At 42.1% G+C, this 129,298-nt stretch overlaps 4 protein-coding genes across 7 annotated transcripts; all 4 read right to left on the bottom strand.

The window, feature by feature from the left end:
* Nucleotides 1–29,179: 29,179 nt before the first annotated feature.
* znf219 (zinc finger protein 219) lies at nucleotides 29,180–49,244 on the bottom strand. Of its 4 annotated transcripts, XM_029454508.1 has the most exons (5): nucleotides 49,088–49,226; nucleotides 39,650–39,734; nucleotides 36,994–39,391; nucleotides 36,670–36,816; nucleotides 29,180–34,885 (listed from the first exon to the last, which is right to left on the bottom strand). In XM_029454508.1, exons 3-5 carry the CDS (start codon nucleotides 39,386–39,388, stop codon nucleotides 33,696–33,698), a joined length of 3,732 nt encoding a protein of 1,243 aa, XP_029310368.1. In that variant the 5' UTR covers nucleotides 39,389–39,391; nucleotides 39,650–39,734; nucleotides 49,088–49,226; the 3' UTR covers nucleotides 29,180–33,695. The 4 variants fall into 4 exon arrangements, with proteins under 4 accessions (XP_029310368.1, XP_029310367.1, XP_029310369.1 ...); XM_029454507.1 differs by lacking the exon at nucleotides 39,650–39,734 and having other exon boundaries at nucleotides 49,088–49,244; XM_029454509.1 differs by lacking the exon at nucleotides 39,650–39,734 and having other exon boundaries at nucleotides 36,724–36,816; nucleotides 49,088–49,244.
* A 5,942-nt stretch (nucleotides 49,245–55,186) lies between these two features.
* Nucleotides 55,187–90,513, bottom strand: arhgef40 (Rho guanine nucleotide exchange factor (GEF) 40). The gene is made up of 27 exons (XM_029454506.1): nucleotides 90,331–90,513; nucleotides 83,634–83,723; nucleotides 82,865–82,972; nucleotides 79,768–80,053; nucleotides 78,182–79,343; nucleotides 77,700–77,938; nucleotides 77,413–77,601; nucleotides 76,680–76,794; nucleotides 75,937–76,030; nucleotides 75,754–75,840; nucleotides 74,856–74,972; nucleotides 74,538–74,636; nucleotides 73,706–73,857; nucleotides 72,124–72,262; nucleotides 71,453–71,572; nucleotides 70,254–70,445; nucleotides 69,634–70,140; nucleotides 69,146–69,534; nucleotides 68,466–68,715; nucleotides 67,232–67,321; nucleotides 65,744–65,950; nucleotides 63,739–63,918; nucleotides 63,252–63,432; nucleotides 62,057–62,167; nucleotides 59,855–59,964; nucleotides 57,978–58,021; nucleotides 55,187–57,485 (listed from the first exon to the last, which is right to left on the bottom strand). Exons 1-26 carry the CDS (start codon nucleotides 90,331–90,333, stop codon nucleotides 57,995–57,997), a joined length of 5,244 nt encoding a protein of 1,747 aa, XP_029310366.1. The 5' UTR covers nucleotides 90,334–90,513; the 3' UTR covers nucleotides 55,187–57,485; nucleotides 57,978–57,994.
* A 5,866-nt stretch (nucleotides 90,514–96,379) lies between these two features.
* On the bottom strand, nucleotides 96,380–98,897 carry LOC115024022 (fucolectin-4-like). The gene is given in 4 exon segments (XM_029455401.1): nucleotides 96,380–96,518; nucleotides 97,044–97,295; nucleotides 97,754–97,781; nucleotides 98,864–98,897. Coding segments are annotated over 4 exon segments (453 nt in total).
* A 9,944-nt stretch (nucleotides 98,898–108,841) lies between these two features.
* Nucleotides 108,842–121,748, bottom strand: LOC115024021 (uncharacterized). The gene is made up of 34 exons (XM_029455400.1): nucleotides 121,689–121,748; nucleotides 121,433–121,489; nucleotides 121,139–121,237; nucleotides 121,006–121,056; nucleotides 120,834–120,926; nucleotides 120,341–120,452; nucleotides 120,148–120,249; nucleotides 120,017–120,061; nucleotides 119,821–119,892; nucleotides 119,098–119,166; nucleotides 118,930–118,969; nucleotides 118,758–118,815; nucleotides 118,078–118,423; nucleotides 117,325–117,724; nucleotides 116,280–116,310; nucleotides 115,162–115,234; nucleotides 114,980–115,075; nucleotides 114,791–114,847; nucleotides 114,644–114,709; nucleotides 114,218–114,277; nucleotides 114,075–114,140; nucleotides 113,862–113,921; nucleotides 113,703–113,762; nucleotides 113,217–113,276; nucleotides 112,975–113,040; nucleotides 112,739–112,810; nucleotides 112,241–112,321; nucleotides 111,773–111,826; nucleotides 111,611–111,643; nucleotides 110,518–110,589; nucleotides 110,385–110,424; nucleotides 110,245–110,290; nucleotides 109,619–110,033; nucleotides 108,842–109,435 (listed from the first exon to the last, which is right to left on the bottom strand). The coding sequence occupies exons 3-34, from the start codon at nucleotides 121,171–121,173 to the stop codon at nucleotides 108,953–108,955; spliced, it is 3,414 nt and encodes a 1,137-aa protein (XP_029311260.1). The 5' UTR covers nucleotides 121,174–121,237; nucleotides 121,433–121,489; nucleotides 121,689–121,748; the 3' UTR covers nucleotides 108,842–108,952.
* Between the last annotated feature and the right edge of the window lie 7,550 nt (nucleotides 121,749–129,298).

Raw genomic sequence — 129,298 nt, 5'->3', positions numbered from 1 at the left:
AAATCCACTTCCCTGCTCACTGCACATAGATTCTAAGATATCAAGACATACCTGGTGTTCTCTTGGCTGTTCGCTCAGGTATGACGGTTATCATGGTATGATCTTTTTTCCCTCTTTGGACCACTGGGTCTAACTGCTGAAACATGACCTCTTTGTATTTTCTTAATTGTATTTTCACGTAGATCAATGAACCAGTAGCGCATTGTCCTTCTGCTCTTTATGCTTTTAAATAAATTGTTGGGATTGTTTGTATTTCCCAGCATAGGTGTTGAGGTTATCAGTCATTTCCTGTTTAGAATGATGTAAGACAACCTCAATGTGTTAATTGTATTTATACACATTTTCCCCTGAGGGCTGAGATATGACTTCTTTCTTAAACCCTCAATTTGGGTTAGAAAAAACCAAACCTTTTTAAATGTTATTGTATTTAAGTCAGTGTAATGCAGAGCGCAGTGTTTGAAGCTGCAGTGCTGTATCTCCGCCACCAGAGGGCGGCATTGGGCTGCAGTGAGGGAGGAGCAGCTTCTGCACACAGACACTTTACATTCATGTTGCATTTCTACCCTATACTGTAGCTGGAGCTGTCGTCCATGGCAACGTATGTCCACAACCACAGCACAGGCTTACATTTGCAGGTTACGTGCATAACATATCCAAAAGTAATCAATGCTGGGGGGGGGGAGCTTCCAAATATTGGAGAAGCAAGTTGAAGTCACAATGCAGTTAATGTGATTTGTATTGATTTTTTTCTATTTCTGTTTTAAAACTTTGAATAATGACCCTCAAATGCACTGCCTGTCGAGCTCTCTAGGTGATTGATTTCTTTGCGCTGCAGCATATTGACAGCATTGATCATTCTCATTCAATGAGACACTAAAGAGAGGGCTCTGTTCTAAAAACGACCGACATGTCCAGGTCTCTAAGATGTTATTGATCGCTCTCACTTCCTACAAATGTCACTGCGTCTCTATTTTTCTGTTGCATATTATTGATTGTCGCGTATGTCTTCATTTCCCCCAGTTTCTATTGAGATACTGTCTGTGCTTGTGTGTGTGTGTGTGTGTGTTTACACCAGCTGTAGTTGAGAGCAGAATGTTCCTTCGCTCCTAATTTGTTTTAGTGTCTTTGACAACTTCCTCCCAAAGACATAACTTTTTATTCTTAGTATTTTATAATATTGCTCTAAATCTGTGTTTGAACTGTCCGTCTTACCAGCACAATCGCAACTACAACCTTACATTAGCCTGTGATTACTGTATGTGTGTGTGTGTGTGTGCACGTGGGCATGCATCTGTGCGTGCATGCTATAATATTCAGTGCAGCCCTACAGCAAACCCACTGCAGAGATTGTGTCGCATGATGTTGGGGAGCTACAGTTTCTTGGAGTGGGGGATTCTGCTTTCTCTCCCTGTCGCAGTGTCAGTCAAGGTAAATGTATTCCTCCCTCCCCCCTTTTCCTCCCCCTTCCTCTTCCTCTCTTTCTTTTTCTGTCCACCGGCAGCTCTATTTCATCTCTTTCTTTTTTTACTCTCCATTTGTTCTTTCTGTCTCTGTTTTATTTTCCACAACCCAATCCAAAGGTCTCCTTTCAGGTTTATAAATAGAAGCTATACCCTTCTCTTATTCTCTCCATCGCTTGCCTGTTTTTTTTTTTCTCTCCTTCCCTGCAATCCGGCAGCAGGCAGAGTCTCTGCTGGCAGCTCCACTGCGCTGTGTTTTTCCTGTCTTTTCTACACACCCCTCACTCTAAACTCCCTCATGATGTTGCACCTCCATCTCCTTCTTTCATCTTCTAATTTGAAGAACTCTGAAAGAGCCGCGCCTGCAAAATAAACACAGATGTTTCTCGGGAGCATGTAGCTTTAGGTTACCCTGTCTTCTGCAGCTTCCCTCTCAAACACACCAGAACAAACCAGTGAGCTCGCTCTCCGTAGAGTTTTCTCACATCTCAGCATGTTGCTTCCTCTGCCCCCCCCCCCCTCAGCAAACTCCTCTGTGTCATCTTCCGCCTTTCTCTCTATGCTCTCTGGTTTCTCAGAGAGGGTATCAGTGCTCTCACCTCCTTCGGGGGATACGGTAGCGCTAGTGAGCATTATTGATAGTCAGTGCGGATAGTGTCACACTCTCTATGTTACTGATAACCGCGCTGCGCCCCGGCAACCGGAGGACAAAACCCACAGCTGAGGTGACGCCTCCTGGATCTGATCATGTGGCATTTCTCTACGGGGTTAACGGGCAACCGTGTTGCATTAGCACTTCTAATAACACGCTGAGATTATACAGTGTATTGATCTTAGTTGGGATTCAGGAAAGTGAGATCAGGAGCTGAACAGTGTTTTGCTCAAGGGCATTAGAGCAGAGGCAGGTGCACCCGCCTGCAACTTGAAAGGTTCACAGGTTTCTGAAAAGCTGCCTAGCTGTGCCCCAGCTCAATGGTTGTGTAAGAGTGTTGGTGCAGGCTGCAGGGTTGATCGATCAGTGACATAACATGTCAATTACATCAGCACCAATACCATTAACAACTGATCCAACTACCAAGTGCTTCACTAGCTCATGCCAAATGGAAGTCAGTGTACTGATTCATGCTGAGGAAATGAATAAATACATGAATTTGGTTGCACTTGTTGGCTTCTTAAGTGGCAAAAAAAAACCATTTGAACCCCTGAAGATTTAATGTATCCTGTCAAAATACGAAAATAATAAGCTGACGAACATTAGACCCGAGGAACCAATAAATAAGCAACAAAATAATAACTCTGCGTTACACCACAACGTGTCATATTTAGGTTTGAAGATATATCCTGTTAATTATTCAGCTTCAGGGGTGGACAGAGATGCACTAGTCTTTGTGATGAGCTAAGCTAACCAGCTGCTTAGTGTGGCATCAATAGTCTTATCTAACTCTCAGGAGGAAAGCCGATACGTGGATTTCCCAAAACATCCTCCAGCGCCATCATCAGAGTACTTTTATGACAAAATACCTAAGTTGTAGCATGCTAGCACGCTTAAGGATAGCAGCAACGCAACCCGCGAAGCATCAACCCATCAGCTAGCACGCTAATGTTAGCATCTAGCTCAAAGCGCTGCTGTGACCGCCTCGCAGAGCTGCAAGTGTTGCTGTTTTGCAGTGTCATTTCATTCAGCATCAGACTACTTATAATTTCTTTCTGTAGGATGTTGACCTATCATATCATCTTAGCCTACAGGAAGCAGCGTAAAGGTCTGAGAGGAGAGATAATGAGCGGGAGATTGGAGAAGTCTGAGCAGAGGCGTGAAAGCATGAAGCTCACCTATATTTCAACGGCACCATTAAATCATCTGCGAGACTCCTGCTTCTGTTGGCTTTGGTGTTAGTCATCACTTTGATGTTTTGCACACTGCTCCAAAAAAGTAATAAATACGACTGCAGCTTCTTACATTCCCCCCCCCCCCCCCCTCCTTTTTTACTCCAAACACTGCTTCTCCACATGTTGAAATTCATCACATCTTGTGCAGGACAGGAGTTTTCCATGCACGTCAACGTTCTCTAAAGACTGTCACTGCATGCATGTGTAAATGTATTAAGATGTATGAATGTGAAACAAATCAATTTTGAGAAAGCCAAACCCCCCCAGTTTTTAATAGAACTGCAATTTCTACGCTGCTTCAGAAATAATTGTATTTTTAGCAACATTTTTCCCATCATTCAAAGAGGAAATGTGTGACCGTATGTGCTTTCAGCTTCGTGTGTGTGTGTGTGTGTGTGTGTGTGTGTGTGTGCGCGCGTGTGCATGGGGGAAGTGAATCTTCCTCCAGTGAATTCTTTCACTGTAATATCTGTATCACATCCTATCAGGTAATACCTTTTCATGCATCACATGGCTTTTGTTGCCCGGATGACTGTGTCTCTCGAATGTAACCATGAAAGCGTGTGTGTGTGTGTGTGTGTGTGTGTGTTTCGGCGCCAACGTAGGATTTTAAACCACATTCTGCTTTAAACAGCTTAAACGTTGGAGCGCGAAGCTGCAGTTGACAGCGCCATTAACCCCTCTCCCTTCGGATGTGATCTGATCTAACCCGATGCCGTCTCATCTGATCTCGTCTCGCCTCATCTTGTACAATTTGAAATATTCCCTTCGTTTGACTTAATAAAGACACCGAAAAGCCACGGAGGACAAAAGGAACGCTGCACGTCTTGTCGTCATGTGATCTTAAGAGACATTTTGAGGTTAAAGATCATGTGGTTCATTAAACACGTGAAATTCCATTCTTAAATTTATGGACTCCAAAAACAGGGCTGTGGAAAACAATGACTTCTTTGTAGCTGCAGGATTTTCTTTAGTTTTAAGAGGAAACGTAAAGATCAGAGAGCAGTTCAGCCAAAACATAAAGGATCTCAACTCACAGCTGCTGGAGAATCTGTTTCTGAGCGACGCATCCAAACTTCATAATGTCTCTTTATTATTCATATTTATGTGTGTATGTTTTTTTAGCTCCATGAACAAAGCAGGGTGACCTTTGACCTCCTGGATCACTTTGACACACGTTAACCTTAAAGCAATTGTTTCTGTGAAAGATTATTTACCGGGAAATTTTAAACTCAAGAATGAAATATGCTGAAGTTGTGCTCATACAACCAAAGCTGCCCCCCCCCCCCCCCTGTCTGCTTCTATTCAGTTACTGATATCCTGCATTTCCCATAATCCCTTTGCCAATCACAGAATGTGTGTCATGTGTCTCTATTGCATTCTGGTGGAGTGAGCCTACTGTAAGTAAGGCGATTAAATAAAAGGACTTGTGCTTTTTCTGTGATTGGTTACGATCGTCAAACATCAGCGTTCCAGAACCCGCGTGTATTTATCCTTTTCATGGTAAACTCAACTCGTTTGGTAGAAAGCACTTTGAGTTGTCCCGTCTTGTGAGGAATGATTAATCCTTAACTCAACACGGCTCAGCCATTATTAGCAGTCGGATGAAGTGCGTTAGGCCCCTCAGAAAATACCCAGGGTGCACTGTGGTATTCAGAACAAGACCTTTTCAAGTGGGCTCCCTTTAAGGAAGTTAGCGGCAGATGAATCGCTCTTGGCATGTGGCCTGTTTATGGTGGATTAATCACAGCTTTTTGATTTGAGTTTGACTTTCAGAAGGCTCACTGAGCAGAAGGATGGACCTAGCAACATATATCACTAAGCGTTAGCTTTGTAACACTTTGCATTCAGACACTTATTGTGTTTTAGATTATAAATGTAATCTGGACATGTGTAATATATTGTACACACACACACACACATATATATTTCTGGCTTCGAGACCTCTCCGACCCCTGCGGTGTGACACATGCACAGGCATTCATGTGTGTCAAGGGGACATGAGACAAAGCGTTCTATTTACCCCGTGCGTAATTGAGTGCTCCAAATACCTAAATTCCAGGAGTGTAATGAAGAGGCCATGTTCAGTAGTGTCATCCACGAGCCCGTTTGAACTGGAACAGCACCCAGAGGGGACTAGATTGAAACCAGCTCCTGCGGGGACCCTCATAGCAAAACTAGCATCTCTTGAAAGGGCTTGGGTCAGATGGATTCTTCAAGCAAATGAAGACGAGCGCTACATTTAACTACAAAAAATGGAACAAATGTGTTAAATAAACATAAAAATGTGTATTTTTTCAGTCTTGAACTGGAGAAAGAGATATTACTGGTTGCTTCCTTGAGTTTTTACTCCAGGGTAACGAACCGAGTAACTGTAACCGAGTATTGACAGAATTGACGAAAGCAAAATGTATAGAGTTCAAAGCAATATGCAGCAAATTTTATTTAGTGCAGAAAACACAGTACAGGGATTGTTCTTGTGCATTCTCACCTTTTTAGCCACCATTTCTGAAAGTCCAACAACACATCATAGATTGAAATGTCAAAATACACAGAGGGAATTTATAGCCTAAAACATACAAATATGGATTTCACATGCCGTCACATCAGAAACACAACAAAACAAGTCGGAGTTCACAACAACATAGGTATCCACGTGAATTCTAGAAACATAATTTTAATATAACCAGCAATAAATAAAGCATCAATTGAAGTGATGAGGCAATAAGGAGATTGGTGGGCTGTGGGATGGGGCCCTGTAGAGCTTCCTGATTGGCAAATGCCTCCCTGAAAGAACAGTGGTCACTGATTGGCCACGCTGTGAAGGGTAAGCCCACACCGCAACGCCACGTTGTGAGCGTACAATCATCTCAAACACAAACTAAAATCCTACTTTACATGCTTCCTTTTGCTAGCATGGTCATTTCAGCGGGATGCACGGGATCTATTCTTCTAGGTTGCTCGACTGCTGCTTGTGCGGCACTACAGACAACGTAACAGAAGGGATGTACAAGAAAGGATTATCTAAATATACATGTTCTCTAAAGTATGGCTTTGATGTCATTTCTAGGCTGTAAAGCTGTGCCCAAATATCCGCTGTTGGCATACCGCACCAATTACTTTTCACTATCAAGTATATTCTTGTCGAGCATAATAAGAAGTGGATGTAGATAAACATATACAAGGAGAGGAGGATATTAAGTCAGCAAGCATGGATTTGGGGAGACACTGTACAGACACTGAAGTGTATAAATGGTATGTACAAAAGCCCTGGCCGCTGTTTGCCAAGCTCTTGTCTGCCGTGACGCCAAAAGGTTTCTAGGGAGGATGTGGGGACTTCACTTAAGCCATCTCGGACAAACTCCACGCAGCTTTGCTCCGTTCGTGATCACAGTAATGACACAAGCTTTTTATTCCACCCATCCTCCGCTCTCATTCACGGCGACCATGCTGTGCTCGCCGAACCCCTCATCTGGTTGCCTTCAGGGGGGGGGGGGGGGGAGAAGGGAAATGAGGTCAGGCTAACAAAGCCAAGCGAAAAACACGGCATTGACAAAGAAAAGAAAAGGGAAGTGTCGTTATATGCTATAATGTGGCGCAGTATAGGGGGAGCTAAATGTCTAAAATTAGCTTAAACTCATTAGATATCGGAGAAAATGTAACTTAGGATGGTGCCTTGACAAATCTAACCTGAAACATCTTGCACATCTTGAACAACATGCTGAAGTAGCAGCATCTGTCATGTTATAACATGGCTTATTAACAGTTAATTAGCTGCTTAAGAGACACAAAGGGGAGGTTATTGGAGATGTAAAGGTGTTGGCTGTCGTGATTATCGCAAAACAAAATAAAAAAAGGGTGATATCCCTGCTCGATCGTAGTAAAAAGAGATTATCTATAACTGCATCTTTGAGATTTGACTACATGCGAACTCGTGGCTGACCACAGGAAACGTCGATGGCCTTATCCGCTTTCCATTTCACGCTGCATTTGTATCAAACTCCGTTTCTCCCCTTTAACACCGGGCGGAAGTGACATTTAAAGCTGAGGCCTTTTAATTATAAGAGAAAAATGTCTTAACGCCGTAAAGAACATGTGCGCTGACTTCAAACCTGTGACCTTTCAGCTGCAGGGTCACCTTTATCTGACCGCCCGACTGATCTCAGCCTCAAATCCAGCAGGCTTATCACAAGTCACATTTCACATTGAAACGACCAGCATGGCGTTACTTTCTCGGGATATGTCTGTTGCCAGGCAACGTTAGGCTTCTTTAGATTCTGACAGGTAGCTATTTACAGCCTCCAGACAGAGGCTCTGTTTTCAATTACACGGATCTGGCTCGGGTCCCGACGAGGACAATTCAGAGTGTTTGTAAGCAGCACATATATTATCCAAGGTGTTACAAGTTATTGTTAAACGAGGAGCTAATGCAGATTCCCGTTCTTCATGGGATCCTCGTATCGACTGATTTCTAGAATGATGCACATGAAGCAACATCTGAGAAAGAAATGAGCGTAGCCATTTTAAAGCCCTTGAAAACTTCAAAATAAAGTCCTTTTTATTTTTAAAGCCATCGTTAAATGTGATATTTTGTCACTACACTGCGCAGGTTGAGTCACAATCTGTGTGTTATTGGAAATCTCTCGTGTGAATGAACCAAATGACTATAAACTTGGCGGACAATGCAGAACGCTTTCAAAGCCTTTCAAATTAAAATATTATACCCCTGCTGCAAATAGCGTACAAGCCTAAGTGCATTGTGTGTGTGATGGTGAACAGCTGGATATAAAGGAGGCAGGTGCAGGCACATAAAGGAGGCTGAATCTCAGCGGTGTCCAGTAAGCTTATCTGAGCTGTTTTCTTACGTGTTAATCCGATCAGCTCCAGCACAAATGTATCTACACTGGACAGGCACACAGGCCCGACCCCTTTTTTCAAACATTTATATACACGCTATGCTTTTTTTACTCGAGGTGTCGCCTGCCAAAGTCAAATCCACCCTAAATCCGTATTACAAAGTGGATGTCAGGTAATTATTTGAAAAACCGTGTCAAATCCAGTCAGGGGAGAAAAAAGGGGTTTGATATCAAACTCGGCTGATGTCATCGACAAATCTCCTCCGCAGAGAGAGAGGGAGGCTTCCTGTCCTCGAAACGGAAAAGAGGTTACATTCCAATAATAATTCTAGTAATTAGTGAGATTATTATTAAAGCGATGGGGAGTAGGTCTGGCCATAGAAGCAGTTCAGTGTGCTACATCGAGTGGGAGAGGGGAGGGGACGTGGATGAAGCAGGAGTGTGTGTCTGTGTTGTCCCAAATGATGTACAGTGTGTATTGTAGGGATCACTCAGTGTGCTTCACATTTGCTGCTGCAGTCTCATTCAGTGTCTTTCTTTCCGTCTCGCTCCAACAGCTGCAGTGTCTCTCTCTCTCTCTCTCTCTCTCTCTCTCTCTCTCTCTCTCTCTCTCTCTCTCTCTCTCTCTCTCTCTCTCTCTCTGTCTGAAGTAAAGGTGACGGGGCTCAGGTTCACCGCTGGCATCTGCTCCGAGTCATTATCAAGTGTTTATTTAAGGATGCGGAGGTTCTAGTTACCCACTGGAGGCACCGAGTAACCCGACACCGAAGCGTGGCTGAGGGCTCTGAGCCGTAGACGGACACGTTTGAATGTTGTACCTGTGACTTATGGCGGAGAAGCAATATGATGCCGGTTGTATAGACAAGCAAACATTCTATATGCGTGGCTTCTGGCCGAGTTTGTGGCCCGCTTGAGGTCAAAACTATTTTTGGTTGTGTAAAGTTGGTAGCAAGGTACAGAGGCCTTAAGCGTCGGCATGATAACAATGTGCACTCTTCAGTTTCAATTTGTTTTCTGCTTCGTCACTTTTGTGTTATGTTTAGAGGTCGGACCAAATCCTTACTCAAGGTTCCCTTACTAGCTTTTTTTTTTTTTTTTTAAGCTTTCACCCTCATTAAGTCTTGCTTAGTGGAGTTTGCTCAGTTGTTATGAATGTAGCTCAATTCTCATATTATGACATATCACTATTCCAGTGACAACTGAACTAACTCCATTAGCGGAGGAAGAACATGAAATGTGGTTGAAAGTGAAGATTTAACTTTCATGCTCAATTTAATCCAGATTTTTAGGTGCACATCTAAAACACTTTTACAGGATTTTTGTTTTTAACGGCCAGAAACAAGAACGGTCATCCAGAACCAACTCATGGAGCTAACCGTAGCTTATTTAGCTAGCTAGCTACAGCTAGATTAACGAAGTCCTTTTCACTTGCCAAAATAGAGAGCCAGAAATGCTTCAGTCTAACTGTGTCTGTGACACAAAGCCCATTGTTAGTTTAATTAAATTAAAACAAACAGCGGTAATTATTTATCATTACTTCTTGGTGTCGGTGCGTCACCGCAGCCACTACTGCAACCTGTTTAGATCGAACGACACGTCTTCCATTAAAGCCACTTGAATAGTGGTTTGAATATGTGAATGGATTTCCACCAGGTCGCTCATTGATATTAAATAGCATCACTCGGGGGCCGTTAGAAGATGTAGACACATAAACACTTGATGATCACTAATGTGTCAGTCATTGGCCGCGGCGTGTGAGCGGCGTTAACGACTCGTGTGAGCGCGCCACGTGTCTACTTTCCATCACATATTGATTTTGCCTGCAGCAAATTGCCTCTGTCTGTGCGAGTTAGCAGCCAGTTTCCATGACCACCACCTCCGTCACCTGTGAGATCAGACTGGCAGAGGCAATCCAATATCTGGCCCACACGGGAGGCGAAGCAGAGGTGATTTTACACCTGAGACCGGTGTTATTTCCATCCTCGCAGAGAGACAGACAGAGAATGAAAGAAAGCATGTGACGGCTAAGGAGGCGGAAAGAAAAGAAACTAGAGAGTGTGCTTCTGGGTTTTTTTTTTTTTGTGCGTTCCTGTTTCATCGACGTTGAAGGACGTGTGCTTGTTCTGTCGGTTAGCTTTTAAGTACAGCTTCTGTCTTGTGTGCTGGGCTTTGTGTTGCATCTGCAGGACTAGCGAGGACAAGGGATAGGGGTCACATGGGACACGGGTGATGTGAAGGGACATTTGTAAAGGTTAATTTGGTGACGGGAGGTTACAGTATTTCGTCATGCTAGATTATAAATTCCAAATCTCCACCTTCTCTTCCTCATCTTTCCCCTCTTTCTTGCCCCTTCCAACTTCCTCTTCCTTGATATCAGTCGATCTCTCATGCAAAAAGGCGTTTCATGACACTTTGCATAATGTGACAATAGATCCTGAACAATTGAAACCCCTGCTCCGTCACCCCCCAAACCAACCATGTCAATCATTTACTGTATTTCTGTACATCTGCGGAATTTTTTTTTTGTCTTTTGTTTTTTTTTTATCATTTCATTTTCTCTCATAATCAGTCTACTTCTTCTTCTTCTGGAAACGTCTGAACTGGTTCTGAATGGCGAGCGCTGCCTTCTCCGTCTCTGGTGCCTCCAGGTCGATGTCCACCTCCTCCTCCTCCTGTTCCTGAGGCTTCACCGCTGACGCCTTCTCTGCGTGGGGGGGGGAGGGGGGGGGCACAGGGGAGAGAGTGGAGGTTAATGCACAGAGTTGACAGGAAGTGAACCGATTAATCTGTCAATATTTCACTTTATTAGCAGGATTTCAATCCATTTCCTTCAGGTAGTGGAACATATAAATGTTACATGCCGAGTTCAGGAAGTGATTTCTGACTTAAAGTCAATCAAATCAAAACTATTCATACCGACAGTGATGCGAATTTGGGTTGGAATAGATTTGCGCAGGCGGAGGACCAACTACTGTCTGTCTGAGGTCAATTGTTGTATGGCGTAAGCTACTTTAAGCAATTTTATTGAGTGAATTGCAGTTTCCTCTGGTTACATAATGTATATGTTAAGGGCTTTTATTGTGTAAGGTAAGAACGGAAGGATGCACTGGCTTTGTTAAGGTTGAAAGAAGTAATAAAGATTTGCCTTCTTGGTACGGACTACGATCTACACGAGTCTACGTTTTGAATAGATCTGTTCCGCACAACGTGATTGGTTGATTCCTTTATTCGCAGTGCGAACGCATCTTTTCCGCTGCGTAATGTACGCGTCTTGTGTGAAAGTATTCGTGACAGAAACGGTTTGAAAAAGTATATTGACGAGCAAATTAATGGCATGAATAAAAAGTGCCTGTTATAGTGCGAGAGGTAGAACTGCTCGAGCATTTCCAATAAATCCCATCTCCAATTTGAGAAGTAACAATTCCAACAAAGACAGAGAAAGTAGAGGTGATAAAAGCTCCAGCCTATAAATATACCTAACTGACAGTAACAAGTACGTGTTTGATGGTGCTTTAAAAATCCCACTGTGTGGCGGCCTAATCTGCAGTGACTCCTGCAAAGAGTTGTGTGGATGAACGAACGGCACATCCTGTAGAAGAGCCTAGTCATGCAGACAGATCTCTTAAAACACGGTGTTTATTAAAGACAGAGGAACCTTTCTGGATTTTCTGAAACCAAAGATGTCCCTGCTGTTCTTCAGTTATGAGGAAATGTTCAGTCAACTACAAATTCAGTCAGCAGCTTTCATGTTCTCAGGGCTGAAAGACGGTTTCACTGGAATAAAAGGCGCATATTTCAACATGTTTCCTAAGAAGATGCTTCAGACTGACGGCACGATAGAGAGGGACTCTTAGGGCTGACTTCAGGTAACAAGTGAGGATTATCAAGGGACTGGACAACCATGGTGTCGATCAATCCATTGCTTTGTCAAATGTGTTCATTAATAATGATAATTATAGTACACTTATATAGCACCTTTCACATAGGAGGTGCGGTTCAAAATGCTTTACAACAAAGAGAATAAATAAAAACGTGCAAATACGGCGCGATTAAGAAATGAGAGCAAATAAAAGACGCAAAAAACTAAAATAAGGATGTAAAAGGAAGGCATAAGAACATGTAATGGGTGAAGAATACAACAAAGGGAGTGTGCCAGTTAGTAAAAGGCATTGCTGAATAAATACATTTTCAAGTGTTGTTTAAAAGTGTTCACAGAGCGTGCTTCTCTTATTGCCGTTAGAAGGGAATTACATCGTTCTTGTGCATAGTTAAAAAAAACAAAATGCTGACCGGCCGATATTAATATTTGTGTGATTGGTTTGTATTTTGTTTTTTAAATGGCAGCAGAGGATTTAAGAGGCCGTGACGGATTATAAAACAACAAGGAATTAGTAATGTAGGCCGATCCCAAACCATTAATAGCCTTGTAAACAAGTGTCAATCATAAAAAACACTGGTAGCCAGTGCAGGTTAGCCAACACTGGGATGATATGCTTGCTATGCTATATCTTGTTATGGTTCAAAGTTAAATGTATTAATTAAAGTTTATCAATGGATTGTTTTTGGAAGACCGGTGAAGAGAGAATTGCACGAAATGTACTTTAAATGAACGCATTAAAAGCAATAAACAGCCACATTTGCAAATCGTGGAACCTTCCTCGTCCACAGAACATTAAAACACATAGGAATGAGTCCTGAAGAGCCAAATGATTTGTATTGCAGTCAGCAAAACCTGTATGCGTCTGACGGGCAGTAGTGTGCGTCAGAGCAGTAAGATTAGCCTCGAGGTATCTACATTTACACGTATACGTTGGCTGCAAGGCACCGCGGCCAGTACAGCAGGTGAACCTTGCCTTAGGGCTGGAGTGGAAAACCTTCATGCACATTCAAAGGGAGGAAAAGATTATGCAGTCTGGGTTAAGAGAGGAAAAGGAAAGACTTCGCCTTTTTGATGTTTCGTGAAATATTATAAAAGAAGTCCCAAAGCAAGAGAGAAAGATATGTGGAGAGGGAAATAGAAACTGTGTATTCACATGACAAGCAACCGCATCCAGGCTGGTGGTGCGGTGATAGATGTTACATTCTGCAGTGCTGGAAGTGGTTATTGATGAGCGATGTTGCAAAAAAACTTTTCCTGGCTGACACGCCGGTGAGTCCTGCCAAAAACACTTCTGTGTCCTGGTTGCTTAGCTCATGGAAAATCAGCGCTCTGACCGCCATAAAACGGAATCAATCGTCTTGTGTTGTGGGGGAGAGCAGGGCAGGGAAAGGAAAAGGCAAAGAGATAAACAGAAAAGAAAGGTTGAGGAAAAGAGACAGTTACACTCATGCCTTGCACTTCTGCCACTTTGGCGACGTTTCCGATTCTGACAGGTTCGTATCTCCAGAGTGTCTCGCCACAAATGTAACTAAACACAGCTTTGACTTGCGTAATGTACTAACTATCAAAAGAGAGACCCTTTATCTCTCCTTTTGCATTATTTAATATCTAAATAAGCTTCCTTAAAAACACATTTCTGTCTTTGCCGATGACTCAATTGCAGCGTAATGTGAGTTTGAGAGACGACGTGAGCGCGAAGACTTCGGAAAGGGAAGTCGTCACTGTCTTTGCGACCAAATCGTGCACCAAAGTCTCTCAATATCTCTGCAGTGACTTTCAGGTCACATTGTGTCCTTGCAGCACTTTTCCTCCGAAGAGAAGAAAGCAAAGGATCAAATGACATCATCGACCGAAAGCTACTTTCGATTCTCACCAAAGCACGAGTTGCACGTCATTTCATTATGTCAACTTACCTTTGTTGTCGGCTGCAGTTGTCTGGCTGCATTTAGCAGAGTTAGTGGATGCCAGCTGTGGAGAAGAAAGAACACTTTCAGCGAAACGTACACATGTTACACCGTCACATTACCGCGTGCACTTTTGTTCTACGCCTTCAGAAGTGTCGTGCGGTACAACATTTGCATATCTACTGCAAAAATAAAATGAATTCCTGATTGCCAAAGTCATAATTGAATCGTCCAAGTGTCAGGATTTTATTAATAAACATTGCAGCTCCCACAAGCGCTGTGGATAAATCCGTACTCAGCTCTGTCACCGCCAAACACTACGGCCAGATAGTCTGGTGTTTTCGATGAGAAACGCTTTCTGGCACCAGACTGGATGAGAAGCAGAAGACTGTACGGTGTCTTCGCGGAACATTGTGAATGACTGTGATGGACTCAAAATGACACGTTCACTTTGCAGAGAGAGCAGAATGAGCGTAAGCCAGGTTCTCCTACAGCGTGCCGTATGCCAAAAATTGCCACGGGTTTACAGTCATAGAGGAAAAACAGAACAAGGCAGAGGTGGGCTTTGGCTAGCATCTCCTTGATCTCGTTCTGTTTTTCTTGTCTCTCAAAAACCCTACTGTTTTTCACTCTCGCTATTCTCACCAACCTTGTTTTCAGCAGCTTGTTTCGGCAAAAAAAAAGCTTTGATAAAGCCCATTATACGCCACCAAATGGTAGGCAGAAAAAGTTAGCGACTAGCTAGCTCACACGGTGGAGCAGTTAGCAGCTAAGTGTCTTTGAGGAGAGCACATTAATTGTATGTAAGTTATCTTAATTGTCAAACTCCCTCTTGATTTAATGCATCATGTATTGACTTTAATGCGTGTGTAGGTTTGTTTGTCCAGTGGGAAAGGGGTTTTATGGTCACCTTACTATAAGTGTCACTTCTATGTCATCGGGTTGTTTTTGGATTTGAATTTTTTTTAGCAGATGTGAACCCAAAGTGACACTCTCTTCTAAGCTGTCTCTCTTTTTCTTCTACACTTCACTCATTTCCCTTATTCAAAATGTTATTTTTACTCAGACCTCCATTAGCTGTCATACTTCTATCGCCTTACTTTCCACTTGCTTCGTTTTCATTATCTTTACTTTCTCCTTCTGTCCTTTAAGCTCTACTTGCCTTTATGTCCCCACACTATTAGTGTTGCTCTTGCGGATATGTGAGTCAGTGACACAGGAAAAGGAGTGAAGAAGGAAAGGGACAGAGACTAGGGGACGGGAGAGATTTAGCCACATTCTGCAATATGGTGTCAGACAGAAAAGAAAAAGAGTCTGTGCGTGTCAAAGTGTGTGTCTGCATGCATATTCACGTGTCTCTGCTTCACTCTGTCCGTATTGCACTTTATGATCTACGTAGCAAATGGCCCATGCATAAAATAATCTCCAACAGAGCGCGAATGAGATGGTGAAGAGAGGGTTGTCACTCCGGCCTTGCCAATAACTCAGCAAAGGTCCATGCGTGTGTGTCTGTGTGTCTGTGTGTGTGTGTGTGTGTGTGTGTGTGTGTGTGTGTACCTATGTCTACGACCATGCATGAGTGCGTGTGTGTGCTGATGTGCTCATTTGTGTGGGAGTTTTCTTTACACTCGTAAAGTGTGTGAGCATGATGTGTGTGATTTATGAGTGTGTGCACACATGCAAAAGAAACCCATTGGGTCAACAGCCAATCCGGGGCCCATGTTCCAAGCCAGACAGGGAAGACAGCTAATGTTCAGTGACTGCGAGTGTATACAGTATGTGTGAGGGAAAGAGAGAGAGAGAGAGAGAGAGAGAGCGAGAGATGACAGGCATGGAGCAAGAGGTAGAGATGGGGTGCTGCAGAACAAGTCGTAAAGAAAATGTCCGAGCAACTTTCTATATCAAAACCGCAATTTCAAAGAGTGTCAAATTTAATTTGAAGTGCCTGAACAAGATGTTAATTTCACCAGTTTAATTGGACTTTTTCACTGCAGCCTTTTTTTTGGGCCTGTCATGGTAGGAAAAGCACAGAAGTTACCAATGACAAGTATCCCAGTACAATTGTATAGAAGTGAGTTAGCATGCACAATACTAGGACCCTTAAACTGTAATTCAGCCATCAGGAATATTATTCATAATAATTTGCTTATATATATATATTATTTACACATGTGCTTTACCTAATGTGACATGTGAAATGTGAAAAAGACCTGACAACTGCCACCAGCCGATGTGCGCAGCTGTAGCTAATTACCGTAAATTCTGTGAGAAGGCGAAACAGAAAGTCTGGTTAATATACTCACTTCCTGCTGGTTTCACTACTATTTACACTTGACTAAAGGTTGCGTTGGGTTGACAGGAACGTCCATTTTAAGGGGTGAAAACAGTAGTGAGTCTCTCTCTAAATAGTCTTGGTGTTCTCCTCATGTCAATTTCAGACAGCTAGCTAGCGGTTAGCTTGTTCGGTCTTGAGTGTAAAAACGACTGACAGCTTTGTGCTCATAGCTGTTATAACATCTTGTTAAACTTTGAAGCACATTATAGCGCCATGTTTTAATGCTTACACTATCACTTCAGATGAACTTGGATATGAGGCTGTGAAGCAGCTCCGTCTGTGACGCTATTACGTTAGCTTAAACGGCTACAGTGCAGTGTAGCATTGGTTGTCAAGACATTGCCAGACATGACTTATCACAGCAGTTTGTCATCGTTGTTATCAATAAGGATGGCGACACTTTATAATACGTTCTTACTGAACGTGAGCTACATTATCTTAGCTAAATGATTGGTGATTTTATTCTATTGATGTAGAAATAAGAAATTGTGATAATGCACCAGACAAATAAATCTTTAAAACTGTTTAGACTACAAGTAACAGGCCTGGATTTTATATTTGTTACTGGCCGAGCCTGCCCCCGTTTCACCCGACTAGTGGATTAGTCATAAGAGTCTCGCTCAGTATGTGTGATGACAGCCGGCAGGTCGCCTCAGCCGCAATTAAAGTCCACGTTGTTTATGCTGGCCAAATGACTTATGTCAGCCATAAAGTGTCTAGATGTAAACTTAGGCTGCAGCAAGTGTTGTGTTTACTGACACAGAAAAGAAATAAAGACTGTGTTTATGCGACGCCATTTTTCTCTCTTTCTTCACCCGGAGTCGGCCAGTTAACTCTGAGACGAGGGTAAAGAAAAGTAAACGACCCTAAAACCAAAGCCGCCGATTTAAAAATTCTTCTTCCTCAAATGATTCAGCCCTGTTTGAGGGAGAGCATCATACTGCAGCACTGCAGTCATGCCGAGACATCAAGGCACCAGACTACAAACAAGAAAATAAGCGGCAAAGGTGCAACACAAAAGAGAGGCAGTGAGAACAAGGGGATAAAACGAGAAATACTGAGAGGCACGGTGAGGTAGAACGAGAGAGAGACTGCAGAGATATGAAGTGAGTGTGTCTGCAGCAAGAGGGTGAAACACTGCAGAGAGAAAGAGGGAGGCTGTATGTTGAGCATTAGCGCACATCACACAGCGAGAAGTGCAGAAGCTTTCGCTGAAAACAGGCTTTTTACTCCGAAAGGATCCACTGATGTATACTGACGGAAGACACGTCGTTCACATTCAGCGTGACGAGACATTGTTTGAAATCAACTTTTTGAATTAAATTAAGATTTTCTATTTTCTCTCGGTGTCTGCTTTGTGTCAGCAGCTGACAAACTGTGTCAAGCTCGTTTGAAAAGGAATTCAAAGAGTTAAAACCTGATTTTCTGGCTCAGAATTGAAGCTTAAACCTGTCAGAATCTTTTCTTTTTATCAGCATCTCCTCTAATTCCCTCCTGGACTCTTTTTCTTCTAGCGTGCTCGAGGGGTATCGTTTTCATTCACCATACTGGATATATCTGTACGTGTGCAGTTAGTGACACCATTACGTGTTAATGACTAACGAGTAAACGGGTATGCAGGCATCTAGTTGCAGTGAGATTGGATTAGTCGACAAAGGAAACCAGGAAGTGCAAGAAAGAGACCGTTAGATGGTTAAAGAGAGCGACGATTCAGAAACACTTCAAGTGAGAGACGATAAAGAAACAAATAGCGAGACATTGAAAGTCTCTTTCCTGCAAGTGTCACCCTGATAGATAATATCATAAAGTAGTGTTTCAATTCAGCGTTCATCCATCCCGACTTTTATTGTTGCAGTTTGTCTTTACTTTTATGAACCTTTTATTGTACTTTGTATTGGAGGTGTTGCACCAGCACTTTTAATGTGTTACTGTTTTATTGTGTTTTATCTTCCTTACTGCAAAAAAGAATCTCCTTTTCTAGGACACTAAATATCTACGTGTCCTGGACAGAGGAGATGACATCCTGGATGTCCAAACACCTTCTCTCAGGGCTCAATTCATGGTGGCAGTCAGTTCACTTCCCTTTCTATAACCCAGACTAAATCAGGGTTAAAAGAAACGTATGACTGCAAGGAAGGTCGTCAGTCTGTGACTTGGACCTGCTGGGAAATTCTGCCTGAAAATAGCGTGTCAGAAACACTTTCCCCTCCCACCATTAGTTTTGAAGGGCACTTAACCCCCTTTTGCTCCAGTGAAGCTGCTCTGTGATCGACAGAAGATTAATGTTGCTGTGCTGCGCGGCTTCCCGTAAGAAAGTAACTGTATTAATGTGGAGTAGAGCAACCTTATTTGCTTCTAACTCAGCACTTTTCTGCTGGCGAAGACATTTGTGCTTCTAATAGTGTCAGAAAATGGCTTTTTGATTTGGCTGAAATGAAGTTAAAAATTGACCCCTGACCCTGAAATCCTCCATATAATGATCCTAATATCATGTATCCGTCCTTTGTCCCATCCTTTCTTCTTCTTCTCTTATCCTTTCCACTCCCTCCCTCTTAGTCACAAATTACTAGCTAGCTTTAACCCCCCCTTGAGATATGTCCTTATCACCCCCCTTCCCTCCACCCTCTGCTTTTAGTAAGGGATTTCCCTCTTTTACATGTAGTAGTTAGCGCTGTGATTCATGAGCAGTGAGCCTCGGAGAAAGGCTGAGAGAAAGAGAGGGAGGGAGGGAGGGTAAGGATGGGAGACAGAGACAGATTGCAGCATTTAACAGTCTGCCCTGGGGAGCTGCTGAAGGTGATAGAGAGAGAGAAAGACACATATGGAGGAAGAGGGAGGCAGGATAGAGAGAAAGAGACATGCATTGTAGCAAGAGGGTGATAAAAAAAAAAGAAGCTTGCAGACTGGCTCAGTGAGAAAGATTGGAACATACACGGTCTATTCAGAAAAGACTCGGCTGGCACAAATGGAGTCCAGATGGAGGCACACACGCACATGCTCGTACTGTACACACATATACAGTGGCTAGAACCCCCCCCCCCCCCCCCACTCTCTCGTCTTCTCACACAATGCGATGCACTTCATTTACAACACAGTTCTCCTTCAGGGAATACACCTCTCCGAGCTGCTTTCCTCACACTTCTGTCACATTTCTTCTTCCGTTCCGTGCTGAAACCTTTTCCACCCTCCCCTTATCTCAAAGCCAAGTCTTCATGGAATAAACGTAATAAATATTAAATGAGTTATATAAGGTCCGAGAGAGATGCTTGCAATTGTCAGAGATGATTACAATCACAACTTTGTCCACTGGTCCGGTGTGTTGTAGAAACTAAACTTATTAGAGGATGCATCGTTTGGTTTGGGGTCATCGTTTTGGGGACTATGGATTGCTTAACATGAATGCCAATACAGCATATGGATTGAAATTGGATCATTTCTGTTCATCCATCTGCTGTATGGCTGCAGCAAAGAATTGTTTTCATTAATTAAAGAACGTGGTGATTATTTTCCCAATTAGCTGTCAATCATTTCATCTACAAACTGTCAGAAAATAGCAATTTTTCAGAGCCAATGTTGAAATATTCAAACTGTTTGTTTTGGCCAACCAACACCCAGTTTATCATCCCAGAACTCGTTCATTATTGGAAATGTTCATTGATTTTCCTTTAGTCTTTTATGTGTTTGCTCATTCTTTATGGCATGTGACATCTGATGTTCATCTCATTGTATCTGACTTTGGTAGAAATCGCTGAATAAGCAGCTGTTAATTCTCTCGTTATCTGAAGTTTCATTACATTTAACCAATGTAGAGGCAATGTAGACTGTACGTGTGTTTAGTGCTATTCAGATATTCTCTCAAAATATCTTTGTGGTGACTATAACTTACACTAAAGATAACTTATGTATGGTATTGCCGATATTGTATTAGTGCTGCCCTACTGACGTTTGAGTACAGAACACCATGTGAGGACATTACGGGAGTGCTGACATCACAAATGGGGCTAGCTGAAATCCCCTTCTTTGTATAACGTACGAAACCAGAACTAAGTGTGGATGGCACTCAGCAGATGTTAAAAATAAACATATGAAGAGAAAGCAATGTCAAGTCAGGAGGCTAACTGGCTTCCACTTAACAGAACCATGGCTTCAGTCGCCAACGGGTGACAGCCCAGCACTTTGCTTTGTAATTACACGCTCCAGTCAAATACGGAAGTTGACAGCGCGTCCCAACGCAGTGTCGGCCCTCAGTTATCAGCCAAGGGAAAGGTCCACCCTGAGGCCCGAAGCTTAAATGCTAATATGTCCAACAACGTTTTTTATCCTCTTTAGAAAAGTGGAGAAATATGCAAAATAATTCATTTTAGTTGACCTTTCCTTCCACCAAAGGTTTGGAGAAACCAAATTCCACCAGTCAGACGACTAATCGGTCCAACATTACTTTAGTCAATCATAACGTTTTTATTTGCCAAGAGGAATGCCTCCATGAAGAACATACGATCGACTCCAAATAGACTCTTATGCAACATCAATGGGACAATAAAGAGATTACGTTCAGTCCCATGAATGAGAAAACAATATTTCCGTCTTTACATAATGATGAAATTTAACATGCTGTCTTGGGAAAACTCGCCGTAAAGATAAATGCACTAGCCCAGGGGGGGATGCAATTATAACTTGTCAAAAATAAGATGTTGACGTGCTGGATTCATTACCGTTTGGTCCAGTGGGAAGATGCGTTGTTCGTGGAAGGGGACTGGTTTGTGTCAAGAACAAGGGAAGTAGGTTTCAGCTGGGGATTTCTTTGTCTAAAGCTATCCATCTTTTATATCCCTGCTTCTTTCTTCCTCTTCTCTTACATAACGCATGCTATTCCGGGGGCTTTTTTTTTTATTATCCACCTTATAGTTTCCACGAGTACGTTTTTTAGCCTGGGCGGACTCGTGTGCTTTTCATCTCCTCATCTGTCCCCTTCTGCTCTCTACCCTTCAATTTCACACCCACCCAGTTGTTGTTTCCATCTCATCTACGCTGTATTACCCCCTCGCTGTCCTCCTCCGCCTCCTCTGAGGACACTCGGCTAACGGCCTGTGTTTGGCCGGTTAGCCAGATGTGCGTTGGTGCTGAGTGTGTGCTTTCGTACAAGCTGAACATCTGCTCATAGCTGCTCTTACTGTACATTAAGTGGACCAAGCTGTTAAGCTCTCTGGATGCTCCATGCAGCCGGGGGTTTGTTCATTCAAACGGCCTCTTTTACAGCTCAATCACTGACTCTGACGGGCTCTAGGTTCGAATGAACTTTAGGCTCTACTCTGATTAGAATGAGCTCTCTACAAAATCCAGTCTGACAAACAGAACAAAGCCATGACGATGACTAGATTATGTTCTTATCATGTATTGTAATAATCAATGTGCTTTTGGCTCCAAAGCTATACAATCTCCATTTTAAGAGCTTAACCTACGATGTAGGTCCACTTTCATTCGGTATGTATAATCTGTCCTTGTCCCACAAAGTCAACATTTGCATCCAAGTATGTGATGATCAACAATATGCGACGTATCCACATACAACGCTATCTTATGATATTTGTTATTTTGTTTATCTACGCATGTCCAGCAACACGAGGCGGTTAAAGCAACTAAACTACTTGGTTAGATTTAGGAAAAGATCGTGTTTTGGGTTAAAATACGTGCAGAAGTGGCGTTACTTAAGAACATTACATAACAAATAAGTCAACGATGACTTCTGGTTTCACATGGGACACGAACAGCAGTGTCCGAGGGAAAAGTCCTGTGCTTTCGTACAAAACCCGTCCATCCCGACTTCCTCCCTTCGCGGACTTTGTCGCTCTTCATGCTACGTCACCTGTCGCGCTCACGATTACGTGGATTATACACGATCTATAGTGCATTACTGTTTGTAGGTAAGTACGAACAGTGTATGAGAACAGCCTGCATTTTCGCCGGGTTAACAAAAACAAATGCAAAAATAAGAGAAGCCTTAGTTTAGGTGCATTTAACCGTCGATGTTTACGCATCAATGCGTTTCCTTTTAGTTTTAAAAGCGGAGACCATTCCTCCATCTGGTAAACTCTGCAGCTTCCCTCAGCTGGAGCCGCAACTATATCCTCATGCTGAAGCACACTGTACCTGCCCACTAAAAATAGCACAATGCCAGTTGATGGCTTTATATAAGTCAGTGGGTGTGTGTCTGCGTGGTGATGGAGTGATGCAGAAATAGTTCTGGTTCCTGGGGGTAGAAGAGGATAATGGCTGGTGCTGTTTGTGAAGGGACGAGCTATAGAGCAGGGAATAATTAAAGGCCGTGGAGAGTGCACCAGTATCTGTAGAGCCTACAGTATATAATATCTTTAATTATTTAATGGATTTTTAAACATTGCAGTTTAAATGTGTATGTGAACAAATGTTGAAACTGAAAAGTCTTTGTTCCTTGTGGGTTCTGGCGGCGTTAGAGGAAAAGTCAGGGCGTCACAAAGGTCATGAGGATGAATCCTCTCGTCCTAATCCATCTAGTAGATGCTGAAATATTTCAATGGATAAGTTTCATCTTTGACCTGCTGATGGTGTTAGATGAAAGTCACAAAGGTCCTCTGGGGATCATGAATTGTACACAATTGAATAGCTGTTGAGATATTTCAGTTTGGGGGGGGGCTACCAACACCGATAGCGTTGCTAAAAATGGCGATCATTTGCATCTTTTGTCTGTTTTGTGTGACTGTAAATATAAATATCTTTTAGTGTTCAGACTGGACAGGACAATTTGAATACATGTCCTTGCGCTTTGCATTTTTCACAATATTTAGTAGACGCAGCATTAATAAATGAATCGAAAAAGACGTGTAGATCCAAGATCCTAGTGGACAGAGTGGATTATTGTTTCTACTTATTTTAAGAGACACTAAACATCCATGTGCTTGTTCAGAGGAATAAGTGCTTCCAGTAAGGAGAGAACATTCAGTGGTGGCTTTGACAACTTCAAAGTAATTTGCAATTGAAATTCAAAGCACGCATCCCAGTCGTCAAACATTCATCTATTCACATTTCAGTGTCTGATATCAGATACACACTCACAGCTTCACCCCACTTGGGAAACTGAAGCAGGGGATTGGGTGGAAAACCAAAGGAGAGGGGACTAGAGTGTAAGAACTAGGTGGGAGGGAAAAACGCAGGTGCAACAACCGAGGGACTGACGGCACATATTTCCTTTAATAGAAAAGCATCTCCTCTCCTGGTCCCTTTTCTCACCTTGTGCTCGTCTCTGCTCAACCCTCAACGGTGTCTTCTTTAAAGAAAACACACACATACAGTACATTTCTTAAGCCATACACACACAGGGCTTAGTGCTGCACTTGCTGTCAGAGGGAGGGGGGGGGGGGGGGGGGGGAGAAGGAGAAAGAGGCAGTAGAAAGCCTCTAAAAGCTCAGCAGAAATGTATTTATAGACAGAAATAAAAGGATTATACCTCCATGAAGGAATAGGGGAAAGCCAGTGATTTCCAGACATGCCAGATGCTGTACAATCTCGGTTGGAGGGGAGGGCGCAGGGAAGGAAGATGCAGAGGAGGGACAAAGTGGGAGAGAGTAGAAGGGACTGACAGATGGAGAGAGACAGATTGACAAAGAGAAACAAGGATTGGCGCTCTCTCTGTTTTACTTCACCAGCGTCAGATTGGCCTCGGAGCCACATCAGACCCCGGTAATTATCCCCTGCCAGCTTGCTAGCAATAGGGTGGCTTTTTGTGAGGGGTAAGCCTGCTAAGTGATAATTACCAACATAATGAGAAAGCTACCTTTCTCTCACTTTGTGTGTGTGTGTGTGCGCGTGTGTGTGTGCGCTCTGCTGTACACAAAGGCACCTCCTGGATTACTGGCCTTATTTTTAAAAGTATTAAATTGACTTCTTATTTTTCTTCCAAACACCAATCCCTCTTTCGAGAGCGAGCGCGGATCAAAGGAAAATCCACCAAACAGCTGTCAAAAGTGGAACCACTGCCAAACATGTATTACATAACCAAACTCATTTCATTCCCCGCAAATTCCATTCACATCACTACAAATTAAAAGTGTCAACCCGCCCTCCCCCCTCTTCCCCTCTTCCCCTCTTCCCCGCTTCCTCCCCCCCTTCTCTTTCTGACTTCTTCTGCGCCTCACGCTGTGCAGATGTTAGCTCCCGGATGTGCGCATGCAAGTGTTAATACCCTGCATGAGTCCTCTCTCGCTGTTGCTAAGGAGAATACAGTCAAGGCTTTAGAGGGAGAGAAAAAAAAGCAAAGAAAGAGGGGGGGGGGGGGGTAGATGAATAGAAGCTGGTGAAAAGAAAGAGGAGGAAATGAGGCAGTGGGTGACAAGATTTCAGCTGGAGGAGACAGTCAATGCAGTGGGAAGGTGCAGTGCGATAGCCATTACTTCAATGAGGCTCGCAGATAGGCTGCAGAGTTGTGACACACACCCTCAGCTTCTTCCGCAAATTAAAACAAGAGGAAGTGCACATTAAGATTATCTACTGAGGGATGTTCTTGTAGTTATTAAATGTTATCATGGATTGTTAAACACTTAGGCTTGACAAACCGTCACGTGTGAGTTCATTGCGGCCCGTTTGCTCGCTGTACGGACCCACGTGTGACATTTGTGTCTCTGTAAATGTGTCTGTTACGCACATTTGTACATTCACATGTTTGTATGACCACTTCACTTAGTGCGTCAACCATTGGGATTGAGACAAGGCTGCAGTCTAATGTATGAGGTCACGGGTTCAACTTGTATCCATCCAAATGCCCGTTTGGCCCTCTTGAGAGAAACTAAAGATTATTTTATGATCAATTAATGTTGAGATTTGTTTCCGGATTAAACTATACGGTCTACAAAATGCTCCCCACGTAACGAAAGTACTACTTAACCTCAAATCAACATCAAAAAAAGCAAGTGCAATGTGTTTTACAGATGAATATTCACAAGAATTATAAATAAATCAAATGTATTTAAATAAAACTAAATAAGTAAATGAAGAAATAGTTTGAATCATTATCACATAAGACAAAGAAAAAGCAGCAAACAAGGGATTTGTTGCTTGAAATATCACGTGCACGATTAATTGATAATTTCCTGTCGATCAGTTAATCAGCCGATCGCTTCAGGTCACATTTAGAGAATTATTATACATAAAGTTCGGCACATTTCCAGAGCGCAGGACTCCAAAACACAGTGATTCCTAGTTTCACCTGTGACCAGCAGATGTTCCATCATCTATCATTCTGTGTTTACATTTCAAATCTCCCATGTGCAGCAGTGGCATCATCTGCTACGTATCAAAAGACGCTGACGCTTCCCATCTGCCACGGGGCCCGAGGAGTGGAGCGCAGAAATGCGGCACACGTGCACAGGATAGAAGGTCCCGTTTGCAGCAATGCTCCACTTCCTTGACGGACAAGTGAAAGTCCACGGGACGATATCTTTTATCTATGTGGAATTGATGGATTGAGAGGCCGTTGCTGTCCCCCCCCTGACGAGATACTGTACGAGTTAGTAGGTTATGTAACACATTCTACAGCCAATGTAAAGAAACAACCATGATGCCACTGTATATTCCTTTCTTCTCCATTGGAGAGCTTCTTCCGGGGTCAATTTGCAGGTTAAACCTGGATTATAAGTACATCCCAGTAGTAGTAATTACTGACCGAGAGCCTCAGCAGACGTGAACTACATGGGTCCTGTAAACCAGACTTAAGCCGTATTTTCACTTTGGATAATGTATCAAGCTCCTCTCCCATTGTTAAGAATGGTAAAGCATCTCAGTCCAGGCAAACAAGAAGTAAATGTACTTTATCTGCAACCACATAGCATTATCAACGGTCAATTAGGTGGCCATTAATACTGCCATAGCCTTCTTTAATCATACATGACCACACTTCCCCCATTAGCACTGCCGCCTGCAGCATCGAGCCCTACATCCATCATAAAAAAACAAGCTGCTTTATTATGCAAATGCGGAATTGATGCATATGCAGCTATAGTTTGGAGAGGATCCACTCGGCGCTTCTGCAAGAAATAAAGTACTTTGCATGATTTGATGTAAAGTAAGCGTTCTTGTGTACACTCTGCAGGGGGGAGAACAGGGTGTTATCATGTGCCATGGGTACAAACAACCCGTTAAGAATCTCAAAATGTGCTGCACCGTAGCTCCTCGTCCTCTCACGCAAGAGGAGTAAATTATCAATTGAGTTGTAAATGTAAGAAATTCATCAAATTCCAATTTGTGGACCCTTTAGAGCCCCCCCCCATCAAGCCCCTCCTGCAGGTCCCCTGGACCCTACTTTGGGGGAAACCCTCACTGCTCCAGATGTTCATAGTGCCCACTGGCTGATGAGAGCTGGTGTCACTGCTGCTTGCTCATCTCATTGCAGTGTTTCTGTCAGACGTGGGACCAAAGCCAAAGCCAACAGTGGAGTGAGCTCTGCGCTAAAACATTTTGTTCTTAACCGCACCTTGGTTGCGGGTTTTTTTGGGGGGTGGTGGTGGCGGTGAGACGCAGAAATTACACCGGGTTCAATTGCGTGCGCATGCTTGCTGAAGTGAAATGACACGGGTTAATACCATACAGGTGCATGATGTTGGGAGTAATGTGATGGAGAGAAAATGACCGCGCACTGCACAAGACCGCAGCGCGCCGGAAAAACTCACTTGTAGCCTGTTAAAAACTCGATCACAGTGTGTATGCGTCTTCTTTTCTCTTCTACACTCACCTCGCTCATCTTGGAAACGTGAGTTGTGCAGCAGAAGTGGACTTCAGTCGTCTCTTGTCTCCCTGTTTTTAGCCGGCGTCAGAAGCCAAGTGGAGCCGGGAGAGAGTGCTGCGGTGTGCGTCGGTTAGGCTGGAGTGGGGAACGAGATACAAAACAGTTTGGTTGCCTGTGGATGCTCCGAGCAGCGAAGTGAAGTGATGCTCAGTTCTCCTCCGGTAGAGATGATGGAAGGAAGCTTTAGTGCGGTTTATGGCACCGTCTCTCTCTCTTCTCTCTCTCTCTCTCTCTCTCTCTCTCTCTCTCTCTCTCTCTCTCTCTCTCTCTCTCTCTCTCTCTCTCTCTCTCTCTCTCTCTTCTCTCTCTCGCTCTGTGTGTGTGTCTCTCTCGCTCTCTATCTTACTCTCTCTCTTTCTCTCTCTTGCTCTGTGTGTGTGTCTGTCTGTATCTCTCTCTCTCTCTCTCTCTCTCTCTCTCTCTCTCTCGTGCTCTGCTCTGTGTGTATCTCTTCTCTCTCTCTCTCTCTCTCTCTTCTCTATCTCTCTCTCTATATCTATTCTCTATCTGTGTGGTGTTTCTATCTGCTCTCCTCTCGCCCTGAGTCTGTGTGTGTTTGTATCTCTCTATCGCTCTGATTCTCTCTCTCTCTCTCTCTCTGTGTCGTGTCTCTCTCTCTCTCTCATCTCTCCTCTGCTTCTGACTTCTCTCTCTCTCTCTCTCTCTCTCTCTCTCTCTCTCTCTCTGCGTCTCTGTGTGTGTGTATCTCTCTCTATCGCTCTGATTACTCTCTCTCTCTAGGTATCTCTATCGCTCTCTCTCTGCTCTGTGTGTCTATGTGTGTTGTCTCTTGCTCTGTGTGTGTGTGTCTCTCTCTGCTCTCGTCTCTCCTCTCTCTCTCTCTCTCTCTCTCTCCTCTCTCTCTCTCTCTGTCTGTCTCGCCCACTCAGTCTCAACCAGTCATCAGGGAGCAGACTATTGCCCTAGTACAGGGATGTAGGTTAATAGGTACATAATAAGAATGTAATATATAATATAATAAGAATAACTCTCCCTTTCATGGAATAGTGTTATATGCTGTTTTATAGTTATTGAAACTATCTAATCTATTTAGTGCATCAAAGAGTTTCACAGTTCTAAAGGTTTGGAGGCCTACTTTATTTTAGGTGGATGTTTCTAAACAATGTGTTGATGTTTTCACATTATAGTAGTGATTTAATGTTCGACGTCCCAGTTTTATAAAGCTAACCAAAGAAATATGCGACTTCCTTCTCACTACTTTCAAAATAAATCCTATATATATTAAACCATAAAAGCACAGACAGGAATAATTCAATTGAATCGGTATTTAATGATTTTATTTTGAAAGACATCCGCTTTTGTGCAAGCTGGACTGCATATCTTTACGTGGGCTACACACAATCAAACGTACACAATTAGTAGTGCTACTGTTTACTTAAAGTACTTATATCTTATTAGTGTCACTAATTATTATAATCCAGAGTTGGTATTTTTCACCCTGTCATAAATGTCTCCGCTGGAGGGCGCTGTTGCGTCATAAATCATCACAGACAGAACTCCTGGTTGGGGATTTCGAGGCTGCTGTAAACTCTCTCCAGAGACAGATAATTAGGAAAGGATTCATTAGTTGATGCCTGTAGACTCTCACAAAACTGCAGAGGTCTTTATAGTTGACAACATTTCTGCTGCAGTCAGGAGGAACAGCTGAGGTTCATGGACACTTTACACAAAGGCCCCGAGACCTCCGTACGTGCTTCTGGTGTAATTAGAGTTATTTTTAACCTGCAAATGACATTTGTCATTTGTAACGTGCCAATTTTACCTGATAACCATCAGATATGACAACATCATATTTTAAATCCGGCCTTTCAGTTATGAATGTCCTGTACCTTTTCCCCTATCGCCAGCTGGAAGGGTTTTGTCACGTCTCCAGCAGGAGCACTCAGCTTCCTTCTGAGATTGACCGATTTTCAAAGCACTCACAATAAATTGATCGTGGTGAATTTCCATTCTCGGTATACTAAAAACAATTAAAAACAACGCAGGAATTATAACGTTTAGAAAGAACAGACTCACACAATGTTGCTATTTTTTTTATTTATCCTTTATTTTATCATTCATGATTATCTTATTTAAAATTGTTTGTTTTACACAACAATAACAAAAATCCTATCTGTGATGCAATATGAATAATATACACGTTTTTAAGCAATTAATTTGGCCTAATAGTGACGTAAAAATGTTTAGTTAACTTAATCCTGAGTCAGTGGCTCCGTCCTGTGAGACAAAGGGTCACAAGAAGTGGAGAGGATAAAAAACATCTCTGCTATACAAACATATGTTTCTGATTACTGACCTGAACTAAGCAAAAAAAAAGCAGAAATATTATAATTAATAAGCTTAAATTCCCAAATTTCTAACTTAACATTAATTATTTATTCTCTGTATTTGATTCATGTTCTGTGCTGCGTTTAATGCCATACAGTAAAGCACGTTGAACTGCATTGTAGATATGTAAAGGAAGTTATTATTACATCCAGACAACACGTTTACCAAACTTCTCTCGATGGCTCAGACCCCTCCATATTATACTTCTTCTTTTTTTTTTTAGAACTATCTCTATAACTAGAAACACTGATGAAGAGGAGGTCTTTCCTGCAGTTCTACTTGGAGCCACAAGAGAGCTCTCTGCTCTAAAAGTAGTTTGAAGCCTCTTGATTCAGACGGTATTGAAGCATCATAAACTTCTCTTGACATTAACACGTTTCACAAGCAACAACTACATATTCATACCGTCAGACATCTGGGGGGGTTTTATGTATGGCGTGTTCACCAAACTTAAAAATAGAAATGACATCGGGTGTAGAAAGACATGAAAAAGAGATACAGGGTTATTTTGTTTGTGTTTATTTATTTCTAATGTGTTTTATTTTTTTATTTTTTTTATCTGTCCACAAAGTCATATTAGTCACTACTATGTTAGATCAGTTTTCCCTCACTGCAATGGCAGTCAACTACACAAGAGCCCAAACCCAGCATGGCCCCCTCACCTCGCAAAGATTTGTCCTTTCACAATGAACAACCTGTAGATACAGTATATGTCGGGATCCGCTCATATGAGATCAGACGCCTCATTTTTTAAGCTTTCGGTGAAATTATCCGATTCACAATCAGGATATAAGGTGCAACTTTCACACGTGTTTGAATAATCACAAGGGAGCCGCATTGTGTTCAGTTGAAAACAAGTGCAAATATAAAAGCTCAGTTTGTTTTGGAGAGAATTTTTTCCAACCAAACTCAACGATGCTTTATGGTGGTGGTTAAATTGACCAGTCTTTGGAGGAATGTAAAAGGTTGTAATTCACCAGTTTTCAGAGAAGCTTCTTACATGAGCTGAAATCGGGCTCAACTGACTGTTAGACAAACTTTCCGACTGCTTATGGACACATTAAAGGCTCAAGTGCAATACATTTGGAAATGGAGTTTGAGTCCATGGTTTCCTTTTTACGTCCAAATCTCCAGAGAAAAAACGCTACTTGTTTTCGAAAATCTGTCATAACCGAGAACATTTTTGTCATTAGACATTTAGATTGATTGGCAGGCTGTTTTATTCCCATCTGCCGGTGGGAGGAGTAGAAGGGACCATCACTCAGGTTTGTGCTCTCTTTAAAAAAACACAACATCTCTAGTGCTATCTGTACAACATTCAACAACACATTTCTCTTGTTTTTTTTTTTTGTTTTTGTTTTTTACCATAATGCCAAAACAATAATAATTATCATTATAAGAAGAGCATTTTTCCATCTCAACGGCATTGAACAAACACCACACAAACTGAAATAAAAATCTAATAAAGGCCTCAATACCAGATAGTACACGTCACCTTCAAGTGGTGCTAGAGATAGACAGTTTACGGACGAGGAGAGCGACATGGAGGAAGAGCAAGCACGACAGAGAGAAAAGGGAGAAGGATGGGTTAAAGAAAGAGAGAGAGAAGTGAATTATTTTTGTTTTTTCAAGTTGATACATGCTTTAGTGTCCCATCGGACATGTTTTGGCACCTTTTTATGAGATTAAATATAATATTCATTAGACTTGGGCTTTGGTTTACAAAGGGTTAGTATTAAGACCAAACGTATAGTCTAACCCTACATCTATAATGCTTTTCACTTGTCTAAAGGTTAGGTAGTCCATTCTTTCAAGAGTCTAGCCATGCTAGATTGTAATAAGGCCTAGTGACCTTGTTTAAGGCCGAACGGGCCTGAACAGTACAGAGAAATCATGTATGAAAACAGCATCCCCCAGGAGACAGGGGTCAAGAGGTAAAGACACGAGAAAAAGATTAAGGAAATGAGCGGAGGTGATGAAGAGGGAGAGAAAGGAGGGGAGGTGGAAGGACAGAGACGGAGAGGAAGAAAGAGTGTGTAGATATAGGCTAAGTGCTTTTGGTGAGTTTTACAAAATACACCAGGAAGTGCTTGAAACAGAAGGCACGATGGCATTGACAGTAGTTGTTAAGGAGACACCACTAAGGGACTTTCACTACAAAACTCATAAGGTGCTCTAAAAAGGAACTTAAACACATTGATGCACATTAAGGTGTGGTTGCAACCATAGAATACCCCATCAACAAGTAGTCTAAGTAGATAAATAGTAACCAGTGTGAGGGGATATTACTGTCTCACGTTCATCTTTTTTCCTAAATATACCTTCAGAACAGTCATGATAAGAGATTGATTGTTTTCATTTATAGCAGTAGATGGGTTGATGTTTACACAAAAATGACTGTGTTTTGAATGTGAACTTTGTTTAACAACCAGTTCATTGGTTGGATATTTAGCACACTGATCAACTGGTTTGGCTAATCGATGGGGTAAATCTATCGAAACCACAGCTTCACACATTTAAAACGACAACAGAAAGTGACAACTTCCATTGAAAAAACATTTGGTCTATCGATAAGGTCAAAATAAAAACAACTACTTTGGGAACTCAAACCTTGCACAGTGCTCTGTATAGACATTCCAACTAGTCTTAGCTCACAAACATTATAATCAATATTACCTATATTGATAACTTTTTTCTGTAAGCATCTTGAAATGAAAATAAACAAAAGTCTGCTTTTTTTTCCTTGTCTTTACAAAAGCTACACATATTCTACTGGGATGTCTATGCATTTGTTAGTGTTTTAATAATTAATCCTACCATTGTCTTTTCTTTTCTTTATAAAAAAAGAAGAGAGGGAATCTACTCGTCTAAAAGACACTATACCCCGAGAGTACAGTTTGTTTCTCAGAATTAGTCCTGTTTTGCAGCAGGAGTACTGCTTTCTTTTTCGTTCTCTACCTTGTATCTTCTCTCCTATGGAGAGATTGTTCCTTTTTTGACGAAGTTGTAAAGTCTCTGTTGCTTTAGGGTGTGTCAGTTGATTGTGTTCGGGGGCTCGGGCGACGTCCCTAGAGCACTCAAGTAGACTCCCGCTCTGAGTTTTGTTCTTTTCCACGCATCTACATTGCCTTGGCAAGCCAACCCGCATTCGTCGCCATTGTAAACACTGAGTTTTGAACTGTGACCCCTTTTTATCGCTCAGCCTTTGACCTATTATGTATATCACCTACTATTTTTTTGTTTTCTTTTCAAGCTGAGCCACAAACACCTGCTGTCTGTGTCAAGAACATCACGCTACGATGTAGCATTTCTTTTACAACTTAACTATTCACAACACCCTAGAACCACTTGTAACAAATATACTGTACTTAAATTGTTTTAAACTGTATATTCAGATAAAATGAATGACCTATCGGAGCCTCGATGTGCAGGAATACCAGAGACTCTCTCGATAACGCACATGAACAGGCACTAACTCAAAAAGAAAAAAATGTTACAAACGTTTCTTTCTGTTTTTCTTTAGGACAATCATGTAGAAACACTTTTCAGACAAACAAGGCAGTGATATATAGTTGAGGGAAAGCACACGGCCTGCAACAGTTACCTCATGCCTTAAATGAATACCAAATAGCTTAGCTGAGGTTCAAAGCTTGAAACGTTTCTCAACTCAACTTTCCTCCACATCTGTGTGGGTTGAGGAAGATCTTGAAGTTTGATATTTCAAACTGTTCGATGGTCAGTCAGGACAGCAATTCTTCACAGCTGGCTTCAGCTTGGTCAGTATAGTAGTCTGGTATAAACAGTCCATTATTAATGTGAAATAAATGCGTGTGGAATGATGCTCTAGATCTTATGCATGTTTTTTTTTCATTTATCAAATAGGAGTTCACCTTAAAAATCAAAGATCTTGGAATGAAGCTTGAAAAAAAAATAATTGAAAAAGTGGCCTACAAAATCCTGAAAAGATGCATCTATGCTCTTTTGGACAGGAAGTTTATTTTGTGGATGACCACACTGTCAGAACTGAAGTAGATGAATAATGTCGGAGGGAAAATAACAGCTGTGATGTTTTTCTCTGTCCTTTTCAAAACCTCAGGAGTCAAGAATCCTCTGTTAGCTCTGCAAAGCTACCTCCCCTTATTCAATTCTGTGTCAAATGAAAAACATTGAACCCAACTCTCCAATTTAAATGGTGTCATCCCAAAGCATTTTAATCAGTTAAGACTCTTTCCTCCTCTCCCAGCATGTTGTTGGAGCTCAGGGCTGGTGAAAGAGCGAGGGACATCCTCAGATCCTGGTCCTCTGAATCCTCCGAGACTGCTGTTCTCCAAATTCTCATCCAAATCCTCCTCTTGCTCCTCCTCATCTGCCTCCATCTTTCCCTTGAGTGCCAGACTGCCTCTTACATTCTTGGATACTGAGGCTACGTCTGGGTGGTTAAGGATGTCATCCAGATGGTCTTCCGTATCCTCAGAGAGCCCGTTCAGGGTCTTGGCCTGTGTTGAGGACCATTCCCCCACGGGTGCCTGGGAGTCTGCCTCAGTCACATGCCTCCATATTGTTAGAGAGTCAAGTTCAGACTGATCCATCCTGGGCTTGGTGGCCTTTAGGGCTCCATCACCATCCAAGATGGTAGAAGGGGCTCTTTTGCGCCTGGACTTACTAGTGTGGTTGACCTGGAGGTGCATGGCCATCAGCTCTGCTGAGGCTGTACGGAAAGGGCAGAACAAACACTGGCTCAGTTTGACCCCTGTTGAACTATCCCCTTTGCCATCCACACCACCAACACCTACTACCTCCCCCACACTCATACCTCCATCCTCCTCCAAGCCTCCAAGGCCGGGTGAGGGTCGACGAGACAGATCCAGTGGTTCAAACCCACCCTCTTGAGTTGAAGGCGCAGGCCCTTCCTTGTCACTCGACGGCTGAACCATTCGGCTAGTAGTAAGTGGCTTACGACGGGACACTTTCGGGGCCTTGGGTGGGGGAGACTCCCTGATCCAGCCTCCTTCCATTCCACCTTGGTAAAGGGCCCCCATTACTCCGGACAGATACCTGTACTGGGTCTCCAAATCGACATCCCTTAGAGCCGCCAAGGCCTTCCGGTGTTCCCGCTGGTCTGGAAGTCCCAGGAGCCAGGACTGCTGGCTGGGCAAAGAGGTGGGGGTGTCGGTTGGGCCTCGGTTAACGGGGCAGTGGTTGAGCTGGGAACGGCGCTGCTTCCCCAGCCCAGAGGTTCCAGAGGTCAGAGTGTTGATAGTGGAGGTGAGACCACTGGAGGAGGAATTGGAGGAGGCTGACAAGGCGTTGCGTTGCTCCCTGTGGTGCCGCTGGAGGTGGTACTTCAGTGAGCCTGACTGGGTACCCGCATAATCACAGTGGGGACATTTGTAGGGTCTCTCACCTAAAGAAAATAAGATGAACAAAACAAGATTCGGGAAATGGTATTGGAGTTTCAACACAAGTAGCACCTAACCTAGGTGAAGCTTAAAGAGACCACTGATTTTGCATGTTTTGGCTCATTTGCAATGAATCACATAAACTTTATTTTAGTGCTAACCCTTTTGCAAACCATCCTTTGTAAAAAATATTAATAATAATAATAATAATAATAATAATAATAATAATTAGAATTATAACAAATCTGAAACACTAGGTCATTCATTAAAAAGTGGTGAGCAGTAACTTGCAAAATAACTGGCATGGTCCTTTAAACAGTGGTGAGCGGGAGATGTAGTTACACCTTTTAAAGGCAGATGGCAGTATTTCATCACTGATTTAAAAATGGCACTGTTGGGAGAGATACAGAGGAGGGGGCATCATGCTGGAGGCATATCAACAGCAGGAAATGCATTACATATAAAAAGTGTTAATGATCTCATTCACAAGAAAGAAAAGAACACACAAAGAACATAGCTCTATTGATGAATGCCGATGTACATGCAAAAGTACGAACAATTTGATTTTGTTGCTGAAGGAAGCAAAACAAAAAAGAGATAGAAGTCTCGAGGGGCACCAACTTCAAGAGGAGAGTAATATCCAGAGAGTATTATTATAATTTGATGCCTTCACTTAAATTACTGACCATGTGGTAATCACTTGATGGCACAGAGATGCAATAGTGCATGAGAAAAAGAGCTGTATGCTATCATGAATAATACAGCCGTGATGTGATAGATCCTGTCAACTATAGACGATTATTCATAATGGCAGTATTAAATGGATTTCACTGAATGCATTTTGGGCTCCGTCTTTGCTGGAAAGACTTGGATGTGCTCCAGTTACCAGTTGCCGGAGATTGGTGGCGTCTCAAAAAATGGAAGAGGCGTCTTAATTTTGATCAAATACATCAAGCGAAGAAGGCAAATAATAAAAAATGGCAATGACTCATGCTGATAAAGTCTTATGAATATGGATCATTAATTAAGAGTGTGAGTGAGTGCTGTGAGAGTTCCCAATTTTCATTAAAGTCCTACTCACTTATCACCAGATATTCAGTATGAGTTTTTTACTTTCTTTTTTATGTCTTCGAAAAGCCTGTTCGAGTCTGTTGGAGTGCCCTGTGTGTCTGTTCTACTGTCAGAATTATTTAGAAATTATTTGTGGTAAATTTAGGGAGATAAATTACAGATTAACTTGCATCAAATAAAATCTCAGAAAGATTAAAGGCAAAAAATGTTTTCAAAAAAACATTTGTGAGCAAATATTTTTGTCATAAGGGTTTACGTAAGAAGCATTATATTTTATCTAAAAGTTTATGCCAAACCATATTAATATGGCACAATTTAGAGTTGGGCAATTCAATTTATAGAAAAAAGATTGCTATCTTAACAAAAAAAAAAAAGTTCTCTGTACCTTTCTGGGTGGTGATCTTACTGGCAAGTGATAGAAGTGAGCTTTTTACTGTGATTTAGCCTAATTTAATCCCTGGAGTGGCTTGATTTTTCCTCAAAAACTACTTTTAATATACCCTTGAGCACGGCAGTTAACCAGGAGTTGCACCAGTTGGGCTGCTCGGTTGCCTGCAGTAGATGGCTATGATTAGCGCTGGCCAGCTCTCTGGGGTGAATGTGTAAAAAATTAAAAGGTAGCGCAGCTAAATCGAGGATGCTCAGTGAAACCTTTCCAGGGATTTATAAAGGTTAAAATAAATAAATGTGGTTTGTTAAACTCACAGCAGTTTCTCACCTGTGTGAACTCTCAGGTGCACTTTGAGATGGTGTGAAGAGCGGAAGGCTTTACCACAGTAGGGGCAGTCTTTTATCCCTCTACCACGCACTCGCTCCCTGGTGGGAACTGAAGGTATGGAGGAGACTGCTGTCAAGCCATTTTCTCCTGTAAGTGGAGAAAAATGTAAAGATAAAAGCTTGTGTGAAGGGCCCCACGAGAGCTTCTATTTCCAACAGAAAAACAGTAAAAACATAATATACTCTTGTGATAATAACACCATTACATGTAAACAAACAAACATAACCCAAAAGACGAAATAGAGAAAATCGCATGCGATTGTACCTTTGAAGCTTGAGATGACAGAGTGAAACCCCGTAGCTGCTTCTGCTTGATGTGATCCACCACTGTGCAGTTTTGATTCCTGTCTCACTCCTCCTGTTTGTTGGGATCCACCACTGTGTAGCTGAGATTCCTGTCTCACTTCACTGCTGCCTCCTCTTCCTAGCCCCGCTCCTCTACGACTACCACTTCCCTCCTCTTCGCCACCACCTCCTTTCTGAGGCCTCTGAGTGTGAACACGAGCATGAACCACCACTTGCTGCAGGCTGCGGAATAGCTTTCCACAGTCTGGACATTCCCATGGCCCTCCTGCTCCGCCAGACTCTTCTCTTGGATCCAGGCCTCCAAGGTAGGCTCTAACTTGGTCGGCCTCTGTGATCACCGAGCTACGACCTGGGCCTCGCTGGCCCTGCTGCTGGCCTCTCTGGTGGGGCCTCTGCTGCTGCTGCTGCTGCTGCTGTTGCTGCTGCTGCTGCTGCTGCTGCTGAGCTACTGCAAGGCTGCGAGCCACCAGCTGCCACCAAGTTGCCTGATCCCCTCCTTCTGAAATTGATGCTGTAGTTTCACCAGTGCCCCCTCCTCGAGTTGCTCTTCCTGGGTCCCCTACTCCTGAGCCACCAATGCCGCCACCACCACCATTTCCCATCTCTGCCACCTGAGCCACTGCTTGAAGTCTCTCCATGCAGCTGGCCCCACTGCCATCACTAGGCAACCCAAGGTAGCCCAGGATGGCTGACTTGCTTGAGCCCATCCCCATTCTGCCTCCCGTTTCTCTCTCTGATCTTCCATGTCCACCTCTACCACCTCTTTGCTGGGCAAGAAGAAGGCTTGAATAGAGGGCGTTGAGTGACTGATTACTAGCAGAGCCTTTGGCTTGCTGCTCTGCACCTCCTGGTCCCCCAAGGGTTCCTAGCCCGGCTTTCAGACCAAGCTTGTTGAGATGTACTTTCATGTGGTTTTTGAGGAACCAAGGCTCTTTGAAGCCACGGCCGCATACCTGGCACTTATGGTCCAAGGAGTCCTTGTGCTTTCGCATGTGTCCCTTCAGGAACCAAGACTGGGTAAACCGTTGTCCACAAACTTCACAGCGAAATGCTGGCAGTGTGGGGGATGCTGCCGCTGTAGCTGCTGCTGTAGCTGCTGCTGTAGCTGCTGCTGTCACCTGTGGGGTTATTGGGGTTGGGGCTGGGGTATGGGTTGGCGTGGGCACAGGAGTATCAGGGGTTGCAATGACCGGCCTGGAGTTGAAGGCCGGTGGCAGAGCAGGTACCTCAGGGGAAGGATGGTACTCCTGCAAGTGAGATGCCAGGCTCTCTTCTTGGCTGGCAGAGAAAGGACAAAGAGTGCATTTATACGGGTTGTGAAGAATGCGGACATGGCGCGCCAACTCCGAAGCTGTGCGGAATTTTCCTTTGCAAGCATGGCAGCGAAACGTAGGCGCTATAGGAGTAGACGCACCCTCCCCGATGGTAGAAGAATAGGGTGGGGTCACAGAAACAGGGTCCTCTGTAAGTGGAGGGGTCAATGGTGTGCTGTCATCCAGTAAAAAGTTTGGGTTCTGGTCTGTCTGTAGGCCGTCATCAAGACCTTTGACCTCACCATCAACATCCTCTTCTTCTGTGAGATGCTGGATGAGAGTCCCTGGCAGTATACGCTGGTTTGGGTGACTTCGGTGATTCTGGATTAAGTCTTTGTGGTTTTGTTGGATTTTGAGGTGCTGCTTTAGGGGGGCTGAGGGGAGTCCAGTCCGGTAAAGGGCTGAAGCTCGGCGGTCTCGGTCCAGACTGTGAGCTCGGGCATGAAGAGATAAAATGCTTTGGAATCGGAATCTCTTTCCACATACATGACAGGGAAACCTGAGCGCAGGCCCTGGTAAAGCCCCACCTACTCCAGGTATCGCCCTGGTAACAGTATCTTTCTGGAACAGCTGGAGGTCTAACTCATCGTTGCAGTTTCCACTCTGCCCAGATGAGAGGGCCAGCTCCAGGGCTCCAAACCCAAGGAGTGGCGCTGATGGTGTGGCTGGTGAAGATGAGTCCAAACCAGGGCTGCATCCGGCTTCCTTATCTCCTCCTCCTGGGAACAGAGCCCCTGCCGGGGTTGGGGATGGAGGAACTCCATCCAGCCCTTCCTCGTCATCTTCTTCATCAACACCGTGGTGATTGTTGTTATTGTCTTCAAGGAGGGGAAATGGAGAGAGGGGGAAATAAGGCGTGGTGTCCGGGCTCTGAGGGGAAGGTTCGGAGCTGTGAATGGGAAGGACAACAGGGCTGTCGGGTAGAGAGAGCTGAGTGTGAGGAGAAGAGGCCTGGGGGCTGTGGTCTAGGGATGGCAATGTTGGGGGAGACTGGGGCTGCTCACATGAAAGAGACAACACACACTCTGGCGGAGAATCCATCCTCTATCAGTACAAAACACAGAGAGAAGGAGAGAGACAGATAGTGAGTGGAACTGATGACTTAAGAGGCGTTACAACTTTAAAACCGAGAGGAAAGGTTAAATTTGCATGTTGTGCATAATTATCTTTAACTGTAACATGACCTTGACCAGTTTTGGAAAACGGCCAAAAAATAGACATAATCAAATGGTATTAGTTTGCCTAACAGGTTCACATGTCTGTATGTGTGAATGTGAGTGTATGAGAACAGTAGAGAATTACCAGAAGTGTGTGTGATGTTATGCCATTCTTTAGTGTCTAGGCTGACGTGGGACACACTTCTGTGGCAGCCTCCTCCTTTAATATTCTGGGAACAAAAGCAAGGAAAAAAAAAAACCCTGATGACTGCATGATATAAATGAGTTATTTGAAATCAAAAATCAATCAAAAACTTGAAGATAAATTGCTAAAAGAAACACATTTTAGTACATTATTGAAGCTATTATCTAAAGACTAAAGACTATTTTATGAAATTATTAATATCAGTGTCGATGTAGCCTTCAATACTTTTTTAAATATTGAGCGATGAACTGCAGGTAGCAGATTTTTATCCAACAACATAAAAAACTATTGGAGACCTTAAGACTCTTTGAATGTATTCCACCATAAATGGGAATAGCAGAGAATCAAACGCATTCATCACAGCACCATTTTGCATGTGTTTTAATGCATGTAAATGTTAAGTACAAATCAAATCTTTAGTTGATCTTCATTTACTCCTCAGTCTGTGTAGGTGTATGCATGTGCTTAAATGTGTAACAGGTGTGCACCTGTTCTGCCTCCTGCATGTGTTGACAATGCACTCCAGCATACTGTTAGCACATATGGGATGATTAGTCAGAGTGTGAATGCGCATCAGCGTGTATCTGTGTGTGTGTGTCAGTGTGCGTTTAGGAGTTAAGGGCACCACCACAGGACATGGACTGTCCCAAACAGGATGGGCGCGCAATGTTTTGACTTCCCCACACACCCTTCCTGTGCACTCAAACAGTAGCAGCTTTTTGCCTAAATCAGGACTGTATACACACTCACACACACTTGCGTATGCACAACAATATTTGTTAAATCTACTGCCTGGGTGTGGTGCGTTGACCCATACACTGCTTAGTCATGATTACTTGTTTAAGTAATGCACAAATGCAAGCTTATTCTACTGTTGTGTTGACTGTACTGCAACCGTCACCCCAGATTACAGAGTCAGCTGAAATGTAAAGTGTGATATACAGCATATTGAACACACAAGCATTTTGGCAAGCATGCTCACACGCCCAAATATTTTGAGTGCACAGCAGTTTGCATCAGTTAGACTGGATTTATGCACATCGGCTGTTTTCGTCCATCATTTGGTGGAGTTGAGAAGCAGCAGAGGCGCCCACAACAAAACAAAAGGTCATCAATCATTGTGGCAAAACAATGGAACATCTGTGTTCGCAGGTGTGTCGCCCATATTTGCGTTCACGTGGCGGTTTGGTCACATATGTGTTTATATGATCAGTTGGATTTGTATATATGTGTGTGTGTATATGTCTGAGCCTGGATGACAAAGAGATTTTCATGTAGCCAGTTGACATTTTAGCTCAGCTATGACTCACAGGGATATCACACCATATCAATCACATAAACACACACACACACACACACACAGTCCTTTCTTAATCCACCATTATTGTTCTCTCTTTCCCCGTCTTCCTTTCCCCTCTGTCTTTCTTTCCCCGATTCACACTCTTCCCATCCCCCTCTCATTCTCTCCCTCCCTCCGTCTATTATTCACTAATTTTCTTTCATTCTCTCCCTCTCTTTCTTTCTCTCCTGCAGTGTTGCCAGTTGGCAGAGTGCCAGGGAATGCTGATATCAGCTGGTAGATTGGGCCCTGCCAACATGGCGAAGAGCAAAAATGAGAAAGGAGGCAGACAGAGAGAAAGAAAGAGAGAGACGGAGAGAAACATACAGTGCAGTTACAAACTGGGCAGCATTAAAAGAAAAAAACATTGTCAGTAGCCATGTGAATGAAAATGATTTAATGCGATTGCCAGCATGGTGTTGAGGGGAAAAGGGGGAAGAAAAATAGGGTAAAGAGACAGTCATGCTGGAAGCGAGAATGGGAGAGAAATCAGAGTGGTGGAGTGGCAGGCTGGGGCATAACATGATGAGAGAACAACAGATTTAAAAATCATTTGAAAAGTCAACACACAAATATACATCCAGACAGACAGGGAGATACAGAAAGGGGGAAAGGAAGAAAAAAAAGAGTATCTAAACGTATCTGAGGTAGTGTTGTGTCTGATGGCATTATCATATGAATATCACCATCACAATGCATTGTTCCACTGTGACAGTGGCTGTCGTCAACCACCGGCCCTGCCATGCCAATAAAGAACATTTGGATAGATACAGAGAAGGAGATAAGCAATGGATGCAGGGAAAGGGGGTTGGGGCGACTGAGGGACAGAAATCAGATTGGAATCAGGTGGAGCAGAACCACATGAAACCCAGGTGTTAATGAACCAGAGACAGACGGTCAGAGACACGCGTCTGCATTACCAACAAATGCAATTCATTCCCAATCTGCACATTTCCAATACTTCAATATGCAATTGCACTCATAAATTACACATTTAAAAATAATAGAGCACGTGCTCAACAAGGTGTTAACTGTCAGCTTTAAAGGATGTACGGAGAAGTGATGCGTGCAGCGGTTTGGCGAAGGGAGGGAGAAATCTGATTTTAAAAGATCAGCATGGAAATGCATTTTGCATGTCAGGTGCAAACGTGATCCTAATCATACAGTGAGTCTGGATGTGAGTTGATACTGGAGGCTAGGGCTGCCACTAACGATTACTTTCATTATCGATTAATCGTTTGGTCTATAAAATGTAAGAAATGTCCAATCCCGGTTTCTCAAACGCCAAGGTTGATGATATAAAAACAGGGAATCTCCACATGCGAGAGGCTGAAAGAGCGTTTTCTGACATTTTTGCATTCAAATTTACTTCAAATGACTTTGTTAATTAAGCGATAAATCTATTATCAAAAGAGGGTACAAACTCTACTGGATTCAAACTGCTCTTTTTTTTTTCCCGCCCTGCTTTTCTTCTGACCCTGAAACTTGAAGTGTACGTACAGCATTTCAATTCACATGGTAATGACGGCTTAAAAGCATATCCTTGTTGTGTTGAGCGTTTACATGATGTTGTCATTACAGTAATTGCAGTGTAACTTTGTGGCCACCAAGATAACCGATGTAAAAGTACCGAATTACCTTCACTGCAAATGAGTTTTTATGACTGAGGTCAATATGGCAACTTTTCTTTTTTTAGCCTATTCATCCAAAAAAAAAAAAGAAATCAGTGTTTAAATACTGATAACTACTGCTGCAATGGTGTGACAAGGTGTGTGTGTAGAGGAAAAAAGGGGGGGGAGTTTGCTGAGTCATACATCACATCCGTGATAAATAGTTGCAGAGGGAGTTGGAGCACAATATGTTCAGACAAGTTTATTTTTTGGGGGGTTTTGATGTCATTGTGTAAATATCCACTGAGTGGTATGGTTTTATTGTGAAGGCAGTTCATGTGCATGTTTGTACACGCCAGAACGCTACACATCATAATTGTAATGTGAGGGTGTGATTGCCTTTCACTTAGTGTTTTTAACAGTGTTTATGTGTGTGTGTGTGTGTGGGCAGGAAGTACTACATCTGCTCAGCTTTACATTAATGACGCGAGTGTAAATGTTATAGGCTGTGTTTGTGTATTGTGTCTGTTGCCTGTACCTTTTTTGGCTTGTTAGCTTTTATAGCCAAGCAATACCTACTTGTAACCACTTGTCACAGTTTGCATAATTAAATCTGTGGGCTCTTAAGAGTCTCATTTGCCTTTCTTAGGTTTTTTCATTTTAATAGTTATTACCGCCGCCAAGGAGGAGGTTATGTTTTGGGCTTGTTTTGTCTGTCTGCAGGATTAAGGGAAAACTACTGGCCTGATTTTTATGAAACTTGGTGGACGGGTGTAGCATGGGCCAAGAAAGAACCCATACAATTTTGGAGCGTATCCGAATAACGGGGGCCGATACACACAATATGTTTCACATTCATTAACATTACAAGACGGGGCATTTGTGTGACGTCGGAATAATCGGAAGAATGCCTTCCACGCGAATGCCTCCTCAATTCACAAACTACAATGACTACAACACATCTTCTTTGTAGCGTCTATGTCGTTTCCGCATTACGACTTAAAGCTCATGAGCACACCGGAGTCGGAAGAAAGACTTCCTCACTCGATGAACGGGACCAATCCGAGGAGCACCTGAATGCACCAGTGGCCTTGGCGGAGGTCTGCGTTCTCCTGAGGGCTGCAGTGTTTCACAAAGTATAGATGCGAGGAGAGAAGGAAGAAATAAGCATCAATTTGTGTTGCAGAGACGTTCTTCTTTCCACGCTTGTTCATCAAGTCACGACCTCTACGATTCATTTGCGACCTCTTGTGCGGGCCTGAACCCCATGTTTGGGACCTCTCGCCCAATAAAGATTGAAAAGGGTATACACCAACTACCTGTGTTCTTATCGGTGCCTGTATGTGTGTGTTTCTTGGACATGTCCTCCTCCATGAGCCTAAAAATAGGCATTTCCAAGGTCTCGGGCCTTAGGACATAAAGTAAACTATATCTGTGCGTGTGCGTACTTCAGTCAGTCCTTACAAGTGTACCTTTCTTCCAGCTGTATTACTTGAACTCTCATGTGATGAAGTGTGTGCGAGGTGAGGTGTCCTTCGGGGATAAGTGGTTGTATAAGAAACTGACCACAGAAAAAAATGAAAGAGGATGAGCGATTGAGGGAGGAAGAGAGGGGGAGTCCGCTCTCTGTGCGGTACAGTATAATTTGGTCCTGTGGTTTTTATCGCATGGTCACGTGGCGAACTTCCCCACAGACCGTATTCATTTCCTTTACTTCACCTTTCCCTGAACCCCCCCCGTTTCAATCCCTGCTTCACTCAAACTTTGTCTGGCTCGCGCTCTTGCCTCCCCTCATCGTCGGCAGTGATAACGGGGAAAGTCTCCCACTGTGCCTCCACCACTTACTGTAAAGACGAGACCGGTGTAAGTCCTTGTGCAGGAACTCCTGTGTCAATTTGGTCTGAGAATGGAAGCGATATTGCGATCAAAGGGCTCGCTTCTTCCTTGAATACAAAACTACACGCACTTTGTGGTGGTTTTGGGAAGAAGTGTCCTTGAAATGGCAATATATTGACCTTTTTGATGAAGGAAAAGTTGTGAAAATGATACATTACTCTCAATCTCTGTGGAGGCCACCAGCAACATTTAGTAAAAATATGTCTTCCTGCTCAACCTCACCACTTCCTTCCTTCTCCTCCACCTCCACCTCTCTCTCCTCATCTCCTCTCAAGCTGTTGCTTCTGCTCTTTCTGAATGAATTCCTCCTCCAGCGGAGAACACGAGCCGACACTTCCCTGCAGTCGCGACGCGCCGAAGTGGGAGCGACTCGGCGGTGCCAGATCTGAGCGAGTGAATGTGAACGTTGGGAAACATCACAACAGCGAGGCTCTCGCTCAGAGTCATGCGGGCCGCGCTGTGTCTAAAGCAATGAGCGGAGGCGCTGACTGACTCGTCTGATTCAGGATTACAGGATAGAGGATTTAAAAGAAGAATTGGTTCGGAGCATGCAAATGTCATAAGCAAATCACTGGATGTGTTCTGTCTAAAAGGCTTATCTGTGCACATTGAAGATCACCTGCAGGGGCTGGGAGAACAAGAAAAGGAAGGGGCAGTCATGCATCCCACAGGTGAAACAAAACGCCTACATGATGCTTTTATTTTCAAATCAAAATGTGTACTAAAAACTGCCAATCAAATACATTTAGATACATTTTTTAAACCCTTTCGTCAGCGATAACCGCCCCTTCCTCTGAAGTGTCCTTGAGCAAGACGCACACTACCCACAAGCCCCGGGGATGCTGACCCTACGCTGTGACCTCCTTGTGGAATAAGTGTATCACATATATCAGACATGTGAGCACCTATAGCGCAAAATAGAAAGTGTTAACACAGGTTGGTTCTTTATTTACCCTGGGGAAATTTGCAGAGCATGTGTTCTCTTTCTTAGTAACACCTTGGGTCGCGCACACTCTGTTACACTTTATATATTTATATTTACACGCTGTATGGGACGGGCAGTACCTGAACGGACACCTCTTGGTGTCATCTGGGGTGATGGGGCAGCTTGACGGTGGTGAGGTTGGAAAGTAACATTAAGGATTCAAGTTTATCTATTTTTATTCTGGATTAATCTGCCAATGATTTTCTGGATTAATCGTTTGGTGTATAAAATGTCAGAAAATAGTGAAAAATGACTAAATGTTTCTTTTTCTCAGTCCAAACTCGAAGAGATTCACTTTATGATATAACATAGAGAAAAGCAGGAAGAAAAACTCAATGTTTGAGGCTGAAAACAGCATTTTCTGCTATTTTTGCATGAAAAATGACTTTAAACGATTAATCGATTATCAAAAAGTGAAGAAATGACTTTCCTGTGGATCAGCGAATCACGAAGTCGACTAAGATCAAATGAACTTTGTTTTGTCGGCGTGAAAAGTGCCAAGAAACGGTTGTACAACGAAGGAAAAAAGAGAGCTTGAGAGAAGTTTAAAGCTGCCTCCTCAGACCTGGTGTGTGTGGAGGGGGTTTCTGACTGACTCCTTAAAACCTTCAGCCTCTCTTCTTTCCCATCGTATCTTTTAAACCACCGCTCTTTTTTTTTTTACCGGTTGCTGCGACCTGCTTTGCTCCCAAAAATCACGATTTGATTTCAGTCAAACAAACACTGGAGTTGAGAGGAAAAGTGAACCGTCTACCTGTCCCCCACCTCCTATTGTAAGAATCATTTTAAAACTAGTCTGCAAACTCCATACAAGTGGCACAAAAGTGGCGTACTATTTAAGTAAGACCTTAATGCTCTAAATACACTCTAATCCCGAGCAGGCAGCAGAACTCTCAACAGTCTCAAAATGTCACAATGCAGTAGCTTCTCCCTAACTGAGGGCAAGCAGGTGCCTCTCCCGCAGCGCACTAATGACCCAATTATATCAATCAGAAGCCTTGATTGGTGCTACACAGCTCTCCCTTTTACTCTCTCTGTCTCTTTCTCCCTCACATACAATCTCGTCCCCAAGAGCCACCTGGATGGGGTGTATGTGCCCCCTTCAAGTACAGTACAGTATGTACAAAGATGGGGAGGAGGGCGGCGTTGATGGTGACGGAGGAGGAGGAGGATACTACTTGAGCACAACAAGCAGAGAGAGGGTCTGAATGAGGAAAAACCATTAGAGTCTTTTTAACATGGGGGCCAGTGTTTCAGGTTCTTAGCACAGCGAGTTCCTGATGAGTATTTGTGAAATTGTCACCTTGTATCTAAGAGTATGAGACGCGACCTGTAGAGGGATACTTTTCTATCAGAGAGGTTATTCTTTTTCACTTTTTAATATTATGGAGACGTCTCATCAGTTTCCGGCAAAGACTGGACAAGGATTACAAAAAGTCACTCTAGTGGACCGAGAGGAATGTATGGAGAATTCTCTTTATTTCTCTTTTTGATCATATTGGATTTGTTAAGATGGGGTATAGCTCTTGATTTTTAGAGAATGTGTATAAAAAAAAATCTTTAAAAAAAAAAAAAGAAGAGTTTAAGCACCCTCCTCAACATCCCTGTTTATAGGACAAGCCAGCAATGTCAACCTACTTCCACTATGCACAGGCTCTCAAAAGTGTGACATTTTGGGTGGATTTAAAAATAGGGCATTTCAGGATCCCTTAACATATTCCATTGGATATAGAAAAGGCGACAGGAGTGTCTTTGGTCAACCCAGATGACACGTCTGCGCCTTATCTCATGAGGAATTTCCTCCTCGCCCCTGTGATGTGCGTCAATAACGTGCAACCATTTTCAGTCGCTCTTTCCCCTCTTCTCTCTCGCGGCCATCTCAATTAGAGGCACATTAATGAAATAAATAACCATCAACAAACAATGCACTAATAAACACCCCCACGAAAATGAGATTAACCCTGCCCGCAGATGGTGTCCGCGCACAATCCCGCTTCCAAAAAACGCGATTAAAAATCATAAACAGTGGGATGTAGTTTGGAGAAGTCGGGGGTGGCGTGTGTGTGTCATGTCAGCCTATCTATCGCTCTCTCCCCTGCTCCATTTTGTTCTTAAATTTTCTATACAAAAGATTAAGGGAGGGGAAAAGACGAGTGTGCGAGCAGGGAGAGGACGGGAGGAAGAAAGTGCCATCATGGATTTCATCTCGAGTCCTCTTGCCAATCTCCCAAACCGACATCAGCCCCAAAAAGCGACATCGCGATCCAAAAACGCACATTTTTTTTTTTTATAACCGGTAACTTCTCTTTCCACAATACAATTTGGCAACACGCGTTTTGCACACACACACACACACACACACACACACGGCTACAACGTCGCATGCCACACTTGCTACGCTACTTTCTGAGCTTGTAGACACTGGAGGTGATGTTAGGACAACTAAACGGGTTGTAGTACACATCGTAGTAAACGGTGGTCAAACGTATAACGTTTAATAAAACACTATTACAGCCCGTGGCTGCGTTTTTGCGCACATCCCAGATGAAAGTGGCGGTGCTTATCTCGAAAACAATGCGCTACACAATGCCTAATGTGCGTCCAACAAAAGAATTAGTCAAGCTAATCGCATCTACCCACAAATTACGCTTTGTGAATCAACTTGCTAACATGCAAAAATCCACTTTTACGCCTGGACAACATGTCTGAGGCTTATCGAAATCCTCCGTTACGCACCGAGAACTTGTGCCTCTTTTAGTAAAAGCTACTTTTTTGGGCAAACGTCGTCCCCCCACCCCCCCACTACCACCCCGAGAGGTTAAAACGGACTAAAGAAGAAGAGGTCACAACGCTGCCCAATTTCTCAACTGGTTTCCTCGCGCGGATAGAAATAAGTGCTCGCTAACACAACTTGGTTTAAAGTTACGCGAATAAAAAAAAGACACATCTTTAAACACTCCGAGTGACTTTTCGTGCTCTCGCAACCATTTTAAAGTCGCGTTTAATTTCCAGTTGACACGCCGAATGGACTTATTTCAAATGTAACACCGAGTGTTTTCTGAATTATGTGCGGAAACAGTGCATTTCTCCGGGGTTTTTTTGTCATGTCACGAGCTATAGGAGGGCTCGGAAGCTACATGCATGTCGGCCACGCGCGCCGGTTTACATACATGACACACACACGTAAAGTGGTCCGGAGCGCGCGGTTACATACATACATAGGCTACAACATACATACATGCCAATCAATCACATGCAAGCTCGCGCGCGCACACACACGTACCATACACATCCAAACTGCGAATAAAACACAACAACAACTATATTGGCCATTATCCCGTGTGTGTTGCTCGTGGAGGAAAAAAAAAAAAAAAAAAAGAGAGGCAACAACAGTCGCAATAAATTCAACAATTTTGGAAATGTTTCATCCCCGGTGTTTCATGCCACCATGCATAAAAGTGTACATATAAACAGAGTGGTGGATAAAATCTAACTAGATGAATTACGATATAGGATATATGTTGAAAGTAAAGACTCAGTGTACTTACGGGAGAGGCAGCGAGGAGATTAATGACACGACACGTCATGATTACGTTTCACTTGAATTAAATACATTACGAGTTGGGAAAAAAATGGAAATCAGGGTTGTATACAAGCATACGCCGTTTCCCCCTCCCTCCTCCCTCCGTTTGGTCACCCTCTTCTCTCTCTCTCTCTCTCTCTCTCTCTCTCTCTCTCACTCTCTCCTCCTCCTTCTCCTCCATCTCCCTTTCTTTTCCTTCTCTCTTTCTCTCCTTTCTTCTTGCATTTTTTCCCATTTATTGTACAGGAGTGGATGAATAGGGGAGAAGTGGGAGGGAGAGTGATGTAGGTTGGAAATGTTAATTATAATCTCGGCACGGGCACCATTTTACAACGCTGTCATCTCTTCACATTTGTATCCTAAATATGGCATCTGGGGTGCTGGGTAGCTGACAGTTTAGAGAGACATTTTTTTTCGGGAAGGAGAAGAAAAAAAGTTTCACACCAATTGAAGTGTGTTAAAAGTGATGACAGGGACAAGAGGCAGCTTAAATGTTGTGGTGAGCCACCCCGGAAGCACATGGCCACTTCCAGGAGGGGATGATACAAAGTGCACATATTTGGATGTAGGGTTCCCAACATAAGGCCCGGGGGACCACCGGGAGTCCCGAGGGAGGTTTCCAGGGGGTCCCCGGCACAAATAGCAGCAGTGGGAAAAAGCACTAAAAGTATAGTATTGCTTTGGAAAAGTACTCCTAAGGAAATAGAGTCCACGCGGTCACAATGGGACTTAGTAGGTCTTGTAAAGCAAACGTACCCATTGTTTATAATGGCACATGCACATGGCTGCACCCACTTTTTTCAGTTGCCAATGGTTTAGTTGTAGCAGGTGCACGTCTAATCCAACCCATGTACCCGCATCAACACCATTTGCATAAAAGATCCCCTGCGTCTTCCTATGTATCCCCGTATTAAAGGTGCATGGCTTGGTGCTGAAAGTTAAACATTTCTCAAAAGCTACAAAGAAAAACATCTTTTTAAAAGTCTATATCACCTTAAAACGTTTGGATTATTTAACATTTGCCTATTCACAAATCCAGCAGACACGCAGACGCATCATCCCTTTGCGATGATGTTTCTGACCACCTGATGGATTGGATATTCACTCTTCTTTAAGCTCTGGCGTTGACCTGAACAGCTGTTAGATATGTCTTCCTTCTCGGTGCTGCACACATAGCATACAGAAGGTTCATCAGAAGGTTCATTGGTGAAAACTGCTCCATGGAAACATGGTTAAGAGTGGTGAGGCTGATCCAACCAGTAAACGAGTGTCCACGTCACACTAGTGTAAGTTGCTTATTGGACCTCGATTGGCTTCCAAAGGACAAACAACCAAGTGAAGTCGTTGGCGACATCGCGGTCTTTGAAGACGATAGATTTTCTTGTGCCTAGGAGTTGCTGTAGTCCGATCCGTGAGAAGCAGACTCGGCCGCAGATGTTGCATGTGTAGGCTGTCGAGGATGTGGTTGTGTCCTGAGGGTGAAAGAACTGCAACACCATGAGTTCGCGTCCGTTGTAGTCATATGTTGGTATACCTTTCCTTCACAGTCACACGTTCAAATGTCAGCTCATGTGGTGGTGTGAAATGCTCGACGTGGAGCTATTTTCAGTTACGCTAGTTATCGTAAACCCAAACCACTAGCTTTACCGAAACCTTAACCTGAAGTGTTTTTGTTTGAATTTACAACGTTAACCACGTGTGTACTCTGACCACAGTGGAGCGCCACAGTGTAGGGCTTTCCAGTGTGTTAGAAAGTGAAGCGAGGGGCTCATTAGCGTCCGTATTTGATGAGTTGGGACTCAGCCTTGAGTAAAAGGTTGTTGGTTACTTTCCACCTCTGAGGGCCGGTGTTAAGACGCGTTGCCTAATGCGAGTGTTATCCACCAACTTTATATCTGATTGACTTCATATCCACCATTATGATATTAACTTGTATTGGAGGTTGCTTCCTATTATTGTTTGTCTGGTGGGTAAAAGGTATTTCAACGAGTTAGCTCTTGATTTAACTCGGATACTTTGATTAAACCCTCACTATCAGCTTCATCTGCTCCATCTACATCAGCGTTTTAAAGTCTCAAGTGCCGAATTCAACTCATCTTCTGCTTCTCCTCCGACTTATTTTTGTATTCCATTCTCCGTGTAAGTGGTGCACTGTGGCGTGTTGTACGAGGGCAAACGACAACAACAAAAAGCAGAGAGTCAAATCTACAGTACGTGGGCTCGGATGCTCGTGGAGTGGTGAAGCCCACGTGCCTCTTCCACCACCTCTCAGCCTTTAGCAAAGAGAGGGAACATGTTGAAGAACAAAAAGCCAGCTGAATACTCTGGTAATTGCAGAACTGTTCACCTTTACATGTTGTTAACTTCATCCTCTCACTTTGAGCTGATTCTTTTTATTAATAGGGCTACGGTCTAAACTGTATTTAGATGTAACCTCTGCCTTTGTGCTTTTCTCCCAGACATATGGAAGAATTCTGAATTGTGAGTCTGAGCGTTCCTCGGCTAAAGGCCTTGGTTTTAATATTAAAATGTGATGCGCTCAAACGCTGTGTGAAGGTAAATGTTGGCTGGGAAATTCAAATGTCTTTGCTGACGCAGAACATATCTCCTGGATCAGCCATTGTAAGCCTGCCATTGTGTATCTGAGAGTGACTGACTAAGTCTGTGGCACATGTGCAGCGCATGCTCGTCTAAGTGTGTGTACATAGTAAATCAATGTGTGTGTGTGCGGGCACATTTTGCATGTCAGCAGCTTATATATGTGTATACAAGTGCATATATGTATGTATGTATGCGCTCTCTGTCTGCTGTGCTGAACTTATGTGTGCGTCGGCCCCGTGTGTGTGTGTGTGTGTGTGTGTGTGCCCTCGCTATCTGTTTGTGTTTGTGTGTGTATGCTCACGGTACATATGTGTACGTGTTTGCGGCTGCCACAATGGCATCATCACCCGCCCCTGACGCTTTGATTGTTTTCTCCGCCGCAGCAGAAATGCACCAATTAATATGCAGAGAGTGAGTGAGACAGTGACACACACACACACACACACACACACACACACACACACACACACACACACACACACACACACACACACACACACACACAAACAAAACCCAAAAAAACAAAAAAACAGCCGTGAGGGAGGGAGACGGGGAGGGAGGTGTGATGGAGAGGGGTGGGGGGGGCAGAAGAGATGGCACAGAGAGAGGGGAAAGAATAGGGGAGATGAAATGAAAGATGAGGAAAGTGTGTGTGTGTGTGTGTGTGTGAGAGAGAGTGTGAGATGGAGAGAGAGAGTGAGATGGGGGTGAGGGGCGTAGATAGAGGGGGTGAAATCTGATAGATGCTTGAGTAAAAACAAGAGAAGGAGAGAAAGAAAAGAGTGAGGGATGAGGAGGAGGAGGAGGAGGAGGAGGAAGAGGGGGATCAATACGTACATATTCAGTGAGATATGGTGGGAAATCAATTGAGAGGAGGGGAGGAGGAATTGATTCAGGGGGAGGAGGTGGAGGGAGGTGGGGGGGTCTCAAGGAAAGAGGGAGGGAGGGAGGAAGGAGACGACGGAGGAGGAGGAGGAGGAGGAGGAGGAGGAGGAGTGCAGAGGTGGAGTGATATGTGGCTACGGCTGCTGTCCTTTTTGTCGCAGTGTCAGGGTATTGATACTGTAATACACCCCCCCCACCCCACCCCACACACACAGACACACCATCACCCCCTTCACCCCCCATCACAATGCTGCCGTGACAACGGCTGTCGCGGCGACGCCTACTGGCACAATGCAGCCACAATACAGAGGGCACTGAAGCATCACACACTCAGATAGAGGGAGAGGGAGAGAGGGAGAGAGAGAGAGGGAGAGAGGGGGGGAGAGAGAGGGAGAGCAGAGCAGGCCGGAGAGAAAGAAAGAAGGGAATGAAAAAAAAAGGAGGAGGAGAAATATAAGGAGGGAGAGGTGGGGATGAAGAGGGAGGGAGGGTGAAAGATGGATGGATGGATAGAGAGGGAGATGGAGATGGTGATGAGGGAGGGGAAGGGTTCGGGACGTAGATTGATGGAGAGACAGGAGCGAGGGAAGGAAGGAAGGAAGGAAGGAGGGAGGGAGGGAGGGAGGGAGAGATGCAGAGGGATAATATTACATGTGTTAAATGCCGGAGGGTGTGTGCCCATAGAAACATGTTTAATGGCTTTTATTATTGCAGGGAAGGTTGTGTGAGGTGTTTTATGTGTTGACAGAGTGATGTATGCAATGTGTGTGTGTGTGTGCAAACAACAAGGTGTTTATTCTGTAATGTGGATCCATTTTGGATGACAAATATATGACGCATACGTGTGTCTAGACGTGTTTGTGCATGTATGGGTTTTTTTTTAGTCTTATTGGAATTTTCGGATATATTGATAATATTAAGGATTTTCAGTAGTTCTTCTCACAAACGTCAGCATGTCGTCGCTGCCCTGCGTAAACCATGTATCTCCGAAATGTCAGCCCGGGCTTTCAGCTTTGTGACAATGCATTAATCTGCAAATCCAATTAAATGGTTTACGTAACTTAAGAAGTAGGATCATTCAACACTTGATCCTTCAGTTTTCTTCTCAAACAATTGGAGATGCATTTTCGGACATTATAATGTTATTTAATCGTTTTTTTTTTGCTTTGCTAATCTTTGATCACTCTCTTTGTGTTTGATCTATCGTATTATATTGTGAGTCTGCGTTGTATGTTCTGCCGCCGAACAATATTTTCCCGGTAAAAAGAAAAAGATATTGATGAATTTGATAACAATAGAAGACACACATCGTGCTGTAAACCAGAATCAGTGTTCATGTGTTTGAGATCATTCTGAAATCTCAAATCTGTCAAATTGAGTGCATTAAATCAGTCAAACTTGTAGTCAAAGCTATAAAAAATGTTTTAAACTGCTCTGACCTCCCTCTGCCAAAATGTCTGTGCCGGCATATTACTGTATCTCCCTCCAACATGCACTCTCATTTACAAAAGAAACGCTTGGCTGGCTGCCTATAAGTCAGTTTATCCGCGTGAGATGACCAACGTCCCTCTTTTTCTTTCCCCTTTTTTTTCCCTCCTCTCTCACTATCTCATACAGTGTGTGTGTGTATGATCTATAGTTCCCTGCCTCCCCCCCAAACCCTCCTCCCTGCATCACCCCCTCCTCCCTCCCTCACCCTAACCCTTCTTAATATGATGTAAAAAGCTAATCGCATGCAAATGTCTGTTGTCCCGGTAACCGGGCCTGAAAAATCCCTTTGATGTTTCCCCCGACTCATTCTCTTCACGTTCTCTTTGTTCGCCACAGTCTCGCTGCTTTGTCAACATCCCCCCTTTTACCCCGCTCGCTCTCTCTCCTTCATCCATTCTGCAGCTCTCTCGGCCCTCTCTTAGTTCTCTCCATTAGAAAAAAAAAAGTTCTAACTCTACTTTGTGTCTCCCTCTTTCTATAAGCCCCCTCTCTATTCTTCCTCTCTTTTTTCCCCCTGCCTCCTCTCCCCCTCGTGCTCCTGCTCTCCCCTTGACTGTGCCTCTCTGTCTGTCTGCCCCTTCGCCCTCGCTCATTTCCCATCATTCCCACCTACTGTCTCCTGTCCTTCTCCTCTGTCGCTCCCTTTCTCTCTCCCTCAGTTCTGCCCCTTCCTGTCCCCCCCCCCCCCCCCCCCTTCCTCTTTACCCACCCTTTATCTCTCATTCCTCTCTCTACGTCCCTCACATGCACAGATGGACACACACACTCTCAAACTGCCCTCCCTCCTTTAGAGAATTTGATCCCTGGAACTATTTGATATGGCGCTGCACTGTAGTTATCTAATCATTTTGCTTTTTGTGAGGCCTGGTGGAAGCAGCAGCACAGCTGTCTCTCACAGAGGAGACCCCACGCATTACAGCCAGTTTAAGGTTATGGAGGTTACCGGCCTCATTTTGAGGTTAGACCTGCTACAAGCTTCACGCACAGCCTCTAACCCTCCCCCCCTCCTCTTAAATCCCCTCGGAGACATTTGGAACTTGCATCTAGTTTTAATTCAACACAGAAAAGTAAAAAAAAAAAAACACAGTACAATTATCAAGTAAGCATAACATGCATGTCCAACATTCCACATTCCTTTCCAAAAAATGTAAACATCAGGCAGAGTGTGTCGTAGAAAAAGAGCAAGAGACAAAAAGTTTCTATACATTAATACTGCATACAAAAGTAAAGGCTTCTGCATATGACAATCTATACTGCAGTAAGAATGAAAGATGGTGTTCATTACATCGCTTCCAATATAATGCAATGTACCAAACAGCTAAAGGCTATGAAGTGTACGGGCCTTCTCCTAGCCAACAAATTACATATTGATTCAGAAACGGCTCAATAGCCATTTGCAATTTCTTGAATTTGAATGCAGATATGAAACGTGCTGAATCTGATAACTGCTGCTGTCTGCAGACGCGAGCTTGACCTCCCGCTGCTGCTGCCGCTGGCTCTCGCTACCTGATGGTTTCATATCGTACCTTAAGCGTGATATTGTTTGATAGTGATCAAATCAAACTGGGGAGTGGATGATGATTGGTTTTACTGACTGAATGCTTGCTGTCATACAATATGAACTACATCCTCAGATGAAATATTGATGCCTTTTTGTCTCGTCTGCCTCATAACATTAAATGATAAGTTCCAGATATGTTGAGCGTCATGTTAAGAACTAATGTACTGTAGTTGTGCGTCTCTTCTGCGAGTGGAAGTAATGTGTGTTTCATTAGTTTTAGGAGATGATATCTTAAAGTAAAAGTTCAACGTTTTGGGAACGTGAAACATTCTCATGTCTACAGGCTATATGAAGCTACCGCCAGTTAGCTTAGCTTAGCATAAGGCTTCACATATAACATTGAGACATTGAAGTGAGGTATCTATCTGCTCATCTAACTCCTGGCAGGACAGCGAAAATACACATTTTCCCAAAATGTCAAACTATTCCTTTTAAAGTGTAAGAAAGCCATCCCCTGACGTCACAGTGGAGCTGGGAATTGAAGACGACACTGAGACTTTTTCAAACTGTGATTCAAATTCAAAATTTCCCAACCAGAAGCTGAAAAGTAAACATTTTTGTCCATGTACTGTAGGAAGCCTTTCTTTCTATGATTCCTTCAGATTTGAGTGAAGCAGATGTAGTTCATATTGTCGAGCCGCAGAACTTGAACACAGCACATTCCACAGATCCACCATCTTATGGAGATCCTGAAGAAGCAAACTAAATGTAACAACAATACCTCTTTGTACACAAATCAACATTGCACAAAAACCCATTTTATACCTTTGGCACATAGAATATGAAACTTATATCATAAGGTATATAATTCATTATCAACACACTTATAAGGCACCAAGAAGCTCAAGTTGCTGACATAAGTTATACTTTTAAAGAAGATTAAATACCAGCCCTTGCCACGGTTAATACATCATTAGCTTAGACAAACGCTCCCGTAGATTAACAAGGCGGTGCTTCCTGTGTGTGTGATCAGATGTAACCTTGCCTGATGTTGATTGTAGCCACTGTACCAGGCTCTACAGCGGCCACAGTGAGTGTGTGTGTGAGCATGTGAATGTGAATAGAGCCCCACTGTCTTCCAACAATAAGAGTTGACTGCATGTGTTGAGGGACACTGTGTGTGTATGTGTGCTCACGCCACCCCTGCCTCATTTACATAGATGCAATCACACCTAGCCTATGCCACACATTTCTACACAGGCAGGAGGAAGAAAACAAAGCCTACAGTGCTCCATTCAGCGTTATGAAAATGACAGAGTACATAATACATTCTAAATCTGCAATCCTATGGTGGATTTACGCCCTGCATATTACTTCCTGTTTATTATCAGATGCTGGAGCATGTGATGCGTACAGTGAGCCAGCCAGGCAGTCAGTGGTTCAGACCAAGTGGTTTGGCCTAGTGGGGAGCCGCGGGGCAGACAATGGCCGCACTGTGTGGCTGAAGTGCCTTTGGTGTCAATGACTCTGCCAGCAACTGAGACTGGCAGATCCAAAATGGCGGAGCGCAGAGAGCCCTGCTGGTGCTTGTTGTGGTTTAAACGGGGCAGTTTTGATCCTTTTTTTGGAGGCAGCTTTTCCTTGGGGGGTTCATATCAGAGAATGTGGGGGGAAAGCAGTGCGCCGCTGCTCCAGCTAATCTGCTGGCATTTTGTTTGTTTTAGGGAGGTGAAGGGGGCAAAGGGGGGCGGGGGGGAGCATGTGGGAGAAGTTCAATAGAGTCTGAGGGTCTCTCTTTTGTCTTCTAGCTCCTCGAAATCCAGTTTGTCTTTCCCAGAGGTGGAATAGAGATGATTTAAATCTTCAAAAGTCCAGGGTCCAGTTTCTGGTTGTAGAAAGTTACAGGAAGAGACAAAAAGAAACATTTTAATTGTTTAAATATATTTTTTTGGCATGAATCTTAAAGGGACAGTTCATCCCAAATCAGAAATGTGTATTTGTACCTTTTTTAGTGCTTTTTATCAATCTAGAACGTTTTGGTGTGAGTCGCCGAACTACACCTGCGATACGGTTGGCAGGTGTAGTTCGTGTTTTTCAAATGAATTGTTTTGCCGATTTGAGCACCACAAGCCGAGTGCCATCTCGTTCCATTATATTTGAGAGAAGACATCTCTGCCGCTGATACAACCAAAACAACCTGACCTGTCCCTTTTTAAGCACTCTTCAAGATATATTTCTGATTTGTCTCAGTAGAAGAAGAATCAGTAAAAGGTGTAGAATGATAAGTGAGCAGTGCAGGCATGCTGTAACATGAGCAGCAACATAAAGAGAGCAACAACAGAGAAGTTTGAAAGGCGTAATAAAAAGAGTAACTTACTCTTATTGAGACGACAGTTACACAGCTGTGGAGGGAGACTGACTCTGAGGAGGAATATAGAGAAACAGAAACAGTCACATTTTTGTATTCTGCGCTAAGGTGCCAAAGCGTGCGCGTACGTGGGCGCAAGCGGCAATCCTCCCTCTGTTGTTGAATATGTGCGTATCGCTGTCTGTGTGTTTGCCCTATCTGTTTGGGCTGCGTGTGTCCGTCTGTCTGTCAATCTGTTCCCAGCGCAGTCTGTTTGCCAATCTGTCATATTCTGTTTGCTAGATAAGGAGATTGAGAGAATGTGTGTGTGTGTGTGTGTGTTTGTGTGTGTTTGCACGGAGCAAATTCATTTAAACTCTACCATGGAGATGGCAGGCAGGTATTGCTGTTTCCTTACAGTGAAGATGATGCCCACTCACTGTCTTCACCTTACTTGCATATAGAAATGCTTTTGCTGTTTGAAGGACAACTCTTTGTAAAGATCACACGACTGAAAGTGTAGCAGGAGCACGACTCTCACTGATCTCAGACATAGGTTACATTCAAATGGCTGCATTTCCACAGCTGCTGAGGAACATTTAGGTTTTTTCTAGTCTGCACAATCTTTTCTTTTGTATAATATATAATACAAAATGTGATCGTGGTGGGAAGAAAAAGTGAAACCCAGATGGGCTTTTGAATGCACTCAGGCAAGATCAGGCAAATTACTGATTAGAATATGACACATTTCAATGATTTCTGATTGCAACGTCTACAGTTTGAGTCCAGCAGGGAAACGTTCTCTCCCCTCATACCTTTCCTGTTCCTCTGTGCTGTCCGCTATCAGCAGGAGCCAAACATTTTTAGGAGAAAGTCCACATCTGCAAGTATTCTGTTAGGTGCTTTTCCATGTTCATAGCTTCACTGGACTGCAGTACTGGGAGTTGAAAGGCAATAATAAATGGAGAGAGAGAGAGAGAGACTGAGGACGGAGGGATTTGAGCCAGGAATGTTGTGGTTCATGGACGGTGTTTTTAACCCTTAACCCACAGGGACCCCCCTGTTTCAGTTTGCCATTTGTGTCAATATTTAAAACAGGTGATGGTACCGTAATGCGGCAAAAGGTGAGCTGTGAAGGTGCTGTGAACTCGTACACAAGTATCTGACTGTGTCACATAAAGCTTGTTGTACAGTGTGTCATGCTGGGACATGGTCAGCAGTGGAGCGTGGCGAGATGTAACTTGTAACCTCTTGTGACGCTGTAATAGTGCTCAAATAATCCCTTGTTCAAGTTTCCCTTCACAGGCTGCTGATACATGATTGAGATTATGAACAACTTTCACTTTCAACTTTTAACTTGTCTTCCTCTCGCTTGCTCCCCGTCCTACCAGCGCATGCTTTCTAATCGAGCTTGCTGTCATTTACCGCTGCGCCCCAGCCTCCACCTGCAGGCTCTGAATCTACCAACCAGGGAAGTTAGACGCATCAAAATCTTGACGCCGATCCTTCTCATATTCTACGCTGGTAATAATCCGTTCTATGTGAGCTTGGCTGACTGAACTGATACTAGTGACAACCAGTGCATGCTTTGAAAGAATGCCGTGCTCATTAGCATTCTCAGGGCTCGTCTTTGACTATGTTCAGCATCGCAAACTACAGCAAGATGGTTCCCAGGCCTTCAGAAAGTCTTATCAGGGAGTTTCCTGCAGGGTCCTTCAAACAAAAACAAAAGTTTCCTGGAAAACCTGATATTTGTGTGTGTGGTTCCACTTTACATTCCTAACATTTCACATCTATATTTAACTCTGAGTGTGTGTGTGGGGGGGGGGGGGTTGTTGAGTCATTTCTGCAGATATAAATTTGCATCCACTTTAGAATGAGTGGATTGTGTGACACTGTGACCCCACCTGGGAGTAACTTGTTGATCCGGAGCTTCTCCTGGGGTCCCTCCCAGACGCCGGGGACCCCCCCTCCTTCTGACTGCCGACAGAGGAGGAGTCTGAGCAGCTACTGTGGACTGACAGAGTGTGAGAGAGGTGGTTATAGGTTAACAGAGAGCACAATAGTGTGTATATATACACATATATATGTATATATAGCAGGTGTTAGACACTTAAAATATGTATTTTGCTCTCTTCTTGCTTCATCAAATGCCAAATAATGACACCACCCTGCGTTCACTCATGATTTACATGCACAGATTCTTCACCATATACAACAGCATTGTGGGTATGCACTTTTATAATGTTAAAAAGAGAGAATGACTGCATCATAGTGTTTTGTTGAAATGATAAAGGGGGTATACACAGGGTGTGGGAGAGACAAAGAGAGAGGAGTCAGAGAGAGAGAAGGCATTTTTCCTCATCCTGTTCAATGAATTTCTAACACTGCGTTCTGTCCCAGAGGACAATTCATGCATTGAAATGGTGAGCTGCTGCACTCAATGAGACACCTGGTGAGCTGTGTGTGCATTACACTCGGCTATGAATGGGAAATCACTTTGGCTCTAGGGCTACAGCGGCCTTTCTGAAAGGTGGGTCTGGAATCTGAGGAATTATATTTCCGTTTGCGTGTTTTTGTTTCCATTTGAAGCCGGCGGACGGAGCTCTTCGGTTGGAGTCGTGTTCTGATTGTATAGCGTCAGTATGTGATGTGCGTTCCAGGAGCTGTTCTCTTCCACCCGCCCCTCGTGGCTCGACCAGTTAGAGTTTCGACTGTACTCTGTGTATTCAGCGGGGAACTGTAGTGAATGTTGGAGATTATATGTGTAGGTGGGGAGTGTGGTAATGTAGCTGATAGCTTTAAGTGTAATAGTCGGAGCAAGAATGTTCATTTTTAGTGTCTTTTGATCCTTTTTTGGTTGTTTTTTCTTGGCAGATTTTTCTTCACTCATATCGCTGCCTGAACATTATAGATGTAATAACTTTGAAGTTTTAGATTAGTGAAAGGAATTCTGTGAGCACACTGCATTGTAGCTACTAAAATATCTCTCTCTCTATATATATATATATATATATATATATATATATATATATATATATATATATATATATATATATATATATATACCTATATATGTACAGGAATAGGGATGTCCATCCATACAATAATATTAAAGTAGCACCGTTTCTTTATATGAACAATGGATTTAATGTACATTCTGAAGCATTTTACTTAATTTGAATATTTTAAATTGTATGATACTTTATGGAGCTGCAACGATTAACATTAACAAAAGAATCGGCAAATATTTTGATAATTAATTAACTGTTTAAGCAATTTTTCATGCATAAAATGCTGTTTCAGCCTTTTGAATATGCTTTTCTCTGCATGTCTCATATTAACGTAAATATCTTTATATAAACTGACACAAAAAAAACATTTAAAGACATTTTTCACTATTTTCTGACATTTTATAGACCAAACAATCGATTAATCAAAAAAATGATTTTTACATGTCAGTATTTTTTGATTCTTTGTTAACTTAAGAAACGGATCTCAATACTTCTACAGAAGCTTCGTCTGTAGGAAAGGGGACGCAGGACTGAAGCCTGCATCACCAGCAAAAAGGTGATTCTGACTGAGCTGCATATTCTCTGCAGGCACTTCAGAGCTCTTCTCAACGTGTCAGTGCGATCCAAATATCAAAAATTCATAGAATAGCCTGGGGGCAGCAGATAAAGAAAAAAAGCCATGTACCAAGTTATTACTTTGTCACAAGGGGAGAAACTCCCAGGACCGTTTTGTTTCCTGTCTGTAATCACTTTCAGTTTAGAAAGCAAATTTGTACAGAAGCAAAACCGTTATCCCATCTGGTCACATAACACGACTTCCTGAAGCCACAGTTTGAACTGACTTCCTGTATTTGTAAGGTGAGAAGAGGAAATGCAGGGTTTGAAATGAAGACTCTACACTCAACTGTTATTACCCACCTTTCCTCCAAATATGATCTACCTGTAGATATCAGTTCAGTTTCAGGTCAGAGAGTTTTCCTTAGCATTACCATTTCAGATCTGTGCAACTCCCTATAAGAGCTCGGTGCTCCTCGCACCTGCAGCATCCCACACGTACTGTACGAGTGTTACAGACGTCTTCCCTGCGGAGCCTACCTCTGTCATTGAGACTGTAGATGGAGTCCAGCTCGGAGCCTGGAGTTCCTGTCGCGTCCAGCAGCAGCTTACTGGAAATCCCCATGCAAAGTGACTCCTTCAGACACAACTCTGGGAGAAGAAATCATAGAAAAACAAACACGTTTTTATACACAAATCATATAATGGACTCGACCGCTTTTGCGAGATGCAAAGCAACAAACTCTTTGAGGGAATACGATGAACAGTTACAAGAAATACATTCCAAGTGCCTAAAATGTGTGGGCCCTCTTCTTTATGCCAGCTGCTGTGCATCTTATCCAGTGTGATACTGTAATCTGAACCAAGTGCAGGAAGCGATCCTTAGACACAAGGCTTTAAGGATACGAGGAGGTGGATATGACATGTGATGGAAAGCTGAGCATGAACAACAATCAAACCGCAGACTGCACTGCTGCTGATTTTTACTTGAGTTTGTATCTGCTCTCAAAGTACAGAATCCAGATAAAGTTACACTGAGAGGAATCAGATCTGTCTTTAGGCCAGCAGTTTGACTAAAATAACCTCCTGCACAATGTCTTGTCCACATAACAATGTTCTGATTCATTATGAATAAAAAGGAGAATTTCCGCCTCCACCAATCAGTCAAGTTACCGTTCACATCCGTCAGACACGTGTGTGAAATTGTCATAATTAGCATGTGAATTATTGAGTTACAGCTATAAACATGTTTGTGAGGTCACAGTGACCTTGACCTTTAACCTCCAAATTCTAATCAGTTCATCCGTGAGTCTGAGTGGATGTTTGTGCCAAACGTAATTAAATTCCCTCCAGGCGTTCCTCAGATATTGCATTAACGAGAATGGGACAGATGTGAGGTCACGGTGACCTCTGTGCACCAAATCTTCTGTCACTTTGTCCTTGATTCCAAGTGGACGTTTGGGACAAATCTAAAACGATTTCCTCCAGGCGTTCCTGAGATATCGCGTTCACGAGAATGTGACGGTATAAAAACCTGCGCCTACACTACCCATAATGCCACTCGAATGCCAACAGTTCAGCCGGAGATTCAGGTGTGTTATGCTAGCAGCGGCTAATGTAGCCTCGCACAGATTATCAGGCTCATCTGAAACTCTTCTGTGTCGATTTTAGGGCGATGAAGGTTTTCTAAATAGTCTAAAGTTTAGGTCCTGTGGGGTCAAAGGTCACACTGTACCTGTGTTGTTGATGGCGTGTGTCCACAGCAGATGGGCGATGTCATGAGTCCAGGCCACCTTGCCTTCCCTGTCCTTCGCTTGCAGCGTGATGCAGTCTTTCGTTCGAGGAGCCTGTCGGACCCAAACCTCGAACTTCACCCCCTCCCCACCCACGCTCTGAGTCAGACCCATCTCACCGGTCTGCAGGGAGAAGACGATAAACATGTGAAGTCAAGAGGACTGAGAAAAAATAGAATGAACTAGAGAACATGGACTGAAGAAGTCAAATTTAAAGAAAACTAAAGTGAAAAGTTCAATTTAATCTATACAGAAAGTGGATTGTCCACAAACTAACGCTCAAATCCAATGAAAGGAAACGATTATATGTGTGTGAATTACAGAGAGAGGAGAGAAAAAGCAAGCAATAGTTTGTGAGGTGTGTGTGTGTGTGTGTGTGTGTGTGTGTGTGTGTGTGTGTGTGTGTGTGTGTGTGTGAGAGGTGTGTACCTTGATGCTGTGTTTGAAGCTGTAGGCGGTGCGTCCCGGGCCGGGACTCTTCTGTTTAGTGAAGATGACGACGTGCTGGTAGAGGAAAACGTTCCTCACGCCCACCCGCTTCCTCCGAGCCCCCCCACACACTGTCAGCTCGCCCTGTCGCACCAGCTCGCCGCGCTCCGCCACCGGGATCTGAAATCACACACACACACACACGCACACACACATTGATGCATTTATCTTGGCCTGAGGCCCGGGCCCAAGGCTTTAATCTGCAAAAGATACCATCTTAATTTATATCTTAAGAGGCCATTTAGCCTTGAATTGAGTTTTAAATCATGTTTCTTTTTTTGCCAGTGGGTTGAAATGTTTCGCTTTATCCCTGTTCCGTTGTATTTAATTATCTTGAAACAAGAAATAACATTGAAAAAAGGGTCAGATTATGAATTATGGCTTGTGAATAATCTCAAACTCTTTGGAACATTAAAGAGCCAGTTCGTACAAGCGCTGTTGCTCCGTAGCACAAACATGAATAACTGTGTTGCATCTGAAAGCCTTCATAAGGTGATTGACACCTTTTATTACCTGACAGAAGCTCATTTTGGGATTTAAACACTCACTTTCCGGCCTGTTGTGTGTTTCCGAGCAAAGTCTCTCTTCCAAATGTTTCGATTTGGAGTTGCTACAAAGACTGAAAAGCCTTATTCTCGAGTCAATAAAGAAAAGGACAAAGCATTATTATAATTACAGTGCCTTGCATGGTGACATGCTAAATTTCTCTTTCAACAAGGATGCTTCTGTCGGTTGAATCTTGGCTGTAATTGGCCGACTGACTCACGTCTTTTGTGGAAATGTGACTTTATTGTTCAAGTCAGTAACAGGTTTAAAGGACCGTGTGGTGTTGCAGCTCCTAGCAGAGGCAGTCTGAGGCTGATAAAAGTTGCATCTTATGTATCGCTCATCGAGGACTCGCTACTACACGAGCAAGGACACAAACAAACGGGGGCGCAGAACAGAAGCGACACAAACATTTTCTCAACTGTAACCGCTACAATGAAAAGGACAGGATGATTGAGCAGCAAGCGGTCACACACAACCTTTATTTTTAAACCTCTAGAGATGTGCGCGTTATAATATAAGTGAGGCTTCACACACATTATGAACACCCACATACACACACACACACACACCTGCACTTATGTTCTTTTCACTTGGAGAGCTTTTGCGGCACGATTTTGAAGTAGCTCAACGGGAGCGTTTGTGCTGCCGTAATCTCCCCCCCTGCTCGAAAGTGGGAGGAGAGAATAGTGTGTGTGTGTGTGTGTGTGGGAGTCAAACGTTTGTCACGACTAACTCTGAATGATAGTGCTGTGTCAGATCAGCACAATATGGGGCAGGTGGATGTGACGTTTCTTGACTTTTTTTTTGATAAAGGTTAAAGCTGTTTGTTTGTTTATTTTTAAATCCATAATTACTGCAGCGGTGGTACAAAAGTGTTTCCTTAGTGATCGTCTCTTCTTCCACTTTCCTTTCTTTTTCATCTTCTCTATTTTTGTTCAGAGCAGGTTTAAAGACAGTTTCCATTGAAAACAATAGGAGGAATGGTTTTCACCTGGATCTTACGTCCGCACTTTAAAAGTTATAGTTTTTTCTTATACTATAAACTCGGTCTTCACAATGAGCAAACTTCACAACAGAACTTCCGGCACCAGCAACATTTTTTGGAGAAAATCCAAATGAGCTTCGGGTTATGCACTTGGAGTCCAAAAGATTCCTTTGAAGTACATTTTAAACATGGTTAAGAGTATTTGTACTTTTTAAAATTTCAAGTAAATAGTAAGAAATTCCTCTTTTTAATCAACACAAATCTGTAAATAATGAAGGCTGGATAACATATGCAAAAGTGATCATCTCTTCCAACTGCCTGACCTCCTGAATTAGTTCCTTTCCCTCTAAGAAAGGAAAGTGGGACTTGATTCACAGTTGCACAGTCATAAACTGGGACAGGCGTTCTCACCGGACATCCGACGATGAGGTCGTTGGCCCTGAGGTCCTCGCCGTGCCGCTGGGCGTGTCTCAGGATGGAGAGGGCGGAGTCGGAGGCGGGGTTTATCCCTCCCAGCTCCTCTAAGGCCTCGCAGTACTGCTCCAGTCTCTGAGTGGGAGCCTGAATACAGTGAGGGAAGGACAGGGGGGAGAGGGGGGAGGCCGGGGGGAGTTTGGACTGCAGGGGGGGGGGAGAGAAGAGGGGAGGTGCAGGAAAAGGAAAAGTTAGACTTAGTTCTCTCTTATGATGTAGCCAAAGTGCAACCTTAAAAAGTAGTGTTCAATATACGGTCACTTAACAAGATGCATGTTCCATAATGCATTGCACAGACAGAAAACAATGTGTTTCCATCTGACACACTGTATACGGCTCGACATAGTGAATAATAAATGAGTGAATTATGTCCGGCTTTTTATCTAAAACACATCTTTTCTGTGTCTGTTTTAATTATTGAACAATATCCTGAAAGAAAGAAAATGCATCTTTTTATGTGACAGTATGTTTTCTCTCTGAAACGTGTAAAAACAACAAAGTTTGGCTTTGGGCTTTTTTGTCTGAAACGACGCTATTTACAAAATAACGCTAGTTATGAACGTACAGCTTTTTGTTTCAGGGCATAAATAATAAAAAAGATTGCGTTATATACAAACCAAAAACCGTCTAACTATTGTTTTGCTCATTATTTGGTCACATGTGTTTCTTTATTGGTGAAATCCCCTTCTGGGTTTCCACTGATGACAGAAACCATGTCAAAGTAGCCACATGTGCTGTTCCTCTCTTCATCCTCAACAATCATCACTTCCATCCCCGAAATGATCGCCATCATCACGCTCATCACGATAACCATAAACCCTCCTGCGACCATAATCCACAATGTGTTCAAGCTGCTTTGAAGCTGCTTCGGGGTGTGACATGAACTCGCACCGCCTCCTGGTGGCGGATTCTTAGAAATGCTCCTTTTATGAAGCACTTGACAACTTGAATGAGATCTTAAGCACTGTGATCTCTCCTTGTAAAGTCCTCTTAGTGATCGCACGATGCCGTCGATGTCTTAGTTTTAGTTAATTGTAGCTCGCAAGCTTAAATTACTTTCCCGATAATCCGCCTTTAATTGGCTTTTCTAGTGTACATTAAACATGTAATTAGCTTTACTGTATACAGCTCGTTTTTAATCGCAGCAACCGTTGAATAAAGCAACTTTAATTGCTTTCTGCTTGTGATGTGCGGCGAAAATGACTCATAATGATGTTCTCACATTAGAAAATAACTAAATACATATCCTATGATCCGACACTCTTATTACGTGTGTAGTTTCAGGACTGTGTTATCATCACTTTGGAAACATAGCACTTTGAGTTGACAGAAAAGCAGGGAGGGGAAACTCCAGCTAAACTCTCTCAGGGCTCAACAAGTTGATGTTTTAGAGATTCCAGGATTTAATTCAATGATAAATCTCACCTTAAAGAAGTCTGCAGCCTGTGTGACCAGCGGAGAGTCCAGTTCTGGTTTAGTCCTGAAGTAGTGCGAGTACTGCAGAAACTGCTCCCGCTGCGTATCAGTGTGTGAGAAAGAGATGCGGACAAAAGAAATATAAATGAGAGGGACAGTTTTTTTAACTGCCTTTAATCTGATCAATCACACACAATAAATGAGTAAAAGAAACAAAGGGTCAATAAAAGCAATTTCTGGTCAATTTAAAGTTAAAATCTGGGACATTCTTAGATTAAAAGTGTCTGATACTACCTTTATTACTACCGGATTTATACAACAGTGACTCCTGTGACAAAATCCTCTGAGGAACAAGAAGTGATGCAACAAAACATAGACTGCCACGTTAATAGGTTTTACTTTATCTTAGTGCTTCCAAACAAATGTGAACAAACCTTTTCCTGCCAAGTAGCAGATGGAAAATGAAAGCTTTCATTACTTGCTTCAAAATGTCAGACAATTAGATTTCTGCATCAAAGATGTCTTTAAAGTACAGTGAGTACAGAGCTCCTTAACAAAGTTAACTGTTTCAGAAGGATATTTACTATAAAACTACAAATCAGTCGTTTAAAGGTGACATCTCATGCTGTTTTTCAGGTTCATAATTGTATTTTGGATGTCTATTAAAACATGTTCACGTGCTTTTATTTTCAAAAAACACATTATTTTTCTCATACAGTCTGTCTGAATATACCTGTATTCACCCTATCTCTGAAACGCTCCGTTTTAGCGCCTGTCTCTTTAAGACTCCTTCCCGAAAAAGCCCAGTCTGCTCTGATTGATCAGTGTCTCCGGTTCTTCCGCATCTGAGCTCTCTCATTGCAGCCGGGGAATGACTATAACTGCACTGTAGCGGTATATATAAGTAGGTAGAAAGTGCCGCTACATATATGCCTATATATATACTATAGCTGTGACATTACAACCTTATGGAAGTCCTGACGGCTTGTTTAAAGGCACAGTTTTTTTTGTAGTTTTGATAATACTTTCTAAATATTAGTACAGTATAAAACTAAGAAGGCTCTGCAATACTGAGGTATCCAAAGTGGGGCCTTTAGGATAAATCTGAGGGGCCACAAGAGTCTTAATGGTATAGGGAATAAGAAAAAGTACCTCATAGGCATGAGTAACCGTGTTGGCCAAAACTATATAAATAAACCCAATTGTAAAAACATATGTATATTTCCTACATTCCTGAACTTACATATTTGCTGAAGCAGTCCTGTTGCAACAAGCTCTGCACAAGAGCGCCCTCCATGGCAGGGAGTAGGCTCTGTGAGTGAAAGGTGCTGAGGCTGGCCCAGTTGGGGAAGAGGGTGTCTGCCTTCCCCCTGATGGAGGCCGGGGTGTCTGAGAGCTCCAGTAAGGGCAGGTACGTCTCTTCTACCCCCTTCAGGACGGCGACATACTGCCTCTCTGAACTCAGCATCCTACACCAGAGCAGGTACAGCTTACTACAGGATGGACGGGGAGAAACAAGGAGATGATAAGGAGAGCAAGAAAATGGATGAGTAGATTTGCAAAAGAGCAAACAAACGTGGGAGAAAGAGGAAGAGGGAGTGAAGATATCAGTAAGCAATGACCAGAGATCAAACAATAAGTAATGATCAAATTATCTGAGATTGCATGCTGACTGATAAAATCATTCTGAAACAGACTTCAGCTGTTCTTAACTAATCCCAAAAAGGATGAATCACTTCTCCCTTTCATCTCGGCCTGGCCTCCTCCTAATGTAATTTATTTCTCTTGTTCCTCTTGTTTTGGAGCTCTCAGCCAACTCAGACCTTTTCCTGCTGATTTTTGTTACAAAAAAGGTCCCACACAGAAAAATACCCACAAGAAAGACATTTTATAATAATAATTTAAAAAAAGACAGAAACACACCTCTGTGGAGTTGATCCAGCCCTATCTGTCCCCGTCTCCCTCTCCGTCCTCCCGAGCAGCACGTGTTGTCGTGGCGATCCCGTGTGGTCCACCACCTCCTTGCTGCTGACCTCCACCCCTCGAATTAACACCCCTCCTCCTCCTCCTCCTCCTCCTCCTCCACCTCCACTGCCCCATCCAGGGATAGCTGCAGCCATGCTAGTGGTAATCACTGGGTCAGCTACCGCTCGTCTCCCCAGCCAGGACATGGGGGAGTTACGGCTTGGCCCTCCCACCGGGGACTCAGGTTTGGGGTTGCCTGTGCCTCTGCGGGGAGCAAGAAGAGCCTGTAGGTCAAAGCTTGGGTGGCGCTTCCTGGGGGGCTTGGGAGGGAGCGGGGTTTCTGTAGGCTGAAAGGTGAGGGATATGGTTATACTTCTTAAAGGACGTAAATGTGGTCCTTAATATGACCAGAGGATGAGCAGGCACAATACGAAGCACAAACTCACACTCTTCTTTGCAGGATTCAGAAGGTTCTGCAGGAACTTCCCTCCTCCAGCTCCGCCTGCTCCTCCTCCCCCTGCTCCCTCTTTCCTGTTCCCTTTCTCCTCTCCTATCTTCAGTGTGGAGCAGGTCTGCGGTCTGAAAAGCGATGCCAGGGATCCCCAAGACTGCAGCCCCCCCTCGCCACCTCCTGCTCCCAATCCCCAGTCGCCCTCTCCCTCTGAACCCATCAGGTCCCACAGGCTGCTGGCGGACGGTGTCTTTGACCTCCCCTGGCCCTGATTTTGGGCCCTGTCAGGCTGGAGGAAGCGGGGTTTCACCTGCGCTACAGTCCGCTGGTAGCGGTCTACCGTCTGGGTCCAGAGATCCAGGAGCGCCCCGCCTCCTAGCTCTATGGCTAAGGAACGAGCGTCCTGGAAACGGGACGGTGGGATCGGAGGGAGGGAGGCGAGAGGGCAGGTGGAAGAGGGGGAAGAGGAAGTGGAGTAGACCACCTCACACCACTGGGTGGCCTGCACGGGGGACGGGAAAGAAAAGATGACTCTTGTTTACCCTAAACAAGATTTAAATACCATTAATCAAAACTTCCTGTGTGCGTAACAGACGGCTTCCTGTGCAGCGGTACCTCGGTCAGTGTGGACAGCAGCCTCTGTGTGTTGTCCAGGGTGGTCCAGCAGTCAGACAGACAGTGGGACATGTCTCTCAGCTTCTCCCTGACTGGAGGAAGTCGGATCTGGACATTGCTCAGGCCTGCCCAGTCCAGCTCGCACCAGCCCTCCAAATCGCTGAGCACTGACAGAGTCTCGCTGTGCAGGTCCTAAAGAATTCAGGGAGATCCAATGTGAGCTCTCTGCCTGGAAAAACCTTGAAGTGTTTACTGTAGAGGCTTGACAAGTTGCACTTGGGAAATCATGAATGGAATAACTGCCTCTGCTGGGAACATGCTGACAAAACTTACATTATCCACAAGAGTGACACAAAAAAACAAAGTGGGCTCAAAGCACACCTGTTTACATTTTAAACTAGTAGTTATTGACTCCTCATGTCTTTCAGTAAGTAATTCTGAGTAACGTGTATCTTGCAGGGTTTACAGCATTCATAATCCTTGGGTTAGGATGACATATTGTTTTAGAGGAGGACATTTGAGCGGCTCAATATAGGACAATGTGAAACCAAAACTTCTGTGTTCTGCTCCAGAAGGGAGAAAAACACATTAATAATCACATAGACATCTAAAAGATTGCAAACTGCTCAAATGTAGCCCTAGAACATAACCTTGCTTATCAGTATGAGTGCAATTCACTCCATTTGTCATGTCAGGGATGATAATCTCATACTGTTGTTTATGTAATATTTCCTAACCACTTTGACCACACGTGGTAATTATGGGACAATTGTAAAAACTAAAATGAGTAGCAGCAGCAAATGTTGAGCGTAGTGTATATACAACAATATTTATCATAAATGTGCTAATATTAGCTAACATTAGCCAACATAAGCTACTTTTCATAACAGACCAAGTAAGGCTGTAGCAACAAAACACCTAACAGCATTGGATTCAGCAACAGTGTGTTGTATTGCTTCTGAATCATAATAATCTTAAAAAATATTTTCATGGGAAAACTTCTTGTTTGTAGAAAAATAAGAAAATCGGTGCAGTCTAGGTGTAATCCTTGATGCTGTATGGCGCCAAAGTAAGGAATCTTTTAATCATACACATGGTGGCTTTAATTTGAAAAATCCTGCTTTGATAGTACATTATAATATATGCTATATGTTGTTTTGACAAACAAACATATACACACAATTCTGAGTGACACTCACATTGGCTGTTTCTCTGAATGTCTTGAACTTCTGCTGTTTGAGGGAGAGTCTGCTGAGGGACAGAGGAGGGTCCTTGTAGTCTTCCAGCTGGGACTGGACTTGCTCAATCTCCTTATCACACTGGGGTATAAGGGAGATAGGGAGAGAGGAGTGAGAGGAGGACACAAGGCCTTTACTGTACATGGGGACAAAGAGAGGGACGAGGGAAATACTTCAGAACTGAAAAGTTGCTTAAGGGCGCTTTTTAACAAGTCACGTTGGCTAGTCCCAATCAGAGTGAATTGATACTTTTTCTGGAAATGTACTCGCAGAAGTCTTTCTTATTTGGCGGTGGGATATGTAAACACGGAAATCAACGAGCAAAGAGAAAAAACACTTGCAATTGGGTCGGATTATGTTCTCACTGCAATCAAATCGCACTAAGGTTAGCTTCGAAATGTGTGGATGAAAAATAGTGGATGACAATGGCAACCAATAACTGAACAGCCTGTCTATGGTTTTTGTGAGAAACTAGACAAGCAGTTACTGAGTCTTTCTTCTACTGTCCTGCAATGGCTAGTGTATACAGTAGGTTTGTTCATGAGATTCAGGAGAGGCAAGAGATGGCAGCAAGCAGTCTGCTAGGCTTTTGTGAAATGTGAATAAAACCACACTCTCCCTCCTTCACACACCTTTTCCAGTTTGTCCACCAGCCCCACTAGTCGTCCCAGAGCTTCAAGGTCGCGTCCTCTCTGGTTGGACATTTGGACGAGCCGGTGGAGGGCATCATCCACGCTGTCGTAGAGTTTAGAGGTTGCAGCAAGAGCCGCCCTGATTGGAACGAAAGTAAAATATTACCAGGCAATCACTCATGAATAGGAGCAAGAAATTCCAATGGCAGTGAGATCTTAATTTTCGTGGCCAAGATTCACACTTTTTGGCTGGTAGAAATTATGAAATTGTGAAAAACAAAAAGCCTTGCAGACCAACTGTCAGGCATAAAAGGAATCAAATCAGCCTATACTTGTATTTGGCCTCATTCTTGTGCAGGCTGAGCCAAAACTCATTACTGGATGAGACAAACAGCTACAAATACAGCAGTCTTTAGATCATCTTTAAACTGTAGTCGGGCACAAACAAACAAGCCGCATCGCTCTGTCCTCCATTTGATGTTAAGTTCACATTCCTTTCCTTTTCCGTCTGGTTTTCATTTTTTGGCTGAAAACAAACAACTTTGTTTTCACAATGAGGAGTATTTTTAACCTATATCTCATCTTGACAACAAAAAAATTCCTCAATCACACAGAAGAATCGGGAAGGCAAAGGACTTGCAGATGACTTCTCTGCCCCTCGGGACTGAGCCGCTTGTATTAGGTGGTTTCTGCGTGTCTCAGTATTCGCCCAATTAGAACTTTTGGATTTGTCATGACGTCTTTGTATTTAAAATAGTCCTACTTCAATAGGCCTGTCTAATGTATATTCCAGCAGTATACAGTCTCATTAGCATCATAACAAGAGGTATATGCAGATGCACACGTTGCTACTGTAAATAATGAGTGTAGATCTAAATCTGTCTTTCCATATAACACTTCACTGAATATTATTATATCATTTATTTCACGTCTTTAAAGATACATTGCGGTCATTTTTAGTATTGTAAAACATGTAAGGTTTTATAGTAACTAAGCTTCTGTAGTCAGGTTTCCATCCAAAAGTGTCGCAAATCTTTACCGAATTTTGAGGAAATTGGCAAAACACAATGCGATTGAATGATTGACTCCATCCACTACAGTTATGCGACTATCGGGAGTTGTTCGCCAAGGAATGCTGTAGGTGGCACTATTTGTCCGGTCATAAAATATTGCAGAAGAAGAGGGCGCAACAAGATGACGCAATTAAAAGAGAAATGTAGAAAACTGGATGGAAATATGACATTTCTGTATGTTTCATGTATTTATGTGAGAACGGTTACATCACATCTGTGTGGAGTCGATAAGAAGAATATTTTAATCTGCAGATATTTACGTCTTTTTAGCAGAACAGAACCTTCAGTGGACGTTGAAGTCGCATACTTCCTGTACATCATAATTATTGCACTTTGTCGTGTTTATCGATACCAAATTTTCTACCTCAGCCAAGTGTAAAAACCTTTTTGTAAGATTTCCTAGAATGTTTTCTGGTTTCTTGACTTTGTGTGCAGTTCGTGGCTCTCTTATGTTTGGTCCTCTTTGTGAAGAAGGGGAAATTACAATATGAAAATGAGGCCTTTGGTACCTGCAGTCTGGGGACTTCTGCGCCAGTCCAGTTGCACTATTGGTCAGTCCTGCGAGCCAGGCCCCGCCCCTTTTCTGCGGTTCAGTTAGGCGTTGGTCGGCCAGGACGCTCGCCATGAGCTGTGTGTGTTTGTCGATGCTGAGAGGAACAGCCTGAAGAAGAACAATGTGCTCAATAATGTTTCTGTGGACAATCTCCAAACTGCCAGGTTTCGGTCAGATTACTTCTATTACGATTACAAATTACATGGACATTTTTATAATTACTAACATAATTCATTGGATTACAACAAAAATCTGATCTAATCTGAATACTTTTGGATAACTTAAACAATAAAACATTGATAATATTGCCCCTTATACTCCTCAAAATACAATATACCTCAAAACATCTTAGATGCCGTAATCTTGTAAAGCAAGAGAAGCAAAAATCTAAATGTTCATCTTCCATTTTCAATGTAATTAAAAAGGAATACAGACTCCATTATCCACAAATCATCAAAAGTTAATCACCATTAACAAAACTGGCAACCTGAGGAATAACTTACTTGTGTATACAGTAGAACATTTAGAAACGGTCAAGTTATCAAAAAGGTTTCATAGTTTATAGACGTTATCAAAAATGTAATCCTTGACAATGTAACTATAATCTAATTGCACCTTTGTTCTAATGTAATCCGGACGAATTAAATGAATTTATTTTTTGTAATCGGATTTCATAATTTGCTAACCAACCCTGCAAACTACACACAGAGATATTTGTACTGCTGTCTGACAGTAAACACTGATACACGGACGCAGTAAGGGTTAAAGGTCAAGATGGACTGCTGTACCTTGATGTCGTTTGGCATTGGCTCAGTGTCCATAGACTGCAGCGCTTCACTGAGGAGTGTGAGGGCGCTCTCACAGCGCTCCGTCAGACTCTCCAGGCTCTGAAGGTGGAAAAGTAAAAGTGGAATCAGTGATTTTAGAGATTTTACTTATTGCATCAAAGATTAGGTTAGTTATTCATTCCTTGAAAATGTTTTCTGGGGGGGGGGGGGGGGGTATAAGCCATTAAGAGCCCGTAAGATAATTCTCAGTCATCCTTTCCTCTATTTATCCTCCACACCCGGAGAAGAAATAAGCGGTAAAAAGCATCAGATTCTCACCAGTCTGAAGGCCAGCCAGTCTGAGTGACAGTGGGCGAAGTCTCCGTCCGTCTCTGTGGGCAGCTGCTGCTTGTCAACATATTGCTGAAGGACCCCTGTTCCTCGCACCATGTGGATCTAGACAGAACAGAAGGGCATGAGCTCATGCTGTAGCCTTGAGCATATAAACTCTTATCCAAGAGCTTTAGTATACAAATGTATTATAGAGTCAACAAAGCAGGTAATATGCCACGGTTACAAAGACTCTTTTTTTTTTCTCCCATTACATCATCTCAATTTGTTAATTCATCAGCAGGAATAAATATAATTACTACCAAACAACAAAAGTGATCGGAACGCGCAGTGCAGCTCCAACTGCTTTAGTCTTAATTAACATCTATTGGGTGGGATTTCCCTTTAACATGCAGTTTTCTTTTGGCCCTTTTATTATACAAGTTAGCGCTGCCAAGTTTAAATACAAACCACATGGGAAGAGAAAAAGCTCACGAGTGTGTGTAAGAAAGATCTCTGCGGATCAATGCAAAGCAATGAGCTGAAATACCGCTAAAATAAGAGGTAATTGCAAAATCTACATGTGCCAAATGTATGGAAATAAAGTTCATTCAGATTCAAAATGTGAATCCAGCTAACAGCATCTGACTTGCATCACATCTGAGCAAGGGAGAGAAACAAAGCATGGTGTATGAAATGTGTTTTGCTCTTTAGCGTTTCATATATAAGCAGTTATCTCCGCTGTTCATTTTGCTGAGGTTTTCACACAAACTTCATCGTTTTTTTTTCCTTGTGGGTGTTCTACCTGCGTTTTTAATGCTTAGTCGAACCAGAAGGAAAGGAACGACGCTTATGCCGTGTGTTGGCTGGCTGATAAATTGTAAACATGTGATTTGTATGAGGTCACCTCTGCTCCTTCCACATTATGAGAAAGAGACTCCTGCTGCTCTTCCACCAAAACCAGAACAGATCCAAGGCCGCCAGGAACCAACACCTGGAACACACAAAAAGCACATGTGTTGACAAATTAGAGCAACACCAGTAAACATTTAGCACATTTGGCTAAACAACTTTTTTTATTTTGTCTCACCTGGAACAATTTAAGAGCGGAGAGGCAGAGGGTGGAGGGTGGAGAGCGTCTGCTGTCCATTAACACTGTGAGACCCTTTTCTTTGGCTGCAGGCCTGATGAGGATGGATGGAGAGAGGTGGATGTAGAGTTTAAACAGGAGCAGAGTTTAATTTTAATGAGACACCCGCAATGTCAAAAATAAAGTGATGTATACTTTTCACACGACATCAGAGGATTCAAACCAATTATAGTACTTTTTATGGGACAATTAGTGGGTCATCTATACTTAACAAACAATAAACTTCATATAATTTCTTCCTAAACCTGCTAAGGAACTTTTGTTCAGACTTGCTGTGAGCAACAGAGGAGTGGTGACTGTGCCAGGTAAGCCGACGAGATGAAAGATGTATGTTGAATTGTCTTTGAATCAGTTTGTTATGGTTTTCTCGGCTTCCTGCCACATGCTGTGTTTTCTTAGCCCCACCTTTTGCTGCACTCAGCCAAGTCAGCAACAAGCAAGTCAAGCATAATCATGAAGCACTTTTGGCTGAACAGGTTTGTAAAAGAGGGGCGTAACAAGAAACAAGTGACACAACCCCAAATATAAACATCTGAATACAAGCAATTCGTAGATTTTATGATATATAAGTGCATGTTTCTTTAAGAGTGTGAAAGCAGAGGTTGCATGTGAGATAACAGGACAACATTTAAGGTGTAAAGATGGACTGTGAAAGTGCTGGAGTAAGAAGAACGCAGCCTTACCGAGTGATTCTGTGGTAGCAGGCCAGGACCCGGGCCATCTCCTCCTCAGAGAGGCTCTCCTCTGATGCATCTGTGTCCGTGACAACCAGTGCACGTCCCAACCTGTCCACTGTACCTGTGGTCAGTTTGCATCATGTTAAGCACTGACAGAGGAGGCCAAACAATCACTCTGCTACACTGGTTTATCAGTGTGTTATATATACTGTAAGCTTGTCAGTGTCATCCACTTCTATTTGGTAAAATCATGTTTAAAGCTTTGGAGTTACAGTTCCCATAATGCTTTGAGGGATGCAAGCAAGAGGTCAAATGTTGCCTTGAAGTTAGGTTGTTAGTTGTGGGCTACACCTTGAACTCTGTTTTTTTAGTGTGTATTTACAGTTTACACCATGAAAGCTTGTGCCAAATGAGCTATCAGTAGCTCCTGTTTGCAATGTAAACATACATTTAAAAAAAACTACTGGATTACTTTTAATACTGGAGAAAGCTTCCAGACGTGATGATTATGAGGCAAAACTCTGAATTTTTAAAGTGCGTCTTTTTTTAGAGGTTTAAGTGGATTTATGTGTGTTAATTGGACGGTTTGGGGTAAAGACCTATTTGTACTGCATAACAACAACAACAACAACAACAACAACAACTAAATCCCACATCTAAAAGACAAACTGTCTGTCCAAGTTGAGTTGAGCTGAATGCTAACTAGCATAGCAAAAATACAGGCCTGAAATAAACTTGCCTGTCAACTTTAGCTTCCCTGACTGGAGAAGCTCTGTGTCCAGTTCCCTGAGCAGGGGAGGCTCTTTGCATGTTACACCAATTAGTTGGTCAGGACATGTCTCTCCTGATGCTGCCTCCTCATTAGAGTGGTTAAGTAAGGATGTGCCTGATTGGCCGTTGCAGACAGGCAAAGATTTGGCTTCTTTCTCTGTTGAGGGATATAAAAGTTATAGAATATATTCTATGGTGTATTTTAGGACTTTTATCATCTAATGCTCATTCATTAACTTTAATTTTTCTTCAGACCTGCACTGCTTTTCCTTGTGTCCTCTGTCTCCTCATTAGTTGAAGATAGCACTCCGTCAGGTTCCTCCGCCAGTTTTCTTTGCTCTGATTGGTTCTCCTGTGTGATTGGCAGTTTTGTCAAAGCAGAGCAGTTTGTAGGACTTGGTTGAGCAGCTTTACCCTGCAGTTTTGATCCCTTCTGGTGTGCACGACCCCCAGACCTAGCCCTCCCTTTGGCCCCCTTTCCCTTCCTTTTCCTCCTAAAGACAAAGCACAGGAAGGTATTAATGAGGTACAACAGACAGTTAATAATTTATATCACTGTAGAAATTACTTTGTGTGGACATAAACTCCTTTAGAATGTGTCTTTTGTTGGTTTCAGGCCTACGTATATGTGTCTCGAACAACAGTTGTGCGCAGTTTGCACCAAAGTGTTACTGATCTGTACTTTCATCAGGAAGTTGGAAAATGAGAAGGAGTGCCAATAAGAAATACATATGTACCTTGGCGCTCTGAATCCTGCAGTTTTAACTTCCTTTCCTCTCGCACAAACTCTGTCCTCCGTCTTTGCATCATCCCTTTCCTCTATCCCCTTTGGGTTGCACGAATTCTTCATTTTGGTTCCACTGTTGGTAATTTCTCCACTTTCTAAAACTCCAGTGAACGATCTCTCCGGTGCGTCTGATGTTGGGGTTGTGGCATCACTGTCTGCGCTCAGCGGTTTATCTGTATCCTCGAAAACAGAGTCTGAATGAGATCCATGATCTGAGTGGCCCTCTATAACATGCCCGACTTTGTGATTCGTCAAGTCATGGATTTCGTTTGCGACAACACTTTCGCCGCTCTCGGAGTCTTTACCTCTGTGGCTATTTCTGCACAGCTGTGTGAGGCTGTTGCTATCTCTTTCCTTTCCCACACCTGGCCTCCTCTCTTTGAACAGGCCATTGAAATAAAGCCGGTTGCTTTCCAGGCCCTCAGAGTCTCTGCTTGTTTTATCTCCTTCATCAGAGTCATGGACAGAAGAGGAGTAAGACCGCCTCCCTCTGCCAGGTTCAGTAACTCCTGCTGGAGGCCGAGGTGGTAAAATGTCACCTTTTGGGGTAACTAGGTCTCTTTTGGCACCAAGGACAGCTCGAAAGCTTCCTGACCCTTCCAGTCTCCCATATCCCCAAGCTCTCCCTTTCCTGAGTTTGATGGCTTTACTTCTCCTGCACAGAGGCAATGTCTTGGTCTTAGAAATTCCATGCATCTCCAGGTATCTCTGCCTTGTGTCAACCCCTCCATCAGGACCCAGTCTGGGCTCCAATAGCTCCACATAGTCCCCGTCCAACTGAGGGTGCCTCGCTGTTCGCCCGAGTCCATCTTCGCTGCGCCTTCGCCTGGGATGCGCAGGTTCAGAGTCCAAGCTGTCTGGTGGTAAACCATCATCTTCCTCCTCATCCCAGGACCAGGAGTCCAGTTCTCCTGAGGATGAGCCCCCCCAGCCCCCGAGGCTGCTGCCCCCCTCACTGGGCAGGCGTTTGGATGTGGGACCCTCGTGGTTAGACATCAGGCCCAGCTCCTCAGATGGGTCGTGGATGAATTTTGGGTAGACAACCTCCTTCCACGGAAGTCGAACTACACCATCACATGTACTGACCAGGCAGGTGTCAAGTCCTCCTCCAACTGTGCAAGGATGAGAGAGGACTAAGTTTGTGTCATGTTCATTTGTTTATAGAGGGTATACAGTAGGCAGAAAAGGGAACCAACATAGGTTAGGGCTTGCTGCCTTTCTTTACCATTTATTTTCTTTACCGTGTTCTCACCACCTGCTGACACCCATATATCTCTCCCCTAAGTTGTTGCCCTTCAGCATGACTTCCATTGGTCATAAACTTGACTCTTCTAGCCATCTGTTTCACACCCCTGTGTTAAGTATAGTCTTCTTCAAAGTCATTACTTACTGCTACAAAGTGTTAATCATTTACACCTAAAAACCTGATTACAAACAGACATTTTCCTGACTCTTACCCTGAAATACCAAATATTAGTAGGAATGTAATGTCAGAAACAAAATGAAAGAATGGAGTATAGTTAATCCTTTCCTGACCTTCTCTTTTGTGGCCTCGCTCTTTGTTGACGCTGTGCAGCCACTCAGTGGTGAACACAAGGGGGTGCTGTGACTCGGGTACCAAGACTTCCTGAACGGTGCGCCCCCCAGGGGCCAGACATTTTAGGGCCAGCCGGGGGCAGCGCGTAGAGAAGGGCACCACCTGCAGGTAGAAGTCATTACTGCGCAGTATCCTCCAGTCCAGGGTGGAGAGCTGTACAACCACTTTCTCGCCTAAACACAGAGGCCAGCCGGAGTGAAGGAACAAGCAGCCCAGGTACTGAGACTGTGATGAGAAGAAGAAAAAAGAATGTTTAATGTATGTCGAAGAAATTCTTGAGAGAATGTTGAGAGTTGCTAGTTCTCTTAAGAATTACAGATTCTGTGGGATGTATCAAATCTCTTTACTTCATGCAGCATGGAGAGAAGACCCACACAGTTCTCTGCAGGACTTTCAGAGTGTCTTGCCTTATATCAGTTAAACAATGCTGACCTCATGACAAGCGAGATTCAATCATTATTATTCACCTTAGTCCTTCCTCAGTACAATGTGAAACGCAGTGAAACATATCGGCATCAACAACATCAATACATTGATTTTTAAATCTAAAAGTCTTCTGTCTGAACCTCCCCAGGTTGTGTAGTGCATTCTCTGCCCTTTATATCACTCATCTTTAGATTCCCCTCATCTCACAAACAATCCTATTTGATGGCCATGCACAATCTTGCACTCCCATTCACAAACCACAGCTCCCATGAGCCAGTTGGAGCCTGCTTGGTTGGTTGTGTTTGGCATTCAGATGAGTCGAATTTCTAGAACTGATAACACACCAGCCAACACTATTCACTAGCTCAACTGGCCAAAAGCCAGTGCCACAAACAAATGTCAGACATGTGACTCACGCAGTGCTTTCTAAAGTGTAAAACCGCTTAGCTGGCATTACATAGTGAGAAGACTCTGGATAGCTGCAGAGAGTCGGTGTGAGTCAGACGGAAACATGCAGATGACCAACTCTTCACAACAGCCAGCCACAGTTAAAACAGTGCTCTGTTTCATTGGTGGAAAACACATCAAGTAGCTCTGTGAGACTGAGAAAATCAATCTAAATCAAGCACACTAAACAACCTGGGTCTAAATATAGAATGCCCCGCAACGAGGCATTTACTCAAGAATGAATTTAGGTGAAGGAGAGAAGGCCCCGAGTGTAATCCCCTGCACTATCATTCAACTGATCTGTTTAGAAAAAACCCCACCTTATTTTTAAATGCTATTCCCACCTTAATCAATCCTGTGTCAGATCTATATCCTCTCTCTCTCTCTTGCAGTCTGAGGTATAAAACTCTCTGCTGTTCCCAGTCACGTCTAATCGACTGACTCTGGGCTGCTCCCTCCCCCCTCCGTGCCCTCCAGACTCACGAGACGTGATCAAATTATATTCCTTACTCGACCTCTCCTCCATCTTCCCTTTTCTACCTCTGTTCCTTATTCAATTTATTCTCTTTAAGTCTCTTGTCTTGCCTGTTCTCTTGCTGTAGCAAAGTTTCGGGGGAAGCAAAAGTAAGGGTGGATGTTAGCGTTAAAAAGCATGTGTGACTTTTCCTCTCTTCAAAAGTTAGTCTGTTTCGAGTCAGTCCACATTCTGTAACTCCCTGTGTCCTGTGGTCCTCCTCCCCCCTCCTACTTCTCCCTCAAAGTACCCCTGTGTTTGCGCCTTCTTCCGCACCTCCCGTTTCACAAAAATTCCTCAATCAGTCTACTATAGTCTGCTATGCAACCTCCAGCATCTTCTCTTTTTTCAGACGCATGTACGTGCACAAGCATGCAGGCATGGTGAATGAACGCCATGTTCATTCTCTCCTATGACTCCCACCGCTTCTCTGTTTCTCACTCTCTCTTTCTCTCACAGCAGTAACACTCACATATGGAAGGAATTATTGTCATGACTCACAATCTAACTCCCGTCCCAGGCAGAGCTACTCAGCTACAATGAAAACATAGTGTGTGTGCGTGAGCATGCAAGTCTAGGAAAACTGTAAAGGGAAATATGAGACAGTTCTTAGCCTCCAAGTTTGTGCTTAACATTGTGAGTTGTTTATCTTTGTGTGTGTGTGTGTTGGAAAGTAAAATAAAAGGAATTCTGTTCAGTATAAACCTCAGAGCTTTGAGTTAAGTACATGTCGCATCTCATTTGTTTGTCTTGGTTTGTGCATGTGAGGGCACAAAGTGGAAGTTGCATGCATTTGCATAGTGTATACGATATCATGCTGTTTACATGCATTTGCTATTTGAACTCTTTTATTTATGCTTCAGTCACTGTATTTCACTGGTCTCTGACTGTTCAGTGGAGCTTTCGAGGCAGGAAGACCACTTCTTTTGTCTGCGGGTCACAGCGGCTGGTAAATCTCAGATTTCACCAGCCACTTTCCCTAATTTTAGCGGCCAGCTAGAGTTTTAGAGCAGACTCGACCCTCCACAGTGTAGTGAGTAACTGGTGCAGGGTCACACATGTGTCAAATTATAAAAGCCTTGAACTTTTCTTTGCACTGGTGTCTTCATGACAAAAGGCTGTGATACTAGGCTGAAGACTTGACACAAAAATAAATCACCTGGACTCGACTGCTGTGAGTGTTAACACGACACATCTGAGCAAAATCATTCAAGTCAAGGTTTTACCTGCTACATTCCCAGTCATGATCCCAATAACAATGCTTATATGAAGACTTGTGACCTGGATTTGCGCTTAGATTTATGACTTAACCCCGAAGTGGACTGCTACACCCACTAGAAGGTTCAGAAGGCTGTTATCATCTAATCTTTGTCCCGTCTCAACCATCAGACTGTGATAACGGCCATTCAATGTGCTGATAACATAGGAAACGGGCATTCAACTTTAAAACTTGTGTTCACTGAGTTGAGAACTAACTTGGATTGCTTTCCCAAAAAGACTTAAAAACAGCTCTGCTAATGCACACACATAAAAAAAACAGTTGACAGTTTACTCACACTATACTTTTTTGCATTTGACAGTTGATTCTGCTTCTGATTATACAGCTATGTGTGTGTTCTCATCTGCAGTGTTTGCAATTTGGAACTCACGCAGGCGTGCTGCTGGAGTTTATGCAGGAGGTGCTTGGCAGGAACAAAGTAGTCCAGGAGGTAGCGAAGACTATCGTGTTGATAGGTCGACTCCAGCACTGAAAAGACCTAAACGATTATACAGAAGGGGACAAAAACACAATTAAATGCAGTTGTAGTCATTGCATTTGGTGATTAGATGTACAAAACATAAATCTGTATTCATGTCTGGGAGAAGCCTTTCATGTTCACAATATCAGCCCAGAAAGCATGTAAACAGAAAGGCTTCCTTTTATCCATATGATTTCAACAAGTCATCAAGCAGCTTGTTCCATAGCAACAAAGACATTTGATTGTAAGCTACACGGCAACTACAATGCATCTGTAAGAGATTGCCAGTTTTAAAAACAAAATGATAAAAATAAACAAAGGGTAAATAATTGTATGAAGAACCAATGACGTACTAATCATCACTAATAACAGCTGACTGCTCTGTAAAGGTTATTATGACTAAAAAGCAGAAATAGTGGCTTTTGGTGAAACAAGTCATGTGAAGCTCCTGGCTGGAAGGAAGAGGGTTTGTCTATAATTGACCAGCTGCCTGGATTTTGTTTGTGTTGGCTTCTAGCAGCAGTTTATATACAGGGAAAGCAGCGTTATCTACACATAACATCGCCTTCCCAACATACTCCAACTTTGCCTTATCATTTAATTGAATATGCATTATTTATATTCCCCTGTTTATTGCTGTAAAGGAATAAAGGTTTGTGTGTGTGCTTGTGAGATGTACCTGGGAGAGGAGGGGTGGTGCCGTGCTCTCAAAAGGAGGATAAAGCGATGAGAGCGCCCCCTGCACACAATCCTCCATTGCCTCCGAACCCTGAGAGAGACAGAGGTGATAAGAAAGGGTTAATCCATAACCGGATGCTGAATCAACTCTAACGTCTGTGTTTGTGTTCAACAGCCGGGTTGTTTCGCTTTTTGCTGACAGACACACACACGCACACGCACGCACACACACACACATACACACACACACACACACAGACAGACAGACAAATATACACACACATTCTCCTTTCAACTTCCTGTTTTATGGTCTGGGGAGTGTCAAACATTTCCTCCAAGGCCCAGTAAATGTAAGAACCCCCAGAACAAAAGAGTCAAAGCTCTGCAACATTATAACTCCCTAATACACACACACACACACACACACACACACACACACACACACACATCATGACTCTGGGACGGCCTGTGAGGTGGAGGGTGACGGAGCAGAGCACGCAACACATAGTGTTTATTTTTCTACATGGACCGTTGGCATGGCAACCTGCAACTTTTTTTTTTCCCCCCAGCCTCTCTTTCTCTCACCCTCCCTTCACATTTCCTCTCAAACCTCCCATCTGCTTCTCTTCCTCACTTTGCTCCCTGCTCTCTTTTTTTTAACCCAACTTTTTTTTGTTTCACCTCCATCCCGACTCTCTGAACGTCATCTGACAACAATTACATTGGGATTCTCTTCAACAGATGCCATATTGTCCTGAATAAATACAAGAACCAGGGGGATAGATGGAAAGCCATGGGAGAAATCCCAGAATGGGAGAACAGAGTGTACGGAAAAAGAAAAGAGCGGCTAGCGAAAGAGGGGCCAGGAAGGAATGAGCTGGTGGTTGTGCGGGGGTTTATGGAAGAAGACATAGGTTCAAATGTGAAAATTATTTTTTGGGGTTTGTTTTTGTGTACACAGAGGGTTTGGGGTTAGCCACAGAGGAGGATAGAATGAGTATTACAGACAAGAAAGTACTCTAGTTTTCCAACTTGTGCAACTTTGCCTGAAATGCCCTGGCAAAATAAATTCAACAAATCAGATATTCAAACTCAGGTTGAAACAAATGTCAAGACTTATTTGCAAAAGCAAGAAAGAAATTCAAATATATTATATTTACATTCGGCAATTTATATTGACCTTTTGAGCTAATGCTAGCTACTTTCATTGGAAGAAAGTTGGCAACACTTTAGCCATTTACGCTACTGGGAATAGTAACGAAGCGTGACATTGATACTCTTTGATAACTGGGGATAGCTAGCGACAGCTACCAGGGAAAACAAAAGCGCTATCCTCTTCCTGTTTCGGTTGCACAATAGTTGGCGCTCTTCTTTTGTGCCGTAAATCAAGCTTTTATTTTCCCGGGAAGTCGTACCAGGTGGCAAACATAAGTGCGTAGTGAAAGCGAGGTTTACTGGGAACCAATTTAAACGCAGATGGTGTCATTATTCTATAATTATATCAACATTTACTTCATAAAGATAAGTTAAAGCAAAGAAACGAGTCTATTGGTGCATCAGATCTACAGTAGGACTCTAGTTGGAGATCTGCTCTGCTGAGGTTGCTCAGGGTCGTCATGTTAGCTTCTGATTCCTATCCTCTCTGTTGGCTGCAAAGCACATTTTTCAACTTTGACTTCAGGCCTTATGGCACCAACAGCGGAGTGGTACAACTGGGCTCAAATTCATGAAGCCTTAGTTTTCCATAGTTACAAAGAATTTAAGATGGGAATTATTCGGCAAATTGAAGAAAAAACTAATGAGAAAACATACATAAGTGTTGCTGAACGCAGCTCAGTTTTCCAGAAGCAGAGCAGCTCTCGGGTCATGTCAGTACGATGGCTTATGAGTAAACAAAACCTTCTTTCCGAAGCCACACATAAAATGCACTTACTAAAAGGACACAAGTAATGGTTGTTATTTATCTAAAAGTGAAAACTTTGCCAGATCTTTGGCATGTCATACGAATTTCCAAGTTCTTTTTAAGAGTCATTACATTAAAACAAGGCAGAAAACAGCACCTCCCTGCACCAATCCACATTTGAAGCAAGTTCAATTTAAGCACTACATTGAAAGATATTCTCTTATTTTCAAACAAAAGTGCCATTTTCAGTCGGCCATGTTAAAGTCTCTGTAAAGACTATTACATCACTTATACAGCAGGAGATGACTCAGTGCGTAGACTATGGTAAACAACCGTCTTTTAGGGGGCATGTTGTAATAGGTGTAATGGTTGTTAAAGAGGTTTAAACAGCCTTCTGGCTCACTGATAGAACATATTGAGTATAGTAAAAGCACAGCGGGGGGTTCAGGGGATTGCATGGCGAGCCAGCAGGAACTTCCTCTTAGACTAAAGCCCTCTTTTAAAGCATCCCGCAAGATTTGAGTTAATTTAACACAACACTATATTAAAGCACAAACAAAAACATGACAGTGGACACTCGCTAATGTCTTTTGGTGCCTTTTCTCAAAGGCAAAGCTCTTTGTGTTTCAACAGACTGACCATGAAAATGCCAATATATTTGTGTGCAATGCCTCTGAACTTACAACACTGTCTCACAGACGCAAGTTGAATGGGAACAACGCTGCAATTTGAGCCCAGTTGGCTCCATAGAGCCCCTCAGGATCAAATATGTGGCTCATACCAGAGAACACAACTCAATGCAACACTATTCATTGCTTAAGTGTTGGTACAAATAGGCCTGAAACCATTAGCTGAACTCAAACGCATATTATCACCAAATGAAACCAAACAAGAAAGATGATGAAGAACAGATCTGAGTTAGGAGCTTAACAAGAAACATGACGGTTAATTTAGGCACGCTAAGAATAGCTTTGACCAAGGAAGCATTATGATTTGTTCAACAAGTTAATAGACTTGTTCTTGTGCATGTCTTTGACAACACGTCATCATTCTGGGTACAGAAGTGAAAGTACTGTTTGGAGGCCAATTGTTGGGTTTTACCGAATAACGATGCATTGTCTGTTAAAAAGGTGCCGATGCAAAGTATTACATCTAAACCTACATGCAGAGTCGAGATCAATATTGTTTGTCAAATATACAGTCCATGATGCATCTTGATATATATGCAAGTTTTTCTCAATCTTGGAATACATCGGTTATCGGTCGACTATTTTGCTTCTGGAGGCAACGGCCAATATTTCTGGGATTCTGGTGCGACCAACTTTAGACGCGAGAATGGAGTTGGAATTGAGAGACGACGTCTACGACTGAATTGTAATCTTATAGAGATTCTTTAAAAGCTCAATTGTTGTCAGACGATAGCCGATGGCTTCCTAGATTGCGTTTCGGCCAGTGTGTTCCGCCTCATTTGCTCTCCACACAAACGGTTTACATGAATTTCTAAGCTCATGAATTGATATTGTAGATGGTTTACACAGAATGCATGATATTCATAGAAATATTAAAATGTAGGGAAATTCCAAGAAGTTATCACCAAAGTCACGTACTAAGATTGTGTGATAACCACTGAGCTATCTCCATGACAACTGAGCAAACTCCCTCCACTGGGGAACATGCAGTTAAAACAACTGGAAAAAATGAGTAAGTGGACCTTGAATTATTTTTCTTTTACTCCAAGCTGCTCTATGACAAAGGGTTGTTTCTTGTCTACTAATTGACAGATCACCCATGAGGCTCACCTCAGCTTTCTATCTTGCAACTGCAAACACACATCTTACTCAAAGAGGTAACCGGAAAAGTGTGTGAGTGTTCATACTGCACGTGGAGTGCCGGTGACGACAATTTGAACGGTGTGAATGAATGTGTATCCTCCTGTTTGTGTCATTCTTGCGTCAGACTTCCTGCCTTTCTCTCCTGTACGCAGACTGTAGCGGAAAAAGCAGAAGTAGTCTTCCATACAGAGGGAAAACCCAGAAAAAGAATGAGATAGGTCTAAAAATAAAGGACGGACAAAATGGCAATACAATTGAGAAGACAAGGTGGACCGACTCAAGTGGTTTTGAAATATATATATATATATATATATAGCTCTTGAACTGTCCTTCTTGTCACTTCAGCTTATTGAAGTGTGAGTGAATTAAGAAACAGATTGAAAAAGAGACAGAGTGACTGAGACACATTGAGAGAACCAGACAGCCCGACTGAGGGTTCAGACAGAAGAAGGAAAAAAGAAAAGAGGAGGAGGCTGACCAGTGGGAGAGATCGATGGGAAACAAGAGCAGCAGCCATGATAGAAACCAGATGTAAACCCAAACACTACATGTGAGACAGAGGAAGAGAGGAAGTCAGTAAAATCAGAAAGGAGCTTGGAGGAGATGACATGATTAGGAGCAAAAATGACAAAGATGCTGACAGAGAAGGAGGGAGCAGAAAAGAAGAGCGGACACAGGAAAAGAAAAAGGCAGACAAAGGGAAAGGAGGATGAAAATGAGAGGCCTAAGAGTGATTTCCTTTCCTAAACCGTGCTGTATAATCTAACCTGACCTACAGTAGGTCAAAGAGATTCTTTACAGATTGTTTTAGACGACTTAAGTGCTACAGTCTGTCGCTGAACACAATAAAGACGAGTTTCACAGCAGATGAGGTTTCACACAACATTTGGCCTAAATTCATTGTCTGTGTATCGTCTGTGACAAATGAGCATGGTGTTTTATCACATTTATTGGCATTATTGGTCTTCCTAGTGTGTGATATTTCCTGAGTTAACCTAGTTCAGGCTTTGCTAGGTTTAGAAAAATGTTAGCTTGCTAGCTTAACTGTTCCATTAGATCAATACGGATGTAGCGAGATACAGTAGCTGGGTGAAGAGTAACATTTAAAGGACATTTGTAGTTTATTACAGCTTATTAATTTCTGTAACTTGAACTATCATTTCTAACCGTTGTAAACAAACCAATAATTAAGCCGTTTTTTAAAAAAAACACTTAATTTGAACACTTGTCGTGTTACACAGTCATATGATCCATTGGTAATGTGAACATATTGATTATAATAGCTTCAATAGCATGATATTGGGGCATAGTGAGATCAACATGAAAGGCACATTTTAAACAAACAAAGAAACCGCATGGATGCCCGATAAAGGTGCCAGTGAAAAAGTCATAATCAGCAAATAGCTGCGTTGAAAAGTATCCGTCCTTGGTTGGTTTGCAATGTTTGTGTCAGAGACCTTGACAATCACAGGAAACTCCGTTTAAAGAAAGATTCCTGTGATTGACAACATTGCGGACCCTATCTGGATTGTTCTGCTGTTATCTCCACCCGCCTGGTACTCCAAGCATGATAAAACAAACACAGAGAATCATTTGCAATAACTTTCATCAGACTTTCACACTGGTACATCCCATTAGAGTTTCAAAATCAGAACTCACCAGGCAGAGGGAATGGAAATACCCTCTGCCACATATTCTTGGCAAAGGTTGCTGTGTGTGTCACGGTACTGTATGATGCATTATAACACCTATGTGCATGTGTTAGCAGCCGTGTTTGTCCCTAAGTGAGTATGCATGCACACATTCCTCATGTGTTAAGTGTCTTTACTTTATAGACACATGTTGTTTAGAGCTTACACGGGTCTGTTAATGTGTTAAATCCACCTTTTTGAGCCCTGTGTTAGAGGAAATGTTCCATTTCTCTACTGTTATACTATTCTACTATTCTTGTGTGTACATCTGTTACTGTTTACCAACCTACACTTTCCCAACTGGTTAAAGAGGAAGATGAAACTGTACTGCACATGTTCTCAGTAGTCCATGCCATCCCTTGTTCCACTTTCTCTCTTTTTGTTTTTTCTCTCTCTCTCTCTCTCTCTCTCTCTCCCCCCTTTTCTCCCAGGTCCAATGTGGAAAATGCGGCATCACCGAAACCACCATTGCTGCCGTCCAAGTCTCCTAAAATAAAAAAGTAACCCTACCCTCCTCTTTTATTCTGCTCTTTCCCACTCCAGCTCTCCCTTTCTCTCTGCTTTTTCTCTTGCTCTCCCTGCCAAACTGCTCCACCCTGCACAACACACAGAAGCGGAAATATGATCCAAATCTTTCTTTGTTAATCTCTTTCTTTCTTAATTCAATTTATCTTCTCATATGTGTGCATGTGTCTCCCTGCCTCTGTATGTCACTGATCAGACCATGAGTGGGTGGGGATGGGAAACAAAATCCCTAGAGACGCAACAGAGAGTCCTTGATTCCCTCTGCAAGTCTACCACAAAAAGAACCAACGTCACACGACTTAAATCATGTCATTATAATTTACTGCCATTGGGATTTGACAACTTTGTAAACTGGGAGTTATAACTGCTGACTTAAGCTTCTTCCAGAATCAAACGCATGCCTTTATGAGAATGATTAAAGTTAACTATATATAACAGTGGTGCTGTTTTGCGTTTTTGAAGCACATGTGGAAGTGTGGGTGTTTTGTAAAATAATCTGAATCAAGTATAATGTTAATCTTTAAAAAGTTAATCTTAAATAATCTTTAAGTACACAAAACTTGAAAGGTCATGTTGTCATGGATCAAAAACAGAAAACACTATGATATCCGTCTTTTTTTTACAGGACTTAAAAAGGGGAAATAAAGTTTAATTTAGAGTCCCTGAAGGAGTTTCTTCCTCATTTGACAAAATATATGACTTTTAGCATTTTCCAGACAAACTTGAGTTTAAGAAAGGGAGACTTACCATGACTTCAGTCAGGAATTCCTACATAGTCCTAAACTCCTTTCCTGCATTTGCTTCCTCTCTGCATTCTCCCCAAAAACTTTTCCCCCTCAGTTGTTATCAAACAGCCTCCATTAGCTCCTTTAAGCGATTTTCACCCTTCTTTTATGTAAGACTGCAGCGCGTAAAAACAGTCCTCCTCTCTTCCCCTCTCACTCTCCGCTATGTTTCCCAGCCTGGGAATGTCCAAGCTGCATTTTTTTCCCTCCCATCTCCGTCTGCCCGGCAGTCCCACACACTCCCACCTCCCTCCCCTCGTCTCCCCTCGCCTCCCCTCCCCTCCTGCTTTCACCTAACAAGAGCACTACAGTCCCTCTCTGCACTCAAACTTTCCATTTATCCCCCCAGAGTAACTTAAATGAATACACAATGAAAAGCTGTTACCCCACCCAGGCTTGCAAACATTTTTTTATTGTTGAAATCACACGTCTTTTATTTTCAACGGGAGATAATAATGTCTGTTTGTAATTTAGCTTAATTTGATGAAAAGGGTTAGTGCGAACCCTGAAAATGTCGGTTTTGTAGACCTATATTCTCCAAAATGTCTCATAATGGCAGAGAACCGTTAACATTTTGACACCATAGGGAACAAACACGGCTAACTTTAGAAATAGTATATTTTTAGGGTTAGGGTTAGCAGTGAAGTTCCTTTTGTTGGGTCACAGAAATAGCCCTTTTGCCACCCATCCGACGTTATAGAAGGGTTAAAGGGCTACTCCAGCAATATAGTGTTCAACTTCCACAACGCTGGTAGACATGCAAGAGACACATTTTTATAAGAATGGTCCAAATTGATGCGGCAGAGGTCGATATTATCATGACTTTTAGTCCCTAGTATGGGCCAAGCTTCAAAAACGCTGGATCCTACGTTTCCCACAATGCAACTCAATACCATCTTTCGTCCAGTGGTAGAAGAGATATTCAAATCATTTTCAAATGTTATAAACTAAAAAATGAAAAGTACACATTTGCTGTCTGAAATGTAGTGAAGTAAAAGTAATAATCTGTCCTCATATTTTCTCATTTTAGCTTGTTTGGTTTAGCGTCACTTTACGTTGTTGACTTACTCACATATGTCTCCATGCTCGCAAGCTAGCTAGCGGGCTAATAAGTCAAGCTAAGCAGCAGCATGAACTGTTCGAGTGACGTGACTGATTCATGAGAAATTGACACACAATCACATCCCAGTTTCTATTGACCCATAGCTACCGTGGGTTGGAGTAATGGTCACAATGTGCTTGTTTTATTGGTGCAAATCGTCCCCATCTATTAGATATGTACTTTTTAATCATACAGCGCAATTTCATAGTTTATAGCAATTTTTTCCGCAGAGCGCCACTTTGAGAATCACTTCTTTAGACAGCTCCCCCAGAGGCGCATAAGAAATTAAACCTGTTTTCACTTGCAATGTAGTGCTCGCCATGACATATAAACTGAATGTCATGGGGAGAGCCTCTTTAGAGTTATTTGTAAAAACTTTAAATGTAAGTGTCCTCTCAGGTTAATCCCTAACAGTCTGATTAAGGACAGGAAGTAGATTACATTATTTATGGGATTAAAAGAATACCATTTACATCATGCAGCATTTTAAATACTTCTGTGGAATACTTACTTTCCACAGTTACCTTTTGTAAGCCATGTGTTGATGCCATCCAGTAGATCTGTAGTGGAGAAATGTTTACACATGTGATGGAAACATACTGTCCTCACTTTTTATTAAGTCTTTTATTGCTTTTTCCCTCCATAATTGTGACACACTGTCTGCTATACCATTGCTAAATGTAGCCTCCATGGTTTGTGTCCGGACTGCTGTAATGGGTGAAGGATCGGAGCGTCCACTACAATAGCTCAGCAGCGCCTCCCTGTGTTTATTGGCTGATATTGCGATGATGGAAAAGTAGAGGTGATCTACAATAGGCCTTTCTCACAGCTTGACTTGCCATAGTAGGAAAGGCACAGGTGCTACTAGCACACACGACACCAGGAGCCTGAAATCAAAGCAGCTAAATGGAATGCAGCCATCGTTTATTTAATTATTTACACCTGTGAGACATGAGATTGTTATTAGTTAGTTATTAGTAAATATTACCACAAAAGATGGACGCAAACACTCTTTGCTTGAATCTTAGATATTGTTCATATTGTTCAGAGTTTCAGTTCTGGGGAAAGGAGTGGCACATGCTGTCCACACCCAGCATAGACACCTGTCAAGAAGGACAAGCAAAACCAGGTCATTGCCCTGCCTCTGGGTGTATTCGTCCATCTTGCATCTCTAGCTCAGTTTATATGGCACCTTTATATTGTTACTTGTTATTCACATTCCCATAAACCCACGGAACTGTGCCACACCTATACCAAGGCTCTCTGTAACTTAGGTGTGTGCCCTGGCAGTTGTCGTGATGCTTGTTCTGTTTAATTATGCCTTTTCAAAATGTTGAATAGGTTAACAATAACTAGGAGGGTTAAACCATACGCTGTTAAAAGGGGTTACGAGTCATGCAAGTTTAAAACCTGAGCAGGTAGATGTGTATTTGTTTTCATATTCATTCTTTGATCATTCAAAACGACCTTGACCCAATTCAACAATTCAATCAATCGGCTTTATTTACAATGCCTACAAGGATTTGCATATTTTATGATTTCATTCTTTCGTACCTCAAGGCCAATCACACGATTACAGAATAAATATGCAGCTGTATTCCATTTTCTGGTATGTTAATGCAAGTTTAACGACGTTTGATGTGGTGAACATTGCTGTTGATTGTTCCGATCTGCAGTTCACAGCTCCAAGGTCTTTTCCACATAACAAAACCAGCTGAAGTGATATAATAATAAAATATGTAGGCAAGAAACATCTTACTGAGGGTAAAACACGTCATACATAAAACATATTTTGGGATATATTATTATTATCATCTAGTTGGTTGAGACCAAGTCATTGTTTTGGAAGTCACGAGTTGAGATTGACAAATCCCAAGTCCTAAACGTTGACTTTCAAGTCCTAAACAAGCGCTTTTCACCAACACAGCATAGTTTTTATACGCAAACAAAATGATCTTTGGTATAATTTCTTTCCAGCTGATTAGTGAAGTTGTATTAGTTCTTCATGATCCTCTCCTGCAACTTAATTAAATGCTGTCTGATTGGTGAAGTGGATCAAATTATCCACCTGCTGGGGATGGATAGTGTCAACGCTTTGTGGCCCACTTTTTCAATAACATACTTGTTAATCTTACTATCAAGTATTGTCAAGTCCAAATCTCAAGTCCAAGTGAAGTCACAAGTCATTGGCGTTAAAGTCCAAATCGAGTCTGAAGTCAACAAAGACTCGAGTCCACATCTCTTGTTGAGACCGATCTGGTCATACAAGGGGTGCAGGAAGTTTAAAACTGCTATTTCTAACTTAAAAACTACAGGTTCTAATATTGTTAACCCTTACTAAGGACTTGTGGCTTTCTTGGTACTGTTGAAATAGACTCTTCGTGCTCCCTCCTCAGCACCTAAACAACAGAAAGAGCCGGTGAAGGTTTTGTGGTGAAGTACAATACATGCATACATGCAGGATGTGAGGCGTAACCCCCTACCTGATTGGCTCCTCACAAGGCTGGTCCTCCCACAGGTGGAGCTCTCCGCTGGCCATGCCTCCGCAGGGGTTAGAGTAATCTCGCGGCCATTTGGTGAATTTCATGGAATCGCCAGACATCCAGAACCACCTGTCGCTCATTATGTATCTGCAAAATAGATTTATTAACAAATGTAACAAAATGTTGCCATTTATTAACTAGACAGTGGTTTCTGGCTGCACTTTGCAACAGGTATGCGGTTATTTAAAAATATATATATATATATTTCAAGATAAATCCAGGTTTATTTTTATGATGGTAGTCAGGTCTACAATTATTTAAATTGTTCCTTTTTTAAAATGTCAAAAACATAGTGAAATAAAGCCCTTCAAATTCTTTGTTTTTTCAGTTTAAAACCGAAAAATATTCAAATAAAGTTTTAATAAACAGAAAAGCAGCAAATCCTCACACTTGAGAAAATGGGACCAGCTATTTTATTCTAGCTCTATAGAACAACTGAAACGATTCATGCTCTAATGACACACTCAGTTTGTCATTGGGTGTGCCTTCAGTGAAAGCTGTTAACAAAGCATGTTTTGTTTCGGAAAGGTAGCAATTCAAATATTAGGAGACACAATATTTGACTTAATGATCTGTGTCTTTTGAGTATGTACATTTGCAATATTCAAATCCTTACGATTTGAGATCAGGACAGGGGACCTATTCAAGGAACTAGGGCCTTCAAAACCTTCTGAGGTTAAGAATGTTACATAATACTTAAATTGTAAAGATGATTCTCATGTAAATATGAATATCAAACTAATTTACAGTACATTATGTCCTGTTGAGTTGTGCTTGAGTGACACCTGCACATTCATACAGCCTGCCTTGTATCAGAGCAACAGCTAAATCTTTAAAGTGTCAATGTCAGTGTAGAATACCTGCGCAACCCCAGCCAGACATAGTCTGTGAGGGGGGGAAAGGACTGCGGCCCAGAAGCTGCTCCACCTCGCTCCGCTCTTCCTGGCTGCGGAGGCTGAGCAGGTCCCAGTGGTGACGTCTACAGAAGAACAGAGCATCGGACCAGCAAAGCCTTTCTCCCACCATCGTCACATCGGCACTAAACAGAAAGAATGTTGTTAGGTTTTAGTTGGCTCATTTCGTGTTTGATATTGTCTTAATAGTCTTAAAACTTAAGTTGCCGAGGGAGTTTTGGTTTTGGTTTGGATCGAAAGCCACAGAGCCAGCACCTGGCCTTGTAGCGTAAGAGTCAGTGAAATCAATCCACATCTTATCAAGCAATTTTTTATTCTGATGTAGAATGAGAACCTAGAGAACCTTAGAACCTTAAATGAAAGGAAAATAATCTAATTTGTTGCTCATCAGCTGAAGTTGTAACACATGCATATATAACGTGTTTGCTAAAGACCCTGTCACACATATCCGTATGACAGACACTTATGCCGGCGCATACGAAAATTTGTCAGAGTCCAAATACGTCCAACTTTTCATCGGATCGGAAAAGTGAACATATACAGATACGCATGTCTAACCTATTGATAGCGCATCACTTACTGATACAAAATGTATCAGACGAATACCCAACGAATGCATAAGATATACAAAAATATGGCGTATACAAAATATCTGCAACACGCTGGTGTACGTTGATATAAGGTAAGGTACAAGTAGTATTCATTAAGAGCTCACTGTGTTACGCTGGGGTGCGTTGTTGAACGCTGATGTTTTGAGCATGTTCAAAATTACCGGACGTACCCGACGTGTGCTTCATAAGATATGCAGACGTTACGTGACGTTAGACGTGTGAATACGGAATACGTAGTTGAATATTTACCTACGTGAATACCTACGTGACTACGTTAGAGGTACGTTAGATAAAGGCTACGTTGGCTGACGGTGAACCCTACAGCCAATGTATTGATAACGAGTGGATAACCTATTCCTACCCGATGTTAAGATGCCTGAACACGGAGTAACTTATTAAACGTGTTTCAACAGTACAGCTAGCGTTAAGCATGTTAGCCGTTCTCCAGCATCAGCATGACGTGAACCAGATGGCACTTTTCCAGCTCCGTTGGAGAGTTCCCAATTCTGATCTGTGCCCCCTTAATCCCTTCAGCACAACATTCTTGTATGTTGGTGATGGTGACAGCACTAACCTTAAGCACAGCTAACAAGTCTACTCTCCACCAGGCATTGTACCAAGAGAAAGATTGGCTACAGCATCCACCTCTACATCCACTGACAGCATTAGAAGCTTTCACGAGTAAAGAATCACTCCAAATCTGTGCTGTTGGTTTCTTTAAGGCCACGTTCAGTAGAGGTTCCACTAAAGTAAAAAACAAATAAAGACATGAATCAATATCAGACTGTTGTGTTTCAATAAACCAAAGCCAGTCAGTGACAGTTGTACCTGCTGGGACAGCTTACACCTCCACTTCGCACAGTGTGAGAGTCTTCATGTTCCCAGGGATAATCACGTTCACAAATCGACCCTCCATGCTGCCTCCCTCACAGCTGTATGTGTTGGTTTCATCCGCTCTAATGTGGGAGATGGAAGCACACCTGACAGTGGAGGGAGTGGGGGGAATAGTTAAAGTTATCTTGTGGGATTCTCGTTAAAAGAGAACACGAAGTCCTTGAATCTGGAAAAGAGTCCACATTTGTGGTTTTTTTCATAAAGGAATTACAATTCATGTTGAAAATATATGTGGTTAGTAGAAGCCAGGAAGAAGCGTGTTTCAAATTATAAAGTAAATTGCTAAGAAGTTGCCTCACTGAAACAACAGAAATGTCAAAATAAGTAAATTCTGTGCCAGGAACAGTAGTAGATTATGACCAATTAGATTAGAAATCTGTTTTGACCTGCAAGTTTTCCATAAACTGATCTCAGGTTGCATTGGATTATCTAACGGCAGTTAACTAGCTAATAGGTTAGCTGGTGTTCCTGTTTTCTTTGTAATTGATGCGTGTGATGGAAGTTAGTCACTGCAGGGAAGGATAAGTTGCGTCATTGAAATATTACTCCTCTAATAATTGCAAAATAACATTTATATTGAATGCTGCATGTTCTGAAATTCTTGCCAGCACCTGGGGTTGTTGTTTCCGTTGTTCTCCAGTGAGTTCCCAATTGGGATCTCAGCTCCATCCAGTCTCTCAGCACAGCAGTCTCCTTTATTGGTGACCTTGACAGATATGACTATATATGTGCGTCACAGCTCCACCCTCCACCATGGGTTGGTCTGGTTCTCAACAGTGTAGCTACAGAACCCACGCCTGTAGTATGAGTTTCGTCTCCCACCGATGGCCTCGGAGGCGGTAGCGATGACTGGGTGGCGTCTCCTTTCAGTGCCACGTTAGATAAAGGGTTTGCTTGAAACAAAAATAGACGGATGGTTAGATGTATCATTCTTTGGGGTTGGACTGTCAAGTCATCATTGCAAATATGCATCGAGAGGATGATAATTGAAGTTATGAGGGGGGATTTTTTTGAAAAACTATTTCACCCAAGGCATGGCGCCAATACGGCAGCAGAGCTTTATAGTCATGATTAGAAATGGGGATGTGATGTCCTTGTGACAGAGCTAGAGCAATATCGGTGCACGTTTATGTCCGTAAAGAATGGGCATTCAAAGTCATAATATACAGTTCTGTATCAAGCTGTTTCACCTGATGTTTTTGGTGTCGTTTCTCTCTATTGAGTTTCCGATCCAGATTTCCACACCATCCAGATGGCTTTCATTTACACCTCTGTTGGTTATCGTTACAGCAGTTATTTTGTACACATTCTGCAAGTCTACCCTCCACCAGGGATCAGACTCTTCTTTGCTGAGGGTACAGGATCCTTTTTCAAATCTCACGTCTTTTTTCCTATCATCTGCCCCGCCAGCAGCACCCAAGGTACTGCCTTGTGAAGACTGGGCAGTTTATTCAGTGCCACATTTTCGAGAAGAGTACCTTTTATAATAAATAAAATAAGTATCAGACAAGAAACCCACAGAATGTATTGAGGGAGGAAAAAAACTGTTTACCTGCCAGAGCTCCAGATGTGAGCATGAGGGAAATGCTAACTACTAAATGCCTGTTAGTAGTTAGAGACGTTCTTGGATAATAATCATGTGTACATTTTCATATACAGTTTAGTTATATCTTGAACGGTGAAATGTAAAACGATCTGTCCTAATTTAGTTGTTGATGATCAACATCACAGATGACATGCCTGTTTAATAATGACATTCAAATAAGGTGTAAGCTAATTATGACCAAAGGAACATGTTTCATTTGGTCATAATTAGCTTACAACAGAAATGATTTAATCAGAATCAGAATCTGAAATCCTTTATTAGTCCCACAACGGGGACATTTACAGTGTTACAGCAAAGACAAGAAAGTGAAACATATAAAGTAAAGTGGCGAGCACACGTTAATAAAATAAAATACAAATTATATAAGTACACGTGGATGTTAAAATAAGTAGCAGCATTAAACGGTAGTCCATAGAAGTGGCCGGTAATTTACAATAATAAATAATAAAAATGAATATTGCACATAGCAGTGATAATATGTGTCTAAAAACAACCGGTTTGCTCTAAAAGCTTCTCATATTCTGCATTGACGTATATTTTTGATTAACACTAATTCAAATTACTCTGTAATGTCACTTGAAGTGGCGAGATATACAACACCAATTATATCTTTACATTGAAAATAGTTGTTATATTAATGCTCTGAATATCATATTGATAATCTTTGAGTCATCTGGCCATGGGAACCATCTATATAAAGTAATTAGATTCAGTTCAATTTAAAAAGATTAAAAAACAAATACAATTGCAAATAAAATTATAACAAAAAAAAAACTATTAAATACTTGAAAATAAATGTATATAGTTTAAGATACTGTGACTTACCATTGAGGGTCCACATGTACTGACTCTCATTCATGGCTTTGGAGGCAATCTTAGAGTCAAGGTTATAACAATCTTAATGAAAATACGATTAAAAGTGATACAGCCCAACGAGTACGTAGACGTACTTACTGTCTTTGTAGTTTTCCTCTGAGCATTACCAATCACATACTGTACTGGATACTTTGTTTGGTACATGAGAACATGTAAAGCTGCAGTGAGGGATGTTTGCATGAAGGACAAAACACCCAGATGGACATCTGCGTGATGTAAACAACTCTTTTCTCTGTATTATTATCAAATTTAATGATTCACAATTTGTAAAGCAATTATTATTATATTTTAAATACATGAAAAACCTTATATGTCAAAATATTAAATTAATAGAACGAGGAGATAAACCTGATGATGGAAAAAAAATTTTTTTGGGGGGGGGGGGGGTAATTTGACATTTTGAAGATGAGTAAGATGTCACTTCCGGCGACCATCTTCTTTTATGTTGAAAGAAGTAGCAGTTTGCAGCCCACAGAATATGTTTCCTTTTAGTTGGATAGTCATTGAGGCATCCCGAAAACATCTTACAAACGTTTCAAACGTAAGAGTTTCTTACGACTTTCTTAGTTTGCATTTTTCTATCAGAAAGATAACTGTTTATTAAGAAGTCGCACATCTAAAATAGGTGAAAGGCACGAACTTGGGCTAACGTTAAAGTAACGTTAAAATAACGTTAGCCGCACTGTATCTAGTATAACAGCTCCTGGTTAACGTTTTAACGGTTACCTAGCTGAAATATGTAAACCTGACATATAACCAAATATTTATTTGTCAACAAACTTGAGTCCAGTTTTACTCTAGACGTCTTTCCACCTGCAAAACACTTAACTTACCTGTTACCTGCCTGGGAAACTCGGTGAGCTAAGGTAGCTTAACTAAGCTAACGTTAGCAACCAGTATACTTTGATTAGCTAGTGTTTGCTATGCTATGACTAGTGTTAGCTTTTTCTGTGCTTAATTTTGACACAATGCCAGCTGTGAAACTAAAACGTTACTCTAAAAATGTTTAACTGAATCGTTTTTGAAGGTCTAATTATAAGGTCTTATTAGAAAATGCAGGATGTGTGATTATCTTTTTTAACTACTTTTAAGTCAGCTGCTATACTCCGTCTTTTATAGAAACAGTTTTTTTCCCATTCAAAAACATATCCACAGAATATTTGAACACAAATACATTAGTTTAAAAATGTAGGTTTGTGATAAGCCTATTTGTGTTAGGACCACCATTAATGATGTCATTATACTATTACATCTTGCATGATCCTTGTATCTCTGCCTGTTAGTATTCTAAATCCTCCCTGTTTGATCGTTAAGCATACATTGGCCCCTTGTTAGCATATTACATGAACTGTGCTGATTTAAATCAAAAAACTTATAAAACATCAACAATGTTGATACTGTTAAAAATTCAGATTCTTCGTATCTAATTGTTGGTGATACAGTGTGTGTCCATGTGTTTTCCATCTGTCAACAATATTTGACAATGTATTAATGCCACTAAGATAATCAGTTTGCATAAAATATTTATTTAAAAAGAAACTCAGCTGTTACATAATAACATGTGCAAAATCATTTTCACGATTATTTGGTTTGTATATAGTATCTCTATGAGCAACTGCTCATTTGCACGTGTACTTGCACATAAACACACACACACATGACATATCAGCCAATAAAGGCTTCATTGTAAAAGCATGGTTGAATCATCAGCGATATGTACATTCACAGAAAAGATAATAACATAATAATAATAATAATAATAATAATAATAATAATAATAATAATAATGCAAACACGTGTCTGCCATTTGCTGTTATTATGAGTGACAGAGGAGAAAAACATTGATTCTTTGCTTGTCTTGTGTGCGTCACCAGAATCATAATACATGAATGTAAATGTGTAGTGACATACGCAAAGAAAAAAAAGAGATGGTCCTTCATGAGGGCAGATCTGCCCTTTATTCTGAGGGTAAACATTAGTATATCAGGGTTTACAAAAGTTCATTAGTAGTGCTATCCACTGGTGAAAGCCAGGTAGCGGTTCAATTGATGTTTGATTACTTGATACTGATTCTCATTTCTAACCATTCAAAGATTGATTTTCATCTGGGGCGGAGAGTCAATATGTTTGCATGCAATTAAGTAACCTGTAGTACAGAAAGCCAGCAGTCCTATGGTTAAAACAAATTAACAAAATGGATTACACAATATATTAAAACCTCAAAAGTAAATAACTTTTTTGGTTTCAGAGCCTTAACAGATGTGAAAGCGGTCAAAATGCTTGGGAAGAGTGACCAACTTCAACCACTCCTGCTTTCACCTGCAGTAAGTTGATAAAAGATAAAGCATGGGATGCACTGCGGATATTCAACCTCCTGTGAGATGTTTATAGTTGGGGGTTTCAGTTTCTTTATAGCACAGCCAGACCGAGAATACCTGCAGTGATCAGTAGAACTACAGCGAAGGATGGGGAAACAGAAAGGAAAAAAAGATTTATTAGGCATCGTTCAAACACATTCTCTGCACTTTTTGGACAACTTTGTTCTTATGCTTACCTTGCGTCAGAGATTGCTGCAGTGTAATGGCGTGGCTAGTGGTAATCGTATTGGTGAGTGTGCCAGTAACATTTGCCAGGTTTGCAACAAGACTCTGAAATACGGATGTGGGGTTTCCAATCATACCACTAGCTGTGAGTGCAAGCAACAGACAAAAAGGTAATTGTTAAAAATTATTTAGCATATTGGAAGACATTAATATATTATCTGTGATAGCCTCTGTGACAGTGGGTCTTAGTTTGTTGAACTTGCATATGATGTGTCAATGTGTATCTCCAATATGTTGGCTTACTGCTGTTGAATTGTCCAGTGGCGATTGCGATTAAGATATTTGTTGCTCTAGTAGTTGAGGTTGGTACAGTGACACAAAATGTACACTGGATTTTCCTTCCGCTGACCATGCCCTTCACAGAGTTCACTGGCAGCTGCAGAGCAAAGAGAGTTTAACAGATGAACAAATGGTGATGGTTTGAATTAACGTTGCCTTTTATATTGCTTGAGCTGCAGGTTAAAAGATGCAAGATGTGTTGCATTTTGAGCATACTTATTTAACCATTACATATTAAGTATATGTTCAGTATTTGACATGTAGAACAAAAATAAAATGTAATGTAATTATAGACATACAAATTGGCTTCAGACAACATCATTTGTGTCTACTTTGAGTATAATGTTAGATGAGCGGCCATTCATTAACGTGCCATGCAGCTGCTAGTCTTAATTCATACTTAAAAAATTATGTTGGAAAAATCCAGCGAAAGAATAAAACATGGGCTCCAACATATTAATTAATATATCCTCACTATGCTCTACTCCTACTCTGAAAATAACTCACTTCTTGTAAAGTCAGCTGTCCATTGTTGAGGACAGTGCCAAAGAATTGAACTTGACCGTTGTTGTTTGCACAGACGTAGGTTGGGTCATTACCTCCCTGTGGTGCAAAAACAGAAAAGGTTAATTGAACCTAATAACACAGAAGACTTCAAACTTACTATATAATAGACTCTGGGTTAGACTTCATTGTACTTTAATCTGCGAGTGACTGACAAAACTTGACATACCAGAGAGTTATCAGTTGACAGGGTGGCAGCAACGTAGCCATCTGACTGTCCTGAGAGAGCTAGATGAAAGTTTTCACCGCTCTTCTGCCTGGCAGAAAGGAAGAAACATGATCCTTCTGTTGAAGGGTCGCACGTTGCGGGTTGAGCCGCACAGAGCCGTTCGGTCCCACATCCTGACCTATTAATAGGATCCTGCAAAGAAGATGAGATACTTTTTAAGTGTGTGAAAAATGCACTTTATGACAATCAAAACCATCAGTAAATGTGAATATTATTTTCTTAAACTATACTGCAACTTCAACTTTGTTCTGCATCACTCACTGCAAGAAGTGTCACTGTGGAGTTAGACGTCAGTGGGGGTGCTGTGGGGGCCTGTGTTGTCGGGGCCTGTGTTGTCGGGGCCTGTGTTGTCGGGGCCTGGGTTGTCGGCGCCTGGGTTGTCGGCGCCTGGGTTGTCGGGGCCTGAGTTGTGGGGGCCTGGGTTGTGGGGGCCTGGGTTGTCGGGGCCTGGGTTGTCGGGGCCTGGGTTGTCGGCGCCTGGGTTGTCGGGGCCTGGGTTGTCGGGGCCTGGGTTGTCGGGGCCTGGGTTGTCGGGGCCTGAGTTGTGGGGGCCTGGGTTGTCGGGGCCTGGGTTGTGGGGGCCTGGGTTGTGGGGGCCTGGGTTGTGGGGGCCTGGGTTGTTGGGGCCTGGGTTGTCGGGGCCTGAGTTGTGGGGGCCTGGGTTGTCGGGGCCTGGGTTGTGGGGGCCTGGGTTGTGGGGGCCTGGGTTGTCGGGGCCTGGGTTGTGGGGGCCTGGGTTGTGGGGGCCTGGGTTGTGGGGGCCTGGGTTGTCGGGGCCTGGGTTGTGGGGGCCTGGGTTGTGGGGGCCTGGGTTGTCGGGGCCTGGGTTGTTGGGGCCTGGGTTGTCGGGGCCTGGGTTGTGGGGGCCTGGGTTGTGGGGGCCTGGGTTGTCGGGGCCTGGGTTGTGGGGGCCTGGGTTGTCTGGGCAGATATGACCGTTATCCAGGACAGTGTCACAAATACGGCAGTGAGGAGGACCAGTCTGTTGTCCATGCCTAGAGTAGATGGGGTAAGATGGTTATTCAGTTATATAATATAATGGAACACTTCAGCTTCAGTTAGTTGCTTTGTTTGTATCAGGTGAGCTCAGAAATAATTATTAAAGGCAAAATATATTTCTAAACATATTACTCACAGCACTGCATTCGTGAACATTTTACAAACGTCCAGTGGTGAGCTACACTTTATGGGGGTTGTGGAGGAGAACATGTAGTAGTTACTAAAGAAGAACTACATTTAATCATAGCACGCTTAATTAAAAAAGATTTACTGTAATAAAAACGTTAATCAATAATATGTAAAACAATAATTTAACTACATTTAACATGAAATGTATTTTCATTAACACAGGAAAGCACACGTCTACCATGTGATTTTAGCTTACCGTGTTTTTAGTGAATTCTGTTAGCTAACAACAATTCAAAATTTAGATTAGGATATAAAATATAAATGTAAAAATAGATTTTTCATAATATAATCAACTAATTTTACAAATAATTATAATAATATCAAATTGATAATGTTAATGTTCTATAAATAATTACTCTTGATAATTTAAATTACAGTAGGCTGTATATTTTACGTAATTATTGACTTCAAAAGAACCTTAATTTGAAGAGAAACTCATTACAAGTATTGATCCAGAAGAAGATATCAATGTCTTGCATTGTTTAAGTCTTACTTTTGTCTGCAGTTCCAACGATCAGTGAAATTGGATTAAGAAGCAAAAAGATGTGAAGTTCCTTGTGTAGGTTTAGTCTCCGGTGTTACAGATGTATCCCAGGTGAAGATGTGACACCTGTGCTCTCTGTGTCAGTATTTATACTAAAGGGGTTGGGAAGAGTCAAAAAACTAAGAGAACAAGGGCTTATGGGTGTGTGTGATGGACGCCACACCCAGATTTTGTCATGTCATTTAACCCTATTAGTTTCTGTTAGATTTTAGATTTCCTTCCTTGAAGGGCTTACAATTCTCGTAACCGACACGATTAATATGGTAAGGACAAGGAACAGCATTCTTACTGTGTACAGGTCTGGATGTTTCTCCTACATGATATATCAGTAACGGTAAACATGTCATGTAAAACAACACCTTAGTTTACAACAAAATACAATTTTAAGTATTACACATAATGCTGAGGGTTTTAGGCTCATACATCAGGATCTAACGCAGGTCCATGTATATAAAGAACAGGACTGGGTATCGCCAGTGATTTCCTAAATCCATTTAATTAGGATTCACATGGTCCTGAATTCAATATCGATTATGTAACATTCCCAATATCTCTTAACGCGTTGTAAAGTCAAAAAGTCCAAATGTATTAAAATTTGATCATTTCTTGATATCACAACATGATTTTCTTAAACAAAATATATTGCTTCAATCCATATTTGTTAGCAATTAGCCTTTCAAACACAACATTTTCACTTCACAACCGGGGGGCACAAAAATGGAGGCTACAAATTTAGTTTTAGCCTATTTTAATGCAATATAAATTGTATTTAGATGGAATTATTTCCATCAAACATTATTACCACATGTTTTCCATTCACATGTCAAAATTCCCCCTCTGCAAACGTCTGTCTGACAACATAACATTGGGCGTATGTGTTAAGTGGCATGTATTGGTGTATGAAACCAGTCATGAGACTGCTGACACAATCTCAAGAACTGGTTTGTCACGGGAAGTACATACCCTCATGTTTGACTTAATATGGCCATTGTGTTAGGCGTATACATATATATATATATATATATATAGCATCATGCCATAATATTACAACCCAATACCTCAAATTTGAGTTGTGTTGTGTTTGTATATCATAGGAGGAATTATTTACTTTCCCCATTGGCTCAGGAAATTGTCCAACCTCCCTTGTGTGAGTGAAAAGTGCAAAGAAAATAACACAAACCGGGATTATAGTCGAATTACACGGCTCAAAGGTTAATAATACGTAGTGAATGGTTCATAAATGGAAGGTTCTTCTGGACAAACAAGACACAGAGAATAGAATAGACAATGGAGAGACTCCGTCATGTCCTCCATGTTAAACCTGTTTGGTTGTCATGGTAGAGAAGGCGTTCTCTTCATATGATACTTCTCTTTGTTTTGTTTCTGTGCATATTCATTTGGTGAATTTTGTTGCGGCAAACAAGATTTGAATAGACTCCCAACAAAAACATTCTTCTGTTTAACATGAATTAAATGTAGGCCTAATTACATGAAAGGGATATTAGAAGCATGCATAGGGCTATCTACATGCAGAATGCAACATTTCTGTTGCTGATCTTTCTCTGAGCTCCACGGCACCGGTTGCCCTCTTACGTCATGCTAAAGTCCAGCCAGTGGCTCATTGACCGTGTCCCCGTGTCCCCTTCCTTCCTAAGATTCACCTGCTACTGCCACATTCTTTTGTCAGTAATAATAATCTAACCAGGCAGTGCGTGTGTGTTTGCATATTTAATTCTAATGTTCCAACACTTCTATTGTCCACATTTTTGTATTTATATCCATTTTGTATTCAGTACAAAACCTCTGAGGGTTATCCGTGCATTGGAGCACATGCGGTCAGCAGTCTCTTTACTTACTCCTTCCTTTCCCTCGGTGTGTAAACAGCTGAATAGAATCTATGTTTGGTCACCAAAGTGAAATCGACCCCCTTTTTCCTGATTTTCTTGATTTTCTTCTACATTTCCGTTACGCTGATTTGCTTAACGTGTCACTGTTCCTCAGAGTCAGTATAAAAGAAACAGCCTCGAGCTCTTTCTCGCCTGAGCAACACATTATGTAGATAGTTTATGTGACCGCCCAACAATCAGTATAACTTGCCCTGATCCTCATGACAAACTGTCATCTGTCATTCCCATGGTACAGTTATGTACGATCAAAAATACTTAACGTTCAGGACGATCGTAGTTTAGCCTTCGTGTAAGTTAGCATGTCTCTCTTGTAAAACAGAGACTTCCTGGTTAAATAAAGGGGAAATAAATCCACGAGCAGTGCAGAAGTAGGCAACACATAAAGTTGAATATTCTGCACAGTAGAGATATTAAGCATGTCAGTGAGTTAGAGCAGCAGACTGGTTCCATACAAAGGTTGGGCAGGATGTCTTGCAACAGGTTTAACTGATCCCAGTGTGCTGCCAAGTGTATGATGATTTATTTTTTTGTTCATTAACTATGGTGAAGAAAAAGTAAAAATGAGTGTGACTCCTCTGTAACATTGTTCTGTTTACTTCCTGCACTTATTTCTAGAAGATCCAGGTTGTTGGCACCAATCTTGCTGCACTGGTAGATGTTGTTTTAATTTACAGGGTTTAATAATAGACGAATATGAAGTGATTATTTGTTTAAAAGGTGTGAAACAATTATGAAAATTGTCTGTAACTTTAATTTTGGCTGTACTTAAAAAGAAAAGTCTTCCTATTCTATTGATTCCGAGACAATTTATTAATGTAGTGTTTTGCAGTGACTGTATTCCATCATGCTATTACAACATGTCCACTCAAAACTACCTCTTTTCACTCTATGTAAATGAATAATTCAAACCGGTTTAGGAATGCAAATGAAGGTGTGGGATCAACGTGTGTTTTAGGAGCAGCTTAATCAGCTGTTGTGAAAGGGTTCTCAGTTAGTTTTAACAGCCATGTTATTATTTCCCGTGTAAACTGATAATGGTCTGTTAAAGGCTGACAAGTAGCAAGCTGCGTCAATATCTGGTCTTATTTTACATTTTACTTTATGTATGCACCATTATACACCAAAGCAAATTCCCTGTACATGAAAACCTACTTGGTAACAAACCGAATTCTGATTCTGGCTCATCTGGGTCTGAGTAAAAGACACTCATTTACTGGTGTTTGAGAACAAACAAGATTGGCCACATTCATTCATTCTGCGTCACACGAGAACAATCAAAGAAGCGTTTGATGGTAAAAGGTTACGCTCAGTTACCAGTAATCTCTAAATATGAATTTCTTCTTGAGTTTCCTCTTAGATATGTCAGTTGTCAGCCTGTCACCACTACAGATGAATCAAAAATATGTCCTCGTATTGCATTCCGAGTGCGTTTCACTGTAAATACTTGCGCGTGCTCTTTTTTTTTTTAAAGCATGAACAGTTCAGTCACTTGATTATCCCAGATGGGAAACTTCAGGTGCACAAGAAGTACAACAATTATTCCTGTACATGCAATTTGCAGAACTCAATAATACACAAGTCTACAACAAAACAATATTTTAAATTAAATAAAAAACTACATAATATTGCAAATGAAGCCGAGTTATTGCACAGGGAACTAAGGAGTTTTTATTATTGCTCTTGTACTCGGGGTGCATTGACACTTTTCCCTGTAAATCACAGCACGTACTCTTCGTCCCATTCTCGGACACTTGTAGAAGCACTGATGCGCCGGGGTTCATGGACCCCAAGGAAGCACATTTAACAGCATAAACCCTCGTTTTCCAAGTACTGGGCTCGTCCTGAAACGGATTAAGCTTCACTGCCATTTGTGCTCTTGAATGATATTGAAAATGTGTGTATTCTATTGTAAAAACAGTGTGTGTGTGTGTGTGTCAGGGTAAAGACTTATTTCAGATTTGGACTTAATTGAGCTCCTTTTTTTTGCTTGGACATAGAAATCTTAATTTTCTGTGATGTAGTTTTTTTTTATTACAGTTTTTCAATTTGTAATAAAGAATTGGTGTATTTGTAAGAATAGCTTTTAATTTTTCCACCTGTATATTGAACTCTCATCATTCTTTAGAGGGCCAGAGATGCAGCTCCCATGGGTGCTGATGGTGCCGAGCGTCTGCTGGATGTGTAAGTAGATTCTTATTTCATTTGCACAATATGGAAATTTTATTCCAGCGATTGAAGATAACCTAATTAATGACGTAATACTTTCTGTGCAGTCGGTACGGCCCGCAGGAACAAGTTCCAGCAGACAAAGGCAGACCCTCCCGTCTTTAGTTTGAGCTGTTTTGTGTGTTGACAGGAAGCATGCACGATGTGGAATGAGCGCACCAAGTTGTTTTGGTTCATTAGTTTTGCAGGTACCTGTGATGTCTTCATGCTCTGAAGCCAAAACATTGTGTAAAGGATGTTTACCTGACAAAAGTTGTAAATGACCTCTGAAGCCTGACAGGTTTGGCTACATTGTGATGACGCCTTGTCTGTAAGTCTCCCTCGTCCGGTCGGTTGGGTCTTAAGCTTCTACCTTTCAAAACTGAAAAAAGTAAAGCTAGACAAATGAGCAGGAAACTACTTTTTATTGCAAAGAAAGTGACATTAGTTCAACATATCATTAATTACTCATATAAATACAATATATTACTGTTAGTTCTTAATCCTAACAATTATCCTTCATTCTTCAAACTCGACAAGTTTCTTCAGCTCAGACTTCAACAGCTCTTCATCCTCCTCCTCCTCATCTACCTCCACCTCTATCCCATCTATAGTTTTCTGCAGCTCTTCCTTGATGCGGTTCAGCTCCAGCAGCCCATCCTGCAGGTTCTGACAAACTTCTCGAATCTTAGCAGCAAACTCTGTCTTGGCTCCCTTTTTGAGCTCCATGGAGTCCTTCGCCAGGAAGAAGACATCGAGAGCCAGGAAGAGACCCGACATGACTCCCGTGGTGATGCTCATCACCTGGGCGGCTTTCGCAGCCCCCCCTGCCACAGTGAGGACCTGAACCGTGTTAATCAGGCTCTCGGTGTTGATCACTAAGGCCTTGCCGGCCCGGCCGCCCTCCTTCATCACATGTTTGACATTCTGGTTGAGGTGCTTCTTCGAGATGCTCTCAGCGTACTGCTCAAAGTTCCACTCCTCAAGTGCCTCCATTCCTTCCTGTCATGTGGGTGAGGAGAGTTCACATTAGGATTAGTTTACCAACCAAACCGGTTAACGGTAGGAGGTAAAAGAAAACATTTAGTCATGTGTGTCAGTTTGAAGTTTGAAGCCAAAGTATGAAGTTACAGTTTCAGTTACAATGTTGTCAAACTGGCTTAAAAACCTCTCGCATCTTCTCACCTGCAGAAACTCCAGGCACTCCTTGATGTCCTTCATCTCCGCCTCGTGGTCTTGGATTATCTTCTCCACCTTCTTGCGGTCCGTCTTTGAATGGACCGTGTCGGTGATGTTGGCTGAAGCAGATGCCACCCCACCTGCCGTAGCGACACCGATGCCTACGGCGACGACAATGAGCGACGCTCCTGCTGTGAATGGCGCCAGAATGAGGCCGGTGATGGTAGTGATGGACCCTGCGACACTCGCCACCCCGCCGCCCACACTGGCCTTGACGGTTTTCTTATGGAAAATGTCAGCGGAGTCAGCCAAAGCGAGCAGCTCCAGGATTCGCTGCTGGAGAGAGGCGCCACGCTGGTTGAAAAAGCGAACAAAAAGACGAGCCGCCATGAAGACACGATCAGCTGCTTGTTCCACCACTCTGGAGGCGAGAAACAAAGAGTTCAGCGTTGTGCCGCCACACTGTCGGTCAAGCAAATCTTACTTTAAAAGGATGAACCATGTTGGAAGGTGGAAATACCAATATAGCAAAGCACTGAGCTGGAACGGTTTCTTTCTGTTACTGTACAGTTTAGAGTTAGGAAAATAAATCCTACAAGCAAATTGATAAGTTCAATAAATGCGCCACTTACTCTTCAGGTTCATCGTCCTGGTTGGCATCACTCCACTCAGCCCAGCCTAACACACAGGAACGATTACAACTGCAAGTTATAGTAAGTAAGTATAGCAATAAGCAGCTTCAGCAATAAAACATTGTGAGCATCAAGCGTACCCTCCACTATTCTCCACCACGCCAAAAGGCCTTCCTCATCCTGGAAGGGGACAAACGTGAAACTCATTGGAATAAATCCACATAAAACAAGCATCACGTTGTGTAACATTAGAAGACTTAAAAACAAGCTTACGTCTAGAGGGTCCGGGACTGTTCCCTCACTGGGGACTGCTGCCATCTCTAGCGTTTCAACTTCCACCACTTCCTAGAACAGAGATGCATCACACTGAAGACATTCGGTCTCTCATTCTGTATCTCACATTATGTGAGATACAGTTTAATGTTGTAGCTGGCTGTATTAGACTTGTTTCTGTTATACTGTTGGGTGGTTTAATTTACTGTGTAATGATGCGTTCTGTCACTGGAAGTTACCGGCTCTGAGGTGGTTAAAGAAAACTGAACACACTGGAACACCAGCCGCAAACCAACCAGTTATTCAAATGTAAAAGAGGAAGTATCAGACGTTAATATTAGATGGAACATCTTGTTAGATTACTTGAAATTGAATATCTGCTTCTTTTTAAATCCCCTGTAATGAATGTACCTGGGGAATCCAGCTGTAATTGAATCCTACATCTTATGGTCACGAGCCACGCTTCCATGCTTTGCACTAATTACTGCTGGTCTCCCATTTCTGTGGCGTATGAGGTTAAGGGTTGATGCTCTACAATGATATCTCTATGGCATGTCAAATTTATACAAATGAATCACGGCATAGGATGTCGAAAAACAGTGATGGTACAGCATGACAAAAATAAGTGGTGGTCTACTTAACCCTGTACTTCATATAGTATGTCAGAGTTCAGCATGTATTGCATGGACACACTTGAACAGAAATTACTCTGACAAATATTAGCCTTCCTGTTTCATTGAAGGCGTCCTACTGTATGCGGAGCGGTCTTTGTTTTTATTTGCATGGTTTCATATTGCTGCTGCGCAAATATATTTGCCTGCGAGTACGTTTGTGCTTGACGTGCGGAGGAGAAACAGCTGTAGAGCAGCTCAGCTGTGGTCATTAGCCTTTGGTTCAGTTTCTATACTGAACTTTAATTCTCTTCATAAAATGTGGAACCATTTAATTCTGCGCTGAAACTGTGATATACTTATATTCATTCATTTTGTTCTATTAATAGTGCTCCTATTTCTTTTCCTTCACTTGTAGACCTCATGTAAAAGCACTGAATTGTGTGTTTGAATGTGTTTAACACGTGAGCGTGCTTTCTCACCTGGGGAAGTGCTGGAGTGTCAGATGATGAGTCCTGCGGAGGGAACTAATTAAAATAAGAGAAACTGCACTATGGCATGGAATATTTTACTTCCAATGTGGTAAATATGTTTTGTGTAATATACATTTTATATCAGCAGTATGATGACATGTTTATTCGTACCTTTGTAACGGACCCAAATAATGCAGTGGGCAGAATCCTCTTTATTCTGAAGGTCTAGAGAAGAAAGAGCACAAATAGTCTTACAACTACACAGCCCTTCACAATAAAGGTTCAGCAGCTGCATCAGTAATACAACTAAAAATAGACAATGATTCACAGTGACACGAGTCTTTGATAGATCACATCTATATAGATAGACAGATATATCTATATAGATATAAAACTATATAGATATATCGATAGAGATATAACTATATAGTTATATCTCTATAGATAGATCTATATAGTTATAACTATATAGATAGATCTATATAGTTATAACTATATAGATCTATCTATAGAGATATAACTATATAGATCTATCTATAGAGATATAACTATATAGATCTATTGATAGAGATATAACTATATAGATCTAGCGACACGTTTGATAGAACATAACCTGACCTTGATCCAGGCTTCACATACCATAGTTCTTTTCTTCGGCGCCTCCTCTGTCTGGCTTTTCACCCCACCGCAGCTGGGGTCAACGTCAGAATACCAAATAGACTGCGGGGAAGTTGACGCATTAGCTCATTTCTAACTACAGTTAGCATTATAATGCATTATAATAAACCTCATACATCTGGGAAGAAATGACTTTACTTATTAGTCTTTTTCCAGATTGGCTCTTTGGCTGACATCAGACACTGACAACACATCCTCCAAGAAAAACAAACAGAATTGTGACGTGTGAGTCACTGCCTCGACAGGTGTGTGGAGTCTTTCTGGCTAGGCAGCATTTTTTCCATTAAGAGTTGGAACTGTTCTTTCTTAAAGCAGTAAACACCATTCCTAAATGATTGATAGGAGTTATAAGATGTGCCAGCTAGAGAGCGTGATTGCTTTATTAGATTAAAAAAAAAGGGGGGGAAAGAAAGTAAACAAACAGAACTTTAGTGACAATACGTAGATATAATGCCTTACATGTCTCTCTATGGTGCTGTCATCCACACTGTCAGAGCTGGAGGAGTGCTCGCTGTGAACAGATCGCTGTTCCTTATAAGAAATAAGATGTATGGGAGAAAAGAGCAATTTAATCATGATCCACGTTGTGTTGCTGGCATCTTATCAAAAATGGATTCAAGATTCTTCATCAACAAGTTGTGTCTTTATTGCATCAGGCATCTCTGAAAACATGTTAACTTCTCTAAAGCACGCACCTGCATCAGACTGGAGGAAGTAATTCTGGGAACCGCAGCATCTGTCTGACATTCTTCATCTGACGTCTGTAACCACACAGAACAATGCGTAAAACAAACAACTAAATATGTCCAACATAGACTCCATGGAACTCAACTCTGGCAGCACATTACTTTTTCTTTTTTAAACCTGGTAATCTCTTTTTTTCTAAACAAATGCATCTACACTTAAGTTGAACAAAGTATAATGTTGTGTATAGTACCTGAGCGTAAGACTTAAATGGATTTACTTTCTGCATCATCCCTTTGAACTTTCCAGGGTTCTGAAACAAACACAGGAATTATACATGCAGTTAAAAAAACATTCAGTTGTTATCTATAACACAGCAGAAACTGTGCAAACAATCTCACTAAACCTGTGGAGACAAAAACCAGGAAATAAAAGGCGAAGGAAAATTGAAGGTTGGCGCCACCTGCTGGCAGTAACAAGAACAACACTGGCAGACAGCAGCGCACAGACTAATGAGAAAACAAGCAGTGTACTGTTATAAAATATATCAAAGACATCAAATGACATACATAAAATGTTGACATGTTACTTTTATTTTTTGCTTAATAAATAAAAAAACAACCGTGCAAGGTCATCCTGCTGCTCCATCAAGTAAAATACTTTGGCGCTGAATGTTTTAAAGCTTTTTTTTACTAAGTAGAAGATGACTGGCGAAGTGAAATGATCGACTTTTACCCACCTGATCAGATTCTGAAACCTTTCCTTGTTCCAGTGACTCTGAAGACGCAGCTTTAGAGACCTGCGTGAGAAGACACAGCCGAGTGGACGCCTTATTGTTTGACACGGATCAACCGACAGCAGCGTTACAATTACAACATGCACACAATGCTGTGGTTACCTGGGAGGTAGACTTGAATGGGTTGACCTTGTGCATGACCCCTCTCAGCACACCGGGCTTCTGAAACACACGTTTTAGAAATGAATGCGCATGCTCTAGTCCTGTGATTTACATTGTAGCTGTATTAAAAAGGAATTTACAGCCCAGACACTGAAGGCAGAACAAAAAAACACACCTGTACAGCGATGGGAAGTATATCAGAGTTCTTCTCACCTGTGTGGAGTCGGTTTTCTGTTCTAGAGACTCTGAAGAAGGAGCTTTGCTGACGGTGGGGGGGGCCTGAATAAAGAACAAAAGTTGAAATCATATTTTACATCAAGTTGTCACAATTACCGTTTACTGTCGACATGTTTTACCTGCGAGGTAGACTTGAAAGGGTTGACCTTGTCCATGACCCCTCTCAGCACGCCAGGCTTCTGAAACACACGTTTCAAAGAGTTCAACTGATGCACTCAACGTACGATAACTTGAAGCCGCATTAAAGGAATTTAATTTGATTGTTGTTTGATCTTGTGTGGTAAAGTAGCCGTGGGAAAACAAATATGAAGACAAGAATCTATTGAACAACACGTTGACGTAACACATCAGGATACCCATTACTTGTTCGAGTGTTCAGAGCGCAGACCTCCTCTAAGGCCGTCTCCATAAGTGAAAAATAAGTATATGTATTTATTGGGTTCTTCTTTGACCTTCTTCTAGTCTCTAAAGTTTTATGTTAATAAACAAAACCTTTACTGTACAAATCGTACAGTACAGTGGAATGATATGGGAGTTCTTCTCACCTGTGTGGAGTCTGCTTTCTGTTCTAGAGACTCTGAGGAAGGAGCTTTGCTGACGGTGGGGGGGGCCTGAATACAAATCTAAAGTTTAATCATATGATTTTTACATTAAGCAGTCAAATTCATAACAATTTAATGTTGTGTTTTTACCTGCGAGGTAGACTTGAACGGGTTGACCTTTTGCATAACTCCCATCACTCCCATTCTCTGATGTTTATATTATACAAATAAAGATTCATAATGACAAATTAAACATCAATTAAGCAGCAAACCTAAAATTCAAATAAAAGGTCAAGTGTGTCAAGATGGTAGAGAAAATATTACAGAGATGTGACTCACCTTGGTATTTGAGTTAAGCTCATTTGTGACTTCTCTGTTTGCGCTCATTCCCACATCCTGTGTTTTCAGGCTGTGCTCGATGGGGTTGTCTAGATCCTGGTGATAATTGAACACCTTAATTATGCAAACATGTAAACAAACAAAATATGGCACTATCCTACCCCACCCTCGCCATACAGTACCTCCTTGCTGGGTCTTGGTGGGACCACTGGAGTTGGGGCTGTTGAGCCTTTATCTCTTCTGAATATATTCATGCTGAAATACACGGTTTTAAATATTAGGATGTGTTGAGGCAAAACAACAACAACCATGGCTCCAACTAAATACATACTCTGACAGCCACATAGGCCATGCTGTGTTTTTAGATTTAGTACAATAGTACCATTGTACTAAAAAAACAAAAACAGCATGACCAAAACACGTGCTTTAAAGCTGTCATCAGCTGCCAAGGTCGGTGTACTTCCTGTACTCTTTTCTCTGGATAGACCCACATGCCAAATTCCATTCAAATAATTGACCATTTTAAAAAGGTACTACGTATAACATTAACCTTGCATAACTCATTAACTAGGAAATGAATGTTTTTGTGAAAACTTAGATTTTACTGACAAATCGGTGTAGTTATATCCATCATGCTACGCATTGTTCAGTAGTATTTCTACTTTATTTAGGTCACACCGGCTGATAGCGCGAGTGAAATCTCAGCAAACTAATTCAAAACGTTACAATGTATTAGTATAAATGAAGCTTTGGTAAACAGGATATCACCGAATTGAAATACGTGTCCAACTGAATGGTAATACGTCTTTACGTTACTTTCTACAATGTATAAGTTAGCAAAAAAAGTACGCAAACCTTTAAATTGGCAGAACTTTTAACACAGTTTGGCTTGTGGCGCTATGGCACAAAACATGACGTTCCAAACGCTATCGTACAGGAATGTTTGACAACACAAAACCCCAGCAACAACATAATGAAACGAGTAGGTTGCCTACCTCAGTGTTGCCAGAGGGAAACAAAACAAAATGAAAATGCTGCGTTACAAAGCAACACAAAAGGTAAACGAGTTTAAAACCGGTGAAGGCAACACAGTCCTTCAGCTCCCCTTAACGTAGAGCGGTCAAACCGGTTAGACACAAACTGAGGCGGATCTCAGTTTACTGAAGATCATTTTACAGCTCTGATTTCCAGGCAAGTTTTACTTTAAAAAGGTGAACAATGGATGGATACTCGGCGACAATGATCCACACACCGTCAAAGTTGTGTTAGAAAAGATGTCTTTATTAAAATCACCTGTTACCTGCACGAGGGCGTGGCCTCTTTCCGCCGACCTCAAAACAAAATCAGGTCAAAAGGTTTCTCAGAGGGGAATTCAAACCAAAAAAAAGATACAGAAAGTCAAATAATTGTATAACTTTAGTGGTTTTCAAATTCCAATATTATGTATTCAGTAAATAAAAAATAATGTATGATTCACTTTATTACAGCTCCATGACAGAGCCTTCACAATTCCTTAATGTAATTAGATCTCTGGTGTTGAATTATGGGATAAACACCATGTAATCAGTCGAAAGTGACCGAAACAGTTCTCAAACACACAGGAAAGAAGGTTGGAGGCATCACCAAAGGCAACAAGTAAATAGTCTTTATTCAAAAGATGCAGTGATACACCAATAAATCCAAATGTATTAAATTAGAATAATTTACAGATACATTCTTTCGGGAGAATGCAGGATGCACCGGCATAATATAAACATACAGCGATAGAAATATTTCTGTAATCACGACATTAACATGTGAATAGTTTGGATGGATGGATGGATGCCACATGGTAAGACAAGAAGTGTCTCCAGGTTTTGTATAGAAAATATATGGGGAGCAATTGGAGCAAATGTTTCTATAGACCCATTCTGGCGATATTTTTACACGATAACACATAACACACACTATAAATGCAGAAATACTTAAAAAAGGTGCTCCCGTTGATAACGTGTCCTTCTGTAAATACAGTGGGTGAACCAATTAACCTTTGACCACAAAGCAACATTTTGATACACCTTGTGTTTAAACCATTTACCCACAGAACATACACCGCTCAAAGAAGTGAATCTGTTTTACCCTTCCCTGTATGTACAGTAAACATCTTACATTATAATACAAGAAGAGTAATCTACTGATATTAAAAGGGCGTGTAAGGCTGCGTTTGTTTATATCCAAAACTGCAGGTACTGGCCTTGTGGGCCCATGAGCTCCTTCACACCAACAGTGCCTTCATTTAGCCAGGAGAGGGTGGTGGTGCCTTGATAATTATGTTCAAAGTGGCATCACGCAGGAAGTTGCTCAACTGTTTCCAATAGCATCCTGCAGCTCCTCTCTGATGGCATTGAGCTCCACTATCCCGTCGTTGAGCACATTTGCCACCTCCTTTATTTGACCCACCACCTCTTTCTTGCAGCCTTTCTTCAGCTCTCGGGAATCCTTGGCGAAGAACTTGTCCATACCTGTGAAGAGTCCTTGGACCGAGGCGATCGTGGCGTCTGTTATCTCGGTCCCCCGCAGCACGGGAGAGTCCACTAAGCTGATCATTTGGACGGCCTGGCGGATCTCCCAGTCCCTGGAGTAGTGTTGGGTGCCAGACCTGAGGAAGGGATGACCGCGGAGTTTGTACAAGCCCTGATTGACAAAGTGGAGGATCTTCCCAATGGCCAGCAGTTGAGCCTCATACTCCAACAGTACTACCTCCACCTATGGACGAAGAGGGAAATACCACCTTTTTTTGTTAAAAACCTTGAAAGAAATGAATGGCACGTTCAAGCAGGAGATGTGACAGTGTGTACTCCTTTGCTATTGCCAGTAGACGAGCATGCTCCTCTGTTTACTGGCGTGTCACGCTCAACGTCACCGGCCGTTAGAAAAGCAGGGTTTAAAACATTAGATGGTGGTTACTACGATCAGACAGGGAAATTACCGTTTCCGTCAATGGAGTCTGGAGGCTTTGAGGAGCGCATGATGACTTAGTATCTCAGAGTAATTCCTTTTACAGGTGGAAAGAGTTTCCATATATAGGATATTTGATTCATTGTAAAATTAGAGCTTACCTTCTTCCGGTCGTGCATGTTATTAACGTTATCCGAGATGACCGCGGAGGCGGAAGCGATTCCTCCAGCAGTTGCCACACCGACACCAACAGCGGTAATGACGAGAGAGACGCCTAATGTAAAAGGTGCCAGAGCCAAACCGGCGATGGCCGCCACGCCGCCCACAGCTGTGGTGGTGCCACCGGTGATGCCGGCGATCTTGGCCTTCTGGTGGAAATGGTTGATGTCGTCGGCGATGGCGTGGAGCGTGATGATGGACTGCCAGAGGACTTCAGCTCGCTCGGTGAAGAGTTTGTTGAAGACACGCAGGCCACGGAGAACCTTGTCCGCCAAGATGGTGAATGACCTAGGATGCATGTGAGGCAGAGATATGATCGGTTATTACATTGCTTCTTTTGTGCGACTAATGGTCCAAAACCAAAATCTACTCGGTTCAGTATCATATATGGCAAAGAAAACATCAAATCCTCACATTTGGGAAGTTAGAACCAGCAAATCTTTTGCCATTTATGCTTGAAAAGTGAAAATATTTATCAATTACGTTTCTGTTGAGCCACTAATAGATCGACTAATTGTTTCAGCTGCACATTCAGCACTACTTCTCCTGCTGCAATCAGAGGTTTTGAAAGTAGCTCGGTCCGATCGCTACACTTCTTCCTTATTCATTAAAACAGACGTACTTGGACTCGTCCTCTTTTAGCGCTTTGTCCTCATCGTCTGACGGCACCTCATCCCATTCTGAAAGACAATCGAGCAACAGGTGTCAATGACGTTTAAAAACAAAAGACAAGTTTGTTTTTGTTGCTCAGTTTCTTCAATCTGTTACTTGAGATAAGTGCGATGTTGACTCACGTTCCACAGTGTGCCACCACTCCATCAAACTGTCCGTGTCCTGGGACGACAAACAAAAGTATGAAAAAGCATATTCACAAACTATGAATGATCAATGAATGAATACACAGGAAACGCTTGGTGGTGAAGGGAAATATTTCTGTTTAGCCAGTTTAAAAAGAAACGGACCCCGTCCTCTTCCTCATCCTCAAGACCTTCTATAGCTCGCTCATCCATCCGAGCAGCCAGCCACTCCGCCTGGATGGGAAGGGTGACAGAAACAAACCATTGAATACATAAATAGATCTTCGCTACGTACGTCAACATATTCACCTGGATTAGTTCTCATCAAAACAAGGCATGATGGAGGACTGCTCCCTTCCTACGCTGTGGTCGGTGTGTGTAATGTTGCCGAACCGGCCCAGTCACATGTCGAAGGAATGTGTCCCATCAGGAATATGAACATGAAGACAGTGGGAAACAACAGCTTTTCTTTCTCAATCGCACCATTCTTCTCTCCATGTGTTTCACTGCATTGTTCCGTTTAATGCATGCACAGCACTTTGTAACTTGGTTTTTGAAAAGCGCTATATAAATAAGAGTTATTATGTTATTTGTCAGAACACTACAATCATGATTTGGTGAATAGCTTCTTGTCAACTCATCAGTGTCCAATAATAACATGCATTTGATTCTCAGGTGGTTGTAAAAGCTTTAGGACAGTGTGTGTGTGTGTGTGTGTGTGTGTGTGTGTGTTTAAAAGGTAGTTTTAATACAGAAAGGTATTAAGCTGTAACAAGATAAGGAAGTTTCTCTCTATGAAAGAGATACCATTTGGATATAGATCACTGCCCAGTTTTGACTAAGTAAACCACACATTGATCACTTCCACTTTGAAAGGTGCAAACATACCTTGGCGGCCTCCGACATGAAGTCACTAGACGTAGCTCCAGGTGGATCCTCAGACTCTTGCACGGCTTTGCTCTGGCATGAAGAGGCGATAAGGAGAGAGCATGTCATTCTCTTCTTTTTAAAGATCAGACGGCAATAACAGCAAAATACTAATTTCCTAATGTGATTAGAAATAAGTTAGAACACGCCGACTCACCTTAGCCTTGTATTTTTTGAAGCCTTTAAGTTTAGATTTCTTCTTCTGTTGAAAAGAAGAAAAAAAAGTTTGAGAGTCATACATTCAACAACCCCAAAGTAAAGCATGAGAACATGAGAGTGACAAATTACCGGTTTGCAGGTTTCCACTTCATCTTCTTCGCTGTCATACGTCTCTCCGGGTCTCATGAAATCTTTTGGTGTTTGAGTAAAGTCATCCTCAGCGAAGGGATCCTGCAACAGAATGTAAGAAACACAGTAAATACCACAGGAAGCAATTAAACAGAGTTATTATATCATAATATATGTTGTGCATTAAACATACATTGGATGCTTGCTGAGGCAGTCTGGTGGCTGAATCCAAGCGGTTCCCTCTGCCCATTGGCTGTCTTAGATTTGCGTGGGAGGGGAATAGGGCCTGTTTGTTTGGAAGATTTCTAAAAAAAAAGGAGAGGAGAACTCGTTACCAGACTCCAATGACAAAAACAGTGATTTTTACCTCACAGAACACAGAAGTTGTTGGGCAACCACTGCCTCGATTATTTAGGTGGTTTGTATTATTGTGTGACTTTGGTGTTTTAAAGAGTTATTTAGGATTCAACAAAGTCACACAACAACACAGACAAACTAACCAATCGAGGCAGCGGTAGACCAGCAACGTCAGTTACAATGGAGATAGTCTGTCAAAAAATGATCGTGCTCTGTTCATTACATCACATTGTGTATATACAAAGCTCTTAAACTCTTAAGCTCTTCTACTACAGCCGTCAGCTTGTTCCTGGTGCAATCGTAACAAAGAAACCGGTTTAGAAAAATACCGGTTTGCAGTCGTCCATCCAGTCTTCATCGTCCAACTCCTCCGCGGAGAAGCTGCTCTTTTTCTGATAATCGGAGTAATCCAGCTTGTCCTCCTAATTAAAAATAAAAAAAAAACATTTACGAAAAATCCAAATAAAGTAAAAACCATTTCTCTCTCATTGTAACGTTTACCTTAGAGCTTCGACGGCCGACGTGCAGCAGGTTCTTCTTTGTTGGTTTCTTCTATTGATGAAGGAAGAAGATAACATTAAGTGAAAACAGGTGAGAAGATGTAAAACCTGCATTTAAAGAAAATGAAAGTTACAGGTTTGCAGTCGTCCAGTCCATACGGATCGTCATCCTCGTTCAACCCGGCAGACAAATGGTGCGTTTTCTGGAAGCGCTCGTTGTTCATGAACGCAGCCTGAGCAACAGATTCAAAACAACATCATAAAGGTTACGCTGCTAAATGATGTGTCCTCTGTTTGCAAACACCTAAATCACATATTTTGGAATATAAGTTTTCTTTCAAGCGTGATATAATTTCAATTGTTCATGCAGCAAATGACTACAGTACATACAAACATGTCATATAATGGTAACAATAAGAAAATAGTACCTTGCTAGTTGACTGAAGACTGTGGCCTCTCTCCTCTACATCCTCGAAAGCGTCATCCTAAGAGTGAAATGTGTTTTACAGCTTACATGTAGAAAGTGATGGAGCCATTTTATGTCATGGAAGCTTTTTTTTATAAATAGCCGTCATAAGCAAGCCAGTAATTCCAGAAATGCTTCACAGGAATCCGATCGTTCACCACATATGAGACAGTGAGTGTCCGATGACATGTAGATTGCTGCTGTTAACTGAACGTTACCTGGGACTTCTTACGAGGTGTGTAGCCATGTGCACCTAAAACTTCATCTTGTAGTTTCTCCTGAGGGGAAAAACAAATTCCACACATGTAACACAGTTTAGACTTGATCATGCCCCCCCCCACACACACACACACACACACCTTTGAGCTTTTGCGAGGTGTATATCCGTGAGCTCCCTTCGGTTTAGAGAAAAGAGAATAAGTTAATTTATTGAGGTATAAACAAATACACTGTGAAATATTAAAGTACTTGTGCGTTACCTTTTCGACAGTGATGGCAAATCCTCTTTGTGGCACAAACCGGATTTTCACCTTCTTTTTTTTCTTCTGGAGAAAGAAAAGAATAATATTCACAGTTCTCCCTTTAAATGTTCAAAAGTGTCTTAAATATGTAATGTCACTCGTACATTACCATCTACATACTACACTTATACTTTAGGCTTACTGGTTATACATGTTGCCCCGCTTTCAACCATTACAACATCCTGGCATTAATGTGCATATCTCAATGTATCATAAGTAGAACAAAAGTATAGTTTATGGCTGTCAACCTCTTCGTGCTGGGCTTCCCCTTCCTCCTCCTCAGCAGTGCTGTTGTCCAAAGTCGTCCCCTGGTGACAAACACAGCATCAAAAACACGTTTACCGTTACAGACGACTAACTTTTGTCGTTGGTCCCTTATTGTAAAGCACTTTGTCCTACATATATTATTGTATTGTGCATTTTCTAATAGCACTTTTAGCATTTTCTATGGAACTTCAATTTAAGATTCAGATTAGAGCTATTTTTCTTGCACCTCGTCAATTCAGGATCCTAGTTTGATAAACTGCAGGCTGCAGGTACTTTACCTCTGACCATCGGCGTATGATGGAACCTTTTTTGCTCTTCTTGATTTCATCTCCCTGTTGGGAGTTACAAAGACAAAGACATCAGAACTGCTGCATCGATGGAAGAAGTCATGTTTAAGGAAGCTTTTTAGACCCTACAGGATGGCTGGAATGGAAAAAAACTTAATGGCAGATTCAGAAGAAGTTAAACAATGTCCTCCAACAAAACCACACACTCGTACTTCAGATAACTCACCTTTGATTCTAGAGGTAAATGTCCGTTCATGTGCTTTCCCTCCGGCATGGAGGAATTAGTGGATGCTCTTCTGAGCAGTTTATTGACTTTGGTCTTCAAATGATGCTTCTGTTGACAAAGAAAATCTATATTTAAACCACTGGTTTATTAATACGACTCATAAATACGGAAATACAGAGAGACCATAACATACTTTGTAGTCCATCCCACTCTGATCCCCATCTTCCTCTGCAGACATGTTCACCTCTGAAAAATAATCCTGAAAAACACAAGCACTCACTTTTAATCTGAGAAAGTGCCACGGTGAACACACTGGCCGTTCAGATCTAATGCAACAATAGTTCTAGAGCAGATTTGACAGTCTTTAATCGGGTGTACAATTTAAATATTGTAATTTTTCCAATCATAGATATACGATAGTGCAGGGGAATGTTAAAACAACTTAATGATGCATGTTTACACAATTTATATTTGATCCCAGACACCCTGATTGTTACCTTTGATGATTTCCCAGGTGTGGGTAGTGTCCTGCTCCTCCCCTCCTCCGTGACATCAGAGAACTTCGACTACAAACACAAAACAATTATTATTATTATTATAAAGAAAAACATGCCAACACCATGAAAGCAGTGAAACTGTGTATTTAGCGTTGCTTCATTTACCTTTGACCCTCTTCTGGGAAGTACAGACAATCTAAACTTTTTGTCCTTTCTCTATGAATAAAAAATGAAAGACAACAACAGTTACTATACACACTTGATAACAACCACAGAATGTCTAACGGTGATGAGTGAGACCATCAGATACCTTGATGTGACTCCCAGAACCATCCTGATCCTCGCTACTTCCTCCATCCAAGTCCACCTTCATCTAAGACAAAGATTTTTTAGCGACTAGTTTCTGCTTACAAACAATGCTAACTTTAGAAATAATTTGCGTCTTACTTTCAGCGATTCTCGCCGCAGTCTTAAAGTTCCAGACTTACAGAAAAAAAAAGAAAACACACAATTCAGGAGCTGAAATGTCTTTGACAGGACATTTGTTTTTCAGAGAAGGTTGCTGAGCGTTTGAGGCAGCGTGTGAATATATTCAGATGTTACTCTTACTGGTTTGAAGTCGGGGTTCAGCTGAGGGCTGTCTTCTGGCCAGTCCTCAACACACCTTTCCTGTTTTGAGATTTTAGTAAAGCAAACGTCAATTCTGCATACGCAACATCAGGCAAATTGCCATCACATATTCTGAGGACTTTTATACACCCAATGATGAACCCATTTCATTTCAATGACCTCATTACCCTTTAAGCCCTGCAGCTACTAACACTTGTACCATCCAACATGTTCAGATGCATGTGTGTAATTAACACTATAAGAATGTTTCTCTCTTTTTATTGAAGAGACTTTTCCTATGACACATTTCTTAATAATCTTTATACATTTAGTAATTAACTTTGAAAATTACTTTCACTTAAAACTCACTTGTCCCGTAAGCAGCACGTCCTCAAAGACAGAAAAGTTCTCAGCTTCCTGTAAAAAAAAGAAGAAGTGACCTTTTGAATTGTTCCTCATTGGAGATTTGGATCAATATCCTAGAAAGCTATTTAGCAGCTATTTAGGTCAAAATTAAACAGCATGCATACCAGAGTTTTTGGTTTGCGATGAAAATCTGGTTTTGGGAGTGGTCTGAAGGCTGGTTTAGGAGAGGTTTTTGGTACAGTTGGTTCAGGTTCAATCTAAACAAAATCCAAAAGAGGCAAAACAAATAAAAAAGCCAATAACAGCACAGTAGTTGCAGTAGCAGAGAAATAATAACATTAAGCTAAAGTGTGTTCTTTGCATACAGGGTTTACTGGTGGCAATGGCCTTTCTGGTTTTGTTTGCTCCTCTGGCATAGGCGACTTTTCTATCCTTGGTCTAGTTCGAGGACGTGGCTTTGGCGGACGTTTGAAGGTCGACACCTGCAAGTTTGGTTATAAAAGAAGGAATGAAGTGCATGTCATATAAATCAGATATGTCTTACAGTGGCACAATTGGAAGTACAATGCATTAGCATTAAATATGGATTTTATGGTTGTCCAAATATCGACTGGTACATACATGAGTCATTTCAGGCGAAGATTGGTTTGGTGTCATGGACAGATTCCTGTCCCGACTAAAGGGACTCGGCTGAAGAATATCATGCTTGGTTCCCAGAGGAGTCGTCAAGAAAATATCATGTGGCTCGTCGGACGCCTCCGGTTGGACGGCTGGATGAGATTTTGATGCCGTTGCCTTGAAGAGATCTGGTGACGATAGCATGTCCACTTTCCTCTCTGACGGGCTGTTGAGTGGTGGTGTAGAGTATGTGGCCTTATAGGCAGTATTGCTGGAGGTTATTCCAAATATATCCCTGCCATTAGTCTGAGAGGGAAGTGGTTGGAAGATGTCTGGAGTCCAAGGTGAACCATCTTGGATAGGGTCGTATTGTCTTGAGGGTGTAGTACCAAACGGGTCATCCAAAATGGAAACATCTTGGAATAAATCCCTCGTCATTGGGCTTGGGAATGGGTCGAATGAATTTGTGGATGAAGATGACAATACATCCAGATTTCCCTTAAAAGAAGACATGCCAAAAAGGTCCTCTTTCGTAGAGGGATCCTGTTTGGTTTCCCTGGTGGGGAAAAGTTCCCCACTTTTAGTTGGAATTGTTTGAAACACGTCTACTTCTTTGGTCGTGGGAGTGTAAAATGGGTTCGACATTGTTGGCTGTGGAGACTGGAACAGATCATCCTCCTTGTTTGAAGGAGTTTTGAATGGATCTACAAAAATACTGGGAGATTTATCAAACAGCTTTACCTCCCTAGTGTGTTCAGCATGGACTTTAGCAGCCTGGAAAAGATCGGCCCCTTCATCTTTAAACACGTCAGAACCTTTTAACGGCAAGGCTTTGGCGAGCTTCTGTGTTTCAGCAGGACTTAGTTTAATTAAGTCTGGCGAGTTCAGGGTTACGTCTTGAAAATGGCCGTTGGCAGATGCGTTTTGGGCCAATGTCGGTGTCTGAAAGTATCCTTGCACACTGTTGGGGGCATGGGTCTGGAATAGGTCCTTCGGAAGTTCAGAAAATTCAGCTCCATTTTCCACAGTCGTCATTTCAGGCTGAAGATCCAGAGGTGAACTCTGAAGCCCAGGTGGAGGGACAAAGATGGTATGAAGGTTGACTTTTTCTGAAGTTCTCATCCCTACATCCTCCATTAGATGACCAGATTCCTGATAAAACACAAGGTCATTAGGAACAAGCTCAATGACAATTACAGTAGTGTAGGTAATGTTGTGATCTGGGTCTGGATCTGAGTCCCTATATGTACCATATCATTTAAATAAAAAAAGGGTTCATTCTGGCCAAACCCTCTTTGACTATTCTGATAATCAAAGAAAGGAAAATAAGACACAAGAGGTGTTAGACTTCACTTGGATTGATGACAGAGAGCTCAAACTGCAGCATCTAAAAACATAGCTGAGGATTTAAATGGAGTACTTCCTGTCTTCCATTCTGAATTAAACAGAGACAGCAAAAATGTTACATATTGAAAGATTGATCGGAGGAGGAATCGGCAAAATATGAAATATTTTCGTCTCAGGAACAAAATAGTACATCTTCCAAAATAAAGGCATGCGCATACCAACAAACAATAACAAAAGGCTCTCACATAGTACGTTTTAAGTAAAGTTACCAGCTAATGGTGATGATGCTTTTAGTGCCCCATTTGTTAATTTCACGCATGAGAAAACACCGGAAACTCACTAAATCGCTTCACATGCCGACTTATTAATAGACTGTCTTATCAATGGAAGAATCTAGTCAGACAATCTGCTGTTATGGAGACACGCCTACGTGTACACATCACGATAACAGTTTGTCAGATTGTACTTCAAAAGAACAAAGAAACAGGGTTTGAACATGTGTCGCAGCAGGTCTTTAAACCATTCTGAAAATGTGAACAGCTTGAAGGCTGAACAACCACTCGGTGTAAATTCTCCAAGTTGTGTTTTCCACATTGGCTGTGATATGGAAGTCATGGGTCATGCCAGAAATGTAAACAAAGATTTGACAACACTTGTTGTTCAAACGACACTGCAGGTATTTTTATACTTTCTAACTTTCTATGTTTTTGCTGTTACGTCTGTCCTTAAACAAAGACAATCTTAAATGCGCGGGTGTAGTATTGCTTTTCAACAAGGATCCCCAACCCGCAATTTTGTGTATACGCAGAGCTGAAAGCTGCCGTTAACCTCTGACCTGTTTGTTTTCAGACTCGTTCACAGACGATCCACTGGAGTCAGAGGTGGATGAAACAAGAACCTGAGAAAAATTTATTAGGAACATTTTTACATTTTAATATTCATCCAGGATTGTAAGGAGGGAAGAAGTCAAACATAACTATTACTGTTAGTGTGTTTGAGATGTAAAAACTAGGTAAGGATGTATATGACAGTGTGTGTAGCTACTTACGTTGTATTGGTCATGGAAAGGGCTTTGGGAAACTCTCTTTAGCATATTTTGTAGCGTCAAAATACTCTGAAGAAAAGACACACACAAAATCACCACCTGCAAACTTTTCTTTGTCATCAGTGAGAGGTGCAGAGGGTATTTGTTGTACTTTGTATGCATGTGAAGGCGGAGATTTAACGTTTATTTTAAAGCAGATTAAGGATTAATAATAAAAACATATGTTAAAACTATTTAACATTGTAGTAAAGATAAAGCAAAAAAGCACAGTTCTTCAAAATGAGTACTTTTGATGATTTTCTATTAATTAAAATGTTAAATTGTTCATTTCTGGAGTCTATTATGATAGCAAACCCCATGACGAGAGCAGATTCTTTTTGTTCTGCAAAAACAACCATCAGTCTCAGACATGACAAAGCAGAAAGCATTCATCTGACATCATGATACTCTGCGTTTGGCTATGACAAAAATAAATACCAGTTGTACAGCAGTTGCCAACAAACAGTATGGCAGCTGGACTGAACTTTGTTTACCTGATTGAAGATAACTTTTTAAATATGAAACACGTGGAAGAAGATGGTGGGATTTAGGTTGCAGTGTTTGCTGGCATATTTGAGAATTAAACACTCCCAACTACCATTAAAAATATATATTTTTTTTATCCACCACAGACGCAATTTAAAAGTACTCACAGGTCGTCTTTCTCCAGCTGCACCTCCTTGGTTCTTCGCCTCCACATCATTTTCCTAATAAACATTTATATTAATAAAATAAATAAACGACAAAACTTGTTTCAAAACATAAAGCTAAACCAATTTTACTTTTTTAAATGAGTTTCCATCAGTCGCACACGATTTATAAAAGGTTTAACTTGATAAAACAAAACACTCACCGTAGTTGTGTCGCCTTTCATAATAAGTAAAGTTGATTAAACATTAAACCATGAATTAAAAGCAGATTATTTTCTCCACGGGTGAGATTTATGCATGATAAAGTTTCTTTAGCAATAAAAACCATTGGTTGTGTTTTCGAGATTGACCAGACTCACGTTGTATTTATCTGCCAGTTTGACGCACCTGTGAGAAGTCAGTCGCGAGGAACATCTAAACATCCGGAAATCAACATTTCAAAATAAAAGGATGTACGTGTAATCCTGGTTTGTGATGCACAGGTTTTGTTACTTTGCATATTCAAGTAAAAAGACTGCTATCAACGCTTGCATTTATTTATTTGATACTACAACTACAACTACATTATTAATTAATATATAAAAAGCTAATTGTTTACTAGAACCTGGATGTAGTGGTAGCTCTGTTGCTGAGAGGTTGGTTAGACTATTATTTTGAAGGCAGATTCCATCTACTTCCGGCATATTTCTGTCTGCGTAAACCTGACACAGGTCGGTACCTTTCCACCTGCTGTCTTCATCTCAATGCAAACCGACCGGTTGTCCTCGCAAGCTCAACCGGGCGGTGTAGTCCGGTGTGTTGACATTAAGCTGTGCTGAATCATTAGGAACCTCTGCGCAAGGATTTGACCTCGAGACATACAACAGCTTCTTAAAGTGTAAAACGTTTCCACTTTGCCACTAGTGTTGTGTTTTCTTAAAAAGTCCTGAAATTCTGAAATCAGGCAATGCAAACAAAACTAAGAATAAATGTTGCTGGAAAAAACAAAATAAAAGAAATGTGATCCCAAAGTCAGGTCCTGGTCAAAACATACTCTCATGTGAAGTGTAGACGGACAGTCAGTGAGAGAATCTGTGGTGATTTAGCCATTTAATTATATGGTGACTGCAGAGAAAGCTGGATGTAATTAACCCTAACCCTAAATACATATGAAGTCCTGATACATCAGATAAATACATTTACATATCATTAAATAAGAGTAACATGCAAGCTGTTTTTTATAGACAGTGTTGTGACGTTATTCGTCCAACAGATGGCAGATGAAAGATTGTAAATCTTAAGTATGAGAATCTTTTGTTTCTGGATCAGCAGCAGGTTTGGTAGTTACATTTATTTATCTTCATCAAAACTGTTACC

This window comes from Cottoperca gobio, chromosome 18 (genome assembly GCF_900634415.1).
Source record: "Cottoperca gobio chromosome 18, fCotGob3.1, whole genome shotgun sequence".
NCBI classification, from domain to species: Eukaryota; Metazoa; Chordata; class Actinopteri; order Perciformes; family Bovichtidae; genus Cottoperca; species Cottoperca gobio.
The sequence above is the reverse complement of the archived record's forward strand: the minus strand, read 5'-3'. Positions and strand labels throughout refer to the sequence as shown.

Excerpts from the sequence above, each read along its gene's own strand:
- arhgef40 (XM_029454506.1), bottom strand. Across the intron at positions 77,939-78,181 it reads GCAGGATTCAGAGCGCCAAG|GAGGAAAAGGAAGGGAAAGG; the intron begins GTACATATGTAT and ends CTTTGTCTTTAG. Across the intron at positions 74,973-75,753 it reads ATAATGTGGAAGGAGCAGAG|ATCCACATGGTGCGAGGAAC; the intron begins GTGACCTCATAC and ends TGTTCTGTCTAG.
- LOC115024021 (XM_029455400.1), bottom strand. The coding sequence starts at position 121,173 with ATGACGATCCGTATGGACTGGACGACTGCAAACCT. Across the intron at positions 120,927-121,005 it reads TCGGCCGTCGAAGCTCTAAG|GAGGACAAGCTGGATTACTC; the intron begins GTAAACGTTACA and ends ATTTTTAATTAG. Across the intron at positions 110,034-110,244 it reads CAGGACGATGAACCTGAAGA|AGTGGTGGAACAAGCAGCTG; the intron begins GTAAGTGGCGCA and ends TCTCGCCTCCAG.
- znf219 (XM_029454507.1), bottom strand. The coding sequence starts at position 49,126 with ATGACGTGTCGTGTCATTAATCTCCTCGCTGCCTCTCCC. Across the intron at positions 36,817-36,993 it reads TGTCATCTCAAGCTTCAAAG|GAGAAAATGGCTTGACAGCA; the intron begins GTACAATCGCAT and ends CTCCACTTACAG. Across the intron at positions 34,886-36,669 it reads GCACCTGAGAGTTCACACAG|GTGAGAGACCCTACAAATGT; the intron begins GTGAGAAACTGC and ends TATTTTCTTTAG.